The 121896-nt window shown below is 42.3% G+C and overlaps 3 protein-coding genes across 18 annotated transcripts; 2 read left to right on the top strand and 1 right to left on the bottom strand.

The window, feature by feature from the left end:
• Positions 1-972: 972 nt before the first annotated feature.
• NEXN (nexilin F-actin binding protein) lies at positions 973-55642 on the top strand. 6 transcript variants are annotated; one of them, XM_074221107.1, is made up of 14 exons: positions 973-1068; positions 24085-24165; positions 25656-25847; positions 26036-26111; positions 26203-26351; positions 31448-31489; positions 32735-32932; positions 33014-33193; positions 36362-36553; positions 37753-37950; positions 41934-42155; positions 44471-44656; positions 44957-45314; positions 55099-55642. In XM_074221107.1, the coding sequence occupies exons 2-14, from the start codon at positions 24139-24141 to the stop codon at positions 55119-55121; spliced, it is 2043 nt and encodes a 680-aa protein (XP_074077208.1). In that variant the 5' UTR covers positions 973-1068; positions 24085-24138; the 3' UTR covers positions 55122-55642. The 6 variants fall into 6 exon arrangements, with proteins under 6 accessions (XP_074077208.1, XP_074077209.1, XP_074077212.1 ...); XM_074221108.1 differs by lacking the exon at positions 55099-55642 and adding an exon at positions 45408-49733; XM_074221111.1 differs by lacking the exon at positions 25656-25847.
• FUBP1 (far upstream element binding protein 1) lies at positions 46467-72137 on the bottom strand. Of its 7 annotated transcripts, none has more exons than XM_074221104.1 (22): positions 71903-72136; positions 67780-67870; positions 67048-67110; positions 66166-66204; positions 65428-65467; positions 64927-64976; positions 64761-64832; positions 64593-64650; positions 63806-63968; positions 63629-63727; positions 63424-63525; positions 62886-62988; positions 62705-62805; positions 62291-62432; positions 61651-61811; positions 58615-58766; positions 58441-58520; positions 56483-56611; positions 55550-55624; positions 51929-51988; positions 51700-51845; positions 46468-51352 (listed from the first exon to the last, which is right to left on the bottom strand). In XM_074221104.1, the coding sequence occupies exons 1-22, from the start codon at positions 72011-72013 to the stop codon at positions 51344-51346; spliced, it is 2046 nt and encodes a 681-aa protein (XP_074077205.1). In that variant the 5' UTR covers positions 72014-72136; the 3' UTR covers positions 46468-51343. The 7 variants fall into 7 exon arrangements, with proteins under 7 accessions (XP_074077200.1, XP_074077205.1, XP_074077201.1 ...); XM_074221102.1 differs by having other exon boundaries at positions 46473-49340; XM_074221099.1 differs by having other exon boundaries at positions 46467-51845; positions 71903-72137.
• A 239-nt stretch (positions 72138-72376) lies between these two features.
• On the top strand, positions 72377-112785 carry DNAJB4 (DnaJ heat shock protein family (Hsp40) member B4). Of its 5 annotated transcripts, XM_074221114.1 has the most exons (5): positions 72412-72500; positions 73893-74208; positions 102742-102982; positions 109238-109806; positions 111515-112785. In XM_074221114.1, the coding sequence occupies exons 3-5, from the start codon at positions 102772-102774 to the stop codon at positions 111746-111748; spliced, it is 1014 nt and encodes a 337-aa protein (XP_074077215.1). In that variant the 5' UTR covers positions 72412-72500; positions 73893-74208; positions 102742-102771; the 3' UTR covers positions 111749-112785. The 5 variants fall into 5 exon arrangements, with proteins under 5 accessions (XP_074077219.1, XP_074077215.1, XP_074077217.1 ...); XM_074221118.1 differs by lacking the exon at positions 73893-74208 and having other exon boundaries at positions 72377-72500; XM_074221116.1 differs by lacking the exon at positions 102742-102982.
• Positions 112786-121896: the final 9111 nt, after the last annotated feature.

Below are 121896 nucleotides of genomic sequence, written 5' to 3'. Positions count from 1 at the left end.
TTTGTTTTGAATACACTTTGCAAACTGAGCCCTTCCTCAGGGTTCTTGTTGTATCCCTAGCACTGACACAGTGCCTGGCAAACAGCAGGCGCTTCCTAAGTGTGTACTGGCTGCCTCTTGCCTGGGCTGGTTCTAGGTTCCAGTTCCGATATAAGTATCCAGCCAATAAGGCCTCTCTGGAAGCCTAGTGGGAGTGGGGGAGGCCCGGGGAGCCTCGGCCTTGCCCATTGGAGGCAGGATGGAAAATGTGAGGGAGTTGGGCCAGTTCGGTATTAAGGACCATCTAGTGGGGGCCCTGACCAAGGCACCTTGTTTTCGCTGTCACTCCTGGCCTGTGCAGTCCTCTGGGCTTTCTTTTAGGCCCAAAAGCCGAGGCTTGAAGGGTCAAGTCCTGAAGCCCCTGGCTCCGACCCCCGACCCTCGTCCGGACCAGAGGGGTGCCCAGTGGCCCAGGCCTTTCTCCCCCCGCCACTTCCCCCCGCCCCCCGCGGAGGCCCCGGGGGGGGAGGAGGACCTGCCCAGCTGGGGGAGGCCGGGGGTCCCGGGGGGGGGGGGGAGGAGACCTGCCCAGCTGGGGGAGGCCGGGGGCCCCGGGGGGGGGGGGAGGAGACCTGCCCAGCTGGGGGAGGCCGGGGGTCCCGGGGGGGGGGGGAGGAGACCTGCCCAGCTGGGGGAGGCCGGGGGGCCCCGGGGGGGGGGGGGGAGGAGACCTGCCCAGCTGGGGGAGGCCGGGGGGTCCCGGGGGGGGGGGGGAGGAGACCTGCCCAGCTGGGGGTCCCCAGCGGGCCCCCGCCCCGGCCCGGCCCGGCCCCGGGGGGGCCGCCCCCGGCCGGCGCCTGGCCGGGAACAGCTGCAGGCCCGCCTGGAATGCGCCCGGCCGCGCTCCGGGACTTTTATGGAAACTTGCGCTGGGCCGGCGGGGGGCGGGGGGCCGGGGCCCGGGGGGCAGAGGGAGGAGCGGCGGCGGCGGGAGTGGCAGCAGCGGCGGCGGCAGCGGCGGCCGCCCGGGCCCCCCACTTTCGGCAGCACGCGCGGCGCGGGGCTCGCTTCTCGGCCGCTCCCCGGCAGGTAAGAGCGCGGGCCCCCCGGGCCCCCCTTTTCTTTGGCCGGGACTGGGAGAGAAGGGGGGCTGCAGCCCTCCCCCCCGCTTGGGGTCCTGCCGAAGCGCACCCCCGGACTGGCCGGCCGGCCGCGGGGGCAACAACCCGGGCCGGGGAGAAGTCACAGGAGGTGGGGGGCTGCAGCCCCCCTTTATTTCTTTCTAAATGATTTTAGTCCGGGGGGGGGTGCGGGCCGGCAGAAGTCTCTGAAGCTTCCAGCCCCCCCCCCCCCAACAGGGGCCTCCAGAGGCTTCCTCTCCCACTGGGGGGGTAAGGAAAGCACCCCAGGGCTGCTGGCCTCGGGCTCCTCCGGTGACCTGGCCCCTGGACGTGATGATGAGGGCGCTCGGACGCCATGGGGGGCCAGAGCTCAGTGAGTGACCCCCCCGGGCCCCGGGGCCCCGGCCCCCCCAGCCCCGCCTTGGCTTCAGCCGTCCCGAGACTCCCAAGGCAGGGAACCCTCTGGGGGACAGGACAGAGCAGACGCAGTGGGGAGACGGCCCCCCCGGGCTGCCCTTGGGAAAGGCCCTGTCGGGGAAAGTGAGGCTCAGGGAGAGCTCAGCCCTGCCCAGCCACCGGGGGGGGGGGGGGGGGGGAGTCGCCTCTATTGCTTGTGTACCTGAACTCGGGGCTGACCGCCTTTAATAAGTCCCTGGAGGGGACTTGACCCCTTGGAGTCAAAGGCCAAATGTGTCTCAGGGAGCCCCTTCAAGAACCGGCTGGGCAGGCCACCCAGGACGTTTTTACCTGATGACTCTCGGGAGGATCATTTCTCACCATAAGGCGGGCATCTCTGATTTCTCGGGGAAGGTCACTGCCCTCTCTGCCAGGGGCGCGGCCCCACGTGGCCAGGGCTGGCTGGCTGGGCTTGGCTAGCTGGACCGGGCACCTGACTTGCCCACTTCTCCACCCTGGGGTCTCGGGGGGAGGGAGGCAAGGAGCAGATGGGGCTCCAGCTTTACCCCCCGCCTTCCCCTGGGCCAAGCGAACTCGTGCATTCTAGTGGGTGAAATGAGGGACCCTGGGCAGAGCCTCCCTGGCTAGTTCTAGCTATCGCTGCCTTTCCCTCATTGGTGTCAGCGGTGGGGTGGGGGTGGGCCACCTCTTTCTGCCCATTGCCAGTGCCAGGCTCTCCCACCTCAAGCACTCCATGAGCATTGTTAACAACAGAGTAAAGCCTGGTGAGGGGCCAGTACTTGGGTTTTCCAGGATTGGTGAAATGCCTCCAATGGGAGACCCAAGGAATGGGGCGGGGGAGTGGGAGAAGGTGGCTCACAGCGAGCTTTCCCAGGACCTTGCTTATTAGGAAAGGAGTCTGACTTCTAGGAAGGCCAGTGACGTTGGTGTCTTCTGTAGCAATCACCTCTGCCCCCGCCCCAATCACAGCAAAACAAAACAAAAAGCTCCCTCTGCCAGAACATCTCGGTCTCAAGGCCTCGTGGAGCTGGCATTTCATCAGATAGAAGAAGGGCAATAAGAAGGGATTCTGTGCCAGCCAAGGGCCTGAGCTTTACAAAAAATACCTCTTCTGCCCCTCACTACAACCCTGAGAGCTGGGTGCGATTATGATCCTCCTTTTACAGGTGGGTAAACTGAGGTAGATCAAAGTTAAGGGGCTTGACCAGGGATCACCCAGTTGGTGGGGCAGGATTTGAATTCAGTTTCCTGATGCCAGGCATCGACAGCTGCCTCCATGACGTCAGGAAAAGTTTCTGGTCCCATTCAAAGCCACATAAGGTGGCTGCTGGGATCTGCGTCCTGTCCTCACCCCAGGGTTTTAAACCTCTTTAATTCTGAAAGAAAACGAAGCCTCCTTTTCACTGCTCCCATGAAACTGAAACCTGTGCTATTAAAAAAAAACCAACCCAAACCCCAGCTCCTGCTGTCTAAGCCCCATCATTGTTAGAATGTGTGTCACATGCCATCTTTAGCATCAGTGAAAGAATGTTCGGCAGCAGGGAGAGGAGCAGGCATTCTCCCACTCCTGGCCTCTCCAGAAACTTCCCTTGAAGTATTCAGGTTAGGGCTGCATCTGGGAACTCAACGGGAACTCAACAGGAATATCTGAAGGAAGAAAACTAGGGTAAGAGCCCAGGTTCAAGGCTAGGTGAGCTGCCTGCTCTGTTGGAGGAGAGAATGGAGCTCAGCCCCCCCCCCCCCGTGACGTCAGTGACTGTGACCCTCAATGACACATTCTCAAGAACAAATAAACAAAACCCCTTAGATCCTCTAAAAAAAGAGTTCAAATGGTTGTAACGCTGGGATGGGGGGAGGGAGAAGCACCTGAGAGAAAAGACAGGGACAAGATGGCAGCAGATGGTGTGCTCCCTACTATGCTCGCTCCATAGCTAACGAAGTGGCTTTCACCTACATCGGCTTTCTTGCGCCCTCCATCTTCCTGACTCCCTCCTGAGTCTGACTGCCCTTTCACTCATACTCTGGGGAGTTGGACTCATCCTTCCAGGCTCACTCTGCCACTATCACTGGATAACGTCTCTCTGAGGTTCCTTCCAGCCGTAGTTCTCACCCAATCTCCAAGACACACTCCCTCCCTTCCTCTCTCCCTCCCTCCTCCCTCCTTCCTTCCTTCCTCCCTCCTCCCTTCCTTCCTTCCTTCCTTCCTTCCTCCTTCCTTCCTTCCTTCCTTCCTTCCTTCCTCCCTCCCTCCCTTCCTTCCTTCCTTCCTTCCTTCCTTCCTCCCTTCCTCCCTCCCTTCCTTCCTTCCTTCCTCCCTCCTCCCTCCCTCTCTCCCTTCCTCTCTCCCTCCCTCCCTCCTCCCTCCCTCCCTTCCTTCCTTTCCTCCTTCCCTCCCTTCCTCCCTCTCTCCCTCTCTCCCTCCTCCCTCCCTTCCTTCCCTCCCTTCCTTCCTCCCTCCTCCCTTCCTCCCTCTCTCCCTCCCTCCCTCCTCCCTTCCTTCCTCCCTCCCTCCCTCCCTCTCTCCCTTCCTCTCTCCCTCCCTCCCTCCCTCCCTCCCTTCCTTCCTTCCTTCCTCCTCCCTCCCTCCCTTCCTTCCTTCCTTCCTTCCTCCCTCCCTCCCTTCCTTCCTCCCTCCTCCCTCCCTCCCTCCCTTCCTTCCTTCCTTCCTTCTCTTCTTCCTCCCTCCTCCCTCCCTCCCTCCCTCCCTCCCTTCCTTCTCTTCTTCCTCCCTCCCTCCCTCCCTCCTCCCTCCCTCCCTCCCTCCCTTCCTCCCTTCCTTCCTCCCTCCTCCCTCCCTCTCTCCCTCCCTCCTTTCCTCTCTCCCTCCCTCCCTCCCTCCCTCCCTCCTCCCTCCCTCCCTCCCTTCCTTCCTTCCTTCCTTCTCTTCTTCCTCCCTCCTCCCTCCCTCCCTTCCTTCCTTCCTTCCTTCCTTCTCTCCTCCCTCCTCCCTCCCTCCCTTCCTTCCTTCCTTCCTCCCTCCTCCCTCCCTCCCTCCTCCCTCCCTCCCTCCCTCCTCCCTCCCTCCCTCCCTTCCTTCCTTCCTTCCTTCCTTCCTTCTCTTCTTCCTCCCTTCCTTCCTTCCTTCTCTTCTTCCTCCCTCCCTCCCTCTCTCCCTCCCTCCTTCCTCCCTTCCTCCCTCCCTCCCTTCCTTCCTTCCTCCCTTCCTTCCTCCCTTCCTCCCTCCCTCCCTCCCTTCCTTCCTCCCTCCCTTCCTTCCTTCCTTCCTTCCTTCCTTCCTTCCTTCCTTCCTTCCTTCCTTCCTTCCTAGATCAGTGCTGGCTCACTTCCCAACTTCCTCAGCTCCCATGTGGGGGCCTCAGACCTACATATTGATATTCCCTCAAACATTCTAACTTCCTGCTTCCTCAACTTAACCGATTCCCCCATAACTGATTTCTCTGCCCCACTTCACTTCCATCACCCACAAATGAACTCTCAGGACTCTTTGTCTGGTTACACTCTGTTGCGGTTCTGACCTTCCCTCTGACTGTTCTCCTTACTGCACTCTACAATTTCTCCCCCCGGCCCAGTTCTTCCCTGATCATCACCCCTGCACTGACCTCCCTTTCCTTCCCCATCTTGACCCCTTGGTGAACAAGTTGGACCCTTCAGCCTTTTCTTGAACCCTTTCCCTCCCAAAAGCCTTGCTTCTGCTCATATGGCTCTGAAAGAAGATGGAGACAATCACAAAAGCATGCTGCCTAGCTTCATGGGCCCTCAATGCTGTAAGGAAATACTTTTATAGCTCCCTGTTTGATCCCCCTCCCCAGAGTGGTTCCTCCCTCCTCATCTCCCACTCCTGAGATGCCTCCTCAGGAGGAGGTGACTCTCCTCTTGGCCAAGGCTAACCCCACTTTCTGTCTCAGGGATCTTGTTCTGCATTCTCCCCAATGCCTACATGTCTGGGGGTCCCACAGCCTCTCTGTCCCAGCCAGCTGTCGCCTATCATCTCTTCTCTTTTATCAACTGTCTACAATTGAGGCCTTTGTTTCCAATGTGGCTTCTAATGTCATGCTTTCACTGAGATGACTCTCCCCAAAGTTAACAGTGATCCCCGAATGACCACTTACTCCCCATTCTTTGACTCTTCTGCAGCCTTGTGCACTGAAAATTACCATCTTCTCCTGGAAATGTCTTCTCTCTGGGCTTTTGGGATACCTCCCCCCTTCTCTCCTGATTCTCCTACCTCTCTGACCAATCCCTCTCTGTCTCCTTTGCTGGATCCTCCTTCAGGTCACACTCTAACTGTGGGTGTCTCCTAGGACTCTGTCCTGGGCCCTCTTCTCTTTTTTAATATTTTGCAACTGTCACCTCTAGTCAGAAGATTCTCAGCTATATTTGTCCATTCTTCACTTCTCTCCTAATCTCTATCCTTAATCACCAATTGCCTATTGACCATCTGAAACTCAACATGTCCAAAATGGAATTCATCTTTCCCCCAACCTTTCCCTTTCTAAAATCCCTATGACTGTAGAGAGCATCATCATCCTTCCATTCCCCCAGGTTCACACCCTATAAGTCATCTTTGACCCCTTACCCCCCCACCTCCCCGTCATGACCAACCAACCGAGGGAGAAGGGAGGAGAAGAGGGTAAGGGATGGCTGTCCTCTCCAGGGAGAAAGAAGAGGGTCCAGAATGGGGACGGAGAAGTCAGAGAGGAGCAGGTCTAGAGAGCCTCCCACAGAATGAGGAGGAGCCTTTGCATCTGTAGGCCCATAGTTTGACATCTGGTCTCAAGATTGTTCATGTCCATGGAAGCTCTGTCCACGAACCCATGTGAAGACTGAGCAGCAGAGTCTGCCCAGGGGCTTGGGGGAGAATGTAACAAGTACATTTATAATGCAAATGGGATAATAGTTCATAACATGGCTTGTATCACCCTGGCCCATGGGGAATTCAGAGGAGCCTCCTTTGGATCATTGTGGCTGCTTGGCCATCCTCTTCTTAGCCCCTGTCTCCCAAAAGCTGCTCTAAGCTTCTCCAAGGGGACTGCACTCAATACATCAATAAGGAAGGACAAGAACTAACCATGAAGTTCCTGCTGTGGGCCAGGTCCTGGGCTTCCCCTCATCAGCCCCTTTGTGAAGCTCCTCTCTGGAAAGAATGCTTTCAGAACAGTTTTGAGGAGATGGTTTTGATTTGGTTCTTTTGGACAGGGGAAGTGTACACAGATATAGGCAGTGGATTTGGAGGAATGGAGGGGGAGAGAGAGAGAGAGAGAGAGAGAGAGAGAGAGAGAGAGAGACAGACAGACACTTGGGGAAGAGAGGGGATAGGCTCTAGGACAAAATGGATCAACCTTGGCAAAGCAAAGACTCACAGAAGGGACCCAATAAAGGCTTGCTGATTGGTTAAGCTTCCCCTGAGGCCTGGGATTCTGGGATTTTTCCCTCAGACCCTAAGCACAGAAAGGGGAGAGAAACAAAGACTTAAGATCCTGTGAGAAGGAGAGAGGAGGAGCCTTTTTCCTTCTTTTCTCCATTTTCCCAGGGCTGCCATGTCCTTGCACCCAAGGGGCTGCTGTCAGACTTGTAGAGGAAACCAGTCCCTCGGACCCAGTTAACAAGCCAGTCAACAAACATTTTGTATTTGTATTTACAGTTTAGCCAAGAAAACAGACTAGAGATGAGGTCATTTTGGGGGAAGAATATGAGCATCTGGAGGGGCCAGGAAAACCCAAATGGAGCTGAGCCTTGAATGAATTCATGTGAACAGTTGTGTGAGTAATGTCTAGTGGGGCATCCAGGTAAGGCAGTGGGTAGGAGCTTCAGCCCTGGAGTCAGGAGGAATTGAGTTCAAATCCAGCCTCAGACACTTGATAGTATGTGACCTTGGGCAAGTCACAATCCCATAAAACCTTACCCCCTACACACACACACACACACACACACACACACACACACACACACAGTGTAAGGTCTAGCAAGGATAGAAAGGTCAGTTATTAGAGGTGAGTGAGGCATGGGGTGCAGGTGAATGCCAAGATTTAGGAGAATCGCCGGTAGCTGCCATCTCCTCACAGGTATCTCCTTTATTCCAGTTTCTAACCCCAGGGCCCCTCTTCTCCAGCATCAATCCCCCATCTTGTCTTCAGCATCTCCTTATCTAGGGATTCATTCCAAGTGTCCACCCTCCTGACCCCCTTCACTGGCCACCACACTGTGTCCTCAGCCAGACTCCCGGAGAAGACGGTGATACTTCAGCCTGTCTGCCCCTGATCTCATCCTTTAATGGAAGCTTTCTTTTCCAGACTTGCCAAACTTGATGGCTTTTTCTCACCCCTTCTGCCTTTGATGACCCTTTCCCCTTCCTGGGGCAAAGTGCTCTCCCCTCTCCTCCCCTCCCCTCTCCTCCCCCTCCTCCTCCCCTCCCCTCCCCTCTCCTCCCCTCCCCTCCTCCTCCCCTCCCCTCCCCTCTCCTCCCCTCTCCTCTCCCTCCTCTTCTCTTACCTGGCAGACTGAGTACTGGCCTTGGCTTCAGGAGGATGGGAGTTCGAATCTGGCCACAGACCCCTCTCTCTAACTAGCTGTGTGACCTTGTTGAAGTCTCTTCATCCCGACTGCCTCATATCCAGGATCGTCTCCAGTCATCCCGATTCCTATCAGGACCCAGAGGAGAAAGTGAGGCTGATGACTCAGCACAGCCCCCCCCCCCCCCCCGCACTCAAAATCAATCCATGTGCTTAGCATGGCATCACCTCCCTGATGTCATGGTCTTCTTCGAAAATGGACAAACATTATTGCCTGGTATTTCCTTTCTTGATGCTTCTTCTCTCTTCACCCTCCCCCTTATTGGGTGATCATCTTTTTCCAAATTCCTGTTAATGCAGCTTACCTCAAGCCCATTGGGTGTGATGAACTGGATGCCCCCCTAAAGTAGCCTCTCAGACTCAGTGAACTCTCTCCCCTCCTAGCCTTCTTCTAACCTTTCTTAGGACTGCAGTGGCTGTGATAGACCTCCAGAGCTAACTCTCATTCAGCTTTCCTTATTTACAGATCCACGGGTCTTCTCACCAACCCTTCCTTTTCTTCACTCACAGGCTTTCACAGTGGGTCAGGCCCCATCCGCTTTCTCCATACCTCCTGCAATAGCCCCTCTTTCGTCTGCTGCCTCAAGCCAATCTCTCCTGCAATCCATCACCTAAGTGATTTTCTTCAGTCATAGGTCTGGTGGGGTCCTTCTAGAATCCTACTTCACAAACTGCTGCAGGAGCCCCATTACTTCTCCTGCTTGGTCGCCATCTCCGCCAGACCACCTTCCTCCATCTCCCATCCCCATTACGCTCTCCATGGTCCTGCCAGTGTCTCCCACCGAACCTCCCTCCTGCCCAGCTGGTCGTGCCTCCCCTGTCTGCTTTGAACGCGTGTTCCTTCCACCCATGGGTAGCCATACTGTCTTCCCTATTAAAATGGAAGCCTCATAAGAAGTAATGAATAGAATTTGTAGAAAGTCCTTTTCCTATTTGATGGCAGGAAGAAGTTCCTACCAATTTGGTTGCCTCAAGAGAGAGGGAGAGCCCCATGGCTTCCAGGGAAGCCCTTCAAGGGAAGGGGCGAGCACTTAGCCGGGCTTTTATAAAAAGGGGTTCTAATCAAGTCTGGTTCATTCACCTGGGATTCTCTATTTGTTTATGGATTAGCAAGTTGGGCAGAAAATTATAATTTGAGGTTTAGAATTCTCAGTCTATGTTGAGAATCTCCTCATCTTCTTTCTTTGTAAAATGAGGGTTCCCAGTAGGCTTCAGGCCCCTTCCCCATCTCCTGGTCTCAAGGCCATTCATGACCATTGAGACTCTACACATTTTGGACCTGATGGATTCCAGAAAACTCTGCTTGGGAAACTTAGTCACCCATGTGAAGACTGGAGCAACAGAGCCAGCTTGTTTCTTTATACAGACTAAAAGATGGCCCCCGTGTCATCCCCAGCTAGGCTTTGTGCTGACCTGGACATCCTCTTCTTGGCATCTTGTTGTAACTTTTTCCTGGAAGAAAAAGCCCAGCACTAGGCAAGTGATCTGCATAGGATCCCTCTTATGCCACTTGTTACCAATTTGGTGGGGTCTCATTTGTAAAACAAGGGGACTGGAGCAGGGCACATATGATGTTTGTCCAGCAATTAAGATGATCCCATTTGAAGGGAGTGTTTGAATCACCCATCTTCATTAATGTAATCATGAAGGCCCAAACAACTTAATTAAATCAATGGGTTCAAAGTATAAGTTCAGTTTCAAGGACTTTTACTTTTAGTCATCATAAATCCTTGATCCATTTGAAGGTCAGAGAACTCTGGGCACTGATTAAAAAAGCAAGTAATGCCATCCTTGAAGGAATTTGTTGTTGGCTAAGAGAATCACATATGACCCTAGACCTGTGTAGAAAAGCAATAGGAGGGGCAGCTAGGTAGGAGGGGCAGCTAGGTGGTGCAGTGGATGGAGCACCGATCCCGGAGTCAGGAGGACCGAGTTCAAATCGGACCTCAGACACTTAATCAATCATTACCTAGCTGTGTGACCTTGGGCAAGTCACTTAACCCCATTGTCTTGCCAAAAAAGGAAAAGAAGAAAAGCAATAGGCAAGTTCAGAAGTTGACTAGCCCAAGCTGATTTTCTCAGGAAGCATTTTTGTAGGCTTCCCTTGAAGTCATGGGTCACTTGTGCCTCCACAAGGAGGTGTTAAGAAATGGGGGGGGGGGAGGAGCCTGAGATCAGTAAGGAGACTCTCCCATTTACCAGTCACCTCGAGGGAAAGACTGAACCAAGCAGAAGGCGGTCCATCCACAGGCCTCCTGTCTTGTCCCATGTTAGGTGGCCAATAAAAGCATTTCTTAGTTGATTAGTTGTTCCTTTTTGCAGATAAATTCAATAAACTGGGAAGGGAGTAATGTTTTAATCTGCCCACTAGATTATAAACTCCTTGAGTGCAGAGGCAGTTTCATTTTGGTTTTATATTCTTAGTCAAACACAGTGCCTGGTAGGTAGTTTCCATTTAAGAAATATTTGTGAAATAATTACTGTCCTATTCATTGTTTCATAGCCAGACTTCTCCAGTGAGTAATAGACACCCACTCTCTCCGTGAGGATTATTCCAGAATCATTTTTAAGGCAGGCAGAAAGTTGAACTGTGGGAGATATCAATTAGGAGGCATTTAATGGCCTAGAAATGAATGGGGAAGCTTCACTATCTTGAATATAATGAGATGAAATCAGACCTTGTGTAAGATTTTTAGGCTTTGCATGAGTGTGACAGTGATATTTTGGGATTTAGGATTTTTATCTTATTGAGGTCATCATTTTTGCCAGTAAAAAATACTTCAAATCAGTGGGCCTCTTTTGGTTTGTATTGCTGGTGCAGATAACCCAGAGGGACAAAAGGAGGAAGGCCAAGTTGCTCATTTTACAGTGTCTGAACGATTTGGATCCCAGGTGGGCAACTTTTACTGTGTGGTGCTGGGTGAGTTCCTGGGTCTCTTTGGACCTATGTGTCCTCTTCCAGAGGATGAGAGTTCTTCACCTTTCTGCATCTGGGTCCTTTGGCCACATGGTGAAATCTAGAGACACCTTCTCAGAATAATGGTTTCAAGTGTGTAAAACAAAGCAACAGAAACCAATTGTGTTGAAACAATTATCAAAGTCTTAAAAATAAATTCTGTACCATCCCAGAATTGTCTCTAAAGGCCTTTCCTGCACTAAATTATTTGCACAAAAAAATTGCTAAACATTTTGTACTTCTTGCTAGACTTTAGATTCAGTGGTCACTGTGTATTTCTTGAGGGAGTCCTGGATGAAAATAGGAGAAAAGCACCGCCATGTAATTCTGGGGAAGATTCGCTTTATGGTTTCTAATGAACAGGCTAGAGAAGAATTGGAAGAAATTGTGCCATCCCTGCTGAGGAGGGGGACCACAGATGTGGAATGTTGAGGACATGGGCAGACATTGGCAGTGGGTTGGTCAGTTTTGCTAATCTGATTTTTCTCTTTCTTTTAAAATCTTTGTTATAAGGAATGTCTGTCTCTAAGGAGAAGGAAGTGGAGGAAGAATGTAGTTGGAAATGGGGATGTTGTAAAAACAAAAGATACCAAAACTATAAGATGAACAAAAAGTATCTGACCAGAGAAAGTTCTCCTCTCATAGGGAGTCTGCCATGCAGATGTCCAGAGAAGTTGTTCATGGATCCTCTCTGATTAGCAAAATCCGGTGATGGGTACTAGCCAAAGGCATTCACCAGGGTTTTGGGAGATGAAATGGGCTTCTCTTGGGTTCCCGTGTGTAGATGTCATCATGTTGGCTGCTTTCAGAACACACCAGGGACTACACCAGGGACTTCACCAGGAGGTCTGTGGCCTCCCACGAGATCAGCCCAACAATCCACACAGGAAAACTAAAAGGATGAAAGATACCAGTGGGTTTGACAAGTGTCCAGCTGAAGGGAAAATGCCTGTGTCTTAGATAGCAGTGATGATAGCTGTGAATTAGGCAGAGACCTCTGTCAGAAACAAAGAGACTGTATTTTGGGAAACTGGAGTATTTTCAACAATCCCAAAACAAAACTGTCTTCTGGGTATGTTGTATGACTGTAGCTCCTGGACCCACCAAGTCTCTGAAGAATCAAGGTTGTAGGGGATCCACAAAGAAATGGAGAGACATGTGGGGGGGGGGGCATGTGGCAGCAGCCTCATGTCTCCAGCAATAACTTGAGCATAAGAAATGACCTGAGGAATTGGACAATAAACATGATTAGAAAAGGTGATTTTGGGGGGGAGGGGAGGGAATAAGAAAAAGGATGAAAGTCTGGGAGGACTCTGGCTGTATAAGGAGGAGGTCTCCAAGGCATTTCATAGTCCTTAGAGATACTTGATGAGAGGGGAGGAAGGAGAACTGCAAAAGGTGAGGATCCACCCATCAACAAAAACTTCTTATCATCATGTGCCAGAAATGTGAATGGAGACCAAATGTCCTGGACACAGTGTGGATATAACTTTGGAGGAAAGATCAGAGAAGGTTCCTTGTAGAAGAAGATGGCCCTGGGCCAAGCCTTGAATAAACCAGGGAGCCTTTGAGGGGGAGGAGAGAAAGGAGCACAGTCCAACCTGGGGCCAGCCCTTGCAAAGTGGGGGGAAGCTGGGGAGCCACTCTGAAGAGCCAATGTTGGATTCTTAAAGGAATGGAGTCAGGGAGACCATTGGCACAGTCGAGGGGAGAGGTGAGGAGGGAGAGAGCAGAGGAAGGCCAGGGGGAGAGAGACTTGAAAGCTGACTAGACAGGGAAAGTGAGGAGGAGGAGGAGGAGGATTACTGCAGGCTTGGGAACTCCTGGCAAAAGAGTCAGGAAAAGAGGCATGGCTTTGGGGGAGAGATAACACTTCTATTCAAATATGCTGAGATTAAAGTAGCTAAGGAACATCCAGTTCAAAACATTAGTAGGTGCCATGGGCCTGGTGCTCTTGAGACAGAACTGCAAGGTATGGTGGGGGTCTCCAGGTGGCAGACATGGGAAGGGCAGAAGAGCTGAGCTTTGCCACTCATTGTCTCTGCAACCCTGAGGAAGACCTTGGACAAGACTAGTCTGCCTTCAAGGCATTCTTTAGCCACAATCTGACCCTCCCAAGTAAACACGTGTAATTTGATGGAGAATTCCCTAGAGAGGGAAAGGGGCAGGGAATCAGGGAGGCTTTCCTGTAGGAGGGAGCTGACATGAAGAGGGAAGGTGATCTGAGCATGAGGGGGTCACATGCAATACTGGGTTTAGGGACAGTGAGTTGCCCCGAGGTGGGTGTGAAGGGTCAGGCCAGCTATGCACATAGGGTGCCCAACTCCACCAACTATACATTAGTGTCCCAGTTTCTCCCCATCCCCTCCATCTTTTTTTGTCTTATTGCCCCTCTGAGAAGTGCCCCCTCAGGGCTGCTTTATTCTCCCATGCTGCCTCTCTTTGTATCTTGATAAGACTGTAGATGGACACTTAGGTGGAGGCAGAATGGAGTGAGAAGAGGAGAGTGGGCTGGTTTGCCTAGTCCTCCACAGTGTGAGGCTGCTCACAGACCTCCCTCTCTGACCATCAGACTCTCCATCAGACTCTCTGGTGGTGACTCCTGGGGCAGAATGATCTCAGAGGAATCTAAATTTCAGGTGACTCAAAGAGTGATTGAGAAACACCTGGAGGAGTAGGAAGGTTGTGGAACATTCCCAATGGAGCTGTGACCCATGCAAGGCCCCAGCGACTCTAAAAGGAGAGAGAACAGCCAGGCTTCATTACTCCACAGGCCTCCATGAACCTTGTCCACTGAAGGGGGGGGGGGGGGGTCCTGTGAAGTGACTTGCCCAGAAGCACACAAGGAACAAGTTTGTGTGAGCCCAGAAGACACTGTCCTGGGTCAGGAGTGCTCAGGCCAGGCCGGCGTGGACCCCTGAGGTGGTGCGTCCCACTGAGTCTTTTTTGACAAGTTGGAGAAGGCTGCCATGACTTTGAAGACATGTTGGCTGATTCCTGTCACATGGAAGAAGTCAGGGTTAGTCGGAGAGTTCTGCATTGAAAGAGAATAGATCAGGGCGGCTAGGTGGCGTAGTGGATAAAGCACCAGCCCTGGAGTCAAGAGTACCTGGGTTCAAATCCGGTCTCAGACACTTAATAATTACCTAGCTGTGTGGCCTTGGGCAAGCCACTTAACCCCATTGCCTTGCAAAAACCTAAAACAGAGAGAGAGAGAGAGAGAGAGAGAAAGAGAGAGAGAGAGAGAGAGAGAGAAAATAGATCCTGTATTTAGGGCTCCATGGACATTCTTTCTCTATAAAGAAGCTGGGGAAGGTTGTTAGCTCTCCAGATAGTCCACCTGGAAGCCAGGAAAGTGAGGGTCCAAGGCCCCAAGGCATGGAGACCCTGGGCAGGTCACCCCCTCTTAGTTCTCTAAGTCCTCTTAGTTCTCTAAGTGACAGAGAAGGGGCACACTCTGGGAATGACTTTGACAAGTCCTGAGGCCTGCTGGGAGGTCTTTGGCTAAATCCCCATGTCTCAATGGACCCCCCACACACATCTTGCTCCCAGTGGGACTCCGCCACTCACCTCAGATGGCCTCTGCCATCTAGTTCCCCTTTCTTGTCTTCTCTTTTAGATGCTAAGCCTGTTTCCCCATCACTAGGGTGAAGGTCAGTCCCTGGCAGAGTGAGCACCCAACCTTTGTTTTCCTTTGGGTTTTCATGGCAGAGTGGACAGGACAGTGGAGGTCAGGAAGCCCCATGCTCCAATCCTGCCTGGGATATTTGTTAGCTGGGGGCCCCTGGCTGGCAGTCATTGAACAGGATAAACTTTCTCATCTTAAATAGGTTGGATCTTATGACTTCCATGTTGCTTTCTCTGCTCTAAATCAATGATCCCATGATCCTACTTTAAATGAAAGGTGGGCATCACATACACCTCCATCCCCATTAATGTCACTCACCCAGATGCCTTTCTCCAATCCTTTTACTGAACCTACCAATTAGGCAACAATCAAGGTGGGGAGGAGGGCCAGCCCAGCTGTGGGATCAATCAACCCAAGGTGGTGATCATTCAGTTGATGTGATTTGGTTGGTTCTTGTCCTTTGTTATCTAAGAAGACCAAAATGACATCACTACGTTAGAGACAAATGACAGTGTGTCCGACTGTGGCTGGTCAGACCAATAGGAGCTCTGCCACATGTTGGGCACAAATAGTCTAGGTAAACACGTGGGTTAGGGACTCCAAACTTCCAGATGTCACGTTTCCTTTGAGCTGCTTCCATTCTGCCTTCCCCATGAGTGCAGCCCCCTTACTGAAAGAGGGCATGCCGTGCTGGGTGACCCTGGGCCAGGGTCTCCCATGCTGCACAATCAATTCTAAAGTAGTTGATGTGATAAGGAAATTGGAACTGACTTGTATTTGTCTATCAATGAAGAGGCTCAAGTCAAAGGAAGGGAAGCTTCCTGAGGACTTTGGGGGGTCAGACCCCTGGGCTGGACCAGAAGGAGAGGGGCAGGGATGAGAGTCCCATTCTCCCAAGCCCACCCCATCCCATCCCACAAAGGATGAACTTCTATGGGCCTGCAGGGGAGGAGGGCTTGGGTGAAGTACCCTGGCCCAGGAAGCATCTTTCCATCTTCTCTAAAGAGAAACATTTAATCTTTAATTAATCTTTAATTCTGCCAGTTTTAGAGGCCTGAGCATCCTTCTGCTCAGGAGCTCTCCACAGTCATAAAGACCCCTCCTGAGACCAGGGCTGCTCTGAGAGGAGGCAGCCGAGCCAGGGAGCTCAGAGCTCAACGGTCCTCTGACCAACTGTGCCCTCTACAAAGTCCTCAAGAATCTCCTGCAGTGTCCCCACCCAACCTTGCCTAGGCCACTGCCAGGCAGGGAGAGCCCCTTCCCTCTGCCTCTCCCCCATGCACTTTGGAGCGGCTCTGAATGAGATTTACTGACATGGACATGAAAGCTGGTTTGCAATTTGGTCTTGCCTGGGGTTTTAGACTAGCTGGGCTGGGGGCTACAAGGCAGGCCGGTAGTTAGTCTACAAACATTGAGTGTTTACTCAACCTGTGGCAGGCCCCAATCCTTGTCGTGAGAATGACAAAGAAAGTTTCTGACCCTCCAGGCCTGCAGCCTCACTTCTCATCCCCAACCCCCAAAACAAACCCCAAGAATAGGGGTCTCTGCTCTCAAGAAGAGTACATTCTAAGGAAGGAGATAACGGGTAAGTTTCCAAATTCAGTTCTTTAATTCAGATCCTCTTGCTCAAATTATTTTTTTTAAAAAAAAAGGTTCTTGGATCCCAGAACAAGAAATTCTGGATTTTTATCAAATTATATCTAAAGACCTTTCTTTCTCTAAATAATATGAATCTATTAAAAATTACAAAACATTTTATAACTAGTGCTAGACATCCCCAGTTTCCTCAGCTGTGAATGTGACTTCCCTCCCCTCTCTACTTTCTTTGAAGTCACTGGGGGCAAAATCTACTCCTGCTGTCTCTTATTGACCAATGACTCCTTTCCATGTGTGACCCCTAAAATTAGAAGAACCTCAAAAACATAGAATTAAACAAACATAACAAAAACATAGATGAAACATGAAGTTTTATTCTCTGAGATTGAACAACCAAAATCTAGCTGGAGATCATCCATGATGGTCACAAAGATCTTAGGAGAGCGAGTGAATTCTTACATCAGTTGGGAAATGCAAAAAATCCTGAACCTCCTTAATGGTCAATGCATGGGAATTTGCTCAATATCTCTAATCAAAACTGATCTCAAGATTCTCATTTTTGTATCTCTCCCTGACTTCTCTCCTTCTTCCTGGGAGGGTGGTCACCTTACATTCCTAAGCATTGTTCTCTTAGTTGATGTGATTAACCCACTGGGGGCTTAATTTCTAACTAGTAAGGCAAGTGTCCTGATCTGCAGCCTAGTGTTCTCTAAAGGGAATTCATCTTCTTTCATTATATAGTTATGTTAAATTACTATTGCTTTCACACATGAAATGGCAGAAGCAAGGAAATTGAGATCCTCTAGCTTAGCCTTTAATTTTATGAATGAAGGACAGGTGGGTATGGTGGCCCAGACCTAAAATCCTTGCTGCCAGGGAGGCTGAGGCAGCTGGGAATTTAAACTGACCAGTTCCATCCTGCTCCAAAATGGCAGCGCCAGGCTGCCTGAGATCAGGAAGCAGAACCAGTCATACTTCCCATGCCAAGCCCCACTGGATATGGCCTTCTGACCTGAGCAGGAGAGACTCAGCCTCCAAACAACCCAAAGGGTTTACATACATCTGAGAGAGGCAGGTGAGTTAGGGATTTGGTCCTGGTAGTAGTAGTGTAGTAGAAGTGGCTTTCAAAATCAGGTCCCTGACTCTGAAAGCAGGACCCTTTCCAAGTCAACAAGTCAAATACATGAATGTGTTAAGTACCCACTATGGGCCTTGGTCCTAGGTTAAGCCTGGGGTATACAAAGAAAGACAAGAAATCATACCTGCTCCTGGGGCTCCCAGGCATCTTCAACAGAGACAAAAATCACTCCCATTATTTTTGTTCCTGTTGCTGATGGGGATGAGGGTGATCCCTAGATTTTGCTTCTTAGTTCTCCATCAGCAATGCCTACAGCTTTAAAAATGGTGATTAGAAAGTTGAAGAAAGCTAAGGAAATATTCTGAAAATGGTCATTGATTAGTTTTCATTTCTTACTCTCCAAATGTCAGAGAAGTTTGTCAGCCAAGATTTCTTTTGTAAAGATAGAAATATTAAAGTTCTTGTTGACTTTTAAGGCTGAATCTAAGTCTGCCTCTCCCTGTGTAGCCATGGGAAAGCCATTCCCCAAACTGGATCTCAGTTTCCTCTTCTGTAAAATGAGTAGGTTGGACCATATGCTCATGAAAGTCCCTTCCAACTCTGAGCTCTATGATCTTATGAAGTCCTCTCTCTCCTCTCTTCCCTCCTTCAGCAGATTTCTCTTCCTTCCTTCCTTCCTTCCAACCAACCTTCTTTCTTTCCTTCCTTCCTTTCTTTGCTCCATCCTTCCCACATTCCTGTCTTCCATCCTTCTATCCTTCCATCCTTTCTTCTCTCTCTCCTTTCCTCCCCTCCCTTCTTCCCTTCTCTTTTTTTTAAAAAAAATTTCCCTCCTTTCTGTACCTATATCTGTATATATCTATCTCTCTATACTTAGTATTCTCAGGTTCATTGCCTGAGTTTCCAATTAGTTTTTAGTTCATCTCTCCATGGCTCTTTATTATACATAACTTTCATTGCATCATGATCTGAAAAGGATGAACTTAAAACTTCTACTTTTCTGCATTTGATTGTGAAGTTTTAATGCCCTAATACAAGGTCAGTTTTGGTGTAGGTACCATGGACTGCAGAGAAGAAGGTATATTCCTTTGTAAATCCATTCATTTTTCTCCAGAGGTCTATCATATCTAACTTTTCTAACATTCTATTCACCGCAACTTTCTTCTTGTTTATTTTGTGGTTAGATTTAGCTAGTCCTGAGAGACGGAGGCTAAGATCCCTCACTAGTATAATTTTGCTGTCTATGTCTTCCTGTTACTCATTTCACTTCTCCAAGAATTTGGTTGTTGTATCACTTAGTGCATATATGTTTAGGATTGAAATTACTTCATTGTCTATGGTATCTTTCAGGAGGATGTAGTTTCCTGGCTTATCCTATTAAATGAGATCTATTTTTGCTTTTTCTTTGGGATCAGGATCACTACTGCTGATTTTTTTACTTTGGCTGAAGCATAATATATTCTACTTCAATCTTTTACCTTTTCTGTGTATCTCTCTGCTTCAAATGTATTTTTTTTTTGTGAACAACATATTGTAGAATTCTGGTTTTTAATCACTCTGCTATCCCTGTCTGTTTTATGGGAAAGTTAATCCCATTTCTATTCACAGTTATGATTACTAACTCTGTATTTCATTGGCACATAGTAGGCACTTAAATGCCTATTGATTCTGAGAAAAATTCATTTAAAAAAGTTTAATTTTCACCAATTTTCACCATCTTAGTTTTATCTTGACTACAAATAATTCATGCTCTTCTTTTGAGAAGTTTTACATTTAAAGAGAAGGGAACACTTTGGGTAGATACTTTATTCTTTTTTTAATTGATGTTTTATTTTTCAATTACATGCTATGAAAGTTTTTCAGCATTCATCCATGTGCATTTGCATATTTTTAAGTTACATAATTTCCTTCCACCCTCCCTTCTCTTCCCCCTCTCCTTGGTGGTGAACAGTCAGATGAATGTTGTACATACACATTTGTGTTTAACATGTTTACAGATTAGTCAATTTTGGAAAGAGGAGTTAGGAATAAGGGAAAAAAAGAAAACTGTGAGATAGGAAAGAAATGCATAAGATACATTTTTAAAAAAGTGAATGTAGTGTTCATTCAGATTCTGAAGAATTTTTTGGTTTTATTTGTTTTATTTCATTTTTCTTCTTCTGGATGGAGATAGCATTGTCTGCAGCTGGTCTAATATGGTTGTCCTGGCTCTCTGAATTGCCAAGAGGAGTTGCTTCTATCAAGGATGATTATCTCAGTGTTGTTGTAAATGTGTACATTCTTCTTGTGGTTCTGCTCCCTTCTGCTCAGCATCAGATCCTATAATTCTTTCCATGCTTCTCTAGAGTCTGATCATTTATGGTTTCTTGATTCCTTGTAATGTCATCAGCTTCCTTTTGCTCCATTCTACATTTGAAGGATTTGCTTTCTTCAGAGAATTTCTTATCTCCTTTTCCATCTGGCCAATTCTGCTTTTTAAGACATTCTTCTCCTCATTAATTTTTTTGGATTGCTTTTTCCATTTGAGTTAAACTGGTTTTTAACATGTTATTTTCATCATTTTTTTAGATCTCCTCGATTAAGCTGCTGACTTCTTTTTCATGTTTTTCCTGCATCTCTCTCATTTCTATTCCCAATTTTTCTTCTACCTCCCTTACTTGATTTTCAAAATCTTTTTTTAGCTCATCCATAGCCTGAGCCCAATTCCTATTTTTCTTGGAGGATTTGGATACAGAAACTTGGACTTTATCATCTTCTGAGTGTGTGTTTTGCTCCTCTATGAGACCATAGTAATTGTCTATGGTCACGTTCTTTTTTTTTTCTGTTTACTCATTTCTCTAGCCTGTGCTCTGGTTTTGGGTGCTTCCTGAACTTTTGAGTTGTTATTGGGGCACCCCTGCAAGGACCTCAGTTCCTTCAAGGTCTCTCTGCTCTGGTTTGTGGATAACTATAAGCGCTCCCCTCTGCCCCTGGGCTGTGAGGAGGGTCCCTGCTCTAGGACACTGTGGGGGCCCAGGCTGTGACCAGGTCTGAATATGGACAAAGTACCAGAGTCCTGTCTCCCTAACTCCCTTACCTTCTGCAGGCTGAGCACTCTGGGAGCAGCTGCCGGGCAGCTCCCTTCTAGGTGGCTCTGTGGGCCTGCTTCTGTTTCCTGGGATCCTGGCTGCGCTGATGGCCTGGCTGTTCTGAGGAGGTCCATGCTGGCTTGGGCCCCTCTCACTATGGCAGAGGTTTCCCAGCTGATCTTCCAAATTGTGCTTGGTGTTCCCTGGTTGGCAAGTCAGGAAACTGCTTTGGCTGCCAGGAGCCAGGGCTCCCAGGGACCCAGGCATCCCGTGGGCTGTTCCCGGAAGGCTGGAGCTCCCTCACTCTGGTGTGGTGATCCTAGCTGTGTTGCTACCCCGCTCCAACCCTGTGGAATAGAGCCTTCCCATGATCTTCCAGGTCACCTTGGACTACAGAATTGTCTCACTGGATCTTTCTATGGGTTCTGTCTCTCAAAAATTTAGTTAGAGTCACAATTTTAAGGTTTTTGAAATAATTTGGAGAGCTCCTGGGAAAGCCTGTCCTCATGATGCCATTTTAGCTCTGCCCCCCCCCATTTATAGTTTCTTATAGAACAATAGCACTCCAGAACATTTACATGCTATGACTTGTTTAGTCATTCCCCAATTGATGGGTGTCCCCTCCATTTCCGATTCTTTGCCACTATTAAAAAAAAAAAGCTGTTATGAATATTTTGGAACATATATCCTAGAATTGAAGTTGCTGGGTCAAAGGGTATGAACAATTTTATTGCTCTTTGGACATAGTTCCATATTACTCTCCAGAAAGGTTGGATCCATTCACAACTCCGCCAGCAATGCCTCAGTGTTCCAGGCCTCCCACAACCTCTCCAACATTGATTGATTGTTTTCCCTTTTTCCTCTAGCTGCTTTATTTTTTAGGACTATCCCTGACAGGCTCATTTTTCACTGTCAAATATCTCTGCTCATCATATCAGATCTTTTAGAGCCTCATTAATGTTTTCTGTGACCAATTAATTCCCCTAAATTCAACAATCCATGTAACATCTATAATTGGAATCCTACCACTTCCCTCTCACACAGACTCCTCAGAGCCCTCCCCACCTGATGACTGCACCATTTTTGCCAGGACTGCATTTTTACTATTATAAAGTGGGCTTTTTTTTTTTTTTAAACAAAAATCAGAGCTATTTTACAAAAATCAAAGAAGCATGATCATGGCTCTGCCCACCAAGCAAGAGTGGGAAACTTAATCGAGTGCTATTGATGAGGGTTTTCCAGGGCTCTGCTGAAATAGGATGGCAAGGATGATTCCCAATGGGATCTGGGTTACCATGAATTGGCTTTCGAAGAACAGGTTCTCTTAATAGCAGTATCCCGTGGTGCGCTTTACAAAGCACTTTCCTTAGGACATCTGCAGGGAAGTAGGTGGGGTGAATGCTTTGCCCCCACTCTACAGCTGGTCTTGGGTCAGACACAGGAAGGCAAGGGCTGGAGCCAGGCTCAACACTGCCTGGTTTTGGCATCCAAGATCATGTGATAATTGTCTACCTATTGGCAGGTTGCCAGGTGTAACGGTCATTAAGGAACCAGCCTAAGAAGGGGGTCTAAAGAAGATGATAAAAGATGCTCCCTTGGTGGAGGGGCTGTGGAAAGGCAGGATCCCAGGGAAATTACTGTTGGAGCAGACAACTGATTTTTGATCAGTATTTAGGAACTACACTAGATAAGGGATTGAATCTAGTTTGAGGATCTCATTCTGGGACCTGCCCCCTAGGAGAGAAAGAATAGGAAGAAAGGTCAAAGTGTTTATAGCAGCAGTATTGGAGCAGTACATACACACAGAAAGATCCCAAAACAAAAACCAAAAAAGTGCGTGCACATAGAGTGGATAACAGCTGCAGCAATTGTAGTAGGTAAGGTCATGTTAGACGTCGGCAGAAATGATGATGAAGACTTCAGCTACCACTTGGGCAGACTCTGTTTTTACAGATGAGAAAACAGGCCTGAGAGAAGTGACTTATTCAAGGTCATTTGGACAGTAAGTGATAAAGGCAAATCTTGAATCCAAGCCCCTTGATCCCTTTCCTGCCATGAGAGGTGGTGGTGGTGGAGGTAGCCTTGGTGGTAGCAGTGCTGCTGCTTCCCCTGCCACCCCCTCCACCATTTCAGAGGTTCAGAGATTGAAGACCCTTACTCTAAATCTTTGAAGCTAATTAGTCTAGCCCTAACTTCTTTTTATGGTGGAAAGAATTTTTTGTTGATGATATTTATTGAGTCCTGCCCTAGGTGAGTGACTGTACCCCTGACATTCCTTCTTGGGAACCAGAGCTGGAGTAGGCTTTTATGATTTTTTTCTGGGTCCAAATCCATCTTTGGGTGCTTTGTGACTGCAGGCTCTTCTTTTTCTGTCTGGTATGTAGTCTCCTGAGGGTATGGTGTGTTGGGTGCTTTCACTTCCCATTTGGGGTAGTTTTTAAACCCCTTCCTTTCCTCTTGAAATTCAATATTTTGACCTATAATAATTGTTTAAACTCTAGGGGCTGCTCAGTTCTGATGTTTCCTAGCCTTTCCTTGTTTTTCCCCTGACCCCCTCATTTCACTGAGGTGGGTGCAGGCTCATTGAGGGCTTCCCTGGAGCAGACATTTATTCCCTGGCTTGCTTCCTTCCAATGCCTCATGCTGCCTAGTGAACAGACTCCAGGGAGCATCTGCACAATGACCCCAACTATGGACAGAAACCCCAAATTCAGCCCTGTTCTGGGAGGGGCCAGGCTCCTCTCCAGAGGAGAACTTTGGAAGAAGAGATAATGTAACCATAGTCATTTTTTTTACTTCATTCCCATCCTGTAAAGGGACAGAGACTAGGTGGTTGGGAAGCTGCTACTTTGTGCCAGATATGTGGTGCCCCCCCCCAGCATTTAACACATATTTTCTTACTTGATCCTCACACCTCTTTGAGGTAGGTGCCCATTAATTGTCCCCATTTTACAATTGAGAACACTGAGGCAAATAGGGTTCCCATAGACATTAAGTATCTGAGGCTAGATTTCAACTCTGGTCTTCCTGACTTCAGACCTCTCTGGCTGCCTGGTGTTTCTCATTTTTAGGGGAATATCAGTGTGAGAGTGGTCGTCTCATATGGATTCCAGGTAATTTGGCCTTGACACACATATTGGGCATTTTGCTTTCACTCAAATGTGGAAAAGAATTCCTGACTCCTGGTTAAGTTAGTGACTTGCCCTTGGTGGGCCAGACTTGGTGCAAGGGGTATTGGGATTGCCCAGGAATAGTGGTGAAACAATGATGGTAGTTTGCAGGGGCCTGGCTGGCTGACTCTGAACTTAGTTTCTAGTCAAGTAGGAATGGATGTGATGGATGTGTGGGTCCTTCCAACTTTGGAGTCCTGTGGTTATGTGATTCAGTATTTCAAAGGCTGTTGGATGGGAGAAGGGTTAAACTTTGACTACGTTTTCCCAAAGCAAAAAGTGTCAGACTTCCACTGGACATGAGGAAGAACTTTTCCACCATTAAAACTGTTTAAAAGGGGACTGGGTCATCTTTGAAGGTAGTAAGTTCCCCACCCTGGAGGTCCTGAAGGAGGAGGGTCAGGATGGCCATGGCTGGGGAGTGGATTCTATGATCACTGAAGTTCCTATTCTGGAACTCAGGGGACTCCCCGCTTGTGTGGGGGTGAGTAGGCTAGTCAGAGTTCCTGACTCAAATACTAAAAAGGAAAACTTCTTTCAGGTGCCAAATCCTATCCTCTCTCCATAATTGTTGCCTGAGCCAACTCCTGCAAATATGAATGACATTTCCCAAAAGGCTGAGGTAAGTCTCAGGTTAGAAAGGGGGGAGAGGGTATACGAGCGGCCTTCATTGGTCTCCTAGGACCGGGGCATGATTGAGTCTGATACAGTTGGATTAGCACAGCTCATTGGAACCCCATAGTCCTGATGTACTTGCTTAAGCTTCTGCTCATTGAATTGCATTGGTAAGCACAGAATCCATCCTTGCATCCAGCCTGGGATGTGTCCCTTTGTTCTCAAGGTCATCAAAGGACAAATGGTTATAGGTCTCCTCAGTTTGCAAATGCTTCATAGACTGATCCAATAACGAACCGGGAATAAGCTTGCCTAAGAATAGACAGACTCCTCATGAGAAGCTTGGCCAAATAAGGATCAACTCTGGCCCTTTGGAGTGGGGTTTATCAGAATCTGGTCCTAAAATTGGTGCCTTGATTGACAACTTTAATGATAAAAGAGCTCCATAGGGGATGTCAGCTTGGATGGGATGGCCAGGATTTCCAAGGATACTAGTAGAATAAAAAAATGGGTTCATAAACTTTAGAAATGGTTTGTTTCAGTTAATTGGGTATTTCTGATTAAATGCAGAAGAATGCTAAGGATAACACAAGTCATGTTATAAATTCTGGAATATAAATTGAACCGGGATATAAGTTGACCTGAATTTTCTGTAAAGACACTAAGTTTTATGCCACAGTGGGATACTTCATTCTCACATGGTAGTGCTTCCCCTTTGGGGAGCCATAGCAGTGACCATAGCTTTGGGGAATCTAGAGGGGGAAAGGATGCAGTTACTGGCATAAAAACGAAGCGAAATTAGGAGAATTTTAAACAATAACAACAAATTAAATGTTCAATTCCTTTTCCATGTCTATACACAAACCTTGAAATACAAGTGGATAAATAAAATTCAAAGTGGGGGATCACTCCTCATGTGATTATGCAGACATTCCTAGTCTCTCTTGTGTCATGGACCCTTTGGCAGGCTGGTGGAGCCTACAGCCACCTCAGAATGATGTTTTTAAAAAGTAAAAGACATAGGAAATGTCAGTTCTGCTGAAATACAGTTATCAAAAGATTAGAAAAGCATACCACATTCACGGACTCCAGAAATTTCTCCATGGCCAAAGGATTGGTAGGTCCAGGGTTCCGACCCCCCACCCTAGAGGTCATGCCTCTCATGCTGGTTCAAGAAATGAAGCAAGTAAGACCTCTCCTTTCTGGGTTTTAGTGGCTTTGCCTGCATTGATTCCATCTGTCGAGGAACTGACACACAGTTTTCGATCTGATTTTATTCTCGCCAGAATTTACAGTGACTTGGGTTTCCATTTTGTTTTTCTGTCTGCTCATTAGGAGGCACAAGATCAGTCACTACCAGAGGAAAGTGAGCTTCCAGACTCATCCATATTTTCTGTTTTAAAACGTTTTTCTTACAATCGGTCTAATCTAATCTGTTCTTCATTTCTTTCCATCTTTTTTTTTAAACTTTCTTTTCTTTCTCTTCATCTCACAAAGATTCTGCTTTCTGCATCTAAACCTGTCCCCAAAACCTATGTGCCCAGACTTGGCAAGGGTGATGTCAAGGAGCAATTTGAAGCCATGCAAAAGGCAAGGGAAGAAAGAACACAGAGGAGATCTAGAGATGAGAAGCAACGAAGAAAAGAACAATTTCTTAGGGAGAGAGAGTGGAACAGGAGAAAGCAGGAGGTGGTTGTGTTTGCTGTTGGTTTGGGTTTTTAACACTCTAATACAAAAACTTGTTCCTGTTTCAAACCTTGTTTCTTGCAACATGCTTAATTTAAAAGCTAATTTTTGCATCATAAATGTCATGATAAATTTTGTTCAATGTTGTGTCTTTGGGGTGCTCCTTCCAATGTCCTCTATTTACCATCTAGATGAAAGAAATGCTTGCCTCCGAGGATGAGGAGGAGACAGCTAAGGGAGAAAAGGCCTATGTCCCAAAGCTAATAGGTAAGGGATGAAAGAATCACTTGGGAAGAGAACTGAAAAATGAAGAGGCAAAAAGATTTTTAAAAATTTTTTAAAATTATCCTCTTCATAGGAACTGTTAAAGGAAAATTTGCAGAAATGGAAAAACAAAGACAAGAGGAGCAAAGGAAAAGAACTGAGGAGGAAAGAAAACGAAGAATCGAACAAGATCTCTTAGAAAAGAGGAAAATCCAGCGAGAATTAGCCAAGCGTGCTGAGCAGGTCCGTGGGTTCTAGGACCTGGGGCTTGGGGGTGGGGGAGGAGGAAAAGCTAACGTGGGTCTGGGTGCATTGGTGGCGCCCCTGGGCACCTGGGCTTTCCCAGTGGCACCAACCCCCTGGGCAACAGCCATACTCCAGAGAGAGGCAGGATGCTCAGGGCTCTCCTGATAGCTGGGAGGTGGGCCCCATATTTTCTCTGGGCTTAGTTGGGGGGGCATTCAAAAACCATCAAATGCTTAGACAAGGGGTCTGTGAGCTGCTTCTCCTCTGGGTGTCTTCAAGGATGGAAGATAGCCCTCAACACAGTGATGATGCCCAGGGGATAACTACTGATTGAAATCATAAGTGCCAGCCCATAATTAGACCATATTCAAATGAGCAAATTAATGTCCCACCATGATTCCAGAGGAAGGAAATGCTGCCTGTGCCTCACCCCCTAGAGAGATGTGGGGGACCCCTCGCAGCCAGGGAGATGAATGGGTGGATTGGTTTTTCTTGATTGCTCACTTGTGGCAGGGGAAGGTATTTTTTTTAAGGGAGGAGCAGCCTCTGCCCCCTAAATAAAAGAAGGTCAGGGACATTCTCACGAGTTTAGAGAAGAAAGTTGAGAATGCCAGAAGCAAACGTGTGTTGATTTTGTTCTGGCCTCAAAAACAGCCCTGGATGACTTAGGGATTCCACGTACAAGTTTCTCTCTCCTCAGGTGTGTGCAAATATTCACATTTCAATTCATGTTCTCTGCCAGGCTGCCTCACCCCAAGGAGAGAATTCTCATCGGGTTCTTCTTTGCTTGGGGGGCAAAGGCTTTTCTTGGTTTTATTGGTGTGGGAAGGCAGGAGGTTTGGAATTGGGACCTCCAGCCCATCCAGGGTCTTTTCTGTAGGACTCGTAGAAGGTGCTTGTTGCTCTGGTCTTTGTTTTCCTCACATCGTCCTTCCAAGATAAGTCATGATGGTCAGTCCACGTGCTCTGGGTTACTTCAGGATGGAAAGAGCCTCAGCCACGCCTCTGCTTCTCCAGTTTTACTTTATGCAACTTGCTTTGGGGCACTGGTTTGGGGCAAGAGGGCTGGAATTAAATCAGGTCCCAAGTTCGAATGGGCAAGTCACCTTTAAAGGACCTAAAATGATGATATGGTCTGGATGATGTCAAAGGTCCCTTCAAGCCATGAATCTTTGATGCTCTATTCCTTCCTTTTTCCCTGCCAGGTGCAGCCTCTGTGTGTCAGCAGCTCTATTCTTTGATGTTCTTTCGAGGCTCCTCCCATCTTTCATCCTTCTCTATTTCACTTCTCCTGGCCCATTGTAACCCTTGAAATGTGTTTCATGAGCTTATTTATTAAATTATAGCATTTATTGTAGTTAACTTTTTCATGGGTTAACATCCTGTCTGATGCTAAGCTCCTTGGGGTAGACACTAGGAAACTTGTCATTGTTGTGTCTATGGGCCATAGTGCATGGCAGGTCCTTGCATATTCAGAAATCCTCAGATTTTTTAGATTAGGAATGAAGCAATATATAATTGATCTTGGGAAAAGAAAGGGAAAGAGATCAAAAGAAATTTCCTTTTATCAGGGAACCCTTAAAATTATTTAATTCTTGGGGCCTCCCCTTCAGTCAGATCAGGGGATCAGCCTCATTTTCTTGGGTCCTTCCAGCCCTGAGTTACAAAGAGTCTTCCTGAAGGTTCATTGGATAGGGAACTGGGGGATCTGGATTTGCTCTCCAGCTTTGATACTAGCTTTGTCTTCAGGTTCAGATACATTGTGACCCTTCCCCTGAAGCCCTAATTTCTGCATCATTAAGATGGGAATAGTAATAATAGTTGTGCCCCTTACTTTGTGGGGGGTACCTGAGATGGCTATTGAAATGTGAGTTGTTTCTTGTGCCAAGATCCCCAAGTCCCAAAGTATAGCCCACAAATCCCTGAGGATGAAGGAAGACAACTGGCACCCCTGCCAAGTCTCATTTCCTTTCCCTCCCTCTGACCATCGAGGAAGGTCTCTGGAGACCTAGACATTAGCTCTAGACACCATCGGCCTGATGACATGTCCAAGTAGGAGAATGGCAGAAGCTTATCTCTCTGGGCCTGCCCTTGCTGTGCTTTTGAGGGAGGGTGTCTGGCAGAGACCAGGAAAGAGGGACAGCTTCCTTCATCTGGGTAATTTTGTGGCTCCTTGGTGGATGGAAGCCTGGTCAGAACTGTCCTCAGCTGCTGATGGGGCCATGCTTCCACTGCCAGAAGGTCTACCCACTTCTTTTTTTTTTTTTAGGTTTTTTGCAAGGCAAATGGAGTTAAGTGGCTTGCCCAAGGCCACATGGCTAGTTAATTATTAAGTGTCTGAGAAAGGATTTGAACCCAGGTACTCCTGACTCCAGGGCCGGTGCTTTATCCACTGCGCCACCTAGCTGCCCCAGGTCTACCCACTTCTGAGAGGCTTCTGGTAACAGACAAGGAAACTGAGGCATGATTCAGAGGGATAGGACAGGCTCTGCCCAGCATGGAAAGGGCTGGACTGGTGGTGTTTGGCTCCAGGGGCAGCCTTGTGGCAAAGGCTGGGTGGCCAATCACTTGTGTTCGGGGGCTTTTTTGTACACATTGGGCTTGAGGGTCTCAAGGTCCCCTCTGGCTTCAGGCCCACGAAGGGTTTTTGAGTCAAGACTGAAGGTTGGGATCCCTGGGGATAGACAGGGCTCTGGATGGGCTGGCAGGACTTGGAATGACTCAGAGGCGAAGCGTGGGAAGGTGGGAGGAAGGCGGCCTCTTTCCTAATCTGAGGTCTCTTGGCTCTGAAAAGAGATACAGCAATGCCCTGTGGTTCAAGGACTTAAAGAAGCACATGTTCAGGTGAACATGGATAGGGGGTGGCAGAGAGAAGAAGAATGATTCAGGGTGGCACTCATTGCTGGCATGAGGCTCATCAAAAGAACAAAACAAATGAGGATGGGGGATGATAGAGCTCGAGAGTGCCCAGCCAGGATGCACTGTAGCCTCCCAAGTGGGAAAGCATGATCATAGATTTGGGGATCTACCCATCTCCAAGGCGCAGAATAGGGTCACACTGCAGCCTGGGCACTCTAGAGCAGGTCAACCCCCCCCCCCATTTTGTTGAGGAGGACTTGCATGTATTGAGGGCCCCAAGGGTTTGAATTCAGATTCCTTAATTTCAAATATAGAAAGAACTCTTTCTTTTGCATGAAAATGAAAGGTGAAGCAAAAATAATTATATTTTGTAAATTAAATAAATATTAAAAGTCAAGTTTTAAGATTTCATTTGGAAATGATTTTTCTATTCCATTTCAAATCATTTAGTATCATGCATAAGACAGAGCATGATAATAACTGTGCAATATGTATTTGAGTTTGTAAAACATGTATGCATGCCCAAGTAGCCACACAGCTCTGCTCTCAGAGGGGAGGAGAATGCCATGGTGGTCCATCACTAGATGGTCTGGTCTCTGGACTCTGGACTCAAAGACCAACCAAACTGACTTTATACAAGCCACCAATCTTAGGATTAACTGGAGGAGATAGGCTTCTGGAAGAGTGGGTTGGAAGAAGAGTCAAGGGCAAGGAAAGGGAAGGAAGTGAAGAGGTGGCTACTTGGGAGGGAGGAGTCCCCCCCTCTGTCTAAGGTGTCTTTTTCCATCCCCCAAAGCAGCTGAACCACCACATTCTGGGTCAGATCAGCCAAAGAGGCCTACGTTTGTTGGTAAAAACTCCGGGACTCTGTTCAGGAAGTGGCTCATTACCTGGCCCTCATTAAACATCCCTCCTTTGGGTTGTCAAGGGAGAGTTGGGAACAAGAGGCCAGAGCTGTGAACTATCCCAGTGGCCAAGGTTGCACAGGGTTGTGGAGTGGAGTGGGGAGCAGGGAGCGGCTATATGTTGCCAGAACTAGGACCCCAGGGGACCCAAAGAGTGAAAGTCCCAAGGAGCGATAGAGTTTGGATGAGAGGAAGAAATCCCCATAATTAATTAGTGAGCCCCAAAGAGAATGGGCTTTCTGGGGGGGGCAGCAGTTGTCCCTTCACTGGAGGTCTGGAAGACTACTGGTCAGGGAGACTGTAGACGGGGCTCATTGAGCAGGTACTGACCAAACCACATGACCTTTGGGGTTCCTTCTGATTCCATGAGTCTGTGACAGAGGAATCCCTAAGGGCTTAATAAATGACTTAGTTGAATGCCTGGTAAGAGCTGAAGTAGTGGATAACTACCCCATCTGCTGTCGAGGGAACAGATTGGTTCTGAATTATTATTTTATAAAATAAAATACCAAACTCTTCCTCCCCACAAATCTCTTTGCCTATCTCAGCTTCCCTGTCTCTTCATTGTCTGCATTGCTGTATTGTTTAAGGCACTTTTGCCATTTTCCTCACTTCCAATTGAATAGGGGTTGATCTTATCATGGATTATGCCTTCTGGGAGGCAGGTGCGAATCTACCCCTCCCCATGCCAAATTCATTGTTCACCGTATTTGGATCGTAAATGTGGCAGGGGCCTGGAATTCAAGTTGCGACAGGTTACCTTTCCCCCCCCCCCCTTTAAAGGAATTCTTTGAAAGAGTCCCCACTGAGAACAATTTGGTCATGAAACTATTTCCAGCATTAAAGCTCTTCCCAGACTGGTTAGCCTTTTCTCCTGGAAGGTCAAGAGGAGTTACATGATAGTTGTTATGTCTGTCACCTCCATTTAAACTGGCAAAATTGTTCATTCCTACCTTTAAGGCCCTTGGGCAGTTGGTTATGAGAGTTAGCTGCACTGTTTCATTTCCAGAACTCTCTAAAGGTGGACATTGATGCTATCTCAAAATGTTGGTCCCTGTTAAAGCTAATAACAGGAAAAATGAGATTGGTAAAAAAGGTTTTTGGGAATTGCATGGCTAAATCTAATATTATTATCCAAGGGAAAAGTACCAACTTGCTAGTCAGTAGTTTGAACGGCAGCTCATCAGTCTATTGGATGAATAGAAAAAACATTTCCTAAATCTCACATCTGAAAATTTACTTCAAGTCTTTGATCTGATCTGATTATTTTTCCATTGTATTTCTGAAAGCACCAGCAGAATGTAATGATATGAAATTCTCATTCACTAGATTGAGGACATAAACAATACGGGAACTGAATCAGCACCGGAGGTAAACACACATTTCTTTCAATGAAACATTCACCTAAAACTATCTGATTCATGAATTCTCTGTCTTTTTTAGTGAAAGAAAATCAGATAAGGGCACTTTTGTTGATGAGATACTTCACCAAGTAAGACCATAGAGTTAAATCCATAGCCAAAACTTATGTTGATGGAAAAGTAATTTTTTTTCCTTTCGTGGCTACATCTAAAACTGGTATCAGTTGGTATCGATTCTAAGTGCGTCCTTTAAGAACCTTGGTTTGAAGTATGCTTCCCCAAAAAAGTGTCTTGCTCATGAGCCATGACCTGCTCCAGTTTAGATGATTTCAAGTTGAATATTTTAAAGCTATCAGTTTCTCTTTGATCCTTCACTCCCTCTTTGCAGCATGCTCTAGAGAGAGGTGACTTGGCCCTCCAGTTCTGGACTGTGAAACAACCCTGTGTGTTTGCATCTCTCACAGTGGAAGTTCACCACCTATACAGAATTTGAGAACAATTTCTTTCCATTGAATACAAAAACTAAACATTCTAACAAACAATTTGATGGTGTTCCCAAGACTGTAGAGGCACAGACCTAGGAAGCTTTGTGTTAAGGGTATGAATTTGGGCCACCCATCACCCTGTATTACATATTTTTTTTTTTAAAAAATCAGGGTAAAAACAGAGGGTATGGAAGGAATTAATTTGGTTGACTTGAAAGGAAAACCATTTAAAAAATCTAATTTTAAGGAGCATGGGTTATAGATTCATAGCAAATCATTTGGAAACATTTTATGACTCTTCATAGGAAAAACAATTATTTATGAAATGTTTCAAAACTTGTGCCTCACAGAGATAATACTATTGCATTAAGGACATATTTATTTAAACTCTCCAACTCACCATCAAATTGGTTCCAAGCTCCTTCACTACGAGGACAATATTTTTTGGGCCACAGATGCCTGCATGCACAGCTCTTTTCTTGAAGCTCTTGATGGCTTCTTGGTCACCCTGTCAGCCATATCTCTGTTCCTTGGCAAGTCTGATAAACACCTGAAAGTGGATTTCAAGGGGATAAAAACAATCTCCACACAAAGCTTAGAGTTTGGGTGTAGCAACTATTGAGAACTGGGGAGGGAAAAATCTTCTTTTTCTCCCTGTTCCTCTGTTTGGTAGAACCAGGGGTAACCGATCGATCAGCAAGTGGTAAGTCTCCGTGAAACTCGGATTTTTGGTAGGAAGAAGCATTCTAATAACCAACCTTATGCACTAGGAAGGAGATGATTCACTGCTTGTGACAGTGGTGCCTGTAAAATCCCACAAATCACCAGGAAAAATGCAGAAGAGCTTTGAGGACCTGGAAAGAGAACGTGAGGAACAGGAAAGGAGCCGACTAGAAGAGGAAAAGAGAATCCGCTATGAGGAACAAAGGCGGTCCCTCAAGGAAGCCAAATGCCTCTCCCTTGTGATGGTGAGCCTGTGTTCTAGGAGGACCACCCATGGTTGTTGTCTCCACCAGGCTAACTGTGCCTCTTTCCCTCCTTTTTCTTAGGACGAGGAGGAGGCAGAGAACCGAGGCACAAAGGACTCTCTTTCTCCTGGAAAACTGAAGCTCACTTTTGAGGAACTGGAGAAAGAGAGACAAGAAAAGAGGAAGAGGCAAGCTGCCGAGGAGGCTCGACTGCGCCTGCAGGAGGAGAGGCGGGCCTTCGAAGAAGCCCGGCAGCAAATGGTAAAGGGGTCTCCTGGCCTCCAAAGGTCAAAAGTGGCCTATAGGAAAGACATTTCTATGGGGAAAGATCTCAGCACAGAACATGGTTTAAACTTAATGTAACAATATTCAGTGGAGATCAAATGAACATTTTTAAGCCTCAATATCAGGATTATAAACTGACCTAAATGAAAAGATTGTTAACCTTCTGAATTCCTAGCTCTAAAGGATCATGTTGCCCAAGAGATATAAGCTATTTTTTTCCAATGACATGCTATGGTAGTTCTTCAACATTCATCCATTTGCAAACTTATGAGTTACATATTTTTCTACTGCCTGCTCTTCCTTCCTCCCCTCCCCATGGCGGCAGTCTGGTAAAAGTTGTACAGTTGTGCCTAGCTTATTTACACATTAATCATTTTGTGTAAGAGGAATGTAAACCAAGGAGAAGGAAAGAAAGTCATGAGATAGGAAGGAAAAACATAGGAGAAGCTTTAAAAAAGTGAACAATGCATGAAGATTCTGATGTTTTTTCCCCTCTGGATGTGGATAACAGTGCCCATGGCAGGTCTCTCAGGGAAGTCCTAGCTCTCTGAGCTGCTGAAAGGAGCAGCATCCATCACAATTGATCATCTCACAATGTTGTTGTTAATGTGCACCATGTTGTCTTGGCTCTGCTCCCTTCATCACTCAGCCTCAGGTCATGTAATTCTTTCTATGCTTCTCTAATTTCCGACCACTCAGGATTTCTGATAGAAATCACATTCATAGACCACAATTTGTTCAACCCTTACCCAATTGATAGACATACCCTGTATTTCCAATTTTTTGCCACTACAACAAGAGCTGCTAGAAATGTTTTTGAAGATGTGAGACTTTTCCCATTTTTTTATGATTTCTTTTGGATAGGCCTTGTATTGGTAGCTTTTATTTTATTTTTTAATTTTTTTTAAAACAAAATAGTAGCTTTTTTCCTACCTGCTACTGAATTGTTTCCTTATTTATCTTTGTCCCAGGTTCTAAAGCAATCCAGGGGGATATTCTGATATTTACTCATAAGTAATTAAAAAGAAAACATCACCTTCATTAAGCAGTGTGCTCAGGGTCTCCACCATGATTTATAAAAACAGGAGAAATGTCTTTTCCCACAAATTTTTGTTTCTCTATTAGTAGAAAGTCTCTGTTTCATAAGTATAGAAAAGCTTGTGTGCCTGACTATATAAAAGTTATTAATATTTTTATAATGCAAAATTATTTCCCAATTCAACAATATGTCAACTGTGAGAGGTCACAGCAGAATTACCACTCACTAGCAACCACCCTGAAGTCTTCTCCACAGACAGGACAACATTTAAATTTCTCAGTTCTCTTAGTCGGTCAAGAAATACTTTGAAAGTGCCCACTGGGTGCCAGGCACTGCCCTAAAAGGGGCAAAAAAACAGCCTTGTTTCTCTGTGGGAGCTCACAATCCAATGAAAGAAGCCCCCTGCAAGCAACAAGGCAAAACCAAGCTTGAGGTGGGACAAAGAGGTACCAGAGGGAAGGCTCAGCATTAAGGTTTCCTGGAGAAGGATTCTCACTGGAACTTGAACTCCAGGCCTGGGGGGACAGTTAGAACTATTGGGAGAGGAGTCAAGAAGCAGGGTCCAAGGAAGCCACAGAGAACAGGGGGGTCTGGTGTAAGAAAACTGGAAAGGTTATAAAGGGGAAACTGAGAGATGAGGATGTGGGGATGACACTGATGCTGTGAATCTGGTGGGGGGGGACATGGGGCTGCCCCCCCTTCCACAGTAATTAGAAAGTTAGGAAGAGGATAGTTTGTGGGAGAAGATAAGGAGATCAGTTTTGAACATGTGGAGTGGTGAGATGTTTACTGGATGTCCAGTTCAAGATGTCTGAAAGGTAGTTAGAGATGGGAGATGCTAGGGCTGGAGAGGTAGACTTGAGAATCACTGCATATAGATGCTCATAGAATCCATGGGAGTTGATGGGACTACCCAGGGAAACAACACAAAGAACAGGGTCCAGGAGAGAGCTTTACAGAACACTCACAACTGGAGGGTGGAGTTTGCAAGAAACACCATCAAAGGAAACTGAGGTCAGAGAGGGAGAGGGAGAACCAGGATGGAGGAGGGTCATGACCACCTAGAGAGAGACTGCAGGGAGGTCTGGAAGGAGGATGATTGTAGCCAGGCCACTGGGTTTGGCAATGAAGAAATTCTGGGCAACTTTGGGGAGGGCACCTGGCGTCTCTTCTGAATCTTGACAGTTAACTAGCTTTGATTCTTAAAAAAGTTTTCTTGCTTTTTCTCTGTCTCAGCCATTAGTCCTGCTCCCCTTTTCCCACATTGTCCTATGGTATTTTTTTTTTTTAGGTTTTTGCAAGGCAAATGGGGTTAAGTGGCTTGCCTAAGGCCATATAGCTAGGTAATCATTGTCTGAGACCAGATTTGAACCCTGGTACTCCTGACTCCAGGGCTGGTGCTTTATCCACTATTCCACCTAGCCGCCCCCATCCTGTGGTATTTCTAACTCTTCAAACAGTAACATTGACTTTGTTTTTCTGTGGAGGGACTACTGAAGGGTAGGGGGGAATGGTACAGAAGAAGAGAGAACTCAGGCAAAGCCCTAACCCTTCTTTTGGCCTAGCTTCTAAAGGAAGTACTCCAACCTTCTGAACCCCTGAATCTTTGAGAGCTCTCCTCAGACAGTTACACCTTCTCAAGATGAACCTCTCAGCTGCTCCTCTGAGGACAGTCCCAATAAGAGAGCCTTAGGGTCACACCAAAGGCTGCTTCAGGGTCTCATCATGGGAGGGAGGCCTTGGCTTCTGGAAATTGCCCTGGGGTGAATAGGAGGGAGAGAACTCTCCCTTCAGAGTTTTTTGTAAGGTGAATAATCTAATTTAGCGATTTTGTAAATTCTGGGAAACAGTGGAAGCTGGCCTTGGAGTCAGCTGGGTTGATTTCCACCATGACACATCTGGTTGTACAAATCAAATCTCTCAGTGCCCCCAGGTGACTCTCACTTGGCATCAATGGAGGGAGTTTCCATATTCCTCAAATCACAGGTCAAAGATCCATGCCACCTCTAACCTTCCCCCTCACCCCCAGCATATTCTCGTAAAGGAGATCAGAGTTCCTTCATATTTAATCCCAACTTTTCAATATAGATCTTTGCCCTGGGCAGGTCAATGAAGAAGAGGACAATCATGAAATGGAAAATTCTTTTCAAGAGTCTCATCGCCCTGGCAAACTCAAGCTCAGCTTTGAAGACATGGAAAGACAAAGAAGAGAAGAGGAGAAGAAGAAAGCTGAAGAAGAAGCCAGGAAACGAATAGAAGAAGAGAAGAGAGCTTTTGCAGAAGCGAGGAAGAGCATGGTGAGCGAAGGGGATCACCAGAAAGGGGTGGACTTCTGAGAGACAAGACACAAGAGAGAAGTCCAGAGAGCAATGGTCTCTAGGCAGAGCCCAGCCCCTTTCAGTACTTACCAAGGGTCTGAAGATCCTCTTGGCTTGGGCAAAGAGGGTGAATCCTCCAGGTGCTACCTTCTCAGTTCAGGAGGTAGCTTTGGGATCTGTATGTGGGGGGAGTGGGGTGGGATGGGATGGTCTGCAAACTTCACCGTGCCAACATTTCCATCTAAAAATGTGTTCAAGAAGGTTTGAAACACAGAATGTTAAAAAAAAAAAGTTTAGGGATCTTTGGATTGGAGCTGGTGAACAGCTATGACTCATGGGAAGAAGTTAGCTCTAAGGGGCTGGCATCACCATCCCAAGATTGTCTGCTCTGACTGTAGAGCCTCATGAGTCCAATTGATGTGTCTTCAAGTTTTTTTATGTTGTAGAATTGGAAGGCATTGTGAGGGCCATCCATGGTACAAGTTTCCTGTCTCTGACAATTCCCTTTTACAGACTTCCAGAAGAGGCATATTCTTTTAAAAATTCAATTTTGAAAATCTTTAATATAAAGAAATCCCTTTATTTCTAATCCAACAACTCAAATTTATTAGTCCCCCCCCCCCATCTTTAGGGCAGTGCAATTCTTGCCACCCCATCTCTCTGCAGTCATCCTAGAAAGCTCCCAGGAATGTGAATTCAGAAACTAAAGGTCTTGCCATCTTCTCTAATTGTCTTTCTTGGAGTATGGTGGGCAGACAGGGAGGAGTATCAGGAGAAATCACTTACCTGTAGAATGTGGAAGTTGTGCCCCAAGGTTGGCTTTACTACCACAACACCTGTGTGTGAATGATCTCTATGATTTTTCGCATTATGGATTTATACTTTTCTAAATGGTTCCACCCACTTTTGGCCCTTTCCACCTTAAAAACTCTGATCCTGTGATTTTTCCTTGTCCTCAGGTAGGCAGTGAAAACATTGTTGAATTCATTTTAGAGATGAGGAAGACAAGGTGCCCTGCATATTAGGTGACTCATCCTGGGTCACATAGCTAGATCAGACTTCCTGGCTTTCAGTTACTCCCTGGCTCTCTTAATCACAAAAAACCCAATGTGTACTATCATAATTAAGTTTTCCCCTTTTTGACTGATCTACAAAAATGGTGATAATTTTTTCAACAGGTTCTAGACAGCGATTCTCCAGATATCTACAAAACAGTCTCACAAGAATCCCTTATACCAGGGAAACTAGAAATTAACTTTGAGGAGTTATTGAAACAAAAAATGGAAGAAGAAAAGAGACGGACTGAGGAGGAACGGAAGCATAAACTTGAGATGGAGAAGCAGGAATTTGAACAACTGAGACAAGAAATGGGGCAGGTAAGCATTTGGTGTTAAGTCAGCATTTTTTGAAACAAGACTGTTCTGGGGCAGCTGGGTGGTGTAGTGAATAGAACACTGGAGTCAGGAGGACCTGAGTTCATAATCTGGTCTCAGACACTTAATGATTACCTAGCTGTGTAACCTTGGTCAGGTTGCTTAATCCCATTGCCTTGTAAAAGAAAAAAAAAACAGAAAAACAAGACTGTGTTCTAATTCTGTGTCAGTCACATAAGTAGGAGGCAGCAGGATTGTAGTTGAGTCAGGATTCAAGTCCTTTCTCTGACATGCCCAGCACTTGCTGTGTGACCCTTAAGTAGTCACCACTCCTCCATGCCTTGATTCCTTCATGGGGAAAATATCTACCTTGCGATGGACAAACAACACCATGAATGCTGAACATGTATGATAGGGAAGAGCCTTGGTGGGGTTGCCGGGAGAGTGCTTGGGAAGAGCCTGGCTCAACATTCTAATCAACAGTGGGCAAGGGTACCAACTCATTTAATCTGTCATTCAACAACTCTTACGCTCAAATGAGATTTAGAAAGTGCCCCCCAAAGATCCTAAAGCACTTAAGTGATGATGATGACAATGTTTCATTCTTGAAGACTGTACATCAGGGAGGTGATGCCATGACAAGCACATGAATTGGAGTGAAGGGGTGCTGTGCTCAGTCCCCAGCCTCACTTTCTTCAGAGCCATCTGGGTCTAGTGATTGGGGACACTAACTGAGATGGCTCTGGAGGTGAAAGTGAGGTTGGTGACTTAGCAAAGAGCCCCTCATTCCAATTCATGTGCTTGTCATAGCATCACTTCCCTGATGTACAGTCTTCAAGAAAATGAAGGACAATTATTATCATCATCATCATCATCATCATCAAGTGCAGAGGAATGAGACAAATTTCAGTAAGTTTAGACTTCACTAAAGAAGGATAAGAATGTATACCAATAACTATGAATCAGGGAAGAAAGGGTCAAATATGAAAGACATGTCAAAGGAAAGCCTTGAGGAGGGTGAGATCTCTTTGGAGTAAGAAGGAAAGGTAAAGAGGTCTGTGGTCAGTCACCTAACATGCATTTATTTAAGTGTGGTGTGTGATATATAAGGAATTGTGGGGACCCCAAACAGGCTAACACAAGATATCTAGAGGAGGGGAGAAGCAAAATGAGGGGAGGCATGAACGCATTCCTCTCCTTGAATTCCCCTAGAGAAAGTCAGGAAGGCCCCCATTGGGGGGGACCCTCCTTGAGGAACTTAGGGGAAGATATGAGCCAAAGCCATGCACAATTGTCAGAAAAGTCGTGATTCTGGTGACTGGTGTCCCCAGTATTTTGAGATGAGAAACTTAAATGGGCGTTGTTGCATATTGAGGACTTCTGTTCCTAGGAGGAAAAGGAGGAACAGAGAGGGCCAAAGGGACACTATATAGGTGAAGAACAGGTGACAGATCTTTGGGACATTGAATAAATAAGCTATTTGTATTCCTCTAATTTTTGAAAGATAAATTATCATGAAGGCAGTTTAAAAAAAGCAGAAAAGCTAAAGTTCCAATCGATGTCCAGATAGCTGGTCCTACCTTGGTACAGTATCATGAGCTTCTCTATTGCTGACTTTTGATTCATTCCCCCAAATTCATTTTCTTTCTTTTTGCCCAAGTGCTCCAATGGTTAAAATTGCTTCCATTTCTGCCTTCACTGAGATTTACTCAATTGATTTGTTTCCTCCTCTTTTCTGGCTCTCATCTTCCTCACTATCCCCTTTTGGGTTATAAGCCCTTAAAGAGCTATTCAGTCTCCAGGAGACCTCTGAGGTCATTTTGCTTTTTCATTTCTTGATTGTTGATTATGCTTTGTGCATTTCTTCTTTTCAACCTCCTCGATTATCTCTGGTGAGTTTAGTGGGTTGTGACTGCTTCTCTATTGGAGCAAATTTGTTGGATATCTATAGGGATTTTTCTCTGCACTTGTCATGCTTGATTTTAGTTTGTCAAGATTTTTTTGGATCCTATTTTCCAATGTTGGCTATCTCTCACATTTTTTGTGCCATATGCAAATTTAATTAAGATGACATTTAAGCCTTTATTCCCGTCTACTCAACAAAGGTTAGGTGCAGGTCACCTGTGAGACACTGTGATAGGTGTAGGTGATACAAAGACAAGAAGCTGTCTCTCCTGTCAAGGAGCTCACATTTTGGGGGAGAGAAGGCAAGGGTGCAATATATATACACAAGTAACTTGAAGTGGGAGAGAGAGTTGATGGAGTGGGAGTGAGGTCAGGAGAGGATTTGAGGAGGCAGCAGCAACTAGGCTGTGCTTTGTAGGAAGGCTTGGTATAATTCATACATTTTTCAAAGCACTTGTGCAAAGGTGGGAGATGGAATGTCACCTATCAGGAACAGGTTAAGTGAGCGGTCTCAGAATTGTGTGGACCAAATGTATGGAGTGAATAGAATGGATATGAAGTATGATTGGAAAGACATTTGAAAGTTGTCCAGCTCAGTAAAAAAGGTTAAGAATCCAGGGGCTGTCTCTGTACCATATGAAGCTGATGGGATTGGATGTCCGTAGTCAAAAATGTTTAAGGATTCACCCAAAAGATTAAGTTATAAAGAATTAGAGCCTTGCTTCTCTATCCTCTTTTGCAAACTGAGAATGCAGGATGTTTAGGAAATTGCCATAGAGATGGACTAGGATGACTAGGTTGAACTACTTGCTTGATCAGTCACCTGAGGTATTAGCAACAGATAATCACACCAGAGACTTGAGGTCTTATCAATTTTACCAACTAGGGAAGGTAGGACCAAGCTGTGAAAAGTGACTTAATGAAAACCTGTTTAAAGTTGTACAGAGCATTGACTTTTGCAGCCAACGACCTGGATTCACCATTTCTTGTGTGGCTTTGGGCAAGTCACTTATTATCTTGGAGACTCAGTATCCAAAGTCCCCATGAAACAAGGACTTTGGACTAGATGAATTAGATTGTGCTCTTTTTCTCCATTTTTATTATGTCTCTTGTTTTATGTCACCATTTATGCCCAGTATCTCTCCTCTCTGAGAGCTATCCCATATAGCAGAGTAAATTTTGATGGGATGGGGAAAAAATCAGTACAACTGATGAAAATATCAGAAAAATCTGAAAACATGTGCAGTGTGTAACCCTATGGACCTACTTCCATGGCAAGGTGGATTAGAAGTGTCTTCTTATCTTTAATCCTGTGAGTTCCACTTGGTCTTGATTCACTTTGGAGTTTTGGCATGTAGATGTCCTCTCCATGGATATTGATGGAGCAGTTGTGCCTGCTGTTTTCTTTCTCTGTCCTCTGCATCAGTTCAGAGATCTCTCCGTGCATTTCTCATACTAGTTTGTTTAGTCAGGGTCCTATCCATGGGCACCATCAGGCTCTTTCACTCAAATTCCATGAATACTGGGAAAATTCTACTTTTGAGAAAATAAATGTACTTCAGATGTGTTTATGCATACTTTTAATGTTATGCATGTTTTCATTGCATATTTGAATATGTCAATGTTAGCTGCATTTTTTAAAACAAATTTTGAAAAACTGTAAAAACTACATCTTAAATGGAGTAGAAAAACCCAATCACACTCAAAGTTCTAATTCCTGGCAGAAATAATGCACACTTCTAGAACCTCTTGCAGAGACTTTTATAATCTATCTATCCCCTTTGATCCGCACAACAATTTTCTAAGACCCAGGTGCTTTTGTCCTCTTGCACTGATGCAACTACTGCTTTTAAAAGGGAATATGGTAGTGAGATTTCACAGGAAATGACTGCAGAATAAAAGAAGAAACAATAAAACTTTTCACAAATACATAATGGGTGTTCTTTTTTAGTGAAGTATTCAATTCTGGTTAAAAATGAAGTTACTTTAAGGTTTTTTGGTAGCTTAAAAATAATTCTGTTGTTTGAACTTACTTGGGTGATATTGTTTACAATTATCTCATAAGAGTTTAACTTTTTAAGGAGGAGGAGGAAACGGAAACCTTTGAGCTTAGCAGGGAATATGAAGAGTTAATTAAATTAAAAAGGAGTGGTTCTATTCAAGCTAAGAATTTAAAGAGCAAGTTTGAAAAAATTGGACAACTGTCTGAAAAGGAAATACAGAAAAAGATAGAAGAGGAGCGAGCTAGAAGAAGAGCGATTGACCTGGAGATTAAAGAGCGAGAAGCAGAGCATTTTCATGAGGTAAGTTTTCCTATCCAACAGACTGGCATAAGTTCTTCACCAAGGAGTAAAAGTTCTGGGGAGTTCAGTGTAGGAAAGAGGGCCTATAAAGCCAAGTTAAAATCTCAGTTACCACCTGTAGAGAGAACAGCCTCAAACATTTACTGGTTGGGTGTTAAATCTAGGCAAGTCACTGAGTCAACTGCATCAACTGCAAAATGGGGATAATACTCACCTGGCAAGGTTGTTGGGAGGTGCTTACAGCATTTTGAATCAATGTTGGACATCCTACATCACAATATATGAAGTCCTCCAGAAAGCTGATATGGCTGTCATTTTCTTCCTCTGTAAAATGCAGGGATTCAATTAAATGAATCCTTCCCCTTCTAAATCTTCTATCTTCAGAGACTAAGAGAAGTGCCAAGTTTTTCCAAGTTCCCCTTGCTACTTCTTACTTTCATCTTCAGAGTAAGCAAAAACTCTCCAAAAACCTAGGTCATGCTTTTTGAGAAGAGTGGCAGGGAAATTTTTTTTACAAAAACTAAAGTTTTTGAAGTTTCTTCTAGAATAAAATTGGAATCATAGGATCTATATGTCAGGATCACAATTCACTTGAAAAACCTAGAACATTGAATGAATTTCAACTTTCATAAGTAGGAGCTAAGAACAGCCTTGTGATCTTAAGGTGTTCACTAAAAGCTGAGGGAGGTTCTAGACCTGTTTGATTCTGCTTTGGCTAGAACTCATCTAGTGTAACAAGTTCAGTTTTTTCAGGAAGGCTAATGATAATCAGACAGCGGCAAGCAGATGGATGAAGTCAACAGTATATAGTATGTAAGGATTGATTTTAAAACATTGTGAATGTTTATCCTGGAGTATACTGTTTGTCCTGTTTCCAAAGAGGATCATGTCAACAGAAAAGTGATGCTATGACATGCATGTGAACTGGATGAGTGAGGGGGCTGTGCTAAGTCCCCAGCCTCACTTTCTCCTTCAGAGCTACCTGTGGTCAGTGGCCAGATAGAAATCAGGATGACTAGGGATGGTCTTCTGAGGCTGTGTACCTGCTCTAAGACTTGGTAGAGTAAGCAAAAGAATATGAGGGGCTGCTATACTTTCTAGAAATAGGTCCTAAGTCCCTTATTTTGCAATGGAGAAAACAGACACCCAAAAAAGTTAATAGTTAGCAAAATATCTGGGACTCAAACCCAGGTCCTGTGCATCTAAATCTCATCCTTGCTCCCAGTAGACAATGAAAGAACTAGGAATAATGTAGATGTCTACCTGAGTTGAGCTTTGAAGCCAGCTATGAATTGTTAAGGCACAAACCGAGATTTCATTGACTCTATGGTCTTTTGGTATACAAAGTGGGAAACATTTTTACATGAGAATGGGACACATACAGGTTTGAATCTTGTCTCCGCCACTGAATCTTATGACCTTTTTGGAAACTCTGAGGACTTCCATTCTTCTCTAAAATGAGTCTGAATCTGTGACCTGATGAAAGGTCACATCTTACTTATACTTTGGATGTAATTCTTAAAATTTCAACAAGGTTGTGAAATGCTTTAGGGAAGAAACTACTACATATGCTTTTTATGTCTTTGAGGTTTCAAGACTTGAAATCAGAGTAACATGAACTTCAGACTGTTAACATGAAAAATTCCACTTTGGAATTATTTGACTTAATAGTCTTTGTATAGTAGTAATTATGCCTTCATGCTACAATAAATTTCTAGTAGTGTTTTGCTGGGGCAGCTAGGCACTGGATGAGTCAGGACAGTAGTTCGAATCCAGCCTCAGTCACTTGCTACTTATGTGCCCTTGGGCAAATCACTTAACCTTGATTAGCTCTGGAGAGAGGTTGGTAACTTAGCATGCCCCCCCCACCCCATCACTCAAATCCAATTCATGTACTTCTCATGGTGTCACTTTTCTGATCTGGTGCTGCTGGTGCCCCATTTCAATTTAGTTTGTGTAGCAGATTAAAAGTGCAGACAAGAGCCAGGACAGGCTAGGGGTGTGTTTCTGGTTAAGAGCAGGTGCAGGGACTGCCTCTGAGTGGTCATCTTTCACTTGACATGGAGGACCTTCTGCTAAGGAAGAGTTCTAGGATCGTACCAGCAACCCCTTAGCATCATCTCCTCTAAGGCCCCAGGAATCTTCAAGGTGGGCAAATCAATTGCCCTTAATTAAAAACTGACAGAATTTATGTTCCAGAGGAACATAAAGATCTAACTTATCTTCACAGTAATGCATCAAAAAGACTTCAGTTATTAATGAATCTAATTCAAACTTCCTCTGTTCTTATTTTTAAAAATCCCTCAAATTGCAAGGAAGATGATGTTGATGTGAAACCTGCCCAAAAATGTGAGGCCCCTTTCACTCACAAAGTTAATATGAAAGCCAGATTTGAACAGATGGCAAAGGCCAGAGAAGAGGAGGAACAGAGAAGAATTGAGCAGCAGAAGCTGCTACGCATGCAGTTTGAGCAGAAGGAGATTGATGCAGCACTCCAAAAGGTTGGTATGATGGAAGGCCTTCATCCTCACTCATCACACCCCCAGCCAGTCCTGTAAAATTTAAAAGTGAGGGCCACGAATTGCCACTGAAACACAAGTTCATGTGCACATGGTTCAGCAAATTTTCTAGATGTGCTATCTGGCTATTAAGTCTCATGGTGCTGGGTTCCCTTCTCTCATTACATCAGCTCTTAATCTGGCTTTATAGCCATTGGTCCAAGTGAATGGTTCCTATATCTATCTTTGTGATATAGTATTTTTAATAACACCAGCCTACCTTGTGTCTCTATTTTACAACAGAAAAAAGAAGAGGAAGAGGATGAGGAAGGAGGCACCATGAATGGCTCCACACTTGAAGATGGAGAACAAGCTCGGTCTGGAGCACCATGGTTTAAAAAGCCTCTAAAGAACACAACTGTTGTAGATGGTGAACCAGTGCGATTCACAGTGAAGGTGACTGGAGACCCCAAGCCTGAAGTCACGTGGTGGTTTGAAGGAGAACGGCTACAGGATGGGGAGGATTACCAATACATTGAGAGAGGAGAGACGTACTGCCTTTATCTCCCAGAAACCTTCCCTGAAGATGAAGGGGAGTACATGTGTCATGCAGCCAACGGCAGGGGCACTGCAGCCAGCACCTGTATCCTCACCATTGAAAGTAAGAGCTAACTCTGTCCCCCTCTCCAAGCTCCTGAGCTCTTTCCCTTTCTTTTAGCAAACAAATCACTAATGGTCTTCTCTTCTCTTCTAGCTGATGACTATTAGCTTTACTTTTTCTGGAACCTTCCTTCTCCTCAACTTTCCTACTGCTTCCATCTCTTTCTATGGAGGGGCCAAGTACAGGAAACCAGAAGCTATCAGGCTCATACCTATTCTAGATATTGTTCAAAATTATTACCTAAAGCTATTTAAAGGCTTAACATGGAAACCTGTTAAGATTGAATAAAATGAGGGGAAAAAACTTTCACTAAGCATCCAAAACTCAGATTTTCCAATTTCAACATGGAACCCTTCTGATCTAGAAGTCATGCTTATTTTTTATGCAGGATGAACTGACATTAAACTTTATTTGCCTATTCAAAATGGAAGCAAAAGTGGAGTGAAAAAAAAATACCAGAGAACATGCTCTTATTTATAAAGCCTCAAGGTATATTAAAAAAAGCACTGGATGGCAGGTTAACTTTCTCACCAAACTAGAATAATTCAGCTATGCCTTACTACTAAGGGTTTAAAACTTTGAAGGTTAACAGATTTAAGATTATGATACCGTTCTTCAACAATATTAAATTCAAACTGTTTCTGAGGACCTTCAGTAGGAGACATTTTGGCAAAAACCTTTTAAATAAAAAAGGGGCACACTACAAATCCTAAATGTAAAACTGACTGCTATCATAAAATTCTGAGGCTTTTGAGTATTAACGAGTTAAGACAAAGAACTTAATCTTATCCAAATAAATTATACTAAATTGGCGCCATAATTCCACAAAAGCTTCTGAAAATTTGCTAAGTTCATTTCAACCAGTTAATATAACTTAATGATTAAAAAAGACAGCCCTAATGCCTGTAAAAGTGAGTAAACCAAAGCCTTAGAAGCTCTGGGCATGATGAGGAAAGAGGAGAAATTTTATTTAACAAACTTTAAACATCTCAAGTTAAACTTGTAGGTTAGATTGTGGTCTTTTGGAATGAGTTTGTAAATAATTTTAACTCATAATTCTTTATTCAAACTTTTCTTATTTTAACCTTTTGGAAGATAGAATTTTATTTTCCAATGTAAAAATAACAATAAAGTGAATTCTGTATTATTAAAACAACTCTGCTTTTTCTCAAGTAATAATATGCTAGAAGACATAAGTTCTTGGAGTTTTTACATTTTGAGGATAAACTCCTTTTGATTTACTCCCTCTTTATAATGAGGAAACTTTTAATAAATGACAAATGACATCAACAGATGAAGACCAAAGATAAAGGTGGAGACTTGAACATACTTAGCCTTCTTAATTATTTATGTTCAAACCCTCTAGAATGTACAAAAGTACCTCTAAATTTGGGGAATTAAATGTTCAAAGAAAAAAAGAGACCCAACACTGCTGTAGCATGTCCACTCAGTTACATTTATTGAGAAAACCATAAATGATACAAAATTCCAGTAATGGTGTACCCTTCTTACATACAAATGTCATGATAGCAAGCTCTAAACCACATTTTGTAAAGCATTCAATTTACCTCCAAGTCCAAGCTGCATCTCCCTAAGACACTGTTCCCATCACAGTAGTCTTTTAAAGCCAATCTTCTGTAAACACACGGGTAGTTTCTGTAGAGAACACTTTTCTCAGGACGAAAATGCATCGAGCATGCATAAGAAAAATATATATATATATATATGCGGAAATACATATAAGAGTTTCATAGGGATAACTAAATAATATAAAATCTTAAAAACGGATTTCCTTTTGAAAGCTGATATATAAATCCTTGTCCCCACACCCAATTCCCAACCTCCCCCAGAACAATTATATATAGTGTGGAAAGAAAACTCTAACAATATATAAAACAAGTGCTTTTTAAAGCACTCAATGAAGTCCTCGAAAAAAAAAAGCATATTAAAGTGAGAATTGGCAGCAAATAATAATGAAATAACCTATCAGAACTCTATATTACTATTTTCCCCTCAGTAACACAATTTCTTTGGCATCCTTGCCAAAGAGACCAAATGTTATCAATAATTGTACAAGACTTCTGTAATTTTTCTATGTACTTTCCCGAGTCATTCCCCACCACAAATCTTCCCAATTAAGCATAAAAAACCCTTAAGTAATAATTTCATGATGTTTACAATCTCTAAACATAAACTTCATTGAGCAATAAAATTTACTTATCTTTTCATTTCTAAAAGAATACTGAAGTACTGCTACACTAAGTAACCCAAGAGAAAAATAAAATAAACAGATTCCCTGTATATATTTGGGGTAAATACTATAAAGTTTCCAACTCTAGGTTAAGCATCCTATCCTCAAACCTTCTAGCCACCACTGTAGTCAAATAGGCTGGCTCACCTTTTCTGCTTTCCATTTATATCACTGTTAAAAAATATTGGCTGGTAAGAGCAGTGAAAGCTTATGGTCATGAATTTTAAAAAATTCTCAAGACATAGAAACAATGCCCCTATATAACACATCATCTAAGAGCATATCTATCAACATTATGTCTATTTTCTTCTATAAAATTTCAAGCTAAAAGTTTGTAAAATGTGATGACTCACAAGTTTTAAAGAAATTCTTATATTATAAAACTTAACACACCTGACCTTGGTTGCTAATAGAAAGAACAAATGGAAACAGAAGGTGGTGCAATAGCTACATAATTCAAGAAATTTAACAGTTCATAGAACATTTATGATCAAGTGAATAGCAAATTCAAGTGGTTCCATTCTGTCTGGGAATACATGTTTTTGCCCATTTTACCTTCTACCTCGAGCCCTTCTATGGTCCATGCTCATCGGCTCGCCATTGGCCTACAGCCCAAGAGCTCCTTCCTCTCTGGGGCAGTAACTACCTCAGGGCCCTTGTCTATGAGCTATGGTTGGGTACTCGCGGATCTTCAGCACTGTGTGTGAACATGAAGGCAGTACTTTTGAATATATATCTTAAATGGAGAGAGAAGCAGGACTTTTGAAAAGGATCAGCACATTTTAGAAAATGAAGAAACAAAAACTTGATATGATGCTGCTTTTCTACTTAGAACTTAACTTAAAAAAGAACCAAAAAACACCAAACAAACAAAAAACAAAAAACAAAAACCCCACAGACTTTGTACCAGTTAAAATTTATCTATTAAAAACACACAAACATTTTTAGAGTGGCAAGGAAAAAAACCCCAAACCAAAACAATGAAAAAACAAAAAAACCCACTCAAAATTATATATATTTAAAAATGCAGCATCAAATTATTACAGATCAGAAAATTACTGATTTCTATACAGATTATGAAAGGATATTTGCTATACAGTTAACATTTCAATGATGCATATATATATGCCTATTATTAAAAAAACACACTGCCAGTATTATATAAATGAAATCATTTCTCTGTGTATAATTATGGCAACTAAATGATCTAAAATCACACTAAAATTCTGACCCATTATAACTTTTTACTGAATTATTAAGCTTCAATAGTTAGAAACAAAGGATCAATATTAACTTTGGAAGGCAGGGAAAATGTCCTGTCAATTATCATTATAAACATGTGAAGGCTGTTGAAGTTTCTGACCAAATATTATTTCCTGCATCTTGAAAAATTTAACTGTGCTCTCTTAATGGTAACAATCTTCTATATTCAAGGAAAAGGTTAATAAAATGATTTGGCTATAACTCGATTATTGTAGCAATCCACTCATCTTAAAATTAAAATTAAAATCAAACAAAAAAAAAAAGAAACAAAAAACATTTACCCAGAAATGTCAACGGTTGTTTGAACTTACAAACTTTTCCACTGAAATGGAACCATGAATAACAGAAATACATTGTGGGAAAGCAGCAGCAGATTGCTTTTGAATACACAACCACAAAAATCTCACAGGGACAACATTAATGTACTGAAATATTTATTTATAGATTTCCTTAGGTTGTGCTTACCTGTTGCTTTTTGGAGCAGAACCTAAGGTGGAAGGTCTGGGAAGGCACTGTGAAGTATAAATAATTGCACTGTTTGCAATTAAGAACGATTTTAAACTTTAAATGAATCAAAATCAACAGCCTCCATTTTGTGACTTAGGACTGATAAACCAATGTACCGCCACTGCTCTCGCTAGCAGACAGGGTCGTGATCCCTCTCTGCAGCCATGAGCTCCCTAACTCGGGACAAGGATCTCAACTACAACTGTCAGTCTGTCTTCCTGGTCTGGACTGGCAGGTGGGAGGGCGGTCACTGCTCATCTGGCAACCCCAATGGAACGAGGAGTAGCCTCGCACTGACATCCCTACATCCTGTCCTTTCCTTTCAAATAGGTCTCAAAACCACCAATGGGCCTCCCTCCCCAGTGAAGGGCTGGTGTCAAAGGAGCATTCATATTGCTTATTATTTGCAAACAAACGGAAAATTTCTGTCTGGCTAAACAGTTTCCAATTTTTGGAGTTTAATATACAAGATATGCATTTTTCATACTTAAACAATCTATACCTCAGGAGCACCAGAGGAAAATACTATATTCACTTTGTCAATATTAGTTTTGTTTAGCTACAACTAAGCATTTCATAAATACTTACCCATTAAGCTCACATTAAAAAAAAATGATATCGATATATAGTCATAGTTAGAGATAGAGATATACAGCCTATGGCATCTGCTTTTCCAATAAAGAGGCAGTTAGGATCCCCCAAGCTCTCAGCACTGTATTCCAACATAATATCACACAAGGTACGACATTTGCATTATGTGGAACATTTGACAGCCATTTGTCATACTCATGTACTTACAGTGCCATGCTCCTTGAAGGAACACAATCAAGGATGACAGACAGACAGCCCCGGCCTCCTCACCCCTACAGAGCTAGTCCTATACTGGATGGTTCAAACCTGCGCTTCAACAGACAATGGCAAGACAGACCGTATTTGCATGTTGTCTAATAGATTAATATGCAAAGAGCCAACAAATATGCAAAGAGCAAAACAACGGATTTCAACCAAATATCAGAATTGCAGCACAAATGTTAAAGAGTAAGAAAAGGATTCAAGTACATCAAAATATTAGTTGGTTCAATGATTGGACTTGTGCATTTACAAAACAAAGCTTATCCATACTTCAAAAAAAAAAATGGCTCTAACCTCAGGTTTCAATGATAGAAGCAGTTATATGCTACCTACAAGGCATCCTCAGAAGACAGGCTTTACAAAGAAAAATGCTAGTTCATATCTGCTCTCTGAAAAATGTTGAAAATCATTTAAGCTCAAACAGTCTTGGTAACCAAGGCATTATCAGATTAAGAACAGAAAGGTTAACTGTTGTTTATAGCAGCGGCCCAGGCCTGAAACAGTGGTCAGGGGTTAAAGGAAATGCTGGAAGGTCATCCTACACATGCAATTCTTAAAAGTCCAACAGAAGGAAAACCGAGATCTCCAGATTACTTGTGCCCAACAGTCATCTAGACCAAGTGGGAAAGATCCTCCAACTACCACTAAACTGCAAAGGGGAAAAAAGAACATGCCAGTGACTTCCGTTTCAAAGCTCTATTAAGATTTCATGGGGAAAGCTTCTCTTTGTGTACCTGTATCTTAATCCATCACTGCTAAGCAATTCCGAATCCTTGAAATACCCACATATCCAACTTACCGACACAGGAGGTTTCATATTATTTATTGTAAAGCACAAAACAGGCATTTTAAAAGTGAAAGTATACATTGAAAAAGTACATTTATATCACAAAGCATTGACCACATAATAGTTGCAAATACATTTGCTGGAATGTGTACATCTACACTAAGGTACTAAAAACAAACCAATGTTCATTTCTACACAGAAATATTACCTCCTATCAGTAGTGATAGATATTTTGTACATTTTCAAAAAACACTATTTTTTTAAACCAAAACAAAATTAAGATCTTCATCAAGGCGTCTGCATCCATACATTTAACAAAGGTTTTTTTCCCCCACACAATGAAGCAAATACTGTTTTGTCCACTTCTTATTATTGGCCCTGTGCAGAAGAGATACATAAGAGATACACAAAAAGTTAAAGAAAATCCTTTAAATCAAGTTAACTCAGGAGTGAATCCTTTAAGAAAGAAAAATTGGTTAATATAAATGGTGGTGGCTTCTGCATGATTTCAATACCCTGGGGGGAGAAAATTTTTTTTTAAATCCAAAGGCAAGGAATGTGGAGAGATTCAGCACTCAGATGCCAGAGAGAGCTCTAAGACACGCCACATTACTACATTTAAAGGTCAAGTTTGCCAGGAAAAAAATCCAGAGGCATATCCACTCCAAGTGACCCAAGCGGCAGACATGCAGAGAAGTAGAAACAGACCAAAGAGCCAACTCTACCTGTGGGGCTGGTGGGTGCTGCGGCATCCCTTGGGGGCTGGTCTGCGCATAGTACGCGGCCTGCTGCCGGTAGTATTCTGCCCAGGCTGCACTGTAGTCAGGCTGGCCGCCTGGCGGGGCCCCAGTCGGAGCAGGAACGGCTTGACCTAAGAACAAACAAAAGGGAAACGTCGTTACTGTAACCTAAGTGAAACGCGCGAAAGAATCTCGTTTCTAAGAAAAACAATACCTTGCTTCTTGTAATATTCCTCCCAAGCCTTTGAATAATCCTGTGTCTGCCCTTGTTGACCTAAAAAAAACCCCCTATATTTTAATACAGAACGATATCCACTGTCAGAACAGGTTATAAAGACAAGCACACAGGAGAGAAGGGCCTGGGCTTTTCAAGTGGGATTCAGGGCCAGAGGAATAGCTTGAGGGTGAATACACCATCCTCTCCCTCTGCAAAAAACCTGGATCTTCCTATCCATCTGATAAGTAACACCTAGGTATTGCTGTCCTTTTGGCAAATGGGGGCAGGTAGGGAGGTTGAGATCATAATCCCAACAGATGACATTACATAATCTCAAAACTAAGTGTCTTCAGGTGTGGAGAAGACAAAACTGGCTCCTTCAGCTCAGTACCTAAGTCTTTAAGAAAGCCCAGGACTCCAATAGATCAACTGGTTTGAAACAGTGACTTCTAAAAAAACAAATATCAAATGGGTAAACTCATTAAAGTTAATTCTACAAGATTAAATTTTCCTTGCTTCCTTAGGAAGTCTCATTTCAGTAGCACTTTCCAGGCATCCTTTTGGATATAAAAGCAACTGAAGACAAAGTTATCACTTTTACTCGTGACAAAGATCAATGGGATATTAATCAAGATTTAACCATGACTTGATTAAATTGAGCAGGCCAGATCTCATCTCAGTCTGCTCTTGCATACTCCTCCCTTGCTCAGAGTACTTAAGTGTTAAAAAGGAACCCCAGGATGTTGGATAATATGGTGAAAGTTGGCACAAAGGTGAAAGTACCTTCAGGTGCCTCATGTTTGTGAGGACAGGGTCAGAGCAAAGGCAAAGGGAGAAGCCCCATCTACCCCACCTTCCCATCTCTTGAAGGAGCTGGAGTTTTCCAATGTCCACCTCCTCAGGAAATCCTTGGACCCTTGGGATCTGGCTGAAAAGCCCTTCATAACTCTCTGCAAGGCTCAAGTCTAACCTCAAGTCCCGAGTATACAACGGCCAAGTCTGATTTGCCTGAGAGACACATTGTTCATTGAAGACAGAAAAGCAAAGGAGAAACTTCGCTTTATGAAGCTGCTTTGAAGGCTCACCAATTATTCTTAAATGTCACCATCTTTTTTATTTTTTACAATTTAGAATATCCCAAACACGAATGTACACACTGAGCTCATCATTTCTATCACTCAGTGAGTAAGGGTCTCCCTCTTCATGATGCCAGAAATTTAAATTTGGGTGACCCAGATTCAATTCTTAATAATTTAATAGAAATTTTGAAGACCTAAGCTAGAAGAGGGTTAAAAAAATCAATAACAAAGTCCCCAACATCACTTCAGAGAATTAGCATGATAGACTTGATAGACAATTCAGATTGTGGCCAGCTTTTTATATGAAATCAATAAAAGTGGGACCCAACAGACCTTCTGAGTTTGTCTTAAGAGGATCATTTGAAAGATTCCCCATGTTCAGCAGGGACTGTGATACTATGGCTAGGAACTTGGGTAGAATTAAGAGTCATTGTTCCTCTTCTCCAAAAGCTTCCCCAAAAGGGGGCCAAGACATGAAAATAGTGAAACACAATACAGGCAGGCATAGCTAATTAAAGCACAAATCAGGAAGAAAACCCAGGCAACATCTGAAGCAAAGGAAAAAGAATCCAATTTCGTATGAAAAATCAAAAGAATCCATCACCGAAGAAGTCTAAATAATTGCGAAGCACCTGTTGTTTGACTGCCAACCCCAATATCCCATGAACCTGGGATCACGATTGGGTCACCACCAATGATGGGATAAAAGGACACTGCCAGCCAGGTCTTAATGCTCAGTTTCCTTCAGTTAGAGGGTTGTCTTCCCTTCCCCACTCTTGAACTCAGCAGACAGAGAGGTGCTTTGAGTGAGTGGGTTGCTGTGCAAGGTCGATTCAAGTCCTGAGTCTGCTGTTGGATGGTCCCTGACAGAGGAGGGAGGGAGGCCAGTTATCATCGCTGGTCTCTTCTATGAGAAGCAGGGACATGCTTCCAGGAACAGCTCCAACATGAGGGATCCAGGGGTCTTGTCTTGGCCAAGTCCCTAAAATGTGTGGGATGGGACCACCAGGCTTGAAGACACAATGCCTTTGGTTACATTCTTGAAAGCCTCCTCTTCTTTGCCTCTGCCAGTCACCCCACATGTCAGGATCACAGCCACACCTACTTCTCACCTGCCATGTAGTTGTTCCCCAATTGATGGGCACTCACCCAGGAGACCTTCTAGATCACGAGTGACCTCTGTGGAGGGAAATCTCAGGCTGACGCCTGAATCACTATCAACCAAATTTCAAATTGCTTTCCAAAATAATTCGGCCCAGTCACACCAAATGCATCCAGGCTTCCCCCATCTTTTGTCATGGGCCACAGGGTTCCAACACAGCTATGACCGACTTTCCTTTCTGCCTGCCTCAGGTTCCAGTGGGTTTACCAGAGCACCTGCCTTGAAGAATTGTGGAGAGGATCTAGGAATAGAACTATAGCGTGCCTGGCACCTGGCCTGGTTAAGAGCAGGGGCTCAGTCTTCAGGCTTGTTTGAATGGGCATTTCTCTTACAAGTGATTTGGTGATGAAGGCATGAAATTTTTCTTTTCAGGAAGCTGGGGTGATGGTGGTGGTGCAGTGGATGACCCATTGGCATGAATAAGAATCCTTCCTTGAGTGGTGACCCCTCCCCCAAGCACCTTGTGGTGAGGGTACAGACAAGTGTGTGCCACAAGCCAGAAAGCACCATTAAATGTGTGCTCAAAAAAAAAAATCTCTATTTCAAGCACAGGCTCCCATAGAGGATTTTCTCATCACAAGTTCATCTTTAGTGATTGACTGTATATAAATTAATTTATATGAAATCACTTTTTGAAGGATGTGAAGGTCTTCTGGACTGCCCCTTCATCTTCTTAAAAAACCCAGGCATATTCTTCAAAGTGCAAACTTCTTGTTTGCACCCTATTCTTGCAGGATTAGAGGGGAGGAGCTTTCTGGACCTAAGGAGGATGTATGCAGCTGAGTATGTCTTGTGGTGGTGGGGAGAAAAGAATCTAGGGCTCCTGAACAAAATGGAGGATGTATCTTCAAAATAAATTACTACCTGGTAGCAAAATGTTAGGTTTTAAATCAATAAATTCTAACTAATTCCTTGTCTCCTAATAGATGCAAATTACCCAAGGACCTAGTTTGTGACACAGTGGAGACATTTCTGCATTTTTAGGGGTCAGTTTTACACCTACTCATATACAGATACTTGATACTGTACCGCTGGCTGGACAACGTCCCTACTATGAACATGTGGCAGACAGGAGAGTTAAGAAGCAAAACCAAAGCTGAATGTCCTGCTTTCCAAATACAACTGAGCCAATTGCCTCCTCATTCACAAGCCATGAGAGGAAGCTTCAAATCAGCTGGAGGTGGTCATAACGTGCGGCAATGCAATGAGAGCTCTCTGGGCCCTCCCCTCACACACCACAAATAAAAGACAGACAAAGCAATGGACTAGGAACAAGAGATTAGCTGAGTGACCAGAGAGTCACTTAATCCTCTCATCTGGAACTTAAAGGGGTTAGAAGAGCTATGAAGATGTTCAACAAATAAAAGTAGAACATACCCATTTTCTTGTAGTACTCTTCCCAAGCCTTGGTATAATCAACTTGTCCAGTTGGAGCTGGATTTTGCTGATCTCCTTATTTGAAAATAAAGCATATCTCAAAATCAGTTTTAAAAGCTTCATTTCACAAATATACTTTCACTTATAAATTATGAGAAATGACTTGTCTTAAAAGATAGTACACTGTAAATGAAAATGATTCACTTAATACCATGCAACTATTACTAACTCTAGCTGCCCAATGAAAATGTCTTTTCCACTAGACTCATCAATATAAATAGTAGGAGTTGGCAGCCCGTGCGTGGCCCATGGTAAGAGGCAGGAGTGACGAGGTCCTAGGCCATTCACAGGTTTCCCCTCAGGACTGCTACAGCTCTTAGAGTCAGAGAAGGCCAGCAGGTCTTGGCTAAAGAGGACATCAGAACAGAAATTCCTGTTTGTCTGAAAACCAAACAACCAGATAACTGAAATAACTGGAATTTTTTTCCTACACTTTAAAAATTACAAGAAAATGATAGATAAGTTGACAAAGGATTTAATGTAAATTTAGAACAGTTTATAGAACAAACTATGGGAACAAGATTCAGACTAAATTTTTTTTATGTGTTTAACACCAATACAATGATACTTGATATAAATCAAAGACTGGAAAAAACAAGTTCAAGATATTTTTAGTGTTATAGTTTCCATATAATTTTCAGAAAACTGGTAAACCAAGATTGGTCTGTGTTGGCGGTTCAGTCTATATATCCCATTTCCCCATCATTTTAGAGAGGAGCTTGATAGGCCAAGTGACAAAAGTTAAATAAAGCTACTATACCCTTTTCAAGTGAGCTCCACACTACCCAATCACAATGAAAACGAAATGAATTCAAAACATGAAATTTTGGTTTAGAGTGAAAAAAGCTTTTCTTTGGATAAAGGAATTGTTACCTTGTCCATTAGTCTGGGTTGTAGTTGGTGCACCTGTTGGAGCTGCAGGGGGTGGCTGTGCTTGCTGCTGATAATAATGAGCATAATAAGCAGCCCAAGCTGCAGAATTGGGGTCTGTACCTGTTTTTGCTAGAATCAAAACACAAGTTTGAGATTCACCTGTGAAGAAAAGGATCTGCATGACATGTTGTACATTAGCCCACTAGGGAACTGGCGCCACGAGACAGGAGGAACAACTAAGTCATGTCCGACTAGAGCCACTGCCTTCCCTGAAAGGATGGGACTCAAGCCTGCTTGAGGAGGGGGTGAGGAGGAGAAAGGTGCCACTGAGCACCCACAACAGCACCGCACTCCATAGTCATTTTCTTGACAACTTGGGTCAAAGTCACCCTTTGGAGGGAATGAATGACACCACTGGGCAACAAGATCTCTTCCTGAGGTGGAAGGCCGAACAAAATTGAAGACAATTCTTAGGAAATAACCAGAGTCCAGCTGGGCCCAAACCAGCAGCTCCACCAAGACAACATGGAGGAGAGAGTTACTGAGGGTGAAAAATGGCATTTCATGAACAATCAAGTCATTGTGTTTGTTGCTCTTATGCTCTTTAATTCTAGCCAATGGGCAATGCTGTGGTGCTCTGCTTTGGTTTGGTCACATATGAAGCCCTAACTCTGTTCAGAGGTGAGAATGTGCCCATTTATGTAGTTGATCCTGAAGGGCAAGCTAAATGCTCGAGGGTCCTTCACCCCATGCCCCATGGAAATGGGGCCGGTTTAAAGGTGGTGAGAGGATCAAGAAGGGAAGCCTTGGTTTGGAGGATCAGAAGGCCTGGCAAGTAAAACAAGAGAGCTGTGAGACTGGTTCCCTGACGAAAAACTCCCTCCCAATTCCAACTGGTCCCAATCCAAGTCGGCTGTCCCTGGGAAATTAGGAGTTTTCTAAGATTTTATTTTCCTCAAGTACTGACTAGTTCTCAAAACTCAAAGCTTAAGAAAAACTCTAATCTGAACAAATCAGTAGGCAACTAGATTGAATTTTCAGGAGGATTGAACCCTGTTTGACACACTGTAAGGAAAAAGATTTTTGAAAACTGAAACACAAGGAAACAAATATGCAACTATTTGGGAAGAAAGCAAATTATGAAAAAAAAAACATGATGCATTTCCAGTGTAAAGAGCAAATATAGAAATCTCTCATAAAACTGGAAGATATTACATAAGATGATCAACTAAGGAACCCAAGAAAAACTAGCAAACCTTTGATCCTGTCCAAGACACCAATGATCAAATTTTGTGAATCACTGAAATCATACCCTCCCCCATAGCTGCTCCTATGGTCAATGGCTCACTATCAGTTGATATGTGACTGCTGCTGCTGAAGCAACAGGAGGGTTGGATGGAGCAGAGTTGCATTGCCTCGCATTGTGCCACAACACACCCAAATCTTCCAGACCAATAATTGCTCTTTATTGATCACCTGTGTCTCCATTAAGGAGATGTGCACAGAAGGGAATCCAAAGGACTCTTATGGGAGGGCTACAGACCCTAAAACTCTCCCCAAAGGCTTCCCTACTGAAGCAGATCTGACCAATGAATCCCTCCAGAGTGCCAGATCATCGCCAACTTGGCTCCAGGTGGCAGGTGATGCCCTAAAGGAAGGTGGTCAGGCCCAAACAGAAGTCAAACTTCAGGCCTATTGTCCTGGGTTAGAAAAGATCTCAGCACCTGGGCAACACACAAGACTTGGAGGCCTTGTGAAGAAGACTCCTCCTCAGCCACAGGGCAGACCCAGAACCTTCCAAATGCTCCTACCTCAGGCTGCCTCTCATGAGCAGAGTCAATAGGAAGGACAAACACAGCTTCTATCATTTCATGGGGGTGCTTGGATGTGAGACTGCATCCTGACCCCTTCCACCCCAAAACAAGCATAAAGGCTTGAAGTACTGTTACATCTTTCACCTGGATCAGGTGGGTTCTGCTGCTGCCAATGGGGATAGGCATTTCCCCAGCCTTGGGGAGCATACGGAGCTGGAGGACCACTGGAGAAGGAAAAAAAAAAAGACACGAAAGGTAACTCATCAAATCCACCTTCCTAAGAGGGTCAAAGCACCAGAATAAGAGCCCAGTACTCACTGAGGAGCAGGGCCTGGTGGTCCTGGATTATAAGGTGCAGGATTGTAAGGCCCCATTGGATTTCCAGGTCCTGGAGGTCCTGGAGGTCCATGGGGGCCTGGAACACCATGAGGTCCATGGGGAACAGGTGGACCCAAAGGATTTACTGGACCCTGGGAAACAAAAGAACATATTTTAAGTAACATAACAATTCAATCCCCCAAGAGGTAGAACAGACAAAAGACCAACTAAACTGAGCACTAATGAACCAATTATCAGACAAACACTTATTATGTGACTACCATGCATCAGATGCGGTGTTGAGAGCTGCAGACACAAAGGGAAAACACTACTCTGCAATACCAGCTCTTATAGAAGGGAATCTGAGAGGGAAAGGAGTTTTGGGAGTGGGAAAGCTTAAGTCTAGGAGGAGGAAACCAAGAGGTGAGGAGCAGAGAACAGAACACTCAATGTAGCTGGATTGTAATGTAAATACAGCCTGTGTAATTGTAAATGGTCTTATGTTAAAAAGTGAAAAAGGAGAGATCTGAAGAGGCTGGGCTAGGTGATGAAGGGCTCTGTTAACACTAGGCAGAGTCTTTTTGTATAAGCTCCTGGAGCTGATAGTGGGTCTTTTTTTGTCAGAATGGAGAAAGGATTAGAGGCAGGTAGAGGCCCCCCCCCCCCCCCCCAGCAGGGTGGGGGCAGAAAGGAGAGTTGCTGTCATTGGCATGGGGGTAGTGGGGGAAAGAGACAGTTTAGTTGTGGTGAGCCTGAAGGACTGGGAAGATGTCCAAGAGTGTGTCTGTATGTATGTGTGAGAGAATGAATGTGTCTATGAGTTAAAGAGAACAGAGACAATACTGAGACATCCAGATGAAGCATAATCTGGAAAACATTTGCTGAACCCACAGGTGCTGACAGGATCTCCAAGTGGCCAGTCTGGTCAGTATAGGTGGTGGGTAGCACCCAAAGGGAGATGTGTTCTTCCTGTCCAAGCTTCCTATGAGGTCCTAACCTATTTCCACTTGGGGGTCACCAGTGTTAACACCCAAAAGACCAAGCAATATGACTTGATGCAGAGTATAAAGGACAAAGAAATAATGAAAGTATTTATTTCAAAGTAATTAATAATATTTTTTTTCTACAGATGCATCTCGCCCTCTAGTGTTAATTTTATACCTAGAAGAGACCGACAAACTGATAACTTTACAAATTGTTAAGGAAGTCCCAAGAATGACTTATAAAGGTTTCATGGCCCAACCACCCAACAATCCATCTTCTGTTTAACTGGTCCAAAACAAAACACCTGGCAGTCACTCCCCAACAGACACACAGAGTAAGCTGTAACTTTATGGCTCCAATTATGGGCTATTCCAAATCACTCTCTATAAAAAGTAATTGATAAAAACCTCACAAGTACCCCCCCCCAAGATCAACCTCAAAGGTCAGCATCCTTAGAGGCTAAGGTTCAAGTCCAACCTTGGTTGATAGCTGGTTGCTAGGCCCTTTCCAGCTCTTTTCTACCTTCCACTCTGAGGTTTCTTGATTGGCATTGGATTCCCAGAGAAGCATCTCCCTAAGGTCAGGGAATCAACTTCAGACTTTTTCTATCTTCTCACAGCCTAATACCTTTCTGCTTTCCAGTAACTGCTACTGAGTACACCCTCCCACCCCAAGAAGATGTCTGTGGCAGAGCTCTCTGTACACTCAGCTCACCAACCAGTCAAATGCTTCAGGTTCTGACCACAAACCAAGGAGAAGGGGGGCTTACAGGCAGTTGGTCAAGTTGGAGGACTTTTTTCTCTGTTATCTCTATGGGGAAGAGACTGGCCACCTTATCTATAGGGTTGGAAGAAATTGAGCCTCAGGTAAAAATAATGGTCATCACTCAAATGACCACTGGTACTTGTTACAGTTTTAAGACTAAATTTAGCAGGGACAGGATTGGCCCTGGGGTTTGGGAAGAGTCCTGCCTATGGAGATCCACATATTTACTATCTTTGAAACAAGGACTGGATTTGTGGGATTACTGCCTACACCCAATTGTCCAAAGGGTTGGTCAAGAAACTGTGATGTACACTTAATGGTCTGGATGGGAGCTGGAGCTATGGAACCATAATTTATATTCTGATTAGATTCTAAGCTGTAGTGAAAAATAACCAATTAGACAGCTAGGGCCTCCATTTGCTGACTTGCTAAGCCATGCCAACAAATCTGTTGATTTGAATGTATCAAGATAGATGTCAACAGGCAAGTAGCAAAAGACATCAGAAAGTTGACATGTGCTCCCGCACAAACCTAGAAAATAGGATGGGTCCATGTCTCTAATAACAAGGAAGTAAAAATCTTGATAGAAGAAAAGTCAGTAGTTACGTCAGTAACAAGGATTGTGATTTAAGAAAGAAATCACGAACCCAAATTTTTATTATACAAGGGGGAAATTTCAAGGAAAATGTGCTGTGTTTGGGTTCTACAAGAATGTGAAGGGAGGATTCTAAGTTTCCATTACAGGGATGGAGCTCTGCCTATTGTTGCCTTATGGGCAGGTGACCTCAAATCTGATCAAAAACTGATGAGATTGCCCCACCTGCTTTCCTGGAGGAGACTTGACCTTCTCCTTTGCTCATGCTCAAGATCTAACTGTTTTTGCTCATTAGTATGATGAGCAGGGCAGGGGAAATGTATAGGATCCAATGTATCAATTAGATTTGTCACCTCAGCTTATGATTAGCATGAAGGGGTAGAAACAAAAGCCTTTCAAACTGCATAAACAAGCTTGTATTTTGGAATTTCCCCTGCCCCTTTCTCCCACCACCAGATGTGTGCCATTTTGTTAAGACATCTTAATAAAAAACCATTTTAATCAAAAAGAAAAAAATAAAGATCAGGAATATGACAAAGTCTGACTCAAGCTCCAAATTTCAAGACAGAAGGAGGAAGCTTTAGGGCATTCACAAGTGCTGAAGACCCTGTTCCCATCTCCATCAGCATGGGCTCCAGGCTGTGGAACCCCAGTGTTCTCCATTCACCCACAGTAGCCCCAGGCATACTCACACCAATCTTCTCCTCTATGAGCTGCCGTGCATAATCGATCTGCTGTGGAGTTCCCCGTATTGTAAATAACTTCATGTTAGGGTCTGCATTTGGTGGAGGGTTTCTCTGAAGTTCTATTCTAGCACCAGACTGTTGGCTTATGCTTTTTATAGTTTCTCCACCTGAAATACAAATTGCTTGGCTGGCTGGTTTTCTTCCTCATTTCAAAGGCCATTTGTGGTAGTGGTGGTGGTGGGGTGGGGGAGAACCCTTTCCCAATTCTTTATGTCATTTGCAAGTATTCAGACATCACTTTCCACTTAACGCGATAAAATATGGGATCTGAGATGTATCTTAAGCTCCACAAAAGTACCACAGATTGGATCATTTTCAAATGTTTTTTTTAAGGTAGAAAGGCTATAAAACTCAGGAAAACTTCTGGTTTGAACTCAGTGCTCTAGTAAAGCAATCTGATTTTTAACACTTGAAATTCGTTTCATCCTATTTTAGGTTTAGGCAAAACCACTACACTATCAAATTTCTACATCTCTACAAAGTTGGCACATGTCTTGCCCACCCTGCTCAAGGATCTCACTCCCAGGGGGCCAGCTCACAGACTCTGGCTACTCATTGGTGGCTAGGAGAATGCAGAGCATCTTGCCTTTTCCTATGATTAATCCAGTTTTCCCAGTTGGAACAATAAAATTAAATTCCTGAAGCCCGCCAGGTGGCCCCATGCTCCAGCTGCCTTGGCCTCTGCCTCTGCCTCGACCACCAGGTCCTGGTCCACCAGGGTTACCAGCCTAAGGAAAAATGACAAGTCAGTGCCCAAACCCTGGAACCCCACTCCAGTACCAAAGTGCCAGTCTGAAAGCCCCCTCCCTTGGGTTCATGGAGACAAAGCATCCATAGAGCCTTCAGAAGGAGAGCATGACAAGGGACAGCAGAGAGCAGCAAGCCCAGGAGAGCTCATTCTTTGGAAACTCTCAATTTACCCCAACAAACACACTGACGATGGAAGAGTCTCCATTCAAATTTGTTGTCAAAATGTCCAGAATATTTTGAATAATCCAACCTGAACACTTCGGAGGAGGTCAGTGATAATCTCTGCTGCGTGTTGACATCTGTCGGGTGGGCCAGTGATCTGTGCTATTCGATCAGGGGTCGTCCCATCATCTGCAAAAAGCAGGTACCTGGGTCATCTTAAATGCACCAAATAGGAGGGAGAGATCTAAGATTCAAGTGTAGGTGCTCACCTGGTTTGAACTGGATCCGAACACCAGCATCATTCTGTATCTTTTTGATCATCTCACCATTTCTGCCGATCACAATTCCCACAGCAAATCTTGGTATGGGGACCTGGTGAGAGGCAACAGAGTTTAGAATAAAAACAGTCAACTTTTTAAACACAAAAACATGTCAAGACACTTTTGAAGGAAAGGGGAGCAGCAGCCCCCAAACCTCCCTGAGGTGACGAAATGGAAAGTAAAAGTCTGACTCCAGGTGTAAATTAAAGAACTTATTCCTATTTTATCAGGAAAATAAAATCCATCAGAACCCTAGGTTTTCCCAATATGGCAGACAGCTTTTTAAAAGGTCTTTGAAGAAAAAAGCCTGCAAAGAGCAGTTGCTTCTGAATTAGAAAACCTGGGGTGCAATGTCCTATCTCTAACCTTTGTGACCTGTGTCAGTCACTCACCATTCATTTGCTTTGCCCTTGCAAAGTGAAGGGAGGGGAGAGAGGGGCAGGACACACTTAAGTTTTTTCCAAGTGGTCTCAGCAATGATACTCACATCTATGCCTTCGTTTCCTCCTATTCTTGACCCATATTCATTGCGCACCTCTCTGAAACCACCTTGATCACGGATTAATTCCAAGACCATTTCCTTGGCTTGCTAAAAAAGAAAGATAAAACATGCCCATTTGATAGGTCAAAGAAGGCTCAAATTGCACAACCATTACTCCTTCCCCACTCCCAAGAAACACAGTAACACCTACTTGGACTTTGTAAGGATCTCCTGTGATCCTCAGAGGCTTGTCAGCACCAGTGTTTTGGGGGCCATCCTGAATCATCACCATTTTAACCCCAGCTCGCTCCTAGGTCACACAAAGTATTATGTCACAAAGGCAAATGAGCAAAGATTCATAACAGTCAAGGTTTCCCAGTCTCAGTACCTGAAGCTGTTTAATAGTCTCTCCGCCTTTTCCAATAACTAACCCAGCCTTGCTGGCCGGGATCATGATTTCTTGAACTGCATTGCCCGGTCCATCCCCATGATGAAAGCCAGGGGCTGGTCTTCCTTTTTCAACAATCTGGTCAAGTAACCGCTTAGCTGACCTGGGGGGGGGGGGGGGGGGGGGGGGGTAAAAGCAGGAACACAATCAAAAGTCTGTCCAGAGAGAAGTTGCTAAATCACATGACCAGAAAATAAGACACAATGTTTCCAATGACCATCAAAGCTTACCACCATAGCTCTAAGTCTTTTCTCCCCTAACAGATTAAGGCAGTTTCCACTAATTCTTAACACATGGGAACACATGGTAGCCAGGTGGCCCAGGGATGGGCCTGAAGGTATTTGACCCTGGGTCAGTCACTTAAAACCATCTGGTCTCAAGTTCTTTGGGAGAATCAAATGAAACCTGATTTGTTAGTCCAGGGTCGGCCTGCCACAAAGTAGTTTTTCCCTAAATGCTGGTTTTCTTCTTTTCTTTTAAAGTCTGTTCCAAGAATAGCATTTGATTTGGCAAATTTAGGTTAACAGAACCTATTAGATAGACTTGATTGAAAATTCCCTGGCTCTCCAGCACCACATCTGAACATAATTTGAGGAGTCTTTATTTAAGCTGGGGGATAGGGGTGTAGGTAGGGGACAAAGTGGCTAGAAGGATCCTTTTGAGATCCCCAAGTTCTACGATTCTTTCCAAAGTGAAGGGCCCACCAGCCAGCCCCTAGTATACTCACTGAACAGATTCAGGAGTTCCAGTTAACATGCAAGACCTTTCAGGTAGGCCACCACTGTCTGAAACAGAGAGAAAAAAAACCAAGAATCATATATGAAAACGGTCCAAGTGGCTAGAGCGAGTCACTAGTAAGCAAAAACAAAAACAAAGGAAGAGAAAGTTCTCTCACCAGGAGCAATCTGTATTTTGCATCCAGACTCCTGTTGTATGCGTGAGATCTGTTCACCTCCTCTGCCAATTACTAATAAAAACAGAAAATCAGTGGTTGAAGAATCCAGGAAAATAAGGGACAAAAAGTTTTATTTCACTACTTCCAACTTCTTAACATCACTTACTGAATCCAACCATTCCATCTGGAACTTTGTATTCTTCTGTCATGACTGATCTAGTTTGAAGGAAGGAAAGAAGCTAAGTTATGTTTTTCTCTAGCAAAATAAAGATTAGATAGTATTCCAAATGACCTCAGGTCATCTGGGCTCTGGGCATTAACTCCCATGACTTCAGGAGCTTTCAGTATATTTATGGAGAGAATTAGTTCCCTCCTACAAGCACACAAAAACCTCCACTGAAAAGTTTTTAAAGAAGGTAAAAACAAACGAACCCCAAGGAACAAACACACCCCCCCCATCAACTGATTTACCTTATATGCTAAACCATGTCAATAGTTATGCTTCTGTTAACTTCCTCTAAGCTGGCCAACTATACACCCAAATCATGCTCATATTCAACACAGCTTAAATGCATTTCAGCACCCTCCCCCCAAACCTTCCATTTTTACCATGTATCCACCAATATTTAAATTGAGAATGTGCAAAAAGAAAACTGTACATGTCTACCTTTGTTGTTGATGCATTGGTGGTAACTGGGATCCAAAGGCTGAAAAGAATGAATATTTGCAACTGTCAGGGCTTTTCTCACATAAACCTTCACATTGAACTTCCCTGTTAAGTCTTCCTAAGATCATTACATTTCACTTAAAAAAGCCAAGATGACCCATTCCAAAAAGTCAGTTAAAAGTGAGAGGGTGATAATCTCAAGAGGTTTATTTTCAATTCTCTGGTCTTTTCAGCTGTGTGATGGAGTCTGGGGTGGGGCAGAAGAATCAATGTGTGAACATTTTTTTTAAAGGTGAACACTTCAAGTTTAAGAACTGAGTGAATGATTTTCACTCCTCATGCATGATTTAACCACCTCCCTCCCTCCTCACACAGCTGACCTTTGAGATGGAGGTAACTGAAAAGTCAAGGACCTGTCATGTTGTGGAGCATCACTCCAAAACCAGAAGCCCTCCTACAGAATTGACTAGTGCCTGGTTAAGGTCCCTAAGCCTATGAACAGGGATCTTAACCAAGAATTTTGATGCCAGACCCAACAGCTTCTGTTGACTATCACTGACTGGAAATGAAGAAATGACCATGGAAATTGTGTTGGAAGAAACTGAGAAGGATGTGCAGAGAAAAAGCCCTAAATCACAGCAGATGGAAGCAAGAAATAGTCCCCACTATCTCATCTAAATCATCTTGGCTGCATACAATCACAAATCCTTTCTCCCCAAATGAAACCAGAATACTCACCATCATTCTGTGGAGCAACCTTCTTAGCATCTGGCTGATCTGGAAAATGAAGAAGTTTTAAATGTTGGTCCAGAAGCTCAAGATAGCTTTAAACTAGTGGTTGTCCCATGTTAACTGGAGCATTTTTTTTTAAAAAAAGAAACACCATACCTCAATGCTCATATTTTATTGAATTTTCAGGGATGTACTTTAGCCTGACATTTGAACCAAAACTTAAAAATAAAAAAACAAAGAAAAAAGGGAAACTACACAAAAAGCCACCAACCCCAAATTGTTAGTAGTCTAGAAAAATTAGATTTTTTTTCTTCTTTGTTCTTAAGGAGTCACAAAGATTAAAAAAAAACAAACAAACCCCAAAACCAACTTTAATCTATGGACATTCAATCACAGACCTTCATGTTTGCTAAGTTCTCAAGAACAGTATTTAGCTCAATTGCTAGGTAAAGAATGAAGTGTTAAGGGGCTAATGATGCTTCCACAGTAGGAACTAAAAATTTAGAAAACTTTCTTAAAATGTGGAAAAAGACGGACATTACAGTCCAGTCTATCCAACAATGACAAAGGTAGGCAAAGAAAAAAAAAATCACATTGCGATGCAGCCTCAGTCTGGACTGTCAAATATTACCAGCATATAAATCCCCTCCTTCTCCTCCAGTTCTTTAGGCAACAAATGCAATGAATATTTTAAAATAGACATTCGATACCAGGAAATAAGCCTTCAGTGTTTCTTCCCACCCCATATTCAAGTTCAGCTGATGAAATATTGTAATGATGTGCAGCAAAAACTCAAGACACAGAATCCAAGAAATGTCTACGGGGTCCATTTTGAGGACCCGTTTCACGTTTACACACTAAACACAGGTAATAAATAAAAAGTCCTGCCTTTAAAAGGAGAGGGCATTCCCTCCCAGTGTGTTGTACTGCTCGGACTTGTCCAAGAGCCATCTACACGTGAGATAAAAAGAATACATTACATATATCATCTGAAGCATCATTAGCTTGATTTCTGTAGATTCAAAACCTCACTCTTAAGGAAAAAAACATTGTTATGTATGGAAACAAACACTCCTGGTCAAAGGCTAGGGATACATTCTGTAGGCTGTTACCATCCTCTTCAAAAAAAAAAAAACAGAAAAACAAAGAAAGGTAAGTTAAAAAAATGCAAAAGAAAATTGCCAAAGTTCACATATCAACCTAGCAAACCACATTAGGGGCCTTCTAGACCTTGCAAGCTTCTCACCAATGAGATGCTCTGATTACCAACACCCAGTCTAACTTTTAAATTAAACCAAAAGAAACCCCACAGACATCAAACAGTAGCGATGGGGCTGGGACCCTAATGATCAAGGACAGCTTCCTGACTGAACAGCTTTAGAATAAGCTTCAGAGCAGCTATTGGACTAAGTGACTCCACTTGTTTGCTGCCTGCAATGTCACCCACTTTGCCTAAATTCAGTAAGAAAGGGGGCCACCCCCCTTACTCCCCAGTCAACATAACTGGTCACATCTGCAGCTTCTTACTCTCTGAAATTAAATCATTTGGTTGGTTTCTGTGATTGAGCAAACTTGGAAGCACTTGAAAAACAGCAAATATAGAAAATGGTAATAGCATACCTCCATCCTCCAAAGGTCTTTTTTGTCCCCCATAACCATAGTCATTTGAATTCAGTGATGTGCCTGCATCACCTCCAATTTTGGCTGCAATCTTTAGAAGGAAAAACAGCAAAAAACATGCAGTTATTTTAAAAAAATACCATTTCCCCACCTAGATAGACAAGTAACCTGGTTGCTGGGAGGACCACAACAAAATGTGGGATTCAGAAAGGGGCAGCAGCCACGAAGAAGGGCAGGAGGGCTGACAGGAGGCCAGACTCCCTGCAAGGGGCTGGGATTCTAAGGAATGTGAGGGAAAAAAACAGAGAGGAGACCAGATTGCCCTGACCTGAGGGAATGATGAAAGGTATTGGTGGGCCAATCTGGCTGGAAACTGGTTGCCAGTCTAAAGCCTCACCCAGGGGTTCTTGATTTTTGGGACATCTCACCCATGAGTGAATCAATGTCAGGACTTCCTCTCAGCCTGGCTAAGCTGACTTTACTTTGGAAACTCCTAGTCCAGAGGGAATGAGGGCCCTGAGAAGGATTCAGAGCAGGGGCAGAAGAGGGCTTAAGGTGTTGACCCTGGGGGCCCTTGACTTGAAGCCCTTGGAAAGGAGGCTGACTCCTGGAGGACTTTCTGATCCAAGTGGTTTTAGAGTGTGGTTTGCTGAATTAGGAGACTACAGAGGGATTTGGGTAAGGGATCTGCCAAGCTCACTTGGTCAGTATGAAGTGGAGGGGAACAGTGTGGGCAAGGAAAAGAGGAGAAGAGCTGAAGAGTTGCTTGCCCTCTGCTTTTTCCACCACCACGTTCCTTCCTATGGCTGGTTGCAGGCCTAAGAAACCCAGATGACTTGCATGGAAATCCTGGAGAGGATCATACTTGCTAAATAAAAAAGGACTCCAAGCGAGCAACTGATTTTCTACACCGCTGGAAAGCTGTCAGCTGCCTCTGCTAATCTCAGTGAATCAGGTCTTGGCTCCTCTGACTATCCAGTGGCTCCTGCACAGCCCCCCATCTTCAAAGCAGCTTTGCTCCATTGTCCCCTTTGTGAACCCAGTTTTATCTAATGAAAAAGTTCTTCACCTGGGCAAATTTTGTTTCTTAAATACCTGTATTTTGATATAAACAATCTAGGTCCAGGGCTTTACAGAATGACTGGCCCACTCCTAGCAGAGTCATGCCTGAGACTTCAACATTGCTCTCAAAGACCCCAGAGCCATCTTCTCTGAAGTTCTGGCCAAGGCTAGCTCCTTCTCTTCCAGGACCAGGGCCATCCCCATGTATTTTCCTCCTCTTCCTTGACATGACTCTCAGATTTGAGGCAGTGGAGGTATCTGGCACATCTACATGACTGATGTATAACTTGAGGCCACAGAGTCCTAGAACCAGAACTTGGGAGTCTCTTCTGGTCTGACCAAGAAGTGAAAATGAGATGGAGGACTTCAGGATCTGCTGCCTCAATTCTTTGTTTGAAGCTGCAATCATCGGTCACTAGCCCAAACTAGTGGGACCTATCTCAGCTTGGCAGAGAACTGGGCCTCAGTGAGGATGAGCTCCTCATTGAAGGTCACACAGATGGTCTTCCTAGTCCTGGGCTCATTGGGTCTTCTTCAGAATCAGAGGGGCAGCTGATCCCTCCCCTACTGACTAGACTCACCTAGTCCACTTCTTGCCCATCAGTCAATGCAGACTACTCTCATGTGGCTTTCTTAGCTTTCATCTTGTCCACTTTTTGTTTATGCCTTTCCAAAAGAATTTTCTAGAGATTTCCCTCATTACTTTGTGAGCGCTAATACTGTCTGTTCCTGCTATATGACCAGGCCACCTCATTACCTTTATGCCCTTCAAGTACAAATTTCAATTTCCTTCTAGATTTGGGAATTTACAACTGATGTAGAATATGACCTTGAGATAAGACCTAACTTCTTCTGGGGGGGGGACAACACCAGTCAATTGTGGTTTTACCAAAACTTCTTAAATCACTGAAAATTATAAAAATTTTCTATTTATCACTTTAAAAAATCTTCATCTTTACTTACAAAATATATTTCCTTGTTAGTCAGCCCTATATCAAAAAAATTCAAGATGAAGAAAAATCAAGCAAGATAACAACTGTGTGCAACACTGCTACCAAAATGTTGACAATTCCTTTTTTATTAGCAGAAAATTTTAAGCCAAGTTGTGATGTGAGCCTTCTCTACTGGAGATGGCTAACCAAACTGCCAAAGGAATATTCATGTGCTATTAAGAAACATGAACTGAGAGAAGCCCAAGGGAAAGGCCTGCCAAGACAAACCTATCGATGAGGACAAAATGTAAAAAAGCAAAGAACAGAAGTATCTCATAAAAAGCAAACCTCCTGTGATCATAACGGTTAGGTTAAGCAAAGCCCCTAGAAGGAAATTAGGATACTATACACAAACTCCACTTCCTCTGTGCATGCACTGTCGGGGTGCTGGCTAGTTTTCCTGAGTGATTCAAAGCAAATCTTTGTGACTGGAGTGCTTGGGGGGAAGCGTGCTACCTCGTCTGTTTCTCTGGAGCCCTTTCACACCAAATGACACAGCCAGGATGGTTGCTCCCCCCGTCTGATGGGGAGGGGACACACAAATTCCAGGTCCTGGGATCCAAGGCCAGGGCTGTCCTTCCTTGGCTCTGGTTTGGCTTCCTTCAAGTTTCAATGATAATCCCACCTTCAACAGGAAGCCTTCCTCAAGCCCTTTGCATTCCAGTTCATTTTCTTTGTTAAGGATTTCCTGGTTGTTCTGAACTGAGCTTGCTTTGTATTGATTAATGAGTTCTCTCTCTCTCATTAAGGAGTAAACTTGAGGGTCAGAACTGTCTTGCCTCTTTTGAGACAATTAGCACTTGAATGATTTCTCATTTCAGCTCAATCCAATTCTTTGCCACCCTTTTGGGGATTTCTTTAGAGGCGATGCCAGGGCAGATAAGGTGAAGTGACTTGCCCAGATGTCTGAGGCTGGATTTGAACTCAAGTTTTCCTGACTCCACCTCGTTGCCCAGCACAGAAATGCTCAATAAAAATTTGCTCATTTTCTGTGGGGTGAACAAAATTCCAAATTGTTTTTGAGAATGACCGGACCAGTCCAGATCTTTCTGGAGACTTCAAAGAGGCCTGTTTCCATCTCTTGCACATTTGTCAATTTGCTGGATGCTTCAGTTGGCCAGGTGGGCATTTTTATTAACGATAGGCTATACAGATCTGGGGGGAGGAATTGTTCGTTCAGGGCCCTTAAACTTTTGGGGAACAGCTTTCTACACGTGATTTCCTCCAGATGTTCAATTTCAGAACCCTGTCGGAGATATTTGATGTGAATGTTTCCCCTTGAGATTTGTCTTATCCCAATTCTACTGCCTTTTAGAATACTGTTTTTACCCCCATCTTGGAAATGTTCCCGTAGGGGAAATGCTCTTTTGTTCCCAGCCCACGTCAGTGTGCCTGGCATGAACTTCCCGCGTGCTTGGAGTTCGCGGCAGAGCACACTTCCAGAGGCTCAGTGTGAACCAGGCAGCCCGGGCAAGTTCACGGCCCAGTGGGCTCTCCCGGGGGGGGGGGGGGTCGGGCCCGAGTTCAAACTCGGCCCCAGGCGCCTGCTACTTACTTGGCCGGGCGACCTTGGCCAAGTCACTGGAGCCCGGGCTCCCCAGAAGCACAAAGGCTCCCCGAGCGCGGGGCCGCGCCAGGCGGCTTTAAAGGCCCGTTTTGGCTTCTCGGCTCGGGCCGCCGCCGAGGGGCGACGCGTTCCAGAGCCCCCCAGGCCGGGGGCCGGATCGGGGCCCGCCGGCCTTTTAAAGCCCCGGCGGGCGCCCCGGCCTCGCGGGGCCCGCCTTCCCCGGGTCCGGCCGGGCCGGGCCACGAGCGCCGGGGGGCGCGGGCCCCGCGCCCGGGGGCCCCTTCCGTTCGAGCACGTGCCCTGCCCCCCGCCCCCCGGGCCCGCCTCCCGCCGCCGGGCCTCGGCCCGGGCCCCGGGCCGTTTGGAGGCGGGCGCCGGGGGCCGGGCCGCGGGGAGCGGGGCCGGCGCGCGCGGCCGGGCCTCGGGGCGGCGGCCCCTCCCGGCCCCCCGGGCCCGGCCCGGCCGCGCGGCCCCGCGCCCCACGCCCCCGGCCCGCCCCTACCTGCCGCGCTCGCTGCAGCGCGTCCTTAAAGGCGTCGTTGACGCCGCCGCCGCCGCCGCCGCCGCCGCCCGAGCCCGAGGCCGGAGGAGGGACCGTCGAGTAGTCTGCCATGGCCCCGCCGCCGAGCCGCCGCGCCCGCCGAGCCGCTCTGCCAGCGCGCTGCTAAGAAAGAAAGAAAATGGCGGCCGGCGGGACCGGATCACATTCTTGCGCGACCATGGTGCCGCGCAGGGGGCGGGGCGGGGCGCCGAGATCTCGCGAGGCCGGGGCGGGCCGGGGCGGGGCGGGCTCGGAGCGCGGCTCTCGCGAGAGCCGGGGAGACGCCCGACGGGGTGGCGTGCGGGGCCCGCCCGCCCCGGCCTCGCGAGATCTCGGCGCCCCGCCCCGCCCCCTCCGCCCGGCCGGCGCGGTAAGGGCCCGGGGGGCGGCGCGGGGCGGTGGGGGCGGGGCGGGCGGTGACGCCACAGTCGCGGACGGCGTCGGGCTGCGCGGGCGCAGCGGGCGGCGGACATGCGCCCCCGAACGCGGCCCGGGGGCTGCGGGGCCGCCTCGAGCCCGCCCGGCTGAGGGAGCCCGGGACGGGGCACGGCGCCGGGGGGTGAGTGCGGGGGGCCGGGCCCTGCGGTGGGGGGTGGGCACGGGGGCCCGGGGCGGCCCCCCGCGGCGGCCCCTGCGCTCCCTGGCGCCGCTCTGCGGGGCCGCGTTCTCCGGGCCCGCGCTCTCCGGGGCCGCGCTCTCGGGGGCCGCGCTCTCGGGGTCCGCCGCGCTCTCGGGGTCACGCTCTCCTGGCCCGCGCTCTCGGGGTCCGCCGCGCTCTCGGGGTCACGCTCTCCGGGCCCGCGCTCTCCGGGGCCGCGCTCTCCGGGCCCGCGCTCTCGGGGGACGCGCTCTCGGGGTCACGCTCTCCGGGCTCTCCGGGCCCGCGCTCTCCGGGGCCGCGCTCTCGGGGGACGCGCTCTCGGGGGCCGCCGCGCTCTCCGGGCCCGCGCTCTCCGGGGCCGCGCTCTTGGGGACACACTCTCGGGGGCCGCCCCGGGGCCACACTCTCGGGGCCCGCGCTCTCGGGGCCCGCGCTCTCCGGGGCCGCGCTCTTGGGGACACACTCTCGGGGCCCGCGGTCTCGGGGGCCGCCCCGGGGCCACACTCTCGGGGCCCGCGCTCTCGGAGCCGCGCTCTCTCTCGGGGCCCGCGGTCTCGGGGGCCGCCCCGGGGCCACACTCTCGGGGCCCGCGCTCTCGGAGCCGCGCTCTCCGGGGTCCCCGCTGTGCGGCCTCTCACCGGACCATCCGCCCTTAACTTCCCCATTCGCACCTCGGACCCGGAGGCCCCTTCCTTCCTGTCCTTGCACTCTCACCCCTTCTCCCTGCCCGAGCCCCTTCTAGTTCAGCTCCCCCCCAGGTCCTCCGAAGACTCTGGATGCCTCCATGCGCTGCCCCTTCTGCCAGGGCCCCTCTCCTTCCTTGGCACCGCTTGCTGACTCCTCTGAATTCCTTCCAAGCTTACAGGAATGGCCCACACATACAGAGAATGGAGGTGCCGACCTCTCCGATATCGAGATGGCACCTCCTGGTGCCTGGTCCTGGGCTAACCGCCTCACAATTATTATCCCACAACCCCGCAAAAGAGGGCTCTAATGATCCCTATTTTACATTTCAGGGAATTGGCTTACCCTGAGGCTGGATTTGAACTTTAGACTTCCTGGCTGCAAGCTGGGGGTCCTGTCCCCTGAGCCACTTTACTGCTCATAGCTTTCTTCAGGTCCTGGTGGATCCTGTGCCTTTCTAGAGTTGCTAGTCAGCAGTTTTCCTCTTTTGAGGGAGGGCCAAGACCCCTGAAGCTGCTCTTTTCCTAGGGGGAGGGGCTTTCTTGTCATTGCCCATGACTATATCAAACTGCACTGACTCAGGCGGCTGGTGGGACCTCTCTGATATCCCCCACTCACTAGTGATCTCCAAACTCCCATCTCAGGATATTCATTTACTTTCGACAGATCTGGAAAGGATAAATCCAAAAGAAGAAAGGGCATCATGTGCTCGGGAATATGTGGCAGCCGGACAGGAAGCAGTTCTGACTTGAAGACTACCAGGGAAGAGAGGGAGAGACTGATCGTGCGGAGCTCTGGCCTGCACCTCCCCTTTCTGGCTCACACTCTTTGGAGTTATTAGTCCTGGCTCTGAAGAGAAGCACAAGAGTGCTGTGGTACACAGTCTATCCACCATTCATTGAATCGATGAACTGTCAATCTGAGCAAGTGCTAAGGAGCAAAGCTGGGCTGGCTGATTCCCTCTTTAGAGTATAATGAAAATGTAAGAGATTTTTCCTAACAGCAACATTGATCCAAAAGTGAATGGCTTCCTGGAGGTGTAGTGAATTTCTTTTCCTCCTGTTGAGGATTTTCTGGATCAAACTTGGGGCTCTACAAGATGACTTCTAGTCCCTCCCATCCTGAGATGCAGAGAGAGAGAAATAAAGAGGTGTAGAAAGATGAAAGGAATGAATAGTTTGTAAAGGAGAGAACATCTTGGTCAGGGTTTCCCAAAGCTGAAACGCTTTCCCAAGGGATGTGCCATGCTCAGGAGATGGGAAAGTCAGAACAGACTTACTTGGCTGAAAGTTGGCTCTGTTAGTTAAGATGTATTGGTGGGAATGTAAAAGTGGAGCTAGATGATCAAAGCTTGGGATACCTTTCCAAGCTAAGTTGGGTGGACCTTTATTCCACATGCAGTGGGGAGCGGGTGAAGGCTTTAGGGCAAGGAAGCAATTAACCCACTTCTTTGGGGTGCTGGATATAGAGTAATATACCTATTTGGAGGCAAGACTATCCCTTAGGTAACAGCTGCAGAATTGGTCATGGAGGTGGAGAGAGAATATGGGACCAGATAATACCAACTAGATAATGTATTGGGCAAAGGAGAGAGAGGAATCCTGATTGGATTGAAACAGGAAGATGGTCCTGTTGAGAGGAGGAGGAGGAGGAGCTGATGCTGAGGGAAAAGCTGGGCTCAGGTAGTCGATTGGTAATGCAATTCCGGATCTCAGGAGAAAAGTGTGGGCTCAGTCCTAGATAAAATCATTGAAAACCTTAGGAATGAATTCGATTGCAGGAGGAGAGAAGAACTTTGAGGATAGAAGCCTACAGACTGCCTAGGGAAAGAGGAAGAAGAGGCATTGGTGGGATACAGAAGTGGGGATGCCTAAGAAGCAGAGAAGGTCAGATGTCACCCAGGGTTATGAGAACAGAAAAGCTTAGCTTTGGGATTTGGCAGTAGAGAAGATGTGTTGTGGTGATCACCATTTCAGGAAGAGAGATGAACGTGGTGCAGATTGAAGGGTGCACTTGTGGAGACTTGTGAGAAAGCTTTGAGGTGCAGCAGATTGAGTACTTTACCTGGAGTTGAGGAGATCTGAGTTCAAATCTTGCTTCAGATTAGCTATTGCTGGCCAGTCATTTAACTTGTCTGAAAAAAAAATGCTCCAATCAGTCAGAAATGTAGAATAACAGTCCCAAGGTTCTATCTGTTACCATCAGATTGGCAGAGAGGATGGAAAAGAAAAATAAAGATTGTAGGTGACACTAAGGAATGACCTTTTAACACAATGTTGGCTTAATCATTTTGTACAGCAGTTTGGAAAGATATTAAAAACCATTAGTAGGTCTATACCTCAGAGAGATCAGGGGAAGAAAGAAGAGACCCATAAACACAAAAACAGTAGTTTTTTGTTATAGCAAATAGCTGTGAATCGGGGCACCTGCCACTTGGGGGAAATGACTGAACAAATTTGAGTAAATGTATGTAATAGAAGATGTTGATAAGAATAATAAAAGGGATGGGATGGTTTCAGAGAAATCTAGGATGTCTTGAATGTACTGATAGTGATTAGAACTTGGAAAACAGTGTGCAATAACAACACTGTTGTACAGAAAGACTTTTGAAAATCTTAATTCAGGGCAGCTGGCCCTGGAGTCAGGAGGACTGATCTGAGTTCAAATCCAGTCTCAAAGACTTAATAACTGCCTAGCTGTGTGACCTTGGGCAAGTCACTTAATCCCATTTCCTTAAATAAATAAAACTTATTAAAAGGAAATATAGTGACCGACTGTAACTCCAGAGGATCTCTGGGGAAACTGTTACTGCTGACATGACAGAATGAGTGAGAGTTTATTTTGAGGGTTTGGTTCTTTGATGAAGAGGTGGGCTTTATAAGGGCATAAACAGTTGGGATGTCAAAGAAAAGAGAAGGGTCAGTGAAGCAGTTTTTTTAAAAATATGCACAGAAGGCAATACAGTGGTCAGCAGGGAAAACAAACAGGACAGGTTTGAAAGTTACATGTTCAGTTAGCTATTTAAAAGGGAAACCAAGTCTTGCAGAATAGTGATTTGTGGTTTTAAATGTCCTCTTTATTTCTTTGTATGTGGAAATGCTTGTCTTCTTTGATGTTAAATTCAGAATAAAGGAAAATTATATATATAAAGTATTGGTTTCATGTATATGATGCCAGGATTTAGATATTATCCAGCTTGAACATAGCTAATGACATTAATTTTGACAGTTCTATATATTATGAGGAAATAATGTCCTAATAGCAGGCTTGGTGCTTTCTGAGAAATAGTATTTTGTTCCACCTGTCATAATTACCTTGTAATGTGGATTTTTGTTTCTCCAGACTAAATCCTAATTATATCTAGTGTGGATTTATAAGCACACTGCACAGAGCTCTTCTCAAGTGCCTCCTTATGGTATGAAGGTAATCCCAAAGTCATTGGAAGCTCTTGTCTGCTTTGAGCATAATCTTGAGTCTCCTTTCTGAGTAGTACCTCTCTCTGGAGCTCATTCCAGAGTGTTCCATTATCAGTAGACTGGCCACTTGGGGATTAATTCTTTGACCCAAGCAACCCATGAAGTGAACACCCCAGGATATGATCCTCCTGCTTTTGCAGGGCTAATAGAAGTGCACTAAGGCAGTTAAGTGGGCTCAGAACCCATCTCTCGTCATTATCTCCATCTTCTCCTGGGAGAGAAATCATCCACATATTACTGGAGTATAGGGTGACCTTGCCATTCTTTGAGAAAACCAGAAGACTGGATGAGAGAACAACTAAATGGAAGGATGGTTCATACACTTTTTTTGGAAAAAGAAAAGAGCTTGATTGAATTAGTTTTCTAATATGTTCAAAGGCAAAAGGGAAAATTTTATGGAGCTTTTGGTGATCTTGTATGATGTGATGGGTATTTGGAAAAATAAGACCACGAAAATAGCTACCATTTACAAATATGTTTGGAAAATAAAGAAGTAGGAAATCCTGTGAACTCACTAAGACCCTTTGAATTAAATCAGGTTATTCATTGATAATCTGATTTTAAAGTAAAGGAGCAAATGGATTAACTCTAAGGTAAGTGAGGTCATGCATCCATTTGGAGCTTTATGTAGACTTTGGTGCAGAATGTTTGTCTAAAGCATGTACATCAGACTGTTTTCTAGTTTTCCTAGCCGTTGGTGCCTTTGGGTAGTGTTTGGTCTGGCCACTTGCACAATTATAAGGAGTTATCCCAGTAGTTGTAGTCCTTTGGTTTATGAAACACTGTCCCAGGTTACATTGCTTCTTGATCTTACTTATCTAATCTGTTTCCTTGGTCATTCTCCCCCCCCCCCCCTTAATTTTTAACAGGTAACATGGTTTTGATGATTACTACTTTGTACTGTGGTTTGAGAGTTGCTATTGGCACATCTCTACTTCATTCCTGTTTTCATTCCCTTTGAGATTCTTGAACTCTTACCTGAATTTTGTTGAATTTTTTTCTAGCTCTATAGAGTATTCCATTAGTAGTTTGATTAGTATGGAACTATTTATATTTAGGTAAGTAGTATCATTACATTGGCACAACCCAATCAAGAACAATGATTATTTCACAATTATTTAAGAACTTATTTTGGTAAAGAATGTTTAACATTCATGTGAGCCTTGAGTATGTCTGGTAGGTAGATTCCAGAATATTTCATATTAGTTTTGAGTCTTCTGTGGGGTTATGTCAGTAATAAGAAAAACTGGTAATGTTGGCTTTATTTTATGTCATGCTACTTTACCAATATTACTAAGATTCCCTGAATACATCATCACATCATCTCCATGTGTTAATTTTGTTTCCTAATTGATTATGCGAGAGATAATTGACTCAGTGGATTATGTGCTGGACCTCGAATCAGGAATCTTGAATGAGTTCAAATCTTGACTCAGACACTACTAGCTCTTTCTCTCTAGACCTAATCTAATCTCTGCTTTAGTTTCTTCAACTGTAAATGTTAATAGTGTTTGCCTCCTAGGTTTGTTGTGAGAGTAAAACAAGATCATATTTATAAAACACTATGCAAATTTGAAAGTTTTTATAAATGCTAGGCTATATTGTTATTTTCTCAAGTTATTTTCTTTTTTGATGATAAGCTTTTCTAGAACTATATTAAATAACTGAACAAGCTTCTAGAGTTTATCTGTATAGATAATTTTGACTCTTGTTTTTAGATTGATCTACTTTGCCATATTAAGCAAAAGAGTGTTACTATTTTGCCAAAAGTTCTTTCTATTGGTATTTTAATTTTTATTGTTTTTATGATTAATGACCTGTTTATAATTTTCATAATGTCATACCAACCTTGGAATGTTTTTTTTTTAGATTTTTCAAGGCAGTGGGGTTAAGTGGCTTGCCCAAGGTCACACAGCTAGGTAATTATTAAGTGCCTGAGGTCGGATTTGACTCCAGGGCAGGTGCTCTATTCACTGCACCACCTAGCCACCCCCAAGCTTGTATTCTTGATAGAAGTTGTAAAGAGTTTTTTTTTAATAACAAACCCTTTTCAGTAGCAAGGAGATTAGACCACCACCACATTTGGGCTCTTCACATCATGGGCCAAAAGGAAGTTGTTGAACAAGCAAAAATGGCACTGAATAATTAAGAAGAAAATCAAATTGAGAAAAGCATCTGGACTAGGTTAAGTATATGTAGAAAGATTTGAATTGGTGCTTACACTAAGGTGAGAGTATTAAGAAATCAATTATGATGATGTCTGAAGGTAGGGAGATACCAAAATGGGGAGAAATCCTGGACCTTAGAATCTGGGGGTGGGGGTGGGAAGTGACTTATTGACTCATGTCTATTTTCATAATAGTACAAATAATCTACTTGGGTAAGATGCTCATCATTGCAAGAGAACAGACAGTCTTTCGTGGGTGAAGTTTCCTAGCAGACCCCATTTGAGCGAAAGATGAAGAGAATACAAGATCCCAATGGGCTGATTGGTTAAGCCTTTCCACTTCACATGTGCCAAAAGTCACCCAGAGTTCTCTGATCATTTCTATTGCAGTCCACCAGATATAGAGGAGCTCCAGCTCAGAAATCTGGCTTCCACACAGTTTCCCTCTGGAGGTCTTTCAGGTTCTCCTGTTGGTATTGCAGATGCATTTGTATCAAGCCCTGTAACACACTGCAGAGCCTTTGGGTAGTGTTTGGTCTGGTCACTTGCACAGGAAAAAACCCCAAGTGACTCAAGAATAACTGCTTGAGACCATGAGAGGCCTTTGAATAGAGCCAGGGACTGCAGGTGAACAATTGAATAGGAGTGCAACTGGACAGGAGGAAGTTGGTCTCATTACCTTGGGGAATTTGGGCAACATTATTCTTCTGATCTCAGACTCCTTGGTGACTGATGTTTGTCACACTAGGAACACTAGTTCTCCAAATACCCAGAAATGCATAGTATCTAAAGGGCTATAAAGGCACAAGACAGCCTGACAAGGCTTTAACACAGCAGAGAAGCAATTAGGAAGAAGCTACTTTAAGGATGCCACCACAGCGGTATGTGAATCGAAAACAAAGAGCAACTGGCACAGTTTTTCATCCTTCATTTTCAAAGTGGACCAAAAATGTCACAATGTTGAGGTAAATAGAGTGGATGATGAAAGATGACTTGACTTGGATTTAAGAAAGGCAAAGTTGGCAGCCTTATTGCAGGGTAATTTGAACCAACCTTCCTTGCTTTAAAAACTATGGAGGGGACAACTAGGTGGCACAGTGGAGAGAGTAGACTGAATTGCCTTGCTGTGTGATTTTAGGCAAGTCTCTTAACCCCATTGACTTAAATAAATAAAAATTGAAAAAGAAAAACCTTGGATAGGAAGTTTTGTGCTAGCATAGCAAATTGATGTTAGAAAATTTTTCCTCTTGACTATAAATTATGCAATTACCCCAGACATGTAATTCATATTATGTTTCTTCACTTGGTGTATTCAAGAGATGATTAATAACCTGTTTCCTCAAAATTGCTGACTTCAATGACTAGGAATTTATATTTGTCCTACCTTGAGTAGCCCAGTAGCTCCTGAATGGTAAGGAGATGGAAAGCCATGACTTCTGGTGCATAATAAATATAAGTTTATTCAGTGTGCAGGTCTTTTAAACACACCCTCACTTTACTTGAGTTTGAATGCAATAATTTGGATTATTGGGTTTGAAATAGACATGGTTTGAAATGGTAGATTCTAGAGGAATTGTATTTGGGAGTTATATTCATAGAGATACTCATACTCCCATGAAAGCTGAAGAGGGAGTGTTGGATGGTATCAGATGCTGCAGAGAAGTGTTAGGAAAGATGAGAACTCAGAAGCAGTTTTTTTAAAAAATTTTTTTATTAAAGATATTATTTGAGAAGAAGCTTTTTAATGTGGTGCCTAAGAGACCATTAGTAATTTGGGAGAAAGCAGTTTTAGTTAGGAATGGGGGAGAGAAATTTAGGGCAACAAATGAATATAACCTGTTTTTCCTTTAGAATATCTAATGAACACCAATGTTTTTTACTTTTTCTGGCAAAAAAAGAAAATGTCAATTCTCTGACTTGAACCTTGCCTAGAATAGAAGTTATGGAATAGATATTAGTAAAAGGTTGGTATGTCTTGAACTCCAACTGAGATGATGGTGACTTAGGAAATCTATCCTGGTTAACTAAATGAAATACCTCTCTGCACATCATTATAAAAGCAATCTTTCCAGCCTTGTGTGAGTCTGGACTTCCTAATCTCAGTTGCAATATACTATCCATTGTCACTAACTCCTTCTGAGCTTACTGTCTAAGCCTATGGAGTCTTTTTTTTCCTCAAAATTTTCCAAGGCATTGGGGTTAAGTGACTTGCTCCAGGTCATACAGTTAAGTAAATAGTAAGTGACTGAGACTGGATTTGAACTCAAATTCTCCTGACTCCAGGACTGATGCTCTATCCACTATGCTACCTAGCCTATGGATTCTTGAAAGGTATACACAACTGGTTTTAAGTACCCCCTCTAACTGCCTCCTGAAGACATAATCAGTTTTCACTTATATTTGCTTTAAAGGTTGGATGTTTATTAAAATGTGTTTATATTGATTTGGCTGTAATTGAAGAAAACGTTAGTACAGATTAATAGTAATTGAGTTGGAGGTAGAATAGTTTAGTCAAATGTGGAGAGTTGCCACTCATCCTAGATGCTTAATGGTTTTTATTTTAATAAAATACTAAACTATAATGGTTAATATGACAAAATGAGATAACATGTAAAGTGACTTGCAAATCTTAAAGCCTTATGTATTTGTAGTACCTCCTCTGGGATTATACCTATATGGGCACTGGCACCTACAGGTTGGGTTTCCTAAGGGTAGACTAACTGCTCCTCTCTCTCTGCTCTTAGGAGTAATCCTGAAAGGACGATTTTAGTGTTTTAGCTTCCCGAGGCCCCACGAGTGTGCTCTGTGTGAGTAGTGAACAATCCATCATTTCTATCTTAGCTTTTAAAAAAGGGGTTTCCTGGGAAGACAAAAAGAATGGTTGCTTCAGAATATCTCTCTCATAAACTGGCCCATGCCACACTCCTCTTGCTCGTACCCTTTAAGGTCCCAAGAAAGACATGTTTTGAAGGACTCTTGTGGCATCCTTGTGAAATTCTCCTTAGGTGTATCTCCTCTTGGGCTCCCTTCCCCTCAAGATAACTAGGGTATAGCTAGCCTTGCTCCCGAAAACTGACTTCTCTCAGGGTCTTTCTCATCCTACTACAGCTACTTCCAGTATTCTGGTAGCCATGTCCACTGTTCACATTCAGCTCTTCCTCTTTCTGGACCTTTGGTTCTCCCAAACTCATGAGGCTGCTTGAACACGTGCATCTTAAAACTCTCAATGAATGAAGATCAGGAAAGAATAAGGACAAAGAGGCAGCTGCTATGGCTAGGTGGGAAGCCAGACAGGATTAACTCAAAGCTGTTAGGTTTTATTCAAAACCACAAAGAAAAAACCAGTGAGTAAGGGCAGGTCATTCCTACTGTCCATCTACTCAGTTCTGCCTCAGCAATCTTTGAGATAACAGTTGGCTCTGCAACCAATGAGAAGATCTCTCAATCATATGAGTGCCTATCTCATGCTATGAGTGCCTATTGTCTGTGGTCAGAACCCATTTCTTAGTTTCTACTTGCTGGCCTGATCAGAGAGACCAGGCCAAGAGACTGTGGGCATGTGGCAGTGACTGGCCTTGCCACTTGGTCCTCACAACCTCCTTGGAATGACATGCCCATCACCTCAATGAGAAGAATAATTTCTGTCTGAATCCTGGTTTGTTTATCACTTCATGTATGACCTTGAGTTTGTTACTTTACCTCCCTCTGATTCTATTTCTTCATCTGCCAGAGAAGGAATGAGGTGATTTGTTAACCTCATTGTCATTTTAATAATCTTGAAGATACTTTGTAGCATTCACTCTCTGTTATATGACTAATGTGATTTACATTAATCAGATAAATACTTGTCTTCAGTTTACTGGATTTTTTTCCTTCATATGGTTATGCTTTATTTCATAAGCTAGACAGTTAAGTTTGATGAGGATTGTGATGATCTTTTTTATTCTTACATAGCATGTAGAAGAGTTAACATATATTAAAAGCCTTTTTGGTGAGGTGGGGGAAAAAATAACTGCCTTTCTGTAAGTTGTTTTTTTTCTGTATAAATTAGGACATAGTTTAGGAAATGACTAATTACTCAATTTTCAAGTAGAGCTGTCATCACAGATTTGAGTATTCCCTCCAGCAGTTCAGATCCCTCATGTTGTTTTTGCCTGCCTGCACATTCTTTGGGCTTCTTGAAACTCCATGAAGTCTTTAGGGCAGATCTGGCTAAGCTTATGGAATAATCAAATGTTTAGGTTTTTATTCCAGTTCATATTTTCTTCTCTAATCCTCTCCCTCACCTATTGAGAAAACAAAAATACAATATTCATTATACATGTAAAGTCATGTAAAACAATTTCACATTATCCATGTTCAAAAAAAGAAGAGGAAAAAAATGCTTAAATTTGAACTTTTTAGAGCCAACAATTCTTTCTCTGGAAAGGTGGTGAATAACATTTTATATGACAAGGCCTTTGCAGTAGTGGTAAATCGTTGTTCATACCTTTTTCACATTTGATTATTTTTTACAATATTGCTGTTCCTGTATAGATTGTTCTAGGTTCTGCTCAATTCACTTTATATCAGTTCATATAGCTCATCTAAGGTTTTTCTGAAACCATTCCCTTCATCAATTCTTATAGCAAAATCATATCCTATTACATTAATATACCATTACTAGTTCAACCATTCTCCAATTGATGACCATTCCCTTTAGGTTCCATGAATAATTGAGTGTTAAGCTGTCCTTTATTCTAATACTTAGTTTTCTAATATGAGCAACTGAATCCAAAGAGGTTGATGATTTATCTAGAGTTACTTAGCCAGCTATTCATTCATCCAACATGAAAATTCAGTTCTTCTGATCTCTGAATTCTTTCCATGATGTCAATGAAATGGTTGCCTGTACTAAATAAATGAATTCTATTCTCGGTTGATTTTTCTGTTTCTTAAGGGGCCTAGTGAGGGAGAATTTAATCAAAGGTTATTTATAGTGACTCAGAAGCATGTGTTGATTTTTCAATTAAGAATCATTAATAATCCTTAATTGTGAAAATTCTTATTTTCATCTTAAAAAATTTCCTTTAGAAAAGTATTGTTAGGAGATTAATCTTATTTTTTTCTTTTTCCAATAAAAACCAACAGCTAATGGGTCTGAGAATATCTAAAATTACATTTGAATAAGCTTCCTTCCACCCCCATCCGAAATAGGACTCTTCTCAGTTTTGACATTTCTGTGTCTCTTTATATTTATAGTAGTGATCTCTTTGGAATTTGCCCCTTGGTTTCATTTGCTCTTGTCTGTCACTTCATCAAATCCTATCTTAACTTCAATTTTTTGTACATTTGGAGGAGTTATTAAAGGATAATGAGAAATATTTATATATTAAATGTTTTGCTTGAAATTTTATTTTACTAAAATATCCATATAGATCTTACTGATCATTAGTGCAATCCTTAGTAATCTTATTAATGCCATATTTAAATATCACAAATAATTATTTTTAAATACATTAGAACTTAATTCTTTGTATAGCTCCTCTATATGAGATACTATGCTAAGGATAACATAAATGATTAAGAAATAGCCCCTCTCTTCAAGGGAACTTGCAGCTTAATTTAGGGGGAGAGACAATTAGATAAATGTAAAAACAAATGTCCCAAGATAAAGGATATTGGAGGTTGATTTGGATGGTAGCTGTGAAGCATGGGTCGAAACTTTGAGAGGCTGGAGAGAACGGTGTAGACTTTGTCATGAAAAAGGAAGGTAGGAGTGGCTAGGTGGTATAGTGGATAAAGCACCAGTCTTGGAGTCAGGAATACCTGGGTTCAAATCCGGTCTCAGACACTTAATTACCTAGCTGTGTGGCCTTGGGCAAGCCACTTAACTCCATTTGCCTTGCAAAAAAAAACTATTAAAAAAAAAGGAAGGTAGGGGTCCTGTTCAAAAAATAGGAGGAAGAAGGATGCCTTCAATGTAGACTGGGAATTGTCCCAAAGGTAAAGCCCTGTTATCCTGGAAGTTACCTAGTCTCTTAACTGGAGGATAGCTTGATTTGCTTTAGGAGCTCTCTACCCTAAGGAAAATATCAAATAGGAAAAGCTATTACCAGGACCCCAATCAAAATAAATTGTTTCACTTTGTGATTTTAACATTCTAAGAAATATGTTTTATTCCCAGCTGATAAGTGTGGGTTATTAGGAAAAGTTTTCAATTGTGTCCAACCCTACTATTACTTGAAAATTGTAGTCCTCCTCCTCTGGAACTCAGCAGATGATCTTTGACCAAAAAGTTAGTCACCCAGCCAACTGACAACAGCAGCCAATGTTTATGCCAGACCCAGTTAAGTCCTTTTCAGATATTGTCTCATCCACCCCTTGGAGGTGGATGCTATTATTCCATTTCATGGTTGGGGAAATCACTTACCCAGGGTTATACAGCTAATAAGTGTCTGAGGCCAGATTCAAACTCTGATCTTCCAGACTCCAGGTGTAACACTAGATAATGGACCCCTAGCTGTTCAAAGACATTGTGAATTGAGCTAGTGTGGTACATGGGCAGCAAACATGCCAGGCTCATTTCCAAAGCCTTTGCAGCTTGGTGGCACCTCAGGCATAGCCTCTGAGCACTCTGAAGTCATCTGGCATTATTGATAAAGCATTGCAATAAGACTTTAGGTGACCCTAACCCAAAATGCCTCTGACTCTAACCACCCCCACCCCACCCACTTAATATCTCTTCTCAGCTTATAAGCGCTTAAGAACTTCTCTCACTCTGTTTGGTGCTCCCATCTACTTTTTTCATGACCTCAGAATTGTTAAAAAAAAATTGTTATAATATGGATGAGAGATTGTTAGTTACATTTCCAGTTAGACCTTAAAATATAATAAATTATTCTGAAATTTAACAATCTCAGATAGCCTGATAAATTATTCCCATATTTAAAAAGTAAAACAATTTTATAGTAACAGTAATTGTCCCAACTGGAAAATACCTTTCTTGTCACTTTATATAAATGCTAGTTGAACTGAATTAAAATGCTCTATAGAACATTGACTATTGATTATTGAAGAGTCACGCAATTGTTGGTAAATGGTGGGAACCAGAAATCATAATGGATTGTTTATTTCCAGGTATTGCTGTAATGGCCATCTCATTTTTTCACAGACCTGCCATTCTGTACATTCTATATTGCAAAATGTTGCTTCAGATTCGGAGCTAGTGATTCAAATTCAAGAGAAAAACACTTGAAAATTTTTGGAAATTTTTTGAAAACTAGTGAAGACCTACCAAAAAAAGGGGGGAACTAGGCAGTATATTTATAGCTTAGTTCAAAAGGTCTCACTTATCCAGAAGTCAGATTCTTGCTAATTTGAGGCAGCCCCTCTCCCCCTTCCACCATTCTTAGTTCTCTTTAATAGGCATGTGCAGTGAAAGGAGATCAGTTGGTTGTGTTGCTGCCTTGTTGGGACCCAGGGAATGGGTGAGATCCTTGGGTAGGACAGTTGCCTTCACTTTGATCCCTGTTACATAGTTAGCAAGTGACTTCTAGTTGCCTCCCAAGGAATCTTGTGATGACCTGCTGGGGTTTGGAAGGAAAAGAAAATGTGAACAGCCACAGAAAAGGAAATTACTTTTGCCTTTGCCCTCTCTTTCCTGGGGCTGCTGTTTGTCCTTCTGACTTCTAGGAGGTGATGCAAGTGAATTGAATCAAAGTGAAGGGATGTGAAAAGTCACCAATCTTACTTCCCCTTGGAGCCATCTGGATCCATGGTCAGCTTTGGATCAGGACCATTGGAGATGGCCAGAAGTATGGGGGTGGGGAGTGGGGGTGTGAATGCAGCAAAGGAGTCCCCTTACTACTCAGTTTTAGTAATTTTTGGTCAGCAGTGCCACCTTTCTAACCTTTTAAAGAATTCATTCCACTGTAAGAATGGGCATCTCTTTCTGAAGATCATTTTTTAAATAAGACTTCGTGGAAATGTGGGAGTCTTGATAAGCTGGATTCATTTCCTCTGTCGGTTCCTAGGCTCATTTCCTGTTCCTTTTGCTGGAAGGGAGATCTTGAGACATCAAGGTAGGACTTTCTCACCAGAGGCAGGAGTCTTTCACCCAAATTTTAAATGCTTCTTCAGTGTCTAGTATGCTAAATGTGGTGGAAGATAGAAAAATATGGTAATAATTACTGAAAGGAGAGCCTTACAAAGCACTTTTTCTGACCTTTTCTTCCTTGATCCTCACAACCCTGGCTGTTAACTGTTTTACAGCTGAGGAAATTGAGCCTCAGGAAGAGTGACCACAAGTTAGTATTTGAGGTGGGCAATGAATGCATGTCTTTGTGATACCTGCAGTTCTTTGCTTCCATGGAGACTGCAGTCTTAGAGGAAACAGGGAACGACACTAGAACTGTGTGTCTGACTGCAAAAGGGTATGACGATGATAGTGAACACCCTAGAAGTTCAAAGGGATAAGATGAGTGGGTTGTTAGGTTAGGGGAAGAAGAAGAGTGGCTCCAGCAAGACCCCCTCCTTATTGCAGCCCTGCATCTCCAGCTGGGACCACAAAGTCAACATGTCTAAAGCTAAGGCTGGGATCTCCTCCAAACCTGCTGCTCCTCTGTGGATGTGGCACACATCTCTGCATAGGTACATACAGTTTTATATCATCCGACACACATTTGCACAAATGGGATATGTAGGGGTGCAAGTATCTTGAGTTATGGGATTGTGGGTGTACAGACGGGTCTCTCCTTAGTATTTCTGCAATGAATTGATCACATTTATGAAGCTCCTCTGGACAAGGATATTGTGCTTGGTGAGGGAGATAACAAGATCAGATGCCCTCATCTAAGTAGAAACCAAACACAAGGTTGATGTCAGCTAATTGAGGGGAGGCACAGGGGCCAAGGAGCAGGAAGTGGATGAGGGTGTAGGAAATGGGGTGATCAGTGTGTCTGAAAAGTAGATTAGAAATTGTAAAGAGCTTGAAGTTCCAAACACATCTATGTGTGATATTGGAGGAGTTAGTAGAATGAATGGAGCAGGGAAGTGATAGGGTCAGACCTATGCTAAGGTGGGCTGGAGAGGAGAGGTGTGTGATTTTAGTGAGTTTGTGTGTATGTGTAGTAATGGAGAGAGGGAGAGGGAGAAGGAGAGAGAGAGAGAGAGAGAGAGAGAGAGAGAGAGAGAGAGAGAGAGGAGCTGTTTAGGATTAGGGATAGGATTCACTTGGCAACTAATGGGATGTGGAGGTGGAGGGAGAGCCAGGGAAGAGTCAGAACAGACCCCTAAAGATGCAACTCAGAATGACTAGAAGGAGGTGTTCTTGGCAGAAATAGGGAGGTGAGAAAAGGAAATATGTTCTGTTTTTGACTTGATGCCTTCTCTCTATGTAATTTTTCAAAAAACTTATACAACTAATGAAAATGAACTCAAACAATAAACCAAAACAGCAGTTTGAGAAATAGATGACTCAAGTTGAATCCCTGCCTTGCCTGACATTTTTGAGTTTTTCAGATGCTGTTCATGAATGAGAGATAGCACTGATGCCACTTTTAGCTGGTGAGGATTTCAGTTGGTGGCTGTTTGATATGCAAAGAGAAGTCAGGCTTGATAAATTCAGCTGGGAGTTATTTGGGTAAAAGTGGTGCGCTTGGACTCATGGAAGGTGCTAAAGTCACTGAGAATGGGTAGAGAAGAGGGAAACTGAAAAGAACTGGTCAAACAAGTAGGAGAACAAGAAGTAATAATTGCTAATGAGACCTAGCATTTTATAAACACTGCTTTACTTTCACTTCACAAGTACCTGGGAGGTAGGTGAGGAAATTGAGATAGGCAGGAAGTATCCGAAGTCAGATTTGGAACTTGGATCTCACCCATTCTATCCATTGTACCACTTATCTTCCTAACCAAAAGATAGTAGTGTCACAAAATCCAGAGAGGTCCAGAAGAATAAGGATTTGATTATTGGCTATCATTTGGCACCTTTGACAACTAGTTTTATTTTATTATATGGCACTTATTTCTCCTATTGGCATTTAAATTTTCTGTCATTTATCACTGTTCTTTAAATGTGGATTGTAAAATCTTTCGGGTCACTGACCCGATTTATACATACTCATATACACATACATTCATGTGTGTGCATATAATTTTCAGTTAGTAGTCCACTTAAATATTTGTTGATTTATTGATTAGAAGAAAACCTAGAGTTCAAAACCAAAGATATGGTCATCTTACTTGGGGTATACTTACTCCCAGATCACTAATAGTGGGATTTCTCTCTTTTTTAATATTTTATTATTTTTTTATTTTTCCAGTTAATGAAAATTCAGCATTCATCCTCATACAGTTTTATAAGCCACGTAGCTGTCCCCTCATCGGGCAGACAGTCTAGTGAAAATTTTACATGAACATTTGTATTTACATGTTTACATATTAGTTATTTTATGTATGAGGAATTAGGACTAAAAGGAAAGAAAGAAAACCATGGGAGAGGAAGGAAAAGCATAAGAGAAATTTTTAAAAAGTGACATAGTTATTCATTCAGATTCTGTAGAGTTTTTTGTTTTGTTTTGTTTTTGACTGGATATAGATAGCATTAACAGTCCCCTAGTGTTGCCCTAGCTTTCTGAACTACTGAGTTGCTGCACCCATCAAGGTTGATCAATTTACAGTGTTGTTAATGTGTATAATGTTCTCTTGGTTCTTCTCCCTTCAGTCAGTGTTAGTTCCTGTAATTCTTTCCATGCTTCCTTGGAATACAACCATTTGTGGTTTCTCATAGAACAATAGTTCTCCACACCTTTAACCTGTGTTGTGTACATCTCTCTGCTTCAAATGTGGTTCTTGTAAACAATATATTGTAGGATCATGGTTTTAATCCATTCTGCTATCTGCTTCCCTTTTATGGAAGAGTTCATCCCATTCACATGTTATCTTTCCCCATTTGTACTTTTCCCCCTTCATTTCCTCTTGTTCCTCTTCATCAATGTTTTGCTCCCTTTACTCTAACTTTTCTTTTAAATTTTCACTTTGCTTACTTTCATTTATTTCTTCGCCTTCCCTTTTATCAGTCCCTTCTTCCCTTTTCTTTCCTTCCCCCCCACCCCCTACTTCCCTGGAGGATAGAATAGATTTTTAAACCCACTTGGGAATGTATGTTATTCCCTCTCTGGACCAAATCTGTTGAGTAGGATTTATTCAGTGTTCACACTCTCCCTTCTTTCCTACTATTATTATAGGTTTTTATGCCTCTTCACCTGGTGATGTTTATCCACTAATGCCAACCTTCTTCTAGTACTGCCCTTTTTATGTCTTTATTGTTTTGTCAAAATATACTCCTTTTATCTGACCTGATTTAAAAAAGTACATTCAATCAAAAGTTGATTGATTGCTAAATTCAAAGTACTGTCCATCAGAGTATAATCAAAGATTGATTGATTAATAAATAAACTCAAAATACTCTCAAAGTACAGTCAATCAAAGGTTGAATGACTGGTTGATAAGCAACATTGCTTCATAGTATCTAAGTACCCTCCCCTCTTCTGTCTCATTAGAAATAAATTTCTCAAAAAAAAAAAGATTTCTCAAGAGTAATGAATCACATCAAATTATAATCATTTTATATACCTTCTCCTCCTTTTCAAGTACCCTTCATGTATACAAATCCTCATGAGTCAAAACATATTTCCTCTAGTTTTAGCCAAAGCTTCAAGCAAAGCATATCTCTTTGTGATGCTTTCATGTCCACTCCCTCTAAGTACACTCCCTCCATCTCTTAGTTATTCCAACCATAGCCTGACAGCCACTGTCCCTTTAGCACCCTAACCATGATACTTAAAACTCTCTTTCACTAAAGTTTGGATTATGAGAAAAATAACTTCCTAATTTCTTTATGTCCAACCCTTCTAAGTACAATTCCACCCTCTGTAGATATTGTACTATACACCTTCTAAGTATCTAGTTAAAAATAAATTCACTTCTGATTTAATTATGTTTAGAGCCTCTAATTACTCTTTAAGTACTGGGATACCCTGAAGGTCTCCCTTAAGAACTTTAGCATTGATTGTAAGTCATGGAAGATCCTGATACAGGATTACCCAGCACAGGGTGCCCTCATCAGAGAATTTGTTGAGCCTATGAGCAAGGCAGAATTAAAGTAACTCAAAGGAACTGTAGGATATCTAATTTTAGAGTAAACACCCCAGCTTTTCACCTGGACTACTTGTGCATGACCTGTGGTAGAGCATCCTGAGCTCATATTGGTCTGTTCAGCCACATTCAGATGCACCATAATTTGTCTCAAACCATATGAAGTCATTTTGGTCATCTTCAATAAAAGGATAAGAACCAACTATACCCATATCCTCTAAATACAATCTCTTCAACTGTTTTCAATCCTTTAAGTATTCTAAAGAAATGCATTTCTTAGGAATTACAAGTGTTATCTTCCCTTGTAGAATTGTATACAATGTAATGTTCTTATAGGTTTTTTAACATTTGTTTAGCATTTGTTTTTTTTCCCCCTTTCTGTTTCTTTTTTTATGCATCTCTTGAGTTTTGCATATGAGAATTAAATTCTTCAGTTCTTGTCTTTCTATCAGGAAATTTTGGAAATCCTCCATTTCATTAAATATATTTTCCCCAAATATGCTGAATTTTGTAGGATAGTAAATTATTGGTTGTAATCCAAGGCCCTTTGCCCTCCAAAATATTGTATTCCAGGCCCTCTGATTCTTTAATATTGAAGCTGATAAGTCTTGTCTAATTCTGATTGTGCTTCCTTTGTATTTAAATTGTTTGTTTCTGGCTTCTTGCAATATTTCTCCTTTGAGGATTCTGGAATTTGGCTATGATAGTCTTGGAGTTTTTCACTGAGGTCTCTTTTCAGAAGGTGTTATATATGTATTCTTTCAAGGTTATTTTGTCTTCTTGGTCTACTATATTTGGACAGTTTAACCTCTGAATTTCCTGAAAGATCTTTTCTAGGTTCATTTTTTGATCTAGGCTTTCTGGTAGATCAAGAACTCATAAATTATCTCTCCTGGATCTGTTTTCCAGGTCATTTATATTTCCTAAAAGGTACTTTATGTTTCCTTAATTTTTTTTCAATTTTTTGACTTTGATGGAATCTTGATGTCTCATAGATTCATTAGTTTTTATTTGTCCAATTCTAATTTTTAGGATTTTATTATTTTCAGTTAGCTTTTGTGTTTCCTTTTCCAGTTGGTTAATTTTACTTTTAGCTGGGTTGCAATCCTTTTTTAGTTGGTTGATTTGAGTTTTAGATGATTGCATTCCTTTTCCAGTTAGTTGGGTTTTTTTAATTAAAGGGTTACATTCTTTTTATAGTAGGTTATTTTTACTTTAAAAGGAGTTAATTTCTTTAGTCAATTTTCCATAATTGGTTGGTTCTTATTTCTTTTTTTTTATTTTTCTTCATCCTCTCTTCTTTGTTTTTTAAATTCTTTTTAAGCTCTTCTATGAGGTTTTGTATTTGAGTTCAATTTATAGACTCCTTCGAGACTTCTCATGTAGGTAATTTGTCACTGCTTTCTTCTTCTGAGGTGGCATTTTTAACATCCCTATCTGCATAGTAACTTTCTATTATTAGCAATTTTAGTTTTTTGCTCATTTTGATTGTTTGAATTCTGCTCCTGGGGTCTAGGGAGTAGAGTCCTGAGCTTTTTGTTCTGGGGCTGGGGATCAGAGATCCCAGGCCTACTGCTAACCAAGATGTTGCCTGTGCAGCCCAGAGGTTGCCTACCCAGAGGTTTGTTCCCAATCCAGTCCTGTCTTTGCCCCAGTGTTCCCATGATTTGCTGGTTTACTATCTAACTGCTGGGACCTGCACTGTGGCTAAAGGCCTTCTTCTGGTTTTCCTACTCTCCCACCTAGCTGGGCTCTATTTCCCCGTTTCTGCCTTCACTGAAGATCTTCCATGATGTCTATAGTTAAAAACTTGTTTCTAGCTTGTCTTTTTTTGGTGGAATCTGTAGCTTTACTGTCTGTGTAATGACTTCATTTAACATTGTATAGAGAAAAAAGTAATAGTGGGATTTCACTATTTTGAACAGTATTTCCCTCCGTGTGATTTCATGGTGATAAGTCTTTCACCAGTAAAGTAAAACTAACTTGTCTCAGGATGATCTAATTGTGACTTTGGCACTAAATAAATATTTATTGACTGGTCCCCAAGATGTCAAATTTTAAGTAATCAAACGTTTTCTCTTGATCTAAATGCAGTATCATTTGTACTTTCCTTTTCTGTCTTGTGTCATTTTTTTTTCAAGATTGATAAATCAACAGTGATTATTAGCCATAGATGGGAGCATGCTTTTAGCTTTGCAATTGGATTCCTATATAAATATAGTAATGCATATTTTTAAATGAGTTTTCTATATGTTTCAAATTTTCTTTTTTCTCTCATTTCATTTATTGAATTGTTTTTACCCTACAGATGTTTATAGGTAATATTTTTATTCTAACATGAAGTCAATTAAATCTAGGAGCTAGAATCAGAAGATATAATAAGAGTGTGAGAGTCAAGTTGGGAATAACAAGTGTGACTTTTTGGTCTTGAGTCAAAGACACTGTACAGATATCCTGGAGCTGCTCAAATAATTTGTCTGACTTTTGACAAGTCATTAATCTTTTCTGAATATAGTTCCTCTTCTGTAAAATGAGGCAGTTAGATCCAGTGACTTCCAAAGTTTCTGTTAGTCCTAAATGTATCCAGGAATGAAACTTTTGCCTCAAAATCTTCCCGCTTCTCCTGAATGGTATTGATTTTTCTATTAATCAACTAGGCTACCCAAATACATTTAAACTAAGCTTAATAAAGTTGCTATCTGGGGTGGCTAGGTGGCGTAGTGGATAAAGTAGTGGATAAAGCACCGGCCTTGGAGTCAGGAGTACCTGGGTTCAAATCCACTTTCAGACACTTAATAATTACCTAGCTGTGTGGCCTTGGGCAAGCCACTTAACTCCATTTGCCTTGCAAAAATCTAAAAAAACCCCAACAAAATAAAGTTGCTATCTGTTGTATGCTGAATGGAATAATGTGTGTGTGACAGCATTTGAACAAAAAAAGTTAACTCAAATGCAAAGTGATACTTTTTCATTTTTGTTATTGTTCCATCATTTCAGTCATGTTTGACTTTTTGTGACCCCTTTTTAGAGTTTTCTTGACAAAGATACAGGAGTGGTTTATCATTTCCTCTTCCTAACCATTTCACAAATAAGGAAACTTGAGGCAAATAGAGTTAAGTAACTTTCCCAAAATCAAATAGCTATTATGTCTCCCTTTAGAACTGTGAGCAGTAGTATCTCTTCAAATTGTCATCATTTGACAAAACTAAGTATCTTTTTTTTTAAGCTTACCAGTATAAATAGACTTAAAATAATTTTTCTATGAAGACAGTTTAGGTAATTCTCATTTCTGGGGAATTTTATTAGATAGAACTACTTAGAATGAAAGGTCAGACAGATGCCCCTGAAAATGTTAGCACAAAAACTCAACTCATTTAGTAAACATTGATTGAGTACCTCCAGGATATCAGTGCCAAATAAATCTGAGATTTCACTAAGTTGAGTCTTCTCTCCAGTGAGATAGTTTGCAGCTTACCATGTGTAACTCTGGTCTGAACTCTTTCTTAAACTGGCCATCAGCCATTTTCACGTTCTCTTGGCATAATGTAAATACAGTTGAGTGTATTGGTCCAGCAGCCGTCTTTTCTAACCATATATTTAATGATACCTTTTCTACTATTTCTCCCATAAAAATGAATTCCTCCTCTATTAGATATGTGGTTTTTTCAATGCTCACTGCAAGTGTCTCCTTTGCTTATTGGTCTTCCAATATAGGTCTTAAGGGACCATAGTGTATTCCATACCAACTCCATACAGTTCACCAGAAGAATACTAACCCTTTGTTTTGGGATCATTCAAAAACTACACTTTTACACTTTTGCTTGCTTCCATTTCAGATCTGGGCCCTACTCCTTGGTGTAGTGTTAGTCCCAGAGAGAGATAGATATATTAGTGAATGAGCTTCATGAGTTGTCCATCCAACTATATATACATCATGGTCTGGACAGTGGGTACCCTTTATCTGCTTGGTAAGGTCAGCCTCTCCTGAATGCTTAAAGATCTCCCTTTGGAGTTATAGGCCTTGGTATGTTATGGGACTTGGTGGATCACTGGAGAATCTTTCCATCTGTGACAAATGCTTCTTTGAATTGAAGTCTAGTCTAGACCTCTTCCTTGACTGATGAAGTGGCCAGTTTTCAAAAAAAAAATGTTAACTCAAATGCATAGTGCTACTTTTTGTCATTCCATCATTTCAGTCATGTTTATTTATGATCAGAGGGTTACAACTGTTTCTCTAGTTACATCTCTCAAGGTCTCATATATGATGCCTTTATATCATCTGCAACTAGTGCCTAAACTTCTTTAGTCTTAGGGGTTTTGAGGAGAGAGTTGCAAATACTTATCACTGAAACACAGATATCCCATGAAATGATATTGGTGCACCTTTGACTGCGTATTAAAGCCAATCCTGCCAACTCCTCTGGGCCATCCTTCTACTTAGCTGCAGTTTCCTTTTGTCCTCTATTTTATGATTTTCAAGACTGATGTGATTCCTTTTCCCCAATCTGATTAATTCTCTCTGGCACTGCAGAAAAGAATAGCCCATGCCAGGTGTCTGTCTGTGCTCAACCCAAGACTTTGCCTTCATGTGGCTAGTTGTGTCCCTCTTTGTCCTCATTGGATTGATCCTCCAAAGCAGATATCCAGCATGGGAGAGTTCTCAGAACTCCTGTCCCTCGGAAGAGACTTCTGGAGCCTTCCAGAGTTCTGCCCAATGCATGGGTAACTTCTTTGACCCTTAAAACAACCTTGGGAGATAGAGGCAGGTCTTATCTCTACTTTACAGGTGAGGAAACTGATTCCCAGAGAAAGGGGGACTTGATGGAGGAAGGGTTCCAACTAGGGGCTTCTGGACTCCAAATCCTTATCGACTAGACCACCTGAGTCACTGCCAGAGAGGATAATCTAGCTGTGGAACCCTGGGCAAGTTGTGCCTTATCTAGGGATCATATTAATGTTTCTCAGTTTTGGAAAGATCCAGCTTAAGCTAGATAAGTGTTTTACTAAATCATTTGAATTATATTTCAATTTTCTGTAGTAACTCTTTTCTCTTGAAAATTTCTTCACAGCTCCTCAGCTCCCATGAGTTTGACACTGTCCAGGTAGGGGCTTTCTCATCTCTTGGGGTCTTGAGTCTTGAATCACCAATGGTTGGTTGGAAAATTTCCCTGGTGGATGTGCTTCTTGTCTCTGGTCCCAAATCTATGTGTCCTTTGGATTTCCCTTTTTCTCATCCTGCCATGGGGCCAGACTGGATTATTTTATTCTCTTTGCCCCCCCCAAGTGGCCAAGTCCTAAAACAGCTTTCTCATTGCCTGGTATCTACATAGTAAGCATCTCATAAATGATTGCTGGCTGACTGACTGGTCCATCTTTCTCTTGCTACTGTCCTTATTTCATGTACTTGCTAAATTAATGTTCCTGAAAAAGAACTGATTACATCTTTCTTCTCTTCCCTTAGCCAGCTTTCATGGCTTCCTAGCTTCTTTGTGATCTGGATCCTCCCTTGTACTCTGCTTCTGGTCACTCTGGCCTCAGAGCTTGGGCTGTTTATTGTGCCTCCCTGGCAGCTCACCATCTTGTCTTGGCACCAGGAGTCCCTCAGAGCTGGAGTCCCCCATACAGGAGCCAGGCTCAGAGACCTCCCCCTCCCCATGTACCCCCACCCCCCAACTGCCCCTTCTTTGGTCCACCCCTCCAGAAAAAGAGAAACTCCTGGAGGGCAGGAAAATTTTCATTTGTCTTTGCATAAAGTGCCTTGCATGTAGTCCATGCTTAATAAATGTTGGATCCAGGCATTGTGTCAAAGGCTAAGAACAGCATAAAAATGAAAATGTCAACCTATTTTTCCTCAGATTTCCTTGAAATCTGGTCTTATTGATAATTCCTAATGAAACAAATGAATAAAATACTTTTCACAGGAAGAATATGTACAAGAATAAAATAGTTAAAATTACCCTCTGAAAGTGCCATAGAATTGCATTCCTGGCAACCACTGAAATATAATGCCCACCTCAATGCCCAAGTGAAGAAGAACACCTGAACAAGAGACCCCAAGGCTAAGAGGGTATATGGACTCTCTCTGTGACCCCCTTTGGAAGGGCTCCATCCAACCATCTTATAATTGAACGTTTTTCATATAGGAACCTTGATTAGTTGATGAATTCAAACTTATTGAGTAGTTAGATATGGACATTGTACTTACTGATTAGTCACATAAAGTTGTATCATTAGACTCAACATTAAAGCAGTTTTTTCCCTATGTAACATAAACTTTTGTAACCTCTTAAAATATTAATCAGATTGCACAAAGAATTGAAAAAAAGTTATTTCTCAAGATTAACAATTTAATGTCTTTATATTAGTGATAAGCAAGTTGCCATCAGAATAAATTATGTTTTAGTTCAAATAAACAAGTAATTTGGCAGTGATCCAGCCCATGTTCAGTCAGGAGTTCTGTCATTTTCCTTCTCTACACTCTTCTGACAAAATAGACTTTGTTATATAATGATGTGATAGGCTTTGTCTGTGGACCATGGGTTCAAGATAGCAATAGTCTTAAATTGTGTTCATCTTGTACTAGCTATGATCAGGGAGTTCATTTTTGGGTTAGGAAATGTCAAGCTGAATTTTCTTTATTGTTGGCCTCTTGCGTGTGTGATGGTTCCTTTGACTAGTTCTGGAAGTGGGGTCACAGTTTACATATGTTTACAAACTGCTATGTGTGATCTGGATTTCATTCCCTTTTTTATTTGACCTGTGTAAACAATGAACTGTTCTCCAGGGACACCAGTTCAGTTATCCTAATTAAAGATGTGATGATGAGGTCCATAAGAAAAAGGAATCTTGAAGGAGGAAAGCACAGATATGGGGAGACTCTGGGCAAGTACAGAATCACCCAATTTCAAACTTGGAACAGATCTCACCCCACCATAAGATCCTTGACAAGCAAGGGGTCCTTTAGTCTCCCTGCCAAATCAAGGCAGCCCATTCTGCTTTTGGACAGGTCCAACTGTCCTCTATTTCCTTGGAGCTTCTCTTGGACTCCCAGTCTAGGTTCCCAGGTCCTCATCACCTGTATCCCAGACTCTGGATAATTTTATCAGTTTATCAGTTTTATCAGAGACCTCTATAAACTACAAAGAGTGCCCAGAGACTTTGTTTAACCAGGACAGATTCCAGAAGGACCAACTTGTGACCTCTTGTCAGTGAAGTCTAAGACATCAATTTCTTTTACTGACCCATCACTTAGGACCTCTAGGCAAGTTTCAGGTCACTAAGATCCTCAGATCTTTTTTGAACAAAATTGCTTTCCAGTCACACTTCCCCCACCCTATACTTGAAAATTGAATTTTTTAAAAACTTATATTTCTGTTGAATTTTATCATTATTTTCTGCCCAAGAACTCTGACCTCTTTTATAACTCCATCCTCAGAAATTGATTGCTATTTTACTAACTTTTGTTCCTAGTGAATTATTTTTGAAATTTCTTTGAGGTAGTAACAGTAGCTTACCTGTACTATGTTTTTTCCTTCTTTTAAAATGAAAATTTAAATCATGCCAAAACATAACAGCTATTATTTATATAATGCTTTGATGCCTGCAAAACACAATACATGTGTTGTGATCCAGAGATCTCCTTATTGGGAGTATAGCCCAAGGAAATCAATGACAGAAAGGTCCCATATACACCAGACGGGCCATTGAGTAATGGCCAAGCAAACTGTATGACATGGATTTAATTGAATATTGATGTGCCACGAGAAATTATGACTGAGGAATTTAGAGAACTTTTAAATTTACCAACCAATGTAGAATTAAGTAAGCAAGAGCAGAAAATACATACACATACACAAACACATACACACACAAGGACTACAAACACACATACACTACAACAACAAAGGGAAGAAGTAAAAAATAGTTTAAACTTAAAAATATAGAGACTTATATTGTTAGTTTCTCAATGTTTATTATTGAAGGAAATTTCTAGGATGAATCAACTGTGTAATCTAAATTTATCTTTTATTCTGAAGGCTAACTTCCTAATATAGATATTAAATCTTCCCTCTTTTCCTAAGCATTGAGGTAGATACATGATTAAGCCACATCTGTCTCCAGTCCTAAAGGACTTGAAATTCTAAGGGGAAATAAGACCCATAATATAATATAGAATGTATTTCAGCAAGAGGTTGGGAAATTGTTATCTGAACTACACCTTGAAGCAAGAAAGAAACTGGGGTGGTAGAACTTGAGAAGAACAATGATGCGAACAAAGGCCCAGAGGTCAGAAACTAGAAGTGTAGGAGCAAAGAAAACTGGAAAGGACATTGGAAGTCAGATTGAAGTGATCTGAGAATTCTTGAGGGAAAGAATTTGGATTTTTATTTGGGAGCCAATGGGAAACTTTATTAGGAATACTAATCTGGTTGCTGATTAGGGGGGAAAAACCAAAGACAGAAGTAGCTTATCCTCACCACAACCCTCTCAGGTTGAAGTAGTAGTAATGATGATAATAATAGCAATAAACATAAACATTTATTATTGAGTTTGCTATGTTCCAGATACTGAGCTAAGCACTTTACAATTGTTATCTCATTGAACCTCATAACAACCCTGAGAGAGAGTTTGCTGTTTTATCTCTATTTTTTTGAGTTGAGGAAATAAGAGATGAAATGACTTACCTAGGATCACATAGCTATTATGTGTCTGAGGTCAAATTTGAACTCAGATCTTCCTGTTTGCAGGCCCACTTCCCTATCCACTGAGCCACCTAACTGCCTTGTATTACTTTCCTAATAGATTAGGTAGTTATTTCAATTGTACATGCAAAATGTGAAGACAACCTGAAATAGAATTGGGGAATTGTGAATGGTAAAAGAGGAAATTTGCTGATTTGCAGATGGCTCATTTTGCAGTAACAAATAGAACTTTGATAAATAATCACATCATTAAATTTCTGTATAATTACAAAATTGGAATACATCACTTCCATAAAGTTGACCTGGGTCTGTCTCTGAATTATGGAGAACATGTACTAAGTTTTATCAGATAACAAAAATCAGGAAATTGGTTGTTTCTGATTTGTAATTTAATTTGTCTTTATAATTTTAAAGAAACATTTCAATTAAAACCAATCAAAACAGCAATTAGTCTGGCATTTTATCAGATTGATTAATTTGGGCTTTGATTCCAGGTGAATTATTTTATATGTCAGAGAATTATGTTTTCTTGAGTCAACTTGGATCAGGGACAGTCATATGGTTTATGCTGCCCCATCCTTTCCTGCCTACCTTGCTCTGGCACATCTTGATTTGTACAGCAGACTGGATAGTTGTATTTCCATCAATGTGTTGATAACAAATCTTAGTAGCAACCATAATTTTTAACCCTTCATTGTGTATAGCAATTGTGTATAGCAATATTTTGACATAATAATATTTTTGATCACTTGAAAATGATTTGTTCTGATGATAATCTGCATTTTTTCCATTATCACACAACATTTCTTGGTTGTAATCCAAGGTCCTTTGTCTTCCAGTATATGATACATAATTTTTCATCATAGGTTTTAATGTTCAATATCTCTTGATGAAGATTCAAAGGAGACAGTTTCCATTTTTAAAGAAACTCAGTATTTTCTGAGAAAATTCATTCTCATCCTAGGATGATTTTCGTGTATTATTGCCCATTGCTTCAGTTTTTTGATTCCTGTCCTCGAATCTTGGTGTTGGGCATTTTAGAATAATTTTAGTGAGAAAGGTAGCCTTTAGGGTTACTTTTATCATCTAATAAAACATCAGGCTGTGCCATTATTAAATGATTTTAAAAAAGCCCTAAACTTTGAGAACCTTTGTCTGTGCCTCTGACCTTAGCTTTTTTGGCTTCTGAGGTGAGACTCTAAAGATAGCTAAAAGTACTGGGGTCACCTTTGAATGGTGCTTTACAGTGTGTCTTGAGCTTGACCTACAGGGTCTAATTGAAATGTTACAGCCTCCCTGAAAGGGAAGTACAACAACTATTACTATTGTCGTTTTAAAGATTAAAAAATGCAGCCCCAGAGAGGTGGTAACTGGCTTATGTATATTTAACTATGGAATGTCTGATGGGAGAATTGAACCAAAGGCTCCCAACTTTGTCCAAAATACCCTTGAGTATCTATTCAGTTATTTAGGGTAGTTTTTTAAATGTTCAATTTTTTTTAATCTCTGAGGGAGAAAGGTTTTGAATAATCTGGGGCCACAGGTGCCAAAGGAGGTAGAGATGAAGACCCTGTAGGAAGAGTGGCTCCTTAGTACCTCCATTACCATTCACAGGGTCAGATAGACATGAGAGGTTATTGAATCCAGCTCTCATTCTCCAGATGAAACCCACAGTAGTTAGAGATAATTTTTCCTAGTTCCCCCTGGTAGGATTCAAACCCAGATCTTCTGGAGTCCCAGCCTAGCATTGTGTGATACATTCTAACATTTGCTATTTCCTCTTAAAACCCTTTCAAAATGAGAGCAACTCTTTGAAAGACCCCAAATTATTACTGAACACATCATGAGGTATACTACGAATAAGCCTCCCTCAGTCCGCATTAGTGAGACACTGAGAGAGTGTGACTTGAGATCAGCTGCCTGCCCTCCTCTTCTTTGCCCTCAGTTTCCTTCAATGTGAAATAAGGAGTTGGATTGAGATCACCTTTCAGGTCCTATAACAGTAGTATGGTCACTTGATATGTGATTTTATAGTTGTCTGAGTCAAACATTTAATTAGCTGAATGAATCCCCATATGTGATTTAGCCTGCTATATAGCACAAGAGCTATCCTGGTATAAGTATTGAAGTGGCTTCCTGACACTTCCAGGAAAAGTGGTGGCTTTTGGCATTTATCACGGGTTAATTTTCCTACCCATTGTTAGCTTGCCGTTTTTAAAAAGTAAAGAAGAAAATTGTTTATTAGGGTCATAGAACACAGTGATATCTTAAAAAAATTGAAGAAACCATGCATAAAATAAGATGGTTATAAGATTAAACTCTTCAAAAACTAACTTGAAATAGGTACCTTTCTGAAAAGTGTGAGGAGACTGCAATGTTGGACAGCTCTTTGGTCTTGTTTTCTGTAGGATACTTAATGACTCATTTGTGATACTCCTTATGATACTCTTTTCTGATCTGGATAGATAGAAATAATCAAGCTGTTGTTACATCGTTTCCCAGACATTTGGAGCTTTGAGAGAGGGAAGAAGGGAGGGAGAGATTGAGAGAGAGAGAGAGAGAGAGAGAGAGAGAGAGAGAGAGAGAGAGAGAGAGAGAGAGAGAGAGAGAGAGAGAGAGAGAGAGAGAGAGAGAGAGAGGAGAGAGAGAGGAGAGAGGGAGAGGGAGAGGGAGATTGGAGGTAGTAAAGCTAGAAGGAAGGTGAATAGTTAATTATGAAGGAGAGGAAAACATAGCTCAGGACTTTGGCCGGAGGCAGCCTGGGAAGTGACGTGCTGTAGCATTTGCTGTTCTAGAAGGTGCAGAGACACGTAGTATAAAATGGGAGGACCAGGAGAGAGGCTGGCTCTATTTATCTCCAAATGAGCAGGACGAGAGGGAATGAAATAGGGAGGAGGCAGCTCCCTTCTTAGGCTACTGAGCTACGGTAGCTCCTCGCCTTAGCTTTTCAATGTTCAACAAGGTTTATTTTTCATAGGCTCTTTCTGTTGCTAAGATCAGAGATACAGCTGTATATTTTTTCTTACATAAAGGGAAATCTAAGTTCATTTCAAGACATCGAAATGGGGAAAGACTATTATTCCATTTTGGGAATTGAAAAAGGAGCTTCTGAAGAAGAAGTTAAGAAAGCTTACCGAAAACAAGCCCTCAGATTTCATCCGGACAAGAACAAATCTCCTCAGGCAGAGGAAAAATTTAAAGAGGTGGCCGAAGCCTATGAAGTTCTGAGTGATCCTAAAAAGAAAGAAATCTATGATCAGTTTGGGGAGGAGGGTAAGTGTTGTGCCTGTGTCTTGTGTGTGTGTTTCTGGCTCTGTATATGTGTCTGTATGTATGTATGTTTATCTGTGTATGTGTGTGTGTGTCTTTTTCTGTCTGCCTCCCCCCCCCCCCCCCAATCTCCTAGTTCACCCGGGTTCTGGGACCTATCACAAGGAGTAGACCATGTAGATAGGGGAGAAAATAACCGGATTTTGTCCTGGTTTATTGTCTGTACTTGAATTGTCTGTGGTGAGAATGAGAAGAGCTATGATTGGAATGTATTTGCTCAATTTGACATTTGAATACATTTTTATACCACACATTTCCATGATTTGGCTTAGGATCTATTTTTGAAAAGAAACTTAAACCCATTCTAGGCACTGACTTGCAGAAGTTCTGCCCAACCTCTTTTCGGCATTTGTTTTATTCGAGATATGAATAAATAGCCTTTTGTTCATTTGAGTCTTGTTTGACAATTCAAATTAGAGGGAGTTCTATGTATTTTATTTTTCTTTTAAAAACAAAAGATTTCTTCCCATAGATAGAACAATCTTGGTGTTGGCTGAATAAGACCGGGCAGCCCCCCAGAAGCAAGAGAGCAGCCATCTAGTTTCTAGCTTGTTTTTGGCTTTAGGCCTGGAAAGGAAAGAATTTGCCTGATGTCATAAAATACCAGAACAAGTTTTTGGCCTCATTGTAAACAGTTATCATTTGCCAAGAAATGAGGCCCCGGAAATGTCATTTTTTACCCTAAAATGGCTCCCAGGTTAGAGCACTCTTTGACTTAGTCAGTCATGGAATCTTGTAGATGAAAGAGCCCTGAACATTTCAAACAAAACTGTTTCTTCACAATTGGAATCCTGAGCCCAAAGCGAACTTTTCTTCCCTTTCCTGCCCCAATGATTTTAGGTATATTAAGAGGTTAAATAGCAGTCAGAGACAATGAAGGGGCAGAATTAAACTCATCGTTTTGTCAATCTAAAAGTTTTTTTCAAAGTTGTTCTTTATCTTTCTGATTTTGAAGACAAAACTTTTTGAGAAGGCTCTATTGTTAACTTAAGGATAAGAACAGGGATCAGTTATTAATAGGATTTCATCATGTCTGTGGATCAGTCCTAAATCATTGTTTGGGGTCACCTTTATTTACATCAAGGAAGCCATAAGAGAACTGTGGAGTCCCCCCCCCCCCCCCCCCAGACCCCAGGAACATCATGGACAGAGGAGGCTGATGCTAGCACTCATGCTAGGCTCTGATAGAGGTTATCTCCATTGAATTTTGCCAAGTAACTGCAGTTTTTTTCTAATCTCTATAAAGGCAAATAACCAGCTTGGTGAAATGTTATGCTTTTCACTGAGGTAGCTCATTGTCAGATTCTTGCAAAGCAATTATTGAAAAGGCACAACTATTTGGCAGTTCAATATTACCAAAATATATTACTTTCAAAACAGTTAAGTTGTCAGAAAAGGGGATTTGATCAATCTAATGAGAATCTATATCCTTATAGTTAATAAAAAATTGTTTTTTTGTGGGGGCACCTATTAATAACAGACTCCTGCAAACTTTCCCTTCAGTTAACAAGAAAATCTTCTCAAAAAGTTTTCTCTTTAAAATTTGGAAGACAAAAAGCAACTTTGAAAACAAATTATAAATTAACAAAATGCTGAGTTTAATTTTGCCCCTTGATTGTCTAATCTCTTAATAAGCCTAAAATCATTGAAGTGGGAAAGGGAAGAAAAGCATGCTTTGGGCTCAGTATCTAATAAATTTGCCTAAATTTTAATGATTGCCAAGTTTTGCCATAGTAAATAAGCCATAGTTAGCCAACATGCATTTATTAAGTACCTACTAGTAGGTACTTAGGTTTTTAGCACTGAAGATTCAAAGGCCTCCAGGATTTACTTAAGAAAATAATGGGACACCAAGCAAATTATATCTTTGTCTTGGGTTTAACATTTCAAGGAGATGACACCTTGGTGTAGGGAGCAGAAGACTTAGGGTGAGTCCTCTGCTCCATCCTGCCCCCATGGTCCTGAGCAAGTGACCTAAACTCTCTGTGCCCTAAGACCTCTATTCAAAAAAATGTCCCTGAACATTGGGAGGGCTGTTATCCCAATGAAATCCTAATCCCTAACATTAAAAATCTCTTTTTTAAAACATTAATGTGCTTTAACATTGAATGTATGTATCATTGTTTTGTCTCTGGGTCTCTTCATCATTTAAATACATCTTCTCATAATCATATCCCTACTAAGTTCCCCAGCATTTGGTGCCAAGAGCTTTAGTTTTGGAGCCTATATCTAAGATCTAGGATTAAGGTAGACAGACATTGCATTAAAAAGTAGATTGTAAGATGCATGGAGCTACAGGGATCAAGAGTTTCAAGAAAGATTCTGGATAGATAGAATTTTTAAAAACTAAAACTGCATCTAGGATAAAAGGTCAATTACTGTTTCAATTTTGCATATAGGTGTTACTACATGTAATGTTGTATACAAGTTCCAAAGAGAACTTTTTAAAAATCTATGATGTGGTGGCGCAGTGGATAGAGCATCGGCCTTGGAGTCAAGGAGTACCTGAGTTCAAATCCGACTTCAGACACTTGATAATTACCTAGCTGTGTGGCCTTGGGCAAGCCACTTTAACCCCATTGCCTTGAAAAGTCTAAAAAAAAAAATCTATGATGTGTTAATAATTCTGAACCTTAGAGATTTTTCTTCAGAGTTTAACAACAATTAAAATTTTGTACAATAAAAAAATTTTGATATAATTGTTCTAAGGAGACCTTTGAAGAAGAGTGATAATATCCTGAGAAGGAAGCTTAAGTTTCTCTTCAGTGTTCTGAAGATAGACAAATGATCAGAAATGATCTATGGAAAAAACTTCACAAGAATTTTTTTAGTGTTTGTTTTTCTTAATAAAATGGCTTTATTTAAAAAATAAAAATAGCTTGCTGAATTTTATTTAGATGCTGATTAGTAGAATTGCCATTGCCTGCTTTTTGCTCAGGCATGCTGTTCTTTCCTATTTCCTTCTTTTCTATATATTAATATATCTTTACCTCATTTTGCCAAATAAATCTTTATCAGTAAAGTTATATATACATCTTTTGTTTTTAGGTTTTTGCAAGGCAATGGGGTTTAAGTGGCTTGCCCAAGGCCACACAGCTAGGAAATTATCAAGTGTCTGAGGCCGGATTTGAACTCAGGGACTCGTGACTGCAGGGCCAGTGCTCTAAACACTGAGCCACCTAGCTGCCCTTATCAGTAAAGTTATATATCAGATCAAATAACTTCAAATTGCCAAATAGAGCTTTCTATTTAAAGGAAATTAATCTATACCCTCTTACCCCTACTTTATCCTTTTGGCCAATTAAGATTTTTCTATATCTGGTTTACTTCCATTTCATACAAAACTACCCCATCATTTATCTTCTGGCTCCTTTTCATTGCCCGTAATCTTGTTCAACCCTTCACTGTTTTCTTTTCTCCCCCTAACAAAAATTCAGAAAAAAATCTTGACTCAACCCTTTCATTCCCTCAGCCTATCCGAGCTCTTTTCTTCAAAACTAATGTAGAAAATCAATATTATATTCACTCTTTTCCCATTCTTACCCTAGTTATCTCAAATACCACATGTTTCCAGCAGGACTCATCCTATTTCTTTTTGCCTGTTGACAGCACCATAATCTTTTCAAGAATCTTTTTTTAGCCTTGGCATTGACTTGGACTTGTCCCTCATTGTCCCTAAGCCTTGACTCATGCTGCCCTCAGCACCTTCTACCTGCACATTTCCCTTCAAGTGCATCCTCCACCCAGCTTCCAAATTGGCTATCCTGAGTGTCCCCTTTTATCATCAGTCTGACTTCTGACTGACTCTCAAGTAAGTTACAAACTCCTTAATTTTTGGTCATGTCCATCCCCAATACTCTGGCCAACCTGTTGGGGTATGCCTTTATGCCTCCCCAATCCATCTTTAATAGGGTTTCCACAGTTTCTTTGCTCATACATAGCCTTCAACTAGGACCTTTTTTTTTTTTAACTCACAAACCCAGTTGGGCTTGATTGCCTCAAGGCTTCAATACAAATTTTTACCTTATCTCTTCCATGCATTTATGTTTGCAGTTAGTTGCTGTGTAGGCCCTAAGTGTGTTCTTTCCTTCTTCCTTGGACAATCTGCTCTTCCCTTTTCCATAACACCTTCTCTGATGACTCTGTGTTCATAGCAACATCTTCCTTCTCAAAATGACTTGGAGCACTTTACCTTCTTGACTCCTGTCCTTGGGGCGGGGGGAACTCCCCAACATTTGATAAATGAAGAAATGGATTCCAAAGAGCCTCAGGGATTTCCTGGAGGTACCACAGGTGATAGAGGATTCTCTGCCTGCCTGCAAGATCCCTTTTTCATTAAGAAAATCACCAGTGCCAGCATTAGCAGGTGCTCATTCCGAGGACCCCAGGGGACAGTTCTGGAAGGTCTTTCTCTGCACTGTCTATGCCATGGCTTTAGAAAGAACTAGAATGACCCCTGATGGAATGGTGGGCCCACAAGCCACAGGAGTACCACTGTCCAGGGCTTCTTGGTGTTCTAGGAATCCCAATGAAAATGAACCGTTTTTTGGGGAGAGATACTGGGGAAATGGAAGTAGATGGAGATTTTCTTGTCTTAGTGTCTTTGTTTTCTGCCTGAAGAAGAAAGGAGATGGGAGCCATACATATGGTTATATGAAATGGGAACAATAACCTTTGTGTTGCCTACCAGGGAAAATAGCACAATATTTTTAGATCTCAGAAATGAGAAAGTGAGATGATTCAAAATAAGATTTGATTCCAATTACAAACAGAACTGGAACCAATGGAAGGAAGCTACAGGGAGATAGATTTTTAGCTCAGGACAAAAGAAAAATTCCTTCACATTTAGAGCTGCCCCCAATAGCTGAGTTCCTTGTCTCTAGAGTCTTTGTGAAAAGTGTGTCCATGTCTCTTGTCTCAGGAGTGGGTCCAGAGGTGAAGGGAACCACTTTTCGAGGAAACCATGGAGAAGTATGGAGTGGTTCAGTTCTTAGTAAAGTATTGGCCTAGATCAGAGGTTCTTTACCCATTTGGTGGCAGTCTGGGGAAGATTTTGGAACCTATGTTTTTTAAATGCATAAAATAAAATACAGAGGATTATCAAGGAAACCAATTATATCAAAATATATTTATCAAGACTTTTTAAAAAAATTGATGGACCCTAGGTTCAGAATCCTTGGGCTAGATTGGTGGGTGAGTTTATAGGTTTCAATGAGACAGTATTGATTTGTAACTCTTGAACACTTTTCCATTAGCCTATCTCCCTATGATTGATAGAGTTGTTGCCATAACTTGCCTTGACCACTACAAGTGAAAGAGATGGGCAGAAGATACCCCTTCTCAAGTGGTCAAATTTAAGATGATGGGGAGAAGACACTTGTATGGAAGAGAAAGCTTTGGGGGTGAGGGGAGGAGGGATCTTGGAGAGGAAAGCTGAATTTTCCTAGTGACATTTTTATTTATTGGAATGATTATGCATCTTTTGTGATTTCTTCTATAGTCTGAAGCAAAGAATTCCATTTTTAGGTTGAATTAGTCTATTGGAGCTTTTAGCATGTGTGTCTGATCTAGTCAAATGAACTTTTAGGGTGTTTTTATTAAGTACCTATGGTCTGCTAAGTACCTGGCATGTGCTAAATGCTGGGGATCCAAAAGAGGCAACAGGCAACTTGGTTTCTGAATATTAATTTGCTTATGGAAAAATTGCTAACCTCTAAAGTGACAAGTCAAAAGTCATCTCTGTGGGAAAAAAACATCAATGAGATGGGAAGTTTGTCATGTCATTGTATTTTCTTTCTCATTCACATTTTATTTGCTCTTTAGGATTGCACAACATTATCAAGGAAAAACAACCCTAGAAATCTTACCCTAGAAACTAAAAGTGACAGAGTAAGGGCCAATCTTGGAGTAGGAAGACATCAGGTTCCCCTCCTGCCCTGAGACACATTGGCTGTCAGTGTTCCCAGGCAAATCAATTTCTGGAACAAGGAATTCAACTTAACTGTCCACCCTGGAGAAATCAAGGATGTGGACTACTTCCTCTTCCCCCAAGGAAATCTATTCCTCACTTCTTTTGAATGGTTCACAGCTCAAGTGGGCTGAAAGGAAACAGGCTCCATGTTATCAACAATGGGACTGTAAAATACTCATTTATATTTTGCATCACAAGGGTCTAACATTTCTGCTCATTTCACTTAGGTTTAAAAGGAGGAGCTGGTGGGACTGATGGACACGGAGGTACCTACCGGTACACCTTTCATGGTGATCCTCATGCCACCTTTGCAGCATTTTTTGGTGGTTCCAGTCCTTTTGAAGTCTTCTTTGGTAGAAGAATGCCTAATAATAGAGATGCTGAAGAAATGGAAGTAGATAGTGATCCTTTTAGTGCCTTTGGTTTCAGCATGAATGGGTTTCCCAGGGAGAGGAACACAGTGGGTTCATCCCGTCTCAGGCAAGATCCCCCAATTATCCATGAACTTAAAGTATCACTTGAAGAAATCTATAGTGGTTGTACCAAAAGGATGAAGATTTCCCGAAAAAGGTTGAATCCTGATGGGAGAAGTTTTCGAACAGAGGACAAAATTCTCACCATTGAAATTAAAAAAGGATGGAAAGAAGGAACAAAAATCACTTTTCCAAGGGAAGGAGATGAAATGCCCCATAGTATTCCAGCGGATATTGTTTTTGTCATTAAAGATAAAGAGCATACACAATTTAAGAGGGATGGATCAAATATTCTCTATCCTGTCCGAATCAGTTTACGGGAGGTAAGTGATAAGCAGGATCTAAAATGTTGACATTTAACCAATTTGTGCTGTGAGAATCTAGGAATGGATGTGGAAAATGCCCTGTCAGTCATGCTTCCTGACCATGAGGAATTCTTGAGTATTCCATAGTATTGTTGGGTGAATGTGGGGGCACATCAGTGGACCCTTGGCTTCCTGTCCCAGCAGCACTGCTTGTACATAGTCATGGCTTGCACCTTCTTGGCTTGCACCTTCTTACCTCTCAGGTGTGTTGGGGGCATCAGAAGAGGTACAGCCATTGAAATGACTTTTAATCACTACACAAATGTAAGGTGCTATTTATTTTAATTACCAAAGCTTTCATTGCTGATGGTTGATGATTGTCTCTTAGTTATGATTTGCAACTTACTGTTTAAAGGAATAATTTTTATCTGTTTTGTAAATTAAAATTTTTACACACAAGCCTTTGTTAAAATTATGGATCTAAGGTAGGAAATTCTCAAAACAATTCAAGAAATTAGTGATTTTGTTTGTGTGGTTGTGCCTTCCATTGACATAGATTGCTGTCACTGCTCTGAGCCCTCTCATTCCTTTGGTGCTTTGTCATAAATGCTTGCCAGAATTGGCTTGAGTATTCTGAGAGAGATCAGGAGTGATGCAGCATGGCGGAGTGGAGAAGACATCAAGGCCTAGAATCTGAAATCTGGTCCATGGCTGCTCCTTGGGTGGCCTAGGACAGCTCACCACCTTGGGTTCTGCTATGTGGGCTCTCATTTCTGGCCATAAATATAAATGTCTTTTATGCAGGCAAGTTGGTGATGTGCTTGAATTTGCTTCTGCCCCTGCCCATCTTTCCTTGTTCTTTGGGTTAGCATTGTTCAACAGTTCCTAGCCTAGCTGTGCATTGTTTACCAGACCTCTACCTAGACATTTCTAGACCTAGTTCAGTATTCCCCTGCACCACTTTAGAAAGATGTCTTTATTGACAGATTAATTTTCTGGATCCAGCCTAGGCACCATGGTCTATTCAGATATCCATATCTGCCACTCAGACTTGGTCTTTGAGCACTACAAACTAGATGAAAAAAAATGGGAAAAAACTCAGAGTCAAGCATCTAAATTTATCCTAAAATGTTCATTTTGAATTGAATTGAATTTAATTTAATTCATATAATGAATTCAATAGAAAGGAAAATATATAGCTTATAATAAGGATATCTAAGACATCATTTCCTAAACTGCCAAATGTGACTCCAAAAGGGAGAGGAGATGGGTAGGATGGATCAGTATGACCTTCCTTACCAATCTGGCTGTTCTCTCCCTTCCAACTTTTTGAGTAGCTCATCCCCCCAATCCCAAGGAAACATGGAGACAAGACTTCCCCAATTCCCCCTTCAGTTAAAAAAAAATCATATTCAGTACTGACTGCAGGTGAAGCACAATACTATAACCTAGGGATAGGCTGATGATCGATGATACATTGGTCCCTGTCCTTGATGGGACTTTGGGATGAAAAAGTTTGATGATTTCTGACAGTTGGTCAGTGGTTGCAAGATTTGCCTGAGTCTGTCATCTTTTTGCAACCATTTGTGTGTGTGTGTGTGTGTGTGTGTGTGTGTGTGAGAGAGAGAGAGAGAGAGAGAGAGAGAGAGAGAGAGAGAGAGACTTTAAAAGATATTGCAACAAACTTCCGCTTCTTGGCAAGTTTACTTTGTTGTTGGTCTTTTAGGCCTTGTGTGGCTGCTCCATCAATGTCCCCACAATGGAAGGAAGAACCATCCCAATGTCAATCAATGAAGTTGTGAAGCCTGGAATGAGGAGAAGAATTATAGGCTATGGACTGCCCTTTCCAAAAAACCCTGACCAGAGGGGCGACCTGCTCATAGAATTTGAGGTGAACTTCCCAGACACCCTGTCTTCAGCATCCAAAGAGATCCTTCGGAAACATCTTCCAGCCTCCTAGGGGGATGGAGCACTCACTTGGTCACCAGGGTTTTGGCAAGGCACTGAATAGACTACCATAGACAAAGTGGGGTGATGCCTAAAGGATTCAGTGATATGCATGAATATAGAGAGGGTCAAATAAAGGGCAAAAGGGAATTTGCAGTTAAATACGGAGAGGAAAACCACTTACTGTATTTTATTTTCTTCTTAAACAGAAATTTCATTCACAATTTTGCATACATGGAAACTTTAGTTGTTTTGTGACACTCTAGTGTACATATTGCTAATAAAGTACGGGAATATGTAGGTACTTTATTTCTTATATCTTTACATCATCAGTAGGAGATGCTGCCACCTATCCTGGAGAGCAGAGTTCATAGATGAAATGCCACATGTAATGTGTGTCTTCAGGACATTGTAAAGAAACTATTTACAAATGGAGAAATTTGGTTTCAATCTGCTTCTGTAATAGCGCTTTAGGGCTGGTACCCTGAGAGAGAAATTGCCTGGCAGATAGATTTTATTGCTTTGGTTTTTAAAATGTGAATTTATGTCAAGCTTTTTTTTTACCTGTGAAAATCCTAGTTGCCTGAACTACTACTGGGTATCTTCAGAATATCAGGCTTATTGAAAATGTCACCTGTAGGGGCAGCTAGATGGTACAGTGGGTAGAACGCCGACCCTAGAATCAGGAGGACCTGAGTTCAAATTTGGACTCAGACACTTAATAATTACCTAGCTGTGTGGCCTTTAGCAAGTCACTTAACCCCATTGCCTTGCAAAAACTTTAAAAAAAAAAAAGGAAAAGGAAATGTCAACTGTGTGATTTTTATCTGTGAAGGTAGAAGATGTATGTATGCTAGCATGTATGTAATGGCCTACATGCCTATATACATATGGTGGGCTTATGAAATTGCGACTCATCAAGCACTGGCATAAATGATTTATTTTAAAATGAATGTGCTCTTCAAGCTGTATGTAATTATTCTCATAGTGTATCCAATCACATGCTACAGGAGTCGATTTAAGAAGTTCCCAAAAAGGAACAGATAATAACTACTATAGTGTTACAACCAAAATACAGGGAGAAAACATAACTGCTGCTTAGACTAATGTTGCTACTATAGAATAGATGTGTGCATGTATAATATTTTGTTTCCATATGTACAGTATTGAATTTCTCATGTTTTTAATTTAAAAATTGTAAACTTATTTTTAACTTTCTTTGTTTTTGTTACCATAGTGAGAATGATCTTTTGAAACAATGTGTTCAGTAAAATTATCTGATCCCTGAGTCTAGATTTATTTTGTATGTCATATTTATAGTACTTTGTTAGACCTCAGTTATGCCAAGAATATAGAATGCTAGCACAATTTAAAAATCAGTAGTGAAGCATTTCATTTCATAAGTGAGATCTTCATTAATTTATACTTGCGTTATAAAATCAAAAGCTCATAAAATAGCAGTGTGTTAAATTATTCCTCCATATCATTCCATTTCCTCATTCATAAAAGATTCCTCAGTGGCTATGTTTCTCAGAGTGTGGTGAGGAACCTTCTCAGAGGCCACCCAGAAACAACTGCATGGAGGGGTAGTAATACCATTCTGTCCCCATTTTCCTCTTCTTTCTTTGGTCCATCCTTTTACTTTCCCCTTCTTCCTGTGGAGTATCACAATTGCCACATTCCAACCCTCTGATCCAATTAATTTCTTTTGTGTCAATAGTACATCAAATTCTGAACATGCCCCTTTAAAAACTGAATGATGAGATAGGATATAATAATTCTTAAAAATAGGTAAGCATCTTGTGTAGGGAAGAGGGTCATGGGATAAAAATAAAATTATTGCTGTACAATCTTTGAAGTTAGGTGAACTTTAAAAGACCTTGTCCATTTCCCCTATTGCTTCAGATACTAGAATTACAGATTTAGAGGGTACTTACTGATAATATTTTGGTATAATGAAGTTGATAAAGCAGATTTTCAGTATTTTTAGTCAGTGAATGCATCTAGAGGTGAAGTTAGATTTTTTTTCCCCTTCAAATCAGAAAAGTTGCATTCTTTAGTGCATTAGACACTCTCATTTCCAGGATGAATACTAAGCAACCATACTGCTAGCATGATTGTGAAGAATATACTCTATAAAGCTTCAGAAAATGTTCTATAAAGTCTGTGAGAGAGAACCATCTCAAGATGGCCCATTTCTCTTGTACAAAACAAACAAGGTATTGGCACACTTTCACTTAAGAATGACCATAGATGTTGACCATTGGATATAGTTTATATATAGCCTTTTTGGAAAAAAGGAACAGAGCTTGTTTCTAATTATTTATGTGTAGGAGATAATTGCCTTAACTATGGATTAAGGAAATAAGAAAATGGAACTGTACTTATGTCTTTAGTAAATTGTTTATGGTTGGTGATGTAGATCTTTATAGCCAAAGATTTATAACCTCCTTACTGAATACAACACTTCATGATTAAGATATCCATTAAATTCAGCCGTAAAAAAACCTTGTTTGAGATATATTTCCCTCAGATATATATTATTGCTAACTTCAAATGATGATACTTTATTTGAGAAACTTACGTTTTATAGATTTAAATATAATTTTGATGGTCATTGCACCTTAGCTATAATTATTAATGTAGAGATTGGAGTAAAATAAATGTCATTTTCTTTGTTGTTCTCAGTAGTTTAACAACTACTTACCCTGTGGTCCATTAGTATTTTACTATAAGTGGTCATGCATGTTCACATAAAGCACATTTTGAGATTTTATCAAAAACAATAGGTAAACTCAGTAGTTCAAATTATGCTAATTAGAAAATGTCTAAAATAACTTTCGCAAGGTCAAAGTGGGCTCAGTTTTCTTTTTTAGAAAATAGCAATACTTCTTTATGTCATGTATTTCTGCTTTTGTTGGATTAAACTCCTAACAATCTTGAGGCACACTGAGGCTAACACAGCATGCCATCATCTGAGGTTGGATTTGAACTTGGGTTTTTCTGACTCCAAATCCAGCCCATATCTGTAAGACTTCACTAATTAACAACAAAGCATTTAAGAATTTAATGTATTTGGTGGCTTTTAAATAAGAATACTCTTGTATATTAAAGGAGCTATAAAATTGATAAACTTAAAAGAATATGTTTACTTTAGGTAATATGGTTATTTATTAGCATTCTATAATAGTTTTTTTTCCAACGAACTCATAGAATATGTACATATTTTAAATGAGATGATTCCTAAGTTAAAACTAAAACCAGGGGCAGCTAGGTGGTGCAATGGATAAAGCATCCCTGGAGTTAGGAGTGCTTGAGTTCAAATCTGGCCTCAAACACTTAATAATTACCTAGCTGTGTGGCCTTGGGCAAGTCACTTAACCCCATTGCTTTGCAAAAACCTAAAAAAAAAACCAAACCTAAAAACCAAGAGACTGTTCATGGAATAATAATAAAGCTGAATTAAATGAGATAACCTGGTGATCTGATTTTTCTGCCATGAATCACCAAGGAGCTGTTGAAGCTCATCTTTTGTAAGGGAAGAGAATAAAAAGATCTTGGTATAAATTTTAAACTTGGGCTTTGTAGTCCATTGGGAAAGAGCCCTGGACCCAGAGTCACATTCTGTATCAAACACACTAGTGACAGCCTCAGTTGCCTCATCTATAGAATGACCTATAATTTGTGAACTTGTGAGGGAAAAGCTGTGTAAATGAATGTTCTACCTATGTGGTGGTGGTGGCTATTAGTGATGATGATGATGATAATTTGTTAAGCAGCAACCAAAAAACCCCAGACAAATGCTTATTGTTTAAGCATTGAGGATTTCAGAGTGGATCTCATAGGGATGGAGTATATTTTTTCCCTTATAAATGTGGTACGCTTTTAGGCATTCAGCATAATAGATTTGCTTCTTTTAATTTCTTCAATTTCAGAAAGCTTTTTTACATTGCAGAGATAAGTCAATCTCATAAAGAATTTTAAAAGGAACATCTAGGAGGCAGTCAAGATGACAGAGTACAAGTCAGCATTTTTTGCCCAGCTCACCCAACATGCCTTCTCTATAACAATCTATAATTGTACCAAACTGAATTCTGATGGGTAAAGCCAAGAAAAAGTCAGAGCAAGCAATTTTTTTCAGCCCCAGGCAGCTTAGGAAGACAGACAGAGAGGTCTGCAGCATTGGGGTTGGGACTGGCCAGGAGCACAGTATGGCAGTGACAGTGAAGCAGTGGGAACTATTCTAGGCTAAAGAGTTAAGGCTGGATACCACAGGGACTTGGAAGTACCAGGGCAGAAAGAGATCCCTGTGGGGAGGGACCCTTGAACCAGTGCTGGGAACAGGGAACAGATGCCTGATGGCACCTGTTTTGTCCATTACCTGGTCACAGATCCAGGGCCAAAAGGACCAATACTGCATGTGAATTTAGAAGCCCTATCTGTGTGCAGGAACAAGTTTCAAACACTCCATGGTTCTGTGCCAAGAGCAAAGAAGGGGACTCGATCTTTCCAATCTTTAGCTTTGAGAATAAGTCTGTAATAGAATAACCAGAGCAGAAAACCAAGACCCCAAAAGGAGTCCAGCAATTCCATCCCTCTGATCCTAAAGAACCTCCCAAAAGGCCGTGTCTGAGTTGAACAGCAATCTAGCGAAACAGCCTTAAACAGGCCAACAGACCCAAAGGTGGACTGGGAACTTGCAGAGTTTTACACCAGGAGGGAGTGAACAGATTTCTATGTAATTAAGACTATTCTGGAAGCCCTGAATCTTTGCAGACCCCTAGACTAAACTTTGAAAACAGGACATAAAAAAGACCAAAGCATAAGTCTCCCTCTTCCCAAGAAGTGAATATTGCCCAACTTTAACATTAGAAAAGTTCAAACTCAGGTAGGAAGTTGGAAGAATGATCAAACAAAAAAAAAATGGAATTGGTATCCGTCTTGGGGAAGCAAAGACACAAATTCAGAAGAAGAAAACTTTGTAACTTGCCAGTTACAAAGAAAAAATGCATGTTGGACACAAGTCTATTAAGAATTACTAAAAAAGAATTTTTTTTAAAGAGCCAAAAATTACTTCAAATGGGAAGAGAAATGAGCTACTTAAAGTTATGAAAGAACTTTGTAAAAGCACAAAATCTTCAGAGATTAATTCCTTAAAAATTGGAATTGTCAAATGAAAACTAATAACTCCATGAAACATCAATAAATAATAACTTAAAAGGGGGCAGCATGAAATATAGGAAAAACTGGAAAATGTATTGAGAGATCATTTAAAGATCATTGGATTATCTGAAAGCCATGATCAACAATCAAAAAAGAGTCAAGACATATTTTTAAATAATAAAGGAAAACTGCCCAACTATCTTAGAACCAAAGGACAAAGGAGAAATCAAAAGAATTCACTGTCCCCTTCTGAAAAAACTTCAAAATGAAAATGTAAAGGCACATTGTGGTCAAATACCAGAAGTCCCCCAATGACAAAAAAAATAAAAATAAAAAATACTTCAAGCAGTCAGAAATAATTCCGATAACCAATGAATCACAATCAGGATTGCATAAAGCTTAGCAGTTACTACTATAAAAGAACAGAGGACTTGGAGTATGATATTCTGGAAAGCAAAGAATCTTGGATTACAGTCAAATTAGATGTTCCTAGTAAAACTAAACATAATCCTACAGAGGAAAGGAATAGAACACTCTTAAGTATCACTGATGAAAAGACCAGAACTGAAATAGAAACTTTGGTATTCGAGTGCAGTGAGAGCAGCATAAAAGAGAAACATGAGCAAGAAATAAGGAACTAAAGGTTAAACGTTTTACATCCTTTTATGGGAAGAGGATACATGTAACCCCTTAGATTATCACTAGGGCTTTTAGGAAGTACAATTAGAAAAAGGGCCTACATTTGATTCTGTTATGTTAGGATGATCTCTAGAGAAGAATGGAAGGGTGAGGAAGAGGAATGTTTTGAGGAGAGAGGGAGTTGATGAATGGAATATCCATTCCAGGAGGAGAGATGAATAAAGATATATACACAAATGGGTGCAGAAATTCATCTTACCTGGTAAGGAAATAGGGGAAAGGGTTAACAGAAAGGGAGAGCAGAGTAAGAGGATAGATTAAAAGAGAGGGATCAGAAGCAAAACAGATAACTGAGAGGGACAGAGTAAAATGAAGAAGCTTAAGAAAAAAGAATGGAGGGAATATACAGCAATCTTAAATATGTATGCAAATAGGAAGAATCACCCAAGGATGAAGTGGATTGGAAATCAGAATCCAAAAGTAAGTTCTTTGCAAGAAACACACTTGAAACAGAAAGATATGCATAAAATTAAGATAAGGGTCTGAAACAGAATATATTGTACTTTAGCAGAAGTTTTTAAAAAACACAACCTAATAATCATGATCTCAGACAGGGAAACTTCATTTTGCTAAAAGATACCACAGACAACATTAATACTGAATACATATGCACCTATCCAAATTCCTTGAAGAAAAAAAGTTCAAATCAGTTCTAGGAGAGATAAACAGTAAATCCGTACTTGGTAAATCTATCCATAAAATATTAGTAGAATTTTAGGAAAGTTAGATAAGATAGACCGCTGGAGAATATATATCTTTCTCAACTGTTAGAAACCTTCACAAGAATTGATCATAAAAACCTCAGCCACAAGAGTAGTAAAGCAGAAACATTAAATATCTTTTTCTGACCAAAATGCAATAAAAATTACATTCAATACAGGAAGCATAGATTAAGTGTCACACAGCTAGTGTCAGAGTTTGAATTTGAACTTGGGGCTTCCTGATTCCTGATTCCACAGTCTTTTTTCTCCTGCAGAAAGTTTTTTTTTTTTAGGTTTTTTTTTAAAGGCAAATGGCATTAAGTGACTTGCCCAAGGCCACAAAGCTAGGTCATTATTAAGTGTCTGAGATTGGATTTGAACTCAGGTACTCCTGACTCCAGGGCCGGTGCTTTATCTACTGCACCACCTAGGCACCCCTTGCTCCAGTATCTTTTAAAGAACAATTGGTATCAAAACCATTTACGCTCTTAAAAAAGGAAAAGAAGTCTATAATACAAATATGTGAATGATTCTTCAACCAGGAAGAGTCAAAACCTGTAAACCAGATTTCCCTACTGAATATTGATGTAAAAATTTTAAATATAAGCGAGAAGATTACAGCAATGTCCCACCAGATCATACTTTATGACCAGGTGAGATTCACTAGTAGGAAAACTAGCAGCATAATTGACTCCATCACTAACAAAAATGATCAACCATCACATTATTTCAATAGATGCAGGAAAGGTTAGCTATTCCTATTATAGGCACTAGAGGTAATAAGTGATAGTTCTCTCTTGACTTTTAGAGTCAGAGCTGCAGAAAACCATCAGTTTCAACTCCTTTCTCCAGGGGCAAGTCAAAAGTCAATAGGGGGGTGGCTGGGTGGTGTAGTGGATAAAGCACCGGTCCTGGAGTCAGGAGTACCTGGGTTCAAATCCGGTCTCAGACACTTAATAATGACCTAGCTGTGTGGCCTTGGGCAAGCCACTTAACCCTGTTTGCCTTGCAAAAAAAAAAAAAGAAAGTCAATAGGACAGATGACAATCTGGGATGCAGTGGGTGACCATGGCCTTTCCAAATTAAAAGTCTTTCCAGGCTTCAGTTTGACTAAGGGAACAGTAACTTTCTAAAGCCAAGAACATTTTCTTTTATGGGGATATATTAAAAGCTTTAGAAGTAGATGCTTCAAGGTGAAGCCAGGTTGTTCATCATTATTTGATATTGCACTAAAAATGCTAACTATAACAACAAACTTGAAAGAATAAAGTGAAACAAACCACCTTTGTTCAGGTGCTCTGATTGTTTTCCTTTAGAGAATACTTGTCAACTAAAACAATGAAACAATTAGCAATTTCAGCAAAGTGGCAGAATACAAAATAATTCACACAGGTCATTAGCATTTCTGTATATTGGGAACAAAATCAAACAGGAAGAGATAGGAAGAAAAATTATATTTAAAATACAGCATGAAATATTTGGAAATATATCAACATGCACATACAGAGAGGAATGATAAGAATGGAATTACAAAACACTCATCACACAGATCTGAACACCAGATTTAAATGGAGAAACAGTAATTACTTGTAGGTAGACGGAGTCAATATAATAAAAAAGCGATATCTAAATTCAGTCATATCAATCTCCCAAGAATTACTTTATAGTTAGGAAAAAAAAGTAACAAATTGAATCTTGAAGATCAAGGGGGGAAAAATCAGTGGGGAGGGGAAAATGGGAAGAAAAGAGACTTTCTGCAGAGCTGTAGTTATTAAAATAATTTGATACTGAGTAAGAGAAATGCTGATCAGTGGAAAAAATTAGATACACAATATCCTTAAGTAAACCAAGATCCCAGATATTCAGGCAAGTTGTCATCATTTGAAAAAAATTGTTGTGAAAACTGAAAAAGTGACATATACCAAGAAGAGCTAAAAATGCTTATATGATTTAGACCTAATGGGAGATATCAGAAACAAATTAATGGAGCAGGTAAGAAGTTGCCTCCCATATCTATGGATGGGGGAGAACACAGAAGAGATAGATTAATGGGAGGTAAAATAGAGGTTTTGAATATATAAATTTAAAAGGTTTTGTATTGATAAAATAAAAACAACTAAAATGAGAAGAAAAGAGGAAATTGGGAAGGGGGAACTCTCCGCCACAAACCTGATAAAGGCCTAATTTCTAAAATATATAGAAAACTGATTCAAATTTACAAGAATAGGGGTGCCTAGCTGGTGCAGTAGATAGAGCACCAACCCTGGATTCAGGAGTACCTGAGTTCAAATCCAGCCTCAGACACTTAATAATTACCTAGCTGTGTGACCTTGGGCAAGCCACTTAACCCCATTGCCTTGCCAAAAAAAAAACACCAAAAAAAAAAAAAACTAAACTAAAAACTAAAAAAAAAACAAACACAATTTTACAAGAATAAGAGTACGTTGGTAAAAGGTCAAAGGATATGAAAAGACAGGTTTCAGTGGAAGAAATCAAACCTATCAATAGTGACATGAAAAAAGGCTCTGAAACTATTAGAAAAATGCAAATGAAAACAACTCTGAGTTATCACCCATCGGATTTTTAAAAATTGCAAAAAAAGAAAATGACATGCTAGAAGGGATATGAGAGAGGCAACTGACTTAAGGAGCTGTAAACTTGTCCAGTCATTCTGGAAAGTACTTTGGAATTATGTCCAAAAGCTTTTTAAATTGTGCATATCATTCAGAAATACTGCTTAGGGCTATATCCCAAGGAGATCAAAGAGAAAAGGACTCGTGTATAAAAAATATAATCGTTCTTTTTCAGATGTCTAAGCATTGGAAACTGAATACCCAACAATAGAGGAATGGTTGACCAAGTTGTGGTATATGATTGTGATGGAATATTGTTGTGCTACAAGAAATGAAGAGCAGGATGTTTTCAGAAAAACCTGAGAAGACTTGTTTGAACTGATGTGAAGTGAAGTGAGCAAAACCAGAAGGCCAATCCACATGTACAATAACGGTGTTATAAGGGTAAATAATTATGGAAGTGTTAAAGTGAAGTGAGCAAAACCAGGAGGCCAATCCACATGTACAATAACGGTGTTATAAGGGTAAACAATTATGGAAGTGTTAGTAGCTGATCATCACAATGACCCACCACAATTTTAATTCCATAATTTCATGATGAAACAAACTATCCACCTGTGGATAAAACAAAACAAAACAAAACTGATAATCTCAGTGCAGATTGAAATATATCTTTCTTTTTGTTTCTTTTTTGGGGGAGGGAGGATGAATAGCGAGTGAATTGTTTTGTATCACTATACCTATTTTTATTAGGTCTTTTGTTTTGTCTTCTCTTTGGATATGGGAGGGTTAGGGAAAGGAAAGAATTTGGAACTGAAAAAAGAAAGAGACTTTTAAATAGATTTTTAAAAGGGACATTCAACTTTTTGACTTAAAAAATTTTCAAATATTCCACAAAACAAAGACAATATTAACCAAGGTTTAAACAAAAAAAAGTATGTGTGATAGTGACTTTGGTCATAGACCAGACCTAATTTTTTGGTAACTTTAATTCCTGGATTTGATCTGTCCATAAACTGAGCATA

This window comes from Macrotis lagotis, chromosome 2 (genome assembly GCF_037893015.1).
Source record: "Macrotis lagotis isolate mMagLag1 chromosome 2, bilby.v1.9.chrom.fasta, whole genome shotgun sequence".
In the NCBI taxonomy this organism is placed as follows: domain Eukaryota; kingdom Metazoa; phylum Chordata; class Mammalia; order Peramelemorphia; family Peramelidae; genus Macrotis; species Macrotis lagotis.
The sequence above is the reverse complement of the archived record's forward strand: the minus strand, read 5'-3'. Positions and strand labels throughout refer to the sequence as shown.

Bases quoted from the DNA above. Each gene is read 5' to 3' on its own strand.
- FUBP1 (XM_074221099.1), bottom strand. From the start codon at position 72,013: ATGGCAGACTACTCGACGGTCCCTCCTCCGGCCTCGGGCTCGGGCGGC. The intron at 65,468-66,165 runs GTGAGTATTCTG...CATTCTTTTCAG, and splicing joins GGTTGCTCCACAGAATGATG to CCTTTGGATCCCAGTTACCA. The intron at 58,521-58,614 runs GTGAGTACTGGG...TTCCTTCTCCAG, and splicing joins CCACCAGGCCCTGCTCCTCA to TGGTCCTCCAGCTCCGTATG.
- DNAJB4 (XM_074221118.1), top strand. From the start codon at position 102,772: ATGGGGAAAGACTATTATTCCATTTTGGGAATTGAAAAAGGAGCTTCT. The intron at 102,983-109,237 runs GTAAGTGTTGTG...CATTTCACTTAG, and splicing joins TGATCAGTTTGGGGAGGAGG to GTTTAAAAGGAGGAGCTGGT. The intron at 109,807-111,514 runs GTAAGTGATAAG...TTGGTCTTTTAG, and splicing joins TCCGAATCAGTTTACGGGAG to GCCTTGTGTGGCTGCTCCAT.
- NEXN (XM_074221107.1), top strand. From the start codon at position 24,139: ATGAATGACATTTCCCAAAAGGCTGAG. The intron at 26,112-26,202 runs GTAAGGGATGAA...TCCTCTTCATAG, and splicing joins CTATGTCCCAAAGCTAATAG to GAACTGTTAAAGGAAAATTT. The intron at 37,951-41,933 runs GTAAGCATTTGG...TAACTTTTTAAG, and splicing joins TGAGACAAGAAATGGGGCAG to GAGGAGGAGGAAACGGAAAC.